At 52.4% G+C, this 142,111-nt stretch overlaps 1 protein-coding gene across 1 annotated transcript; it reads left to right on the top strand.

The window, feature by feature from the left end:
- The first annotated feature begins 65,557 nt into the window (after nucleotides 1-65,557).
- Nucleotides 65,558-124,912, top strand: RAB22A (RAB22A, member RAS oncogene family). The gene is made up of 7 exons (XM_070051395.1): nucleotides 65,558-65,863; nucleotides 66,697-66,776; nucleotides 101,509-101,590; nucleotides 111,928-111,999; nucleotides 112,087-112,193; nucleotides 112,795-112,904; nucleotides 118,496-124,912. The coding sequence occupies exons 1-7, from the start codon at nucleotides 65,828-65,830 to the stop codon at nucleotides 118,591-118,593; spliced, it is 585 nt and encodes a 194-aa protein (XP_069907496.1). The 5' UTR covers nucleotides 65,558-65,827; the 3' UTR covers nucleotides 118,594-124,912.
- Nucleotides 124,913-142,111: the final 17,199 nt, after the last annotated feature.

Below are 142,111 nucleotides of genomic sequence, written 5' to 3'. Positions count from 1 at the left end.
TGCTAAGCCCTGGACGGGTCTGAAGCAGCCCTTCGGGCTGTACACAGGAGAGTCACTAAGGCTGCTGGTGGCATCTAGGAAGACCGCACCACCAGGTGAGAGACCAGCCAGCCCGTGTGCCCATGTCCCAGCAGGAGGCCGCGCTGCACGTCTCCATGTTAAAAGGCCCTGGGCAGGTGCACTGGGCTATCTCTGATTTTCCCAGTCAAAACTGTTGGCACCAGAATCCACTGACTGCAACTTCCAGGAGAAGAAGTCTGACAAGGACACAGATGTTCTGTCCACGTGCTTTGCAGCTTGTCACAGGAAATCAGAAGCAGCTCCTTCAACATGGCACTGTTCCGAGTGGGCGTGTGTTCACGGATACACAGATGGAGCGAAAGGCTACAAAGACAGCCCAGTTTGCTTCTTTCCTCCTCTGTCTCTCTGCAAGAATCACCTCCTAAGAAGCAACCAGGGGCTGGTGCTGTGGCGTAGTGGGTAAAGCCGCCGCCTGAAGTGCCAGCATCCCATATGGGCGCCAGTTCGAGTCCCAGCTGCTCCACTTCCGATCTAGCTCTCTGCTATAGCTTGGGACAGCAGTAGAAGATGGCCCAAGTCCTTGGACCCCTGCACCCATGTGGGAGACCCAGAAGAAGCTCCTGGCTTTGGATCGGCACAGCTCCAGCCGTTCTAGTCACCTGGGAAGTGAACCAGTGGATGGAAGACTTCTCTCTCTCTCTGCCTCATCTCTCTCTGTGTAACTCTGACTTTCAAATAAATAAATAAATCTTAAAAAAAAAAAAAAGAAAGAAGAAGAAGGAGCAACCATTGGGACCCACGGTGTCACACAGCAGCTGAATCAGGCCCTGCCCTCCAGGGGCGCGTTGCAAAGCACACCCAGGGCTTTCTTTTCCTTGAACGCTGAATGCCCCACTTCACCCGTTGTCATCGCCCAGGAAGGAAGACAGTTCTCTCTGCGTTCATGGGCCCAGCGGGGAGAGGGGTCCCTTCCAAGACCCTCTGTCTCCACGCTCCAGAGAAGGAACCGGACCAAAGCATGCATGGGCAGATAAGACATCCCCCGTGAGGCTCTTGTCGGGCTCTGGGAGGAGGAGAGAGGCCAGGAAGCCATGGAGAAACACAGACAGGCGCCCAGCCCAGGGCCAGGCTGCAGGGCACACCAGAGTGCGTCAGCGCACGCAGCCACGCTGCAGGCCCCGGCACAGGTACTCACTTTAACTGAGAAACAACCTACGTGAACCAGTTTGTTCTGGACGGAGCTTTCTAAAGGCTTGTCGTCATTTCAGATAAAAAAAGAGAAGGGTATTGCTAGACAAGAATGAAATGTTTGGGAAGAAAACAAAATAAAATGTATGCAAAATTGTCTTTAGCATCATTCTTGCTGGCATTATCCGTCTTTAGGGATAAGATATGTGGTTGTCAGTTGTACCCTTGGAAACTCGCCCAACCAACACACAAATGGAAAAGATCAGGTTGCTGAAGCTCACTGCTCAGCCACCACGTACCCCAACTAAATGCTAGCGGCCAGGTTCATCTTGCAAGCCAAATCTAATTTCTTACAGGGAAAATTTGAAATTTATAAAAAAGAACCCTAGAGAATTTGAATTTTAATAATCAATTATTCTTCAGCCTGATTCTTCTTATAAACATATGGAATATGCAAAAATTAAATTAGTTTAAAAAGCCAGACCTTCAGCGCAGAGTTGAAGAAAACTTTTACATAAATGAAGAATAATCACCAAATGTTCTGATGCTCTAATACAATTTTTTAGCTCCACGGTGTATGAGGTTTCTGCCCTCTGAAAAAGAATTCTTTTTTCTAACATTTTTCTTTTTCTTTTTTTTTTTAATTTATTTATTTGAAAGTCAGAGTTACACAGAGAGTGAAGGGGAGGCAGAGAGAGAGAGAGGTCTTCCATCTGATGGTTCACTCCCCAGTTGGCCGCAACAGCTGGAATTGCACTGATCTAAAGCCAGGAGCCAGGAGTTTCTTCCAGGTCTCCCACGCGGGTGCAGGGGCCCAGGGACTTAGGCCATCTTCCACTGCTTTCCCAGGCCACAGCAGAGAGCTGGACCGGAAGTGGAGCAGCCGGGACTCGAACCAGCACACATATGGGATGCTGGCATTGCAGGCGGCGGCTATACTTCCTATGCCACAGCACTGGCCCAATTTTTTTTTTAAATTTTTTTTGACAGGCAGAGTAGACAGTGAGAGAGACAGAGAGAAAGGTCTTCCTTTGCCGTTGGTTCACCCTCCAAAGGCGGCCACGGCCGGCGCACCGCGCTGATCCGAAGCCAGGAGCCAGGTACTTCTCCTGGTCTCCCATGGGGTGCAGGGCCCAAGCACCTGGGCCATCTTCCACTGCACTCCCTGGCCACAGCAGAGAGCTGGACTGGAAGAGTGGCAACCGGGACTGTCGCGAGCGTCTCGGGGAGTCTGGCCAGCAGACTCAACCCAGGGCCCGCGACGACGGTTTCTCGGGCAAGAAAAGAACGAACGACGTTTATCCGTCTTCAGTAGACTTTTTATTAGAGAAAGTAAACATGACAGAGGGAGGAGGAAAGGAGAGGAGAGAGAGAGAGTTTCCTCCTTACACTGCGGCTTATATACAAAATGCGACCAATCAGGAGCAAGCTAGAGTCCATGCATCGGGCACACCAATCCGGTCTCTGTTCACGTGAAAGGCACGCGTCGTTCGGCCAATCAGGTGAGGTGTCACGCAGCAGGCAGGCAGGCAGACTCACTGCGGGGGTCCTGCCGCCATCTTGTTGTTTACTGTGACCTCGATCCCTCCGCCTCCAGAGAGCCCCGCCCATAGGAACCCCCCCCCCCCCCCCCGTCAAAACCGAAAGTAAAAACCTCCGCCTGGCGATACCACCTTGGACTATTCCCCGACACGGGACAGAATCCGGCGCCCCAACCGAGACTAGAACCTGGTGTGCTGGCGCCGCAAGGCGGAGGATTAGCCTATTGAGCCGCAGCGCCGGCTAATTTTTCTTTTTAAAACAAGAAAATGACCATCTTTTGTGTCCTTTTTTTACCCATAACAAAGACTTACCAACTTTCAACCCTTTACGTGGGACTTTTCCTAGAGTGCTGGAACACCTGGAGCCACTCACATCTGTAACACAAACAGAAAGGGCCATGTCCATGGCATCGTCTCACAGGTCAGTGGAGAGGCAGCAGCCGAAGAAAACAGGGTGGTCCACGGCGACCTCCCGTGAACCGCACAGGAGAAGGCGCAAGGACAAACCAGGCCAGCTGGTCGAGGGGCTGCAACGCCAACGCCAGCCCATCAGCCGCCACGTTTTCCAACAAGGGCGCCGGCAGTGAGTGGAAAGTCCTGATTGACAGCACAATCGTTAACAACGGGGACAGGAACTCACAAACGCAAGGACAGCACGTTATGAACCATGACGTGTAGAGCGTGCGGTCGTTGTTTAACTGATTCCCAAACTGCGGCAAAGACTCGGGTCTCATCGCGTTCTTCAGCCTCTCTTCTTATGGGCGGACAGCCCTGTTTAGTCTTCCCTCAGTCTATAAAATTGATACACATGCCTGTTAATTTTTTTTCTTGACTATCCAAGTACCACCTAAAATTGTACCACACACCACACCAGGTTCTTTCCTTGGAGAAACAAGGCCCATGATCCAAGTGGGTTCAACGACTTCTTGCCCACGAGCCTAAGCCACCTGCCTCAGCTACCCCCCGGTCACTCTGCTGTCCCAAGCCTTGTCTGCCTAACAGTGCATAAGGACGATCACTCCCAAAGCGTGCTCAGAGCTGAGCTGCGAGCCTCCTCGGACCCCGTGGAATCAATGGCCACCTTGTGAGTGGGCACAGTACTGACCAGAATGGAACACGTGGAATCCTTCAGGTCACACGTTAGCCAGCTACGGGGACCGTCCAGCAGGTGCTGGACAGACTCGCACTCGTGGCTTCTGACTTACATTCGTCATCGTGGTCTGGCCTGGACAGCTCCTGCAGAACAGGACACGTTTTGCCTCAACATCATGCTAGAAAATTCGGTCTTGTTCCGGAAGAATCCTGACTTGATTCTCTAACCTAGAAGAGGGGAAAAGGCAACAGGTGAAGCCCAAACCTGAGACGTGCTCTCAAGACCAGAAACAAGTCTCTGAACAGACACTGTGCCCCCAGCCCTGCTGCGAGTGACCACGAGTGACCACCGGGCCTCCCGCCCTGTTGCCCCCAGCCCTTGTGTCCCCTGCTGTGAGTGACCACCGGGCCTCCCGCCCTGCTGTGAGTGACCACTGGGCCTCCCATCCTGCTGCCCCCAGCCCCTGCTGTGAGTGACCACTGGGCCTTCCGACCCTGCTGCCCCCAGCCCTGCTGTGAGTGACCACGAGTGACCACTGGGCCTCCTGCCCTGTTGTGAGTGACCACCTGGCCTCCTGCCCTGCTGCCCCTAGCCTCTACTGTGAGTGACCACGAGTGACCACTGGGCCTCCTGCCCTGTTGCCCCCAGCCCCTGTGTCCCCTGCTGTGAGTAACCACTGGGCCTCCCGCCCTGCTGTGAGTGACCACTGGGCCTCCAGTCCTGCTGCCCCCAGCCCCTGTGTCCCTTGCTGTTAGTGACCACTGGGCTTCCTGCCCTGCTGCCCCCAGCCCTTGCTGTGAGTGACCACTGGGCCTCCCGCCCTGCTGTGAGTGACCACTGGGCCTCCCATCCTGCTGCCCCCAGCCCCTGCTGTGAGTGACCACTGGGCCTCCCGCCCTGCTGTGAGTGACCACTGGGCCTCCCACCCTGCTGCCCCCAGCCCCTGCTGTGAGTGACCACGAGTGACTACTGGGCCTCCCGCCCTGCTGCCCCCAGCCCCTGCTGTGAGTGACCACAAGTGACTACTGGGCCTCCTTCCCTGCTGCCCCCAGCCCCTGTGTCCCCTGCTGTGAGTGACCACTGGGCCTCCCACCCTGCTGCCCCCAGCCCCTGCTGTGAGTGACCACGAGTGACCACTGGGCCTTCCGTCCCTGCTGCCCCCAGCCCCTGTGTCCCCTGCTGTGAGTGACCACTGGGCCTCCTTCCCTGCTGCCCCCAGCCCCTGTGTCCCCTGCTGTGAGTGACCATGGGCCTCCCACCCTGCTGCCCACCCCCGGCCTGAGGCCCCCTTGGCCCACCTGATACCATTCCTCCACTCTCAGCCCAGAGCCCCTCTTCTCCCTGACCCCAGTGGGGCCAGGGCCTCAGGGTACACATGAACTTTTGCCAGATTCCTGCAAACACGTTGTCACATGTGCACACATCTCCAGTGCCACGCTTCGGTGCCAGTAGATGGAAAATTTCAGAGAGAAAAGCCTGTGTCTGCCCCGAACACGTAAAGACTTCTCTTGTCATGATCACGCAAACCACAGAGGAAAGCAGCTACTGACACAGCACGGACGCTGTACTGGGTGCCAGGAGGCCTCTGGAGACGACGCCCGCACACGGGAGGATGTGCGGAGCTTACATGCCAACGCGCCGCAGCTTTACTGACATTTGTGCGCCCACAGAGTCACAGTCCGCGAGGCGTCCTGGAGCCAGCCCCGTGCACACCTGCACGCCAAGGGATGACGCAAATGTGCTTTCTCTCATTGTCACCACCTGTCCCCTACTGCAGAGGGCGGCACCCGGTCTGACTTGGCCTGGGTTCCCCGGGTCACTCTCAGGACCTGGCAGGACACAGTACAAAACTGCTGAATGAATGAATGAATGAATGAAGGGTTTGCTGAATGAGTGAATGCCTTTCTCCTCTGGGGGCACAGGGATTGGAAAGCGCTGCGCTTTGTAAGCCCCCACATGCCACATCTGAAACGTGAATGATGTTTCCTGTGGAGACTGCTACAGGGGAGGGGGCCCAAGGAAGGGACCCGCCACGGTGGGACACTCGCACAGAAAACAGAGACTGCCCCTCTACGGAAGATGACGGGGGGCGGCTCCTGCCCTCAGACTCGACATGAAATGCTCCCATCAGACGGAGCTGGGGAGACCGCTGGGGGAAAAGAAATCCCATTTACAGAGAAAGTAAAACATTACTCCCCTGGGGTGGGCGATTGGCACAGCAGTTCAGTTGTAGCTAGGGAGGCTCCGTCCCAGATCAGGGTGTCTGGGCTCAAGTCCCAGTGGCACGTCTGGTGCAGCTTCCCACCAAGCACACCCTGGGAGGCCGCAGGCGAAGGCCAAGTACTTGGGTCCCTGCCACCCACATGGGAGACTCAGGGGGAGCTCCTGTTCCTGGCTTCAGCCTGGCCCAGTCTGGCTACTGCAGGCATTTGGGGGAGTGAACCAGCAAACGGAAGATCAATTTTTCTCTCTTTCTTTCTCTCTCTCTCTCCTTTGCCTTTCAAATAAATAAACACCTTTAAAAAAAAATTAAGAAGTGTGAAACTCATCACAATGATGAGAAGACAGGGAAATAGAAACAGGCCCCAGGGCTGCGTGGACAGAGTCACAGGCGATTGGTGGACAGCAGGTGGTTAAAGGAGGGCAGAACCTGGAGCCCCAGTGCACGGCAACACTGACACTTCAAACCGGTGACAAAGGAAAGCAGTATTTCAGAAAGGTCACTCTGATGGTGCGGGCTGAGTAAAGGGAGGCGAGGAACGCCTCAGAGCAGGGGGGTCAGCAAGGCAGCTACTGCAACACTGCAGGTGGCAGGGAGGGGCTGGCTGGCGCCAGTGGTGGGGAAGGTGACGTCCCCGCAGTGTTACCCAGGGACCGGTGACAGGCTGCGGGGTCCAACTAGAAGCAGCAAATGTCCGTGGAAAGCTAAGGTGTCCAACTCTGATAGAGGACCTGGCATGTGGCAGGAGGTGAGAACATGGCAGGAGCAGACAAGGACAGACAAGTCCACAGCCACCTCGCTGCACCTGTGGTTCAGGCGATATGTCGGGGACACACAAAGGTAGCGGGGATGGGGTCAGGCCTTGAGCAGCTGACACAGAGTCGGATATTAAGACAGGCATGAGTATGTCACGGGTAGTGGGTGGAATCGTAGCCCCCAGGAGGTACATTCTTGTCAACCCCCAATCCTGACTGTGACCGTCTTTGGGAAGTTCTCTGCAGATACGACTTAGATCACCCAGGATTACTCAGGTGGGCCCTAAACTAAATCAGGAACGTTCTCATACGAGAAAGACACAAGGAGAAAACGAGGAAGGAAGAGGAGAGAGGCCACCACGATGAGGGTCCCTCTCCCCACCTCTCAGTGACACCTGCGCTCGGCTTCTGGCCTTGTAGCTGTGGGATGACCCACGTCTGCTATGCTGTCTCCTGGCTTCTGGATTGGTCACTGCAGCCCCAGGAAGCTAACCCAAGCAAGGACAGGGAGGAGAAGGGTCTTCCAGCACGCGCTCCGGGGAGCAGCAGAGAGGCCTGCGCGGAATGCCACAGCGGCAGCTGCAGGGAGCTAAGTCCAGACTGAGACAGTGACGCCCGCTGAGCCCACCAGTGGTCATTCCAGGCACCATGGGGAACGACCAGGAGTGACCACACGAGAGCAGGCCAGGAGCTCCCGCTCAGGGCTTTGATCCGCAGAAGGGAGAGGGGGGACAGCGGGGCGTGGCCCCCCAGCACAAACACAGAAGCCAAAGTTAACTCGACATCTTTGTCCGGCCACCAAGGACCAAAGCGGGAAAGCAAGGTGGGGGTCAAGGAGGACAGGATCGGGCACTGGAGTCTGAGCTCAGGTGACCATGCCACTAGACGGAGCCGTCCAGTGGGCTGTGGCAGTGCAGGGCGGTGGGTCATGAACGCCTGGGGCTTGCGCAAGAGACAGCAGCCTGTATTCAGCTGCGTGTAGACTCTCTACGGGGCCACAGCGGCAGGGAGTCCACACAGGGAACCTGGCATCGTGAAAAATGAAGACCAGACACTCTCCTGAAGAACAGCCTCGCCAAAGCACAAGCAGGGGGCAGGGCCGACCACGGACGCCGGGGAAGATGCAGGCACAAAGCGGGGAAGCAGCAGCGAGGGACACCCAGGGCTCACTCTGGCTGCGGAGGGCAGCGCCACGGCCCAGTCCGTGGTCTGCTTCCAGCCGAGTGGTCTTGGGAAGTGAGCTGGCCTCTCGGAGCCTCAGCTTCCTCGTCTGTAAAACCGGACGATGACACAGACGCTCCTCAACTTACAATGGGGCTACCTCCCGGCAAACCTGCAGTTACCTTGGAAATAGTGTAACGGAAAATGCATGTAATACGCCTAACCCACCAGACAGCCTAGACAGCCCTGCCCTCAGACAAGCTCAGAACATCAGCCTACAGTTGGGCAAAGCCACCTAACACTGTTTCATAAATATTTATTTTACGATAAAGTGTTGAGTACGTAATTGATTGATTATTGTACTGAAAGTGGGAAACAGAATGGCGGTACAGGTGCACTTCTGACCTGCCCTAAGGATGCACCCTCATCAGCCAGGGACCATTTGCATCAGCTGGGGGCCATTTGCATCAGCCGGGGACCATTTGCAGTGCCTGTCTCACAGGGCTGCAGTGGAGAGGAAAGGGCTCGGAGCAGTGCCTGGGACCCCGGACACCATTCTCGTTACACACAAAGGGAGGACCCCCGTCCACGGTCCAGGGCTGCAGAAGGGTCGGGGATACATCTGATGGCCTCTTCATCCCACCCCCCGTGGTGCAGCACTGGCAAATCCCCAGCGGCCATCCAGTAAAGGCTTTTTCCAAAAACCCCAAAGCAGTTAACAGTCACAATTCATACGAATGGATCAAGCAGAGGGAAAAAAGAGCCACTGGACAAATAAATTACGAGAAATACGTAAGTGCAACACCATACAAATCACAGTGGACGAGCAGGAGCCACCTGGGCAGTGGATGGTCTCAGAGTGACCACGGAGATGGGCAGAGCCACGTGCAGTCTGAAGCCGTCTGGGCGAGGTCTCCGGGAGCCCAGACTGAGGCTCTGCGCCCGAGAGCACTGTGTCAGCAAGGTCACCAGGAAGGACCCACACCGAGCTCCTGAGGAAGGGTGGGAGGGGAAGAGGCCCCGAGCAGCTGTGAGCGTTTCCACAGTCTCCAGTTAAAAAACAAAAAGGAAAACAATCAACCACGAGTAAACAAATAAATATTTAAAATAGAAGGGCATGAAGGAAAGCCGTGAAATGGTACCATTTGTCTAACAGGAGCTGTGGGCACGTGAGTGTTGAGTGCACAACACTTTCATGTGTGATTATAGTATTTCAGGCTTTAGCAACTAAAACTATTAAAAAACAAATTAAAAAGAGGCAAGTTTGCATACCAGGTAAGGCACAGGTTGAGATGCCTGTGTTGAGCTCCTTACAGAAATACCTGGGTCAAGTTCCAGCTCTGCTCCCAATTCCAGCTTCCCCCTGACCCGCACCCCAGATGCAGGGGTGATGGCTCCCATGCCTGGCCTGCCACTCATGTGGGTGACCTGGCCATTGCAGGCATTTGGGGAAAGAACCAGAGAACGGGAGCTCTGTGCTTGTCTATCTCTCTCTTTCCCTCGGCCTCCCTGCCTCTCGCATAAATAATATTCAAAAACAAAAAAGCACCTGATTTCACAAGGAGCAGACCAGCCGCGGCAAGACACCCACCACTGAGCTTACAGGAATGGGAGCCACTGCACAGGGAGGCGGAGGACACGTGAGCAGGAGTCCAGAGGCGGAGGCGCGTTCCTACTCCACCCCCTTACGAAGAACTCTGTCTTTGCTGAAGTCAAATCCTGACTCCCTAGGGACTCTCAGGCACTCCTGGTGAGGCCCCTGTGGACAGGTGAGGCAGAGACCAGCGGGAGTGAGAGGAAGAGCGAGCAAGTCAGAGTACGCCGGTGACAGCTCCGGACCAGGCAGACGCTGGCGGAGCTCAGGGCGGGACTGGGCAGCTGGCCCACCAGGGAGTCCGGGCCGCTCCTCAGGGCACCAGGAGTCGGAAGAATGCTCAGGAAGGTAGCTCCGTATCTGAGGATGATGGGAATGGAGGGGGTTACGGATTTACAGCGGGAGCAAGGAGACAGGTGAGGGTCTAGTAGGCCGGGGGAGGGAAGGAGGAAGGAAGCTGAGGGTTCCTGCTGTGGCTTTGGGGAACTGAATAAAGCAGTTCCACTCATTGCCACAGGGGACGAAGACTGAAGGTCACCTGCTTGGTTGGCGGCAGGGCGAGGTGAGGGGCCTGACGAAAGTGGCAAAGGTCTAAAGAGCTGCCAAGGATAATGTGGAAAGCAGCCGAGATGAGACAAGAACGAGCCAAGGCCGGCGCCACAGCTCACTAGGCTAATCCTCCGCCTAGCGGCGCCGGCACACCAGGTTCTAGTCCTGGTCGGGGTGCCGGATTCTGTCCCGGTTGCCCCTCTTCCAGGCCAGCTCTCTGCTGTGGCCAGGGAGTGCAGTGGAGGATGGCCCAAGTGCTTGGGCCCTGCACCCCATGGGAGACCAGGAGAAGCACCTGGCTCCTGCCTTCGGATCAGCGCGGTGCGCCGGCCACGGCGGCCATTGGAGGGTGAACCAACGGCAAAGGAAGACCTTTCTCTCTGTCTCTCTCTCTCACTGTCCACTCTGCCTGTCAAAAAAAAAAAAAAAAAAAAAAAAACGAGCCAAGCAGCGCTGCAAGTCTGCTGCGATGGGAAACCATCAGTTTGCAATGGCGTCAATCTATGCATGACGGGAGGAAGGGGCCAGTGGGGGGCCGGGGCTCTGCAGGCGGAGTTAGTGTGGCTACAGCACTGTCCAAGAGGGGAACAAAAAAACCAGAAGGTGATTGTTGGGAGGGGTCTTGCAAGAGTGGGATGAGAGAGGGAGCAGCTCAAGAACCGGAAGTGCACAGCAGGGAGCTGTGGGGCCAGAGCCTTCAGGGATGGGCGGGCCCAGGGCAGGGGCGGAGGAGACAGAGGGCCAGCGTGTCGGAGCGTGGGCGCCCATCCTCCGGCTTTCAGGGGCGCTGCAGCTCTGGGGGCACGGGTGCTGAACCGTGGAGGCAGTGTGGGCTGACAGCAAGGAGCCCTGCTCGCAACCCGACACGCCTGCGCACACCAGCGCTGCCCGGGGCCAGGGACCGTGTTGACCCTGGGTTCCCTCCCTGCCTCTACCCTTTTGGTCCAGAATACACCGCAGAGACACATGCAAAGGTTAAGAGAGTGTCAAATGCCCTGGCCCAGTAGATCCTCATTTGCGAGAATGCATTTGAAGGAAAAAGGTAAGTCAACAAAGAACCGAACTGCATCCTTCCGGTGCTCGCTGTATCTACAGACAAAAACGCAGAAATAAAGAAACCTAAGCATCAACAGAATGAGAATTATGAAGACTGTGAAAAAGCCGAGTAAACTGTGTCATGTGGATGAGCTTTCTGAGGGCAGAAAACCCGTCCTCCTCTCTCTGTCCCCAGCCACAAAGCACCGCACTCGGCTCACAATAGGCACTCAGACAGGGTCAGGACACCGACAGCAGGAACCGAGCTGCGGCGCTTTAGGGTCAGGCCCAGGCGGAAAAGACAGGCGCGCAGAGAGAGGAAAACCCGAACATAACCCCCCCCCACACACACACACACGGCAGCAGAGCGGGGAAGGACGGCTTTTTCCTTTATTTGAAAATTCCATTTAATCCCATCACACTGTTTAACAGCTAAAAATGACTGTTTACTCTTTTACTTGGATCAAAGAACAAGCTCAAAGCAAAACTGTGGGATTTCGTAAAGATAAAAAGATGGCATATCATGACACATTAAATGCATCTTTCTGGGAAAGTCATGCCCACAATACAGAAGCAGGAGAGAAGTGAGGCAAGGCTATTCAATGCAGTAATTGTAAAGCCGCGAAAGACTAGAAATAATAACAACAGCAACAGTAATAATAATGTCTACTGATAAACTCTGCTCGCAGCCCGCGACGTCCGCTCTGCTCAGGGAGAAGCCAGGCACAGAGCGGCAGGGAAAGCCGGCACCGGCGGCACCAGGGGCACAGGGACAGGCGTTTGCTCATGCGTGAGCTTTGAGATACGAACAGGCCAAAGACACGGGCCTAGCCTGCGGCACAGCACGCAAGCCGCTGCCTGCCCTGCCAGTATCCCATCTGGGTACCAGTCCGAGTCCTGGATCTCGACGTCTGACCCAGGCCCCTGTTGATGCGCCTGGGAACGTGGCGGGGATGGCTCAAGTGCTTAGGCAACGCCAGCCACGTGGAAGATTCAGAAGCTCCTGGCTTTGGCCTGGATCAGGCCCAGCCACTGCAGACACCTGGAGTGAACCAGAGGATGGAAGACCTAGCGCTCTCGTTCTCTCACTCTCTCTCTCTCTCTCTCTCAGACACCTGGAGTGAACCAGAGGATGGAAGACCTAGCGCTCTCTCTCTCTCTCTCTCTCTCTCTCTCAGACATCTGGAGTGAACCAGAGGATGGAAGATCTAGTGATCTCTTTCTCTCTCTCTTTCTCTTTCTCTCTTTCTCTCTCTCTCTGCCTCTCCCTCTCTCTCTCTTTCTCTTTCTCTCTTTCTCTCTCTCTCTGCCTCTCCCCCTCTCTCTCTTTCTCTCTCTCTAATTCTGCCTTTCAATAAATAAACAAATCTTTAAAATAAAAAAGATACTAATAAACCAGAACTTAAAGGAAATGGTGCCAGTGGGCAGGGACAAAGGGCAGACGGGGTGGACACAGATGGAAATCAGAGCTCTCTGGATGTGCTTCAGTTCTGACTTTGGAATCAAGTAAACATCTAAAATCAAGATATAAAAGTTAAAGCAATTGCTAAAAATTAAAAATGAATCCAAGCTTCTGTCCAGCTGATGGCTTAACCATCCAGACAACAGCTAATGCAAGTGACTATAAAACAAAGAGCTGAGATCAATATCATGGAGCAGCAGGTTAAGCCATCGTCTCAACACCAGCATCACATGTGGGCGCCGGTTCAAGTCCCAGCTGCTCCACTTCCCATCCAGCTCCCTGCCACCCACGTGGGAGACCCAGATAGGGTTCCTGGCTGCTGGCTTCAGCCTGGCCCAGCCCTGGTCATTGTAGCATTTGGGGGGTGAACCAGTGAATGGGAGATCTCTTTCTCTCTGTTTCTCCCTCTTCTTGTAACTCTGCCTTTCAAATAGATAAATAAATCTCTCCCCACCCTGGCAAAAGAGATTTATTTATTTGAAAGGCAGAGTTAGAGAGAGAGAGGGAGAGACAGAGAGACAGAAATCTTCTATCTGTCAGTTCACTTCCCAAATGGTCTCAATGGCTGAAGCTGGGCTGGGCCAAAGCCAGAAGCCAGGAGCTTCTTCACAGTCTCTCACGTGGGTGCAGGGGCCCAAACACTTGGGCCGTCTTCCACTGCTTCCCCAGGCACAGTAGCAGGGAGCTGGGTCAGACGTAGAATAGCCGGACTCAAATTGGCACCCATATGGGACCCAGGCATTGCAGGCAGCGGCTTTACCTGCTACCCTGGCCCCTACATAAATCTTTTTAAAATTTGTTTTTAAAAATAAACACGAATATGGCTGTGTGTCTCTAGCAGGAAGAGGCATAAAAACAAAAAGGCATCTTCAACTATGCTCAATAACCCTGTTACATTGTTAGTAATAACACTACGGTTTTTATTTCAGATACACACACATGTGAACATCATTATAAGCAAGATTTATATCACGAAAAGGAAAAATAAAAAGGAACAAATACAAAATCAAAGACATTAAGTAAAAACCCTCTAATCCTAAATTTCAGCTGGAAATATCAGTAGCAATTCATGAGCAGTTTTTACTAAAAATAAATAAATAAATTTCTTTTGCTGTGTCACTAGAAGCCATGAGCACCCCCAGTAGTCACATTCTGGTTTCTTATTATCATTTCTCTTGCAAAGGTGCCCGAGCTCCCTGGAGAAACGGCCACTTCCGGGAAGGGGTGCAATCCGTCTACTGTGTCACGCGGTAGGATTCTGCAGAAGGGCTCCCACCGGCCAGAACTCGAGAACAGGTTGATCATCAAGAAAAATAATGACTGAGATGAACAGAAACGTATCTGATATGTTAAAATCCAGGAGTTCAGAACAATAAACAAACCAGCATTTAACTGGTAAGCTCTGTAGACAGGTATGACATCAACTTATTATTCTGGAAACTCAAAAATAAAGTAGGGGAGAAGGCATTTATGCTGCCTTCCCCATACAGACTGGCTGTCAGGGTTACCCACTGGCTGACAAGGGAAGTTCCCGAGGAGAATTCTCGCTCCTACACTAAGAAGGCGCAGTGGAGTGAGTGCGTCAGAGTTTGCGCACCTGTGAGGAAGACCTGGGTCTGGGCCCGGACTGTCAGTGTGCAGTGGCGCTCACAGGCTGACAGGGAACCAACTAGGAAAGGCGGGGCTGCCAGCCCCTGGATCCAGAGACCAAATGCCACTCTCGGAAGAGAACAACCCCAGTTTTTGTCTCCCTGACGTGATGCAGCAGGGAAACACAACGCCAGCCACCAGGTATCTTGCTAAGAGAGAAAAACTGAGCCTCATCAAACATCTAGATGCAGATATCAGTTTACAGGAAATACTTGGAACATAAAACATCTGATCAGGGGCCAGCGCTGTGGTGTAGCAGGTCAAGCTGCTGCCTGCAGCGCCAGCATCCCATATGAGCGCCAGTTCAAGTCCCGGCTTCTCCACTTCCGATCCAGCTCTCTGCTATGGCCCGAGTCCTTGGGCCCCTGCACCAGTATGGGAGACCCAGAAGAGACTCCTGGCTCCTGGCTTCAGATCAGCCCAGCTCTGGCCGTTGCGGCCATTTAGGGAGTGAATCAGCAGATGGAAGACCTCTCTCCCTCTCTCTCTCTCTCTCTCTCTCTCTGCCTCTCTGCAACTCTGCCTTTCAAATAAATAAATCTTTAAAAAAAAAATCTGAACACCATAGAGATGCAATCAACCAGATCCAAAATGTGGGAAATTCTATAGGTCAAAGGCTGGTCTCCTCAGCAAATAAGTAGCAAGGGAGAGAAGAGGTGGGACAACTGGTGTAAGTTTAATGAGATTTAAGAGATGTGTGACCAGATTCAAGGTGTGGAGCTTAATGTATTCTGATTTGAAGAGACCATCTGCCAAAATCACATTTATGAGAAAATTTGACCAATAACTGGATACTGGATGATATTAAGCACCAATTGATAATTTTTATATTGATAGTAGTGATACAATACTGTCAAAATGTTTGCTTGTTTAAGATTTATTTACTTGAAAGGTGGAGTTACAGAGAGAGAGAAGCAGAGGCAGACAGAGAGAGAGAGAGAGAGAGAGAGAGAGAGAGATCTTCTACCCCGTTTCAGTCTTCAAACGGCTGCAATGGCCAGGGCTGCGCCAGGCTGAAGCCAGGAGCCAGGAGCTTCACCCGGGTCTCCCACGTGGGTGCAGGGCCCAAGGACCTGGGCCATCTTCCACTGCTTTCCCAGGCCACAGCAGAGAGCTGGATCGGAAGTGGAGCAGCCGGGACTCGAATTGGCACCATATGGGGTCCTGGTGCTACAGGTGGCAGCTTCCCCTGGGACGCCACAGCACTGGCCCCAAATATTGTTAATTTATTTTGGAGTGACACTAAAGTATTTACAGATGATATGGTATCTGGAATTGCTTTTATCTGGGGTGGATTTTATCTGGAGGAGAGAAATGCAAAAGACTGGTCAAATGTTAATGATGGCTGTAGCTGGCTGAAGGGCACATCAGCCTTCATTGTAATATTCCCTCTATTGCTATGTGTGTTTGGAAATTTCCATAATAAAAGTTAAAGAAAAAGCAGCGTCTCATGGTAGGAAAAGAGTGCTGTCTGTCTCCTGCGTGCCGGGGAGCGGGCACGCGCAGACCTTCCGCTCCCGAATCACCTGGCTCTGAGAGGCTGCTTTGGGCTTTATGAACATCAGCTAAAGTAACATGAGAGAGAATTTGCTAAAAGCATCTTAAACTCACAATTCTTCAAACCTGATTATTTGGATCTGCGTGGTACCTTGTGACAATAGGAATGAGGTATTCAGAGAACAACGCTGGAAAATTTGATCTGTTTTCTTGTAAAAAAAAAAAAAAGAACTGGCAGTGGGGGAATTTGTTCCATCAGCTCAGTGCGCACGGTGGGCTCTAAGCAACAAAAGGGGAAACGGAGGAGAATTACATTAGGAGCCGGCATAATGTCGCATACAGCGTGCCCTGAGAGTGTCTAGCTTTTCTTACTAAAATACTTCATCAAGGAAATTAGGCAAATGCAGTTTAAAAATCATTTCCCATTCAGAGTATTTATGCTACAGACAGGCTTAAAAAGCTAATAAGCTACAAAGCAATATAAAAACATAGAAAGAAGAGAGAACGACAACTCTATTATAACAAGCCATATATAAATCAAGGAAGAGCAAGGAGCCTGCACGCTGGGCCAGCATCCAAAAGCCATTACGACTGATGGCTTATACGCCAGACCTATGGGCTGAGCTTATTTAAATTCCAGCCAGAATGTATACATTATAAATAATTCTTTCATAAATGCACTCCCCCACAATCCACATATCCCAATTATTTCCGAGGCAAAGCATTAAACAAAAGAGCGACCGCAGCTCCAATCTACCACATTAAATCTAACACAGATATATAATTGCTGCAGCACGGTAAACGGTGACTCATTTATAAAGGGAATCCATTTAAAGACTCCAAACATCCACTTGGGCCTTTTTAAAAGCGTTGTGTCACATTCCTATGAATATTTTAAGCTCATATGGAAGCTATATGGAAGGCTTACTTTTCTATTTTCAGTTAAAATGATCACACCCTAAAGCCCGAGACTTCTGAAACTCTGTTCGTTCGGGCTGCCGGGCGGCTGTCACGCCGGCGGCCCCGGCACTCGCTCACCTTCCTCGGCTTCGCGGCGAGGCGGGGCAGGGCAGACAGCTCCCAGCCTCTGCTGCACACAGTGCGCCTTTCTCCCAGAACAGCAATCAGGAAGCGGGAGAGAAAGGAAAGGAAAATCAGGTTTGGCCAACAAAGGTCATAGGTCATAGGTGAGGGAAACTAACAACTGGGACTGTCCTAACCCAGAGGATTTCTGTTTTTATTATTTGATATTTCTTAGCGACCAGACTAAGATATTTCTTAGTCTGGCCACACTCAAGAAAGATCGAAGGCCTAACTGCCAAGGCAAAGAGCGTTCACAGCCATCAGCCACCCTAACTCTATAAAAATAAGGACGATCGGAGCCGTATTCAAATAGAAAGCCCATTCTTCATGACAAAATCCATTCACAGCTAGATACTGCATAAAATTTATCAATTAATAAGCAGGTTTTTAAAAATTAGCTTCCATTGGTTAAATACACTTTCTTATAAGTGCAAATGTAAAACACTAGAATTAGACAGTGATGATAGAAACCTGCGTCTCTGAAACCGACCAGGACCTGCACCCCCGCTAGGAAGCCGTCTTTGTCGTCACTGAAGCCCTGAGGTCATCGAGGAGTCCTCTGGCGCTGACGTGACTATGGAGACAAGCAACGGCGGCACGCGACGTAGGCCACACTGTCCAGAGGACTGCTGCGTTCCCGGCGCTGTGGAGTGAGCACATAATACAAACACGGAGACTTTGCTGTGGCCTGGGAAAGCAGTGGAAGATGGGTCAAGTGCTTGGGCCCCTGCACCCACGTGGGAGACCTGGAAGAAGCTCCTGGCTCCTGGCTTTGGATCGGCACAGCTCCGGCCGTTGCGGCCAACTGGGGAGTGAACCAGCGGATGGACGACCTCTCTCTCTTTCTCCCTCTCTCTCTCTCTCTGCCTCTCCTCTCTCTGTATAACTCTATCTTTCAAATAAATAAATCTTTAAAAAAAAAATGGAGCAAGGGAAAGTCAGCAAGCTCTGTTCAGAGTGGCACAGAGACTTTCTAGGAATATTCAGTCATTTCAACACAGATCAGATCCCTTAGGCGCAGGGACCCACAGCCTTTCTGGCAGCCATTAGAGGTCAAAATTATTCACTTGCTGTGTGGGTTAAGCCGCTGCCTGCAACGCCCGCATCCCATATAAGCGCCGGTTCCAGTCCTGGCTGCTCCACTTCCAATCGAGCGCCCTGCTAATGTACCAGGGACAGCAGCAGAGGTGGCCCGAGTGCCTGGGCCTCTGCCACCCATGTGGGAGACCCGGATGGAGCTCCTGGCTTCCAGTGTCAGGATGGACCAGCCCCGGCCGTTGCGACCATTTGAGGAGTGAACCAGCGGACAGAAGATCTTTCTGTCTCTTCTTCTGTCTCTGAAATAAAAGAAAAATCTTAAAAAAAAAAAAAAAGGAAAAAATCTAAAAATCTCTCTCTTCTGTTCTGACTGATTGTTGGAGCCTAGACAGCCTTGCAGGAAAGTCCCACGCGTGGCAGCAAGTGACTGACCACGCAAGGAAAAGGCCCCAAGAGGGATCTGACGGCCTCGTGAGGCCCGACTGAGGAACCACGAACTGTCGAGCCTTGAGAGAGGTTTTTAACTCGGACGATTTCAGCCCCTGCCCCGCTTATTAGTTTTGCTTTCCCATTGTCCTGTGATTAACCATAAAACCCCCAAAATGAAAAGGACCTGCAAAGCTGGAAGGAAAGGAAGGAAAAGACAAGCTGGGGAGAGGCCACAGGGCCAGAGCAGGCGTGGCCAAGGGAGAGGCCGCCAGTGCCAGCCACCGAAAGGAAGCAAGCCGCCCTAGGCCACGGGGCAGCCTGCGGCGGAGGAGCAGGCCTGGACCCACAGCGGAGAGCTAGGGCAGCTCGCACTCACCACGGCAAAGGCACTGAACACGCTCGGGTGCTCCGAACAGAAGCGCTGGCCGTCAGGGACGAAACAGGAACGACACCACGGGACCTCGTGTCCACATCCCATCCTCATCGGAATTGGAGCAGTCGAAGGCCTACTCAAGAGAAATCCCAAGGTCTCTGCTATGGCGAACCCAGTTTGCTGATCAGGGGCGGGGGCACACTGAACGCGTGGGGCCTTAGGGAACAGTGGAGCCACCAGCGTCAGACGCCAATGTGACCTGCGGCTGGCCGGGGATGACCCAAAGACAGGAAACAGGAAGTGAATAAAGATCCTTTTACACTGAACGACGGAATGAATACGTCACCAGAATCCATCATATAAGAAATGATAAAGCTAATGATACCAGATGGAAATCTGAATCTACAGAAAGGAGTAGATCATAACCGGAAATTATAACTACGTGGAAAGGTATATACAGCTTTATCTCATTAATCCCTTTAAGAAATAACTGACATGGGGAGGGCGCTGTGGTGCAGCGGGTTAAAGCCCTGGCCTGCAGTGCCAGCATCCCACATGGGCGCCGGTTCTAGTCCCCGCTGCTCCTCTTCTGATCCGGCTCTCTGCTGTGGCCTGGAAAAGCGGTAGAAGATGGCCCAAGTCCTTGGGCCCCTGCACCCACGTGGGAGACTCGGAAGAAGCTCCTGGCTCCTGGCTTCGGATCAGCACCGTTCTGGCTGTTGCAGCCATCTGGGGAGTGAACCAGTGGATGGAAGACCTCTCTCTCTCTTTCTCTCTCTCTCTGTGCCTCTGACTCTCTGTAACTCTGCCTTTCAAATAATAAATAAATAAATCTTAAAAAAAGAAAAAAAAGAAGAAGCAGCAGCAGCAGCAGCAGCAACTCACAAGGGCCGGCGCTGCGGCAGAGTAGATAAAGCTGCCGCCTGCAGTGCTGGCATCCCGTATGGATGGGAGACTCCTCTCTCATTCTCTCTTTCTCTCTTTCTCTCTCTCTCTCTGCCTCTGATTCTCTGTAATTCTGCCTTTGAAATAAATAAATAAATCTTTCAAAAAAATGAAATGCAGGGGAAAAATAGGATAGAGACTAGAAAGGGGGAAGTTAAGTCATACTATTATAGGGTACTACTATATATCAAGTGGCAACACATCACTAGGAAGTAGACTGCGATATATGCTGTAAATGTTAAGGCAAATGCTAAAATAAAACAAAGTAATAATTCATAGCATACAAGCTACTTTAAAAAGACAGACTGAACTTGTAAAGAAAATATTCAACGAATCCAAGGGACACACAGAACAAGAGGGAAAAAATAGATGTGACAAATATAAAAATTAGCAAGACAATTGCCTTAAAACTAATTACATTAATAATTTCATTAAATTTAAGTGGTCTCACTAGGCTAATCCTCCGCCTGCGGCGCCGGCACACCGGGTTCTAGTCCCGGTAGGGGCGCCGGATTCTGTCCCGGTTGCCCCTCTTCCAGGCCAGCTCTCTGCTGTGGCCCGGGAGTACAGTGGAGGATGGCCCAAGTGCTTGGGCCCTGCACCCCATGGGAGACCAGGAGAAGCACCTGGCTCCTGGCTTCAGATCGGCGCGGTGCGCCGGCCGCAGCGGCCATTGGAGGGTGAACCAATGGTAAAGGAAGACCTTTCTCTCTGTCTTTCTCTCTCACTGTCCACTCTGTCATAAAAAAAAATAAAATAAATAAACAGTCCAAGTAAAAGGTAAAGATCGGCAGAACGGATCAAGCTCCGAGAACGCTGCACTGCTTAGAAGAATCGCACTTCAAAGGTGATGCTGGGGCTCACAGCTGAGACGGCCACACCCCGCCCGGCGCCTGATCTGATCCTGGCTCTTCTTCCAGTCCAGGTTCCTGCTAACACGCATCCCAGGAAGCAGCAGGTGACGGCTCAAGTACCTGGGTCCCTGCCACCAGCCGGGAGACCACACGGAGTCCAGGATCCTGGCTTTGAGCTGGTCCAGCCCTGGCTGTTGCAGACACCGAGGAGCGAACCGGTGGATGGAAGATCTCTGTCGTTCTTCCTTTTAAGTAAAATAAAGAAAAGAAAATCCAGAAATTTATTTAAAAAAATACAGATGCAAAAAAAAAAAAAAACAGTCAAAAGGCAGCAGGAATGCCTCCATTAATGTCAAACACAATAGGTTTTAGGACAACGATGATCATCAGAGATAAAGAAGGACATTTCATAATGATAAAGGGGCAAGTTTATAAGGAAAATATAAAATGTTTACGTGCCTAATATCAGAACTTCGGAACACTCGAAGCAAACACCCACGGAACTGCAAAGAGAAGCAGACAAAGCGAGCTCTCGCAGAGTCACACAGGGTCTCGGGTGAGCTTTCTCACAGAAGTGAACAAAAACTGATGCCCAAACAGATATTCATATAAAGGAAAAAACGAAACTTGGTCCAGCACAGGCCAAGCTGCTGCTTGCCACACAGGCGTTCCACATCAGAGCGCGATCCGGCTCCCTGCTAATGCGCCTGGGAAGCAGCAGACGCTGGCCCAAGTACTTGGGTCCCTGCCACCCACGTGGGAGACCTGGATGGAGTTCCTGGCTCTTGGCTTTGACCTGGCCCAGCCCCGGCCGTTGTGGTCATTTGCGGAGTGAGCCAGCAGATGAAGATATCTAACTCTCTTTTTCTCTCTCTCTCTCTCTCTCTGTCATTCTGACATTCAAGCGAATAAACAAATCTCTTTATAAAATCAACCCTCTTATCTCATACCATACACGAAAGTTAATTCAATAGTTAATTCAAAAGTTAATTGAATACAGATGTAAATGCAAGAGGTCAAACATAAAACCTCCCGGGGCAGAAAGGACAAAAACAGAAAAAAGCTTTTGTGGCCTGACATGAGATGAAGATTTCTGAGGACTCAGGAGACACAAACCATAAAAGGAACTGACCGATAAGATGGTCACTGGCAAAGTTTAAAACTTTATACCCCAATCCATACCATCAAGAAAATGGACAAGATATACCACGGACTAGGGAAAGCAACTTAAAAAGACTGTACACAGGATATGTAAGCAATTCTTACACTGTTACAACTCAGTAATAAGAAATCAGCCCAATTTTTTAAAGGAAACTGCTCACAGATGATCCCAGTACCACGATGCACAGTAGCTAGCGTCAGAAACAACTGAAACACCTATCACCTGGTTGAAGAATAAACCACACGTATCCATTCGACGGACTGCCACTCCACAATGAAGAACGACAGACTGACACCTGCTACAATACGGCCAACCCTGAATACAGCAGACACGTGCCACAGAATTACATTCCTGGAAAAAAAATCTAGAATAGGTAAATCAGTAGAGAAAGAAAGTTAAGTTTGTAGTCGCCGTCTCAGACTGAAAACTGTCTGGGTTTTGAAAACAACAGACGCCAGGCCAGTGGCTGCCCGGACCCACGGCAGTAGGGGAGGGCAGGACTGCCAAGGGGCACACAGGATTTGCTGGGTAATGAACATTTTCCAACTTGATTGTGGTGATGGCTGGATGAATACACACAGACCCAAACTCATGCCAACAAATGCTTAAAGCCGGTGAATTTTAGTGCATGTAAAACACGCACCATGAAACTGCTTTAGACAAAGGCCGATGAGGGCAAAGTGAGGGCGCTCGCCAGTGGCCATGGGGGCTGGAGGGCTCAGTGTGCACACGCAGGGACTGTGTAAGCAAGCAAAGAGGAGGGGGCTCTGCCCTGCTTCTGTCTGCTCCCCTGGGAACCGGCCATCCAGCAATGATGTATGCACGCACCAGAATTAGCAGAAGTCAAAAACCCCGCTGATTTGCAGGGAAAGATTAGAAATGAGGGATTCCAAGAGGCCGTCCTTTGGCCCAGCATATGACAGGAAGAAATCCATCAGCTCAGTGAGAGACTTACACCACCCTGGGGATGAAAGGTTGCGATCCGAAAGCCAGGGGGGTTGGGAAAGTCAGACAGACACTATAAAGTCACTGATTACATTTCACTGGACCACATTCACGTCCGCCTCCCCTGGGAAATCAAGTACCAAGATCCCCAATCTGCTTCTAAGGCCACAGAATGGATGGACAGATCTGCATCGAGCCTCAAGTGCTCACAAGGGACCTGCTCTCTTCAGGAAAGAGAAGGAAAGGACAAGAGACAGCCCACGAATCAGGGACAACCTACCCCAATGAATACAGAATGGGAGAGAGCTAAAGACAAACTGCTGCTTTGGAAGCCACACTCTGCAAACTGGCTGCTTTCCATTGGAACGGCCTGGAGAAACCAGAGCAGCTGAGCAGAACCCTCAAAGCCCTGGTCTCAGGACTTCCCACTGTCAGCTGAGCAGCAGAGGCCTGGAAAGAGCGTCCAAGGACACACACGGGGAGCCTGCAGCGTGGTCTCTGGCTCAGGTAAGCCCTCCAGAGTGTCAGCCTGAGTCTTACGATGAGATCAAAGAATTACAATCAACCTTTTTGTTTTTCAGATTTATTTTATTTATTCAAAAGACAGAGTTACAGAGAGAGGTAGAGCCTGAGAGAGAGAGAGAAAGAGGGTTTCCACCCACTAGTTCACTCCCCAAATGACTGCAATGGCCAGAGCTGAGCTGATCCGAAGCCAGGAGTCAGCAGCTTCTTCCAGTTCTCCCACACTGGTGCAGGGGCCCAGGGACTTGGGCCATCTTCCACTGCTTTCCCAGGCCACAGCAAGAGCTGAATCGGAAGTGGAGCAGCTGGGATTCGAACCAGTGCCCATATGGGATGCCACCATTGCAGGCGGCGGCTTTACCCACTATGCCACAGTGTAGTATATACAACTATTTTTTTAAAATTTATTTGACAGATAGAGTTAGACAGTGAGAGAGAGAGAGACAGAGAGAAAGGTCTCCTTTCCGTTGGCTCACCCCTCAAATGGCCGCTACGGCCGGAGCTACACTGATCCGAAGCCAGGAGCCAGGTGCTTCCTCCTGGTCTTCCATGCCGGTGCAGGGACCCAAGCACTTGGGCCATCCTCCACTGCCCTCCCGGGCCACAACAGAGAGCTGGACTGGAAGAGGGGCAACCGGGACAGAACCCAGCGCCCATATGGGATGCCAGTGCTGCAGGTGAAGGGTTAATCTAGTGGGCCATGGCACTGGCCCCTATACAACTATTTTTAAAGGGACTGTTAGGTGTGTACCAACTTCGAAGGATATCCATAAAATACCAGTAAATGAAAAAAAAAAAAGGTAAAAAGTGTTACAGAAGAACCCATTTCTTAACATACATTATGTGTAGGCTTATATGTGCAGAACATGTACACATGAACACATTCACATGTATCTGCTCATTTAGGACAAAGTCTGTTCACAGTTATTAGCAAGACTGCATTGGCTAGGAAGGGAAACTCAACTACTTAAATTCCTGAAATTTGAAATTTGAAATTGCCAAATGCTCCACTGGACAACAACTCGTATTATTTGCACGGATCCTTTTAAATGTAAAGAAAGAAGATGGTTCAGTTTGATGTGGCCACGTGCCCAGTGTTCCCTGGAAACGTTCCGTATGGAAGCAGCCGTCATGTCTTATTTTCTTTTTCCCTCTGCTACTCATCCACTGGGACCCTGTGCTGAGCCCAGCCAGCTCTCGGCTAGGCACAGGAAGCTTGGGATGCAAGCAGGAGCAGAGCACAGGCCCCGGCCACGTGAGCTCAGCTCACCCCTGGAGACAGGCAAGAAAACCAACAATGACCAACAGTGATGGAATCCATAGAGCTGGCCAGGGAGATGAGGAGTGACGGGGGACTGGCAAACCAACAAACCGCACACACAGCGTTCTTGCTATAACCAGGGAAAACTGGACACAGACCGACAGACCGGAAGGAAGGAGTACGAATGTTATTGAGTGTGGAAACGATAGTGCAGATTTACTTCAAAATACACCAGCAGGGGCAGGTGCTGTGGTGCGGCAGGTTAGGCCACAGCTTGAGAAACCCACATCCCGTATCAGAGTGCTAGTTCGGATCCCGGCTGCTCCAGCATTCCTGCTACTGCGCCTGGGAGGCAGCGGATCAGGACCCAGGTACTCGGGTCCTGCCACCCACGTGGGAGACCCAGATGCAGTTCTTGGCTCCTGACTAGTCCCCACTGTTACAGGCATTTGAGAAACAAACCAGCAGATGGCAGATCTCTCTCTCTCTGCCTCTCTCCCTCTCACTCTCTCTGTTGTTCTGCCTTTCCAGTAAATAAATAAATCTTTTAAAAAGATAAAGTACCCCAGCAAAAGCAACCACATAACTTCTACACAGGAAATGAGCAGATTGTATCGGGACATTAAAGAAAGCATAAATGAACAGAAAGATGTACCACAGGTACGGATTGCAGTCTAAGTATTTCAAAGGGAGATACTCCCCAAAGGGGCCCATCCATTCAATGCAAACTCAATCAGAATGCTCAGAGATGCCTGGTTGTTCCATTAGTTTTGCCTTCTTTTGTTTCGCTACACTCCAGTGAGTTGGATTTAAAGTCCATATGGGAGGGGCTGGCAGTGTGGTGCAGGGGGTAAAGCCACGGCCTGTGATGCTGGCATCCCATATGGGCACCAGTTCATGTTTTGGCTGCTCCCCTTCCAATCCAGCTCCCTGTTAATGGCCTGGAAAAAGCAGCAGAAGGCCCAAGTGTTGGGCGCCTGCACCCATGTGGGCAAGACAGAAGAAAGCTCCTGGCTCCTGGCTTCGGCCTGGCCCAGCACTGGCTGTTGTGGCCATCTGAGGAATGAACCAGAGGATAAAAGTTGTCTCTCTCTCTCTCCCTCTCTCTCCGTAACTCTTTCAAAACAAGTAAATAAATAAATCTTTTTTTTTAAATCCATATGGGAACACAAAGGACCAAGAATAGCAGGTCCTATCAGAGAAGAAAACAGAGGGGGAAGCCTTGCTCTATCTGCAGCCAGCACTGTCTCTGTCTACAGTAATCGAGATGGTGTGGCACGGGCAGAGGGAAGACAGACAGACAGACAGAGGACAGAGCTCTGCACAGAGACTGGACTGCAACCAAGGTGCCCAGACAGAGCAGTGTGGAGGGAAATGCTTTTGAGAAATTATGCTGTGACGGTTGGAAAACGAAGCTGGACCATCTTCCACGTAATGAAAGTCAATGGAAGTTCAGACACATTGTGAAAGAAAAGAACTAAAGCCTTTTAGCAACAGGAAAGACAAAGAAAGAAGCTTCAAAGCACACTGAGGAATGTGGGGAGCAACTCGGACTAGACTAAGTTACTGGAATTAAGACTTATTCTGTGCGTCTGCTCTCCCACAATATGGCGCTGGGAGAGGAGTAAACAACTTCTACACAGCTGCCTCCAGTTCAACCAATAAACTGTAGGACCTGCTCCTGATTGGAGGAGAGCAGCGTACTCGGCGTGTGGGTAGCAGAGTTGGGATTGGCGGAGGAGGACTATAAAGGAGGAGAGAGACAACATGCACCAGGAACATCTAAGGGGAACATCTATCTGAAGGAACACCTGTGCAGCCCCCGAGAGAGCCGGCCAGCGGTGTGCCGCTCCCCCGCGGAAGTGGGGAAAGTGGCCAGGGGGAACCGCCCTTCCATGGAGGTGGAAGGGACGGTAGCCAACCCGGGAAGAACCAGCAGCAAACCCGGGGAGGGCCGAGCAGACAAAAGAACAGCGCAGGGTCCTGTGTCGTTCCTCCACGAAGACGGGGAGCGACATAATGGTGCCGTGACTCGGATAGGAAACCTAGGCGGGAAGAAGCGGGAAAATACCGGAGAAAGAGACTAGGGAAGAGCCTAGGGAAAAGCCGGACAGAAAAAGTACCGGAAGAAATCTAGGGTTGAAAGTGAAAGTGAAGTCTAGAAGAAACAGACTCAGATACGGACTGTGGGGAGAAGCCAGGAGAAATGAGAGAGAAATATTGTTGGAAGAAAGTTAGAAAAAAGTACCGAGTAGAGAAACATATGTTAGGGAAAGTGAAGCTGTAGGACCCCAAAAGCGGTGTCCTCTTGTGACGACCCCAGAAACACAGACTCCGGACCAGACGATGCAATAGAACAGGAGGTAATTTATTTCATTTGTACAAATGGGCCCTCTACTGCTGCAAGCAGCAAGCAAGCGAGAGGAGCCCCGAGCAGCTATCTCACACAGCTTTTAAAGGGCAAAACCACAAAATTAACATATTATAGGCTGGCGTAAGTTCATTGGATAATTTTCAGTAGCGGGCCTTGTATGGCAGTCTGAAGTGCTAATGTCGGTGGAAAAGTACTAGGTCAAAGGGATACATTAGGGGAGGGGGTTTCTAGGAGACAGGAGTAGGTTGCTACATGCCTTGTAACTTTCTTAGTTAACCTTGAGCAAGAGGAAGGAAGGGGCTTATCTACAAGGCGGGTGTTCTGTGTATCTCTGGTCAGTAGCTGACTGCTTTCTCTGTGAACCGGTTTACTCCCCATTTCCCAAGGCCGTCTCTGGAACGGTTTGTCTCAGGAGCCCCATTTTTTTTTTTTGGTGGCTCTTGGCTCCTTTCATTCCCCCATTTTCTCTTTGAACTAATTTTAATCCTAAAATTGTGTGCCCGTTAATGAGGGGTTTCAATATGGTCACTGGTGGCCAGGGCTTGATACTGTTGTGTGAGGACTAATGCCTGTACGGTGGACAGCCTATCCTTAACAAACTGGAGTAGTCGGTTTATAATGCATGGCCCGAAGGTCAGGATTAGGAGCAGGATAATGAGGGGGCCTGCTATGGTGGAGAGCAAGGTTGTCAGCCAGGGCGACCTGTAGACTCTGGCCCCCCACACCGGTAAATCTGATCCCGCCTTCTACCATCCCTGGGGCACACATAAAATTCAAGCTGACGTAGTCGGCACCTTCGGTATCGGTGTCTGCACCCTAAAGGACCAGGCTTTCCACCTGGACCCGGTGGTTTCAGAGTGAGGCTGTCTTGATCGGGTAAATCCCAGGTATCTAGCCCCAGGACCATCTGGCATACGTCTGGGTGGAGAGATGGCCACCATGTCCCTGGGATGCGAATGTCGCTGGTGGACCAGGCCACGCTACCCGAAGGGGAGATCACTTCCCAGGTGAGCTTTCGTGGGGCATGAGCGTTTGAGAGGGACAAGCTGGATAGGGTGAGACTAGGATGAGTCATAAGTAGTACAAGCAACAGGCTAATGATTACAAACATTAGGCAGTCTTTGAAAGTCTTATCTTGAGGGGGTTTTGAGTGCACTGGAGCGTCCATCTGGCTGAGTCGTCCGCGGGCCTTCTCCTTCCGGCAGTGCCTTCTTGACGTGGGAAGCGTGAATCCAAGCGGCGATCCCGTCGACCTTCACTGCAGTGGGAGTCGTCAGTAGCACCGTGTAAGGTCCCTTCCAACGCGGCTCGAGGGTCCTGGACTGATGTCTACGGACGTACACTGAATCTCCGATCTGGAACGGGTGTGGCACTGCAGGGCACTTGGATTGATACACTGCCGCTAGAGGTTTCCACACGTATTTTTGAATCAGCTGCAGAGCTCTCAGCCGGGTCTGCAGGCAGGGGGAAGTGGCATAAGAGTCAATACTAGGCCCCAACAAGTCAGCTATTGGGGGAGGGCCCCCATACAATATTTCATACGGAGTTAACCCGAACGCGGATGGGGTGTTGCGAGCCCGGAACAGGGCCATAGGTAATAGCTCAACCCAGTCTCTAGCGCCAGTCTCCATCATTAATTTAGTTAAGGTCTCCTTAATTGTTCTATTCATGCGCTCTACCTGTCCTGAGCTCTCGGGTCTATACGCACAATGCAATTTCCAATCAATCCCCAGTACTTTAGCCACCAACTGACTTACCCGGGAGACAAAGGCCGGCCCATTATCGGATCCCAGTACCTTAGGCAAGCCAAACCGCGGAAAGATTTCTTCCAAGATTTTCTTGACCACCACCTGCGCTGTTTCCTTCTTTACCGGAAAAGCCTCTGTCCAGCCGGAGAAAGTGTCTACAAATACTAGAAGGTACTTAATTCCACATTTACCGGGACGAATCTCGGTAAAGTCCACTTCCCAGTTCGTTCCCGGGCATGCCCCTCGCATCCTTGCTCCCTCTGGTACTTTAATACACTTTGGATTTACTTTTGCACAAGGAACGCAAGACTCTATCACTTGTTTTACCAATGAGTCCAGTCCTATTATAAAATAGGTTAGTTCTTCTCTGTCCAGTAGGGCCTTTAACTTTTCTTCCAGCTGGAGGGTCAACACATGGAGGGGTTGGCCTGCAGGGCCGACTACTGTGGCTCCTTTGTCTTGGAAATGGATCTGGGCTCCAACCTTTGAGAGCAGATCCCTTCCCAGCAGGGGGTATGGGCAGTCCGGCACTAGTAGAAACGAATGCGTGACACGCCCTGTTGCCAGGTCGACTTTGCGTTCAGTAGTCCATTTGTACAATTTTCCTCCAGTGGCCCCCTGGACCCATGATGTCTTGGAACTAAGGGGGCCTCCGGCCGTTGTGAGGACCGAATGTTGGGCTCCCGTATCGACCAGGAAGGTGACTGGCCGGCCTCCCACTTTTAGAGTTACCCGGGGCTCAGGGGGAGGCGCCTGGCCCTGACCTACCTATTCGTCATCTTCCAGTGCCAGGATGGGCGTCGCTCTCTGCTGGCTCCTTGGCTGCCCCTTGTTCGGGCACTCCTTAGCCCAGTGTCCTCTTTCTTTGCAGTATGCACACTGGTCTCGGTCCAGCCATGGCCTGCGTTTGTCTCCCAGGTCCCTATCTTGTTTACCTTTTGCCTGCTTTGATCCTGTAACTGTGGTGGCTAGAATTTTAACTAAATCTTTATTCCTTCTCTTATCTCTCTGCTCTTCCCTGCGTTCTTGCTCTCTGCGTAGTCTTTCTTCTCTTTCTTCTTTTGTTTCTCTTTTATTGAAAATTCTTTCTGCCTCCTTAACTAGGTCCTGCAGCGTATACCCCTGCAACCCCTCTAGCCTCTGCAGCCTTGTGCGGATGTCCGGGGCCGATTGCCCAATGAAGGACATGATCACATCGGCCTGCCGGTCAGGGGCCTGTGGGTCAAAGGGAGTATACATTCTATATCCTTCCATTAGCCTTTCTAAAAATCCTGCCGGGGTTTCCTCACTACCCTGCACAATCGCACGTACCTTGGCCAAATTGGTGGGGCGCCTTCCTGCCCCTCGGAGCCCTGTCAGGAGAACCTGGCGGTAGAGACGGAGTCGTTCCCTACCCGCTGCCGTATTGAAATCCCAATTGGGTCGAGTCAGCGGGAACACCTCATCAATCTCATTAGGCAGCTGAGTGGGGCGGCCGTCCTCCCCCGGCACATTTCTACGGGCTTCTGTGAAGACCCGTTGCCGCTCTTCCGTGGTCAGAAGGGCCTGTAAAAGCTGCTGACAATCGTCCCAAGTGGGTTGGTGGGTTAACAAAACCGACTCGATCAGTCCCGTGAGGGCCTGCGGGTCTTGCGAAAATGGGGGGTTATGGGTTTTCCAATTGTAAAGATCTGACACGGAGAAAGGCCAATACTGAAGCTCCCCCCCCCACCGAGCGTAATGGGAAAGCCTGGGATGCCGCCCAAAATTCCCCCCCCCTCCCTTCTGCTCCCGGCGAAGACGCAGGCGGGTGCTTGGTGGCGAGGGGTCTCGTTGGGAAGTGGGTTCTGATTCCCCTGAGTCTTGGACTGTAGAATCCGGGGACGGGGCGGAGGGAGGCATCTCCCCCGGCACCGGACGGTTATATGGCGGTGGGGGGGTCCATGAAGAGGAGGTCCTCCTGTCCGTCCGAAAGGACCGGTGGACATGCAGATTTTAATGATTGGAGTTCTTTCAGAGGATAAAGACCTGAGGTTGGCGGGGGACCTTGTGCTGGGGTCTCTGCTGGAACTGGGGTCGAGGGAGTTAAGGGGGGGGAAGGGTGGAGCCCAGAACTCTCATCAACTCCCTCCTTAGCTTTCTGCTGGTGGTCTTTGATGGCTCCGGGTGTGATGAAAGGCTTAACCCACAGCGGGGGCTTCCGGGTCAAGTCTTCCCACACCATAATATAGGGTACTTGTCCTGGGCGTCCCCCGTCACCCTTGCGGCAGACTTGGTCTTTAATCTGCGAAATTAAATCGAGGTTAAAAGTTCCATCTTTTGGCCACCCAACACCGAGGGTGGGCCATTCGGAGGTGCAGAGCGTCACCCACTCCTTCTTGCGGATTTCCATCGACAAACTGCGGGCGATCTCCCGAACCTCCTTCCAGTGTCCTAGAGTCAGACTTAAAGGAGTTGTTAATTGTAGTCTTCAGGTAAAACACACCACTGATGTGCTCTATCCGCTGCTGTAAATACAGATGTTAGCATCAGGGCCACACGGCCCAGGGAGCAATTGCAGAAAGGCATGTTGGTTACATGGAAAAACCCATCCCTTAGGAGCCCTTGTCCCATACCAGTACTGGATCAGGTCCATTCCATTGATTGGTGATAGGATCCCTCCATTTCACCACTGCTCTTTTTACAGCTGTTTTTAAGCAGTTAGAATTTAACAGAGACATCAAGAGAACATAACTCATTGCTTTAACAGAGGATCAGATTTTGATTTTATGTCAAAGAAAATAACCAAAGATTTTTTTCTTCCCATAACATTTTGCGACTTTCTCACACCTTCTGTAACTTGCTCAAACCTTTCTCTTCCCCCCCCCCCCTTTTTTTCATTCCAGTATAAACCAGCCATTAAGATATGCAGATAACAAAATCCATTCTCACCTCCCCAAAGCCTATAGTTCATCCCCCTTTTCCACCGGCACTGATAGCAAAACCTCAATAACTTGTGGAGGCTGTGCACTCCGTAACTTGCCATCCCAATTCTCACTCGATTCTGAGCAGAGAGCCCATTCCTTCACCAAAGAGGCGAACTGAAGGTCTTTTCAGCCAGGAACATCACAGGTTACACATGCAACTTCAGTTTTTCTTTTAAAGAAAGGCATTGCTTTGCATACTTGCGGATCCTGCCAACTATGCCAATTTGTGACAGTAAATTACTTTTTAGCTGTCTGCTGTGCACAGACTTAGTTACTTTTAATCTGCAAGAAATACGCTGCAAGCCTTGTAGTGCACACTAAAATTATTTACAGGAAAGATGGTAAAGGAGCATAGATTAACAGAATGTTGCAATAAACATGGCTCCATTGCTTTAATGATATTATAGCAAGATGGTCCACTGATCCCTGTAGGGAGGGCCTGAGGCTGGCCCCGCTTCCAGTTTCCTGAACTCTGTTTTTTTAATGAATTACCTTTTTTATCAGTTTTGGAGTGACACTTATTGGCCCAATGCCTTTCCCTTTAGCACTGGAAGCAAATCCCAGGAAGAGCCTTATTTTGATTTTTGACTTCTGGACAATTTTTGTACATGTCCCTGTTGCCCACATTTATAGCACCCTCATTTATCAGGCATAGCCCTCCTTGATGATTTTTGTAATGACATACCAAGCAGAGCGTCAGGTCCTGAATGTCCTGTTATTAATTCATTTTGTTAATTTCTCATTAAAGGGACTGTCACAGAACACCTCAATCACAGTAGCCAATTGATCATGTCCACGTTGTACTTATGTTTTGTAGAATTTACAGTACTGTGGGCATCACTAGGCAATCTTCACACAGCTCCGGAGAAGGATCCATACTGAGAATTAAACATTATTAGTAATCATCACGGGCACATTTAACATTCAGCTTGACTGCGTGTTCCCCCCGAATGAAACAGCAGCAACAGAGGCTTGCTCCGGCTCCCCCCTAAAGCCTCCAAGGACAAGGGTGGCTCATTGCCAAGATTTTAGGCAAGCAGTGCGTCCCATCTCGGGTCTTGGCCAGAGAGCCGAGACATGAAGCATGCCCACCTGTTTATCAGAAAACATTCCTTTATCCTCCTCCCCGGGAACTGGCCAGGCTCCCAAGGAGCAGGAGAAGGTCATTCGGCAGCAAAGTTTCTTGGTTACCAGAGCCAAATCTAGGTACAAGCCTCTCCAGCCCAAAAATTTGTCCTTACACTTGGCCCTAGAGTTGCATTGAGAGGTAGACATAATTAACACATTATAAGAATACAATACACATTTTTCATACAAGTATACATCTAGCAATCAAACACAACAATAAAAACAGATGGGGGAGACAGTAAGAGATAAAGGACAACAAAAACAGTGACACACAGAACACAAATCACAAGCTGCGCGGCAACAGACCGAGACAAAACCGAAACTATCAGAAGGGAGCGGCAGTCTAGCCAGGCTCTCCCCTGGAAGAAAGGAAATTCCCTCTTTCCCTCCTTCCCAGACCACCACCGGAGCATTCTCCAGGGTTGAACCAGGGGTCTCAGGACACGTCTGAAATCACAAGCCGCGCAGCAACAGACCGAGACAAAACCAAAACCAGAATTTCAGAAGGGAGCGGCCGTTTGGCCAGGCTCTCCCTTTGAAGAAGGGAAACACTCTCTTTCCCTCCTTCCCAGACCACCACTGGAGCGTCCTCCAGGGTTGGACCAGGGGCCTCAGGACACGTCTGTCTCCCCCTTCGGTCCAGTCAGTACTGAGCCTGTACAGGCGCCCCAGGACGGATTCCACGTCGTCCTGGCAGACAAGGACAAACAGTACAAACCACAGTTACAATAATACACAAATAAGCAAACTTACCTCCGTCTGGCCGATGGAGTGTGGGAGTCTGGGGTCCCCCAAATCCCGGACGAGCCCCCAGATGTAGGACCCCAAAAGCGGTGTCCTCTTGTGACGACCCCAGAAACACAGACTCCGGACCAGACGATGCAATAGAACAGGAGGTAATTTATTTCATTTGTACAAATGGGCCCTCTACTGCTGCAAGCAGCAAGCAAGCGAGAGGAGCCCCGAGCAGCTATCTCACACAGCTTTTAAAGGGCAAAACCACAAAATTAACATATTATAGGCTGGCGTAAGTTCATTGGATAATTTTCAGTAGCGGGCCTTGTATGGCAGTCTGAAGTGCTAATGTCGGTGGAAAAGTACTAGGTCAAAGGGATACATTAGGGGAGGGGGTTTCTAGGAGACAGGAGTAGGTTGCTACATGCCTTGTAACTTTCTTAGTTAACCTTGAGCAAGAGGAAGGAAGGGGCTTATCTACAAGGCGGGTGTTCTGTGTATCTCTGGTCAGTAGCTGACTGCTTTCTCTGTGAACCGGTTTACTCCCCATTTCCCAAGGCCGTCTCTGGAACGGTTTGTCTCAGGAGCCCCATTTTTTTTTTTTTTTTTGGTGGCTCTTGGCTCCTTTCAAAGCCTCGGGGGCAGGCCGAAGCGGAGACGTAAGCTAGGTTGGGATTCGTCAAGCCAACCCAGGAAGGACCAGCAGCAAACCCCGGGAGGGCCGAGCAGACAAAAGAACAGCGCAGGGTCCTGTGTCGTTCCTCCGTGAAGAGGGGGAGTGACAGAGGAAGATGTCTATCCACTGAGCTACACTGAGGAGAACAGCCCCTGATCTCCAAGAGACACCCCAGCGGCAGTGGGAGCCTGGGCCAGGGAACGGGAAAGGGGTCACCACAGGTGACTGCAAAGGGCTGGAATGCGGCAGAGCCGCAGAACTCCCACAAGCCAGTGAGAAAAAGCCACCCCTTCCGCCACCCCTCCGACAGACGGACGGACGGACGGCGCAGGCGCCTCCCAGAAAAGAAGCGAGAGGCCAACAAGAACCGGCCTTCACAGTCCCAGCGAGGAGGGCGGAGTGCGCGTCACAGGCTGCTGCGACGTAAACCACGACTGACCGGTCACCTCGGACAATGCGGACCACAGACAGACCTGCAGGGCAGAGCTGAAACGGCCACGCGGGGAAAGGTGGTGCCCTGTGGAGAGGCTCTGGCCGCCCGGGCACACGCACCAGCCTCCACCAATGGCCGCTGCAGAGCCAGGAGTGAGGAACACTGCCTATAGCTGAGCTTATTCCTTTCGTGGCAAACTCCACAAGCGAATCCTGGATGATCTCACGTATTTCACGTTCAGAAACAAAATTAAATTATATTATTTGGAGAGATACTTGGGTGCCAAAAATAGAAAGAAAATTAAAGATGTGGCTAACACAAAAGGGCAGAGTCGTTACTGCTTGGAAGGAAGGAAGCTGCCATCAGCCCCGGGGGGGGGGGGGGGAGGCGTAGGTGGGAGGGGCGGTGGGGGAGGATCCTCAGGTGGGACAGACCTGTGGGCATTACCCTCACAATTCCTCAGACGTGCGCACAGTTAGACAATCTTCCCTATGTGCTATATTGCACAATAATGAAAGTTTAAATAAAGTTTTAAAAAGAAGGTTTTAAAAGAAGAAAAAAAAACTGGCAATCTCAATGGATATTAAAAATATAAACTCTGACTTCATTGATGGTTTGAAAAACTCTTAGTGAAACAAGTTTATTTTACAAAACAAGGAATCTGTACTCTTCAAAAATGGCAATACGAGGAGAGGCAAAGGAAAGCTGAGAAAATTCAAGGTTTAAGGGCACTAAGCACACATAGAAATTACACGCAACACATGCTGGCAGATTTGGATTCTGGACCTACAAAAACAAACAACAGAAAACTGATGTAAGCTGCATTATCAGGGGAGTTGGAAAATGTTTTATTGAAATACATAATTAGATAACAGTATATCAGTTAAACCACTTGAAGGTGATCATTGCACTGTGATATGAGTGATGAATGCCCTTGTTCTTGGAAAAATGCACACTGACGCATGAGGGTACTTCAAAGAACTCCATTGCAAAATGAAATTAAAAGATAATTACCACAATACAGAAAAAATTTGAGATCCATGCACAGTTTTTCATAATACGAACTTTCTGAAGACCTTCTGTAACTGGGAAAAGCAACATGGAGTCCACGACCTATTCTCAAATGGTTCAGATAAAACAACATAAAAATAGAGAGTAATAAAGCTAATGGAGCAAAATGCTAGCAATGGACGCCTCAGAGTGAGGGATAGACAAGAACACCTTCGACTCCTCCTGAAACTTCTCCTGTTACTGTTGCCAAAAATTAAAAATAATCTCTCAGCAAACCAGAAATATGGATGTCACTAAGCTGACAAAGGGGCGTTATTGAGAATATAATAAGGGAAAGTAAGAAAGTCACCTTTCACAAACAGCATCACTGTATCCTGCAGAAACCCTAAAAGAACCCACAGGAAATATAGCGAAATTAGTCAATGAACCCGGTATAGTCAAAAGACAAGAGGAGAAGTATAAAAATTAATTCCATCTTCAGGTATCAGTAAAAACTAGAAGGTTTAAGAAATGACACAATTTGCATTAGCATAAAAAAATCAAACGCCGGGGAACGCAGCTGGCATGGCAGCCGGAACACCAGGTGGGAAGCCGGCAGCCCACACTGGAGTAGCCGGGTTTGCGTCCCCACTCCACTTCAGGTTCCAGCTTCCCGCTCAGAACGTGCACGTGGTGGCTCAAGCAGCTGAGCACCTGCCACCCATGTGGGAGAGCTAGATGAAATTCTAGGCTCTTGGGGCCAGTGCTGTGGCACAGTAGGTAAAACCGCTGCCTGTAGTGCCAGCATCCCCTGTGGGTGCTGGTTCAAGTCCCAGCTGCTCCACTTCTGATCCAGCTCTCTGCTATGGCCTGGAAAAGCAGTGGAAGATGGCCCAAGTCCTTGGGTCCCTGCACCCACATGGGAGACCCGGAAGAAGCTCCTGGCTCCTGGTTTCGGATGGGCGCAGCTCCAGCAGTTGTAGCCAATTGGAGAGTGAACCAGTAGATGGAAGGCCTCTCTCTCTCTGTCTCTGTCTCTGTCTCTGTCTCTGTCTCTCTGCTTCTCCTTCTCTCTGTGTGTGTAACTCTTTCAAATAAATAAATAAATCTTTAAAAAAAAAAGTCTAGGTTCCTGGCTTTGTCTTGGGACAGCCCTGGATATCTGCAGGCATCTGAGAATTAAACTAACAGATAGAAGATGTCTCTCTCCCTCTCTTTCTATCTCTCTCTCTCCTTGTCTGTCTTTCAAATCAATCAGTCAATCTTAAAATCAAGCACTTAGAATTAAATCTAACCAGACACAGATGTCTGCAGCAGAGAACTATGCATTACAGCTTTAAATGTGCATGTGTGTACACAGAGAGAAAGTGGAGAAGATCTGTGGAAGGATTAGAAGACTGACTGCTGTCTAGAAAGTGATGAGCTGATGTATCTGAAAAGAATGGCCAGGGCCAGGGCCGGCACTGTGGCATGACAAGTTAAGCCTCCACCTGCAATGTCAGCATCCCATATGGGCACCAGTTCGAGTCCCAGCTGCTCCACTTCCATCCAGCTCTCTGCTGTGGCCTGGGAAAGCAGTGGAGGATGGCCCAAGTCCTCGGGCCCCTGCACCCGCATGGGAGATCCAGAGGAAGCTCCTGGCTCCTGGCTTCAGATCGGCCCAGCTCCAGCATTTGCAGCCATTTGGGGAGTGAACCAGCGGATGGAAGACCTCTCTCTGTCTCCCTCTCTGCCTCTCCTTCTCTCTGTAATTCTGCCTCTCAAATAAACAAATAAATATTAAAAAAAAAAAAAAGACAAGAACGACCAGACTAGAAGAACAAGACAGAGAACTCCCGCTATTTAACACCAAGACTGCAGTGATGAAGCTCAGGCAGAAGAAGAGGAGCTGGAGCAGTGTCAGGTGGAGACCAGATGTGCATGCCTGGTGTAAGAAAGAAGTGGCAGTGCATGGCATAGACAAAAGAGTACATTTAATGACAGCGCTGTGTTGACTGAGCTCCACTAGAAGGAAACGAAACCTGACCCCACCTCCTAGCGCCCACAAACCAGAACCAGTCACTCCAGGGGGACCGTGCGTCCAACTGCGAACGTGCGGAAACTCCTGGAACATAATCCAAAGGTACTTTGAAAAGCTTATGAAAAAAAGTGCATTTTATTCAGATTTATTTATTTGAGAGGCAGAGTTACAGACAAGAGAGAGGGAGAGACAGAGAGGCCTTCCACCCGGTGGTTCACTCCCCAGTTGGAAGTGAATGCACCCAGGTCTCCCACGTGGGTGCAGGAGCCCAAGAACCTGGGCCATCTTCTACTGCTTTCCCAGGCCATAGCAGAGAGCTGGATCGGAAGTGGAGCAGCCGGGACTAGAACCAGCACCCATATGGGATGCGGGCACTGCAGGCAGCGGCTTTACCTGCTATGCCACAGCACTAGTCCCCCCAAATTTTTTAAAAAGAAAAAATACAGACAACTCTGCCTTCACCAGTCAGGGTGCTGGGCCAGGTGAGTCCATGGAGGTGGAGACATGTGAGACCTGGTCCCCGTTGACCCTGGGCCCCGTCCCTTCCACAACCAGGCTCTGGTCTGTGGAAACACTGGGGTTCTCACATCCCCAAGGCCTCCTGAAAACACTGTGTCCCACCTGCTCTCTCCTACGTGGACCTGAGGTTTCAGACAAGGCTCGGCTTCTCCGGGAAGCCCGCCCTGCCCGCTCTCTTGAAGTGTGCAGCGCTCCTGGGGCGGCAGGCTGTGCTGGCCTCCACGGCAGAGCTGCAGGGGCAGCACAGCTCATTGCCGCTGGATTTTCTGAGCCTAGCATCTCGCGTGGCCTGCAGTAGATGCTGATTAAACACACAATGAATAAGTTCACTTCAAAGCCATGCATGTCACCAAGGAAGCTCTCAGCCAGCCACTAAGTTAATTAATCTTTGCATCTACTCTATAAAATACACTAATTCCCAGGCACACTGAACACTCATAACTAAGAGGATTCTCTCTAAGATGATGGTGTCTAGAGGAATTGAGGTGGGCAGTAATAATAATAAAAATAGGCCGGCGCCATGGCTCACAAGGCTAATCCTCCGCCTTGCGGTGCTGGCACACCGGGTTCTAGTCCCAGTCGAGGCGCCGGATTCTGTCCCGGTTGCCCCTCTTCCAGGCCAGCTCTCTGCTGTGGCCAGGGAGTGCGGTGGAGGATGGGCCAAGTGCTTGGGCCCTGCACCCCATGGGAGACCAGGAGAAGCACCTGGCTCCTGCCATCGGATCAGCGCGGTACGCCGGCCGCAGCGCGCCAGCCACGGCGGCCATTGGAGGGTGAACCAACGGCAAAAGGAAGACCTTTCTCTCTGTCTCTCTCTCTCACTGTCCACTCTGCCTGTCAAAAACAAACAAACAAACAAATAATAATAATAAAAACACTGGCTGTGGTTTTTGAGTGCTTGTGATGGAGCCAGGGTCAGGGGAGTGGCTGACAGGTCTGATTCAACTCCCAAAGCAACTCAACCAAGCAAAGTACTGCCTTATTCTCAGCTGAAGACAAGCTAGCCAACACCCGAAGAGGCCCAGAACCTTCCTCCAGTCACCTGGTCTGCCCGACAGAAGCACCTGCTCCCTAGAGGGCGTTCCTGGGTCCCCAGACCTGTCCCAGCCCACCATCCTTCCTGCTCTGACCCCAATACTCAGTGATTTACCGTGTGAACCTGCAAAATAAAGTTCTTCTCAATATTAGTTTAAATTCTTCAGAAAGATTTGATAAAGATGAGTTACTAAAATACACTTGCCAGAGTAGGTGTGGAAAATACTGTGAACATACTGGGAAAAGCGCCAGAATTGAGTGCGTGTTCCTTAGCACAGGTGTGCTCTCTCTACACAGGACTCTGAACTTGGACTCAGGCCTGAGGCCTTCCAGGTGTGGTCTAGGAAGGACAGGAGAGGGCCCACAACCCAAGACAAGGCCTCGGCTCAGATCACATCCATATTTTAGGTTAAGATAAATGACGTCAGAAATGTGGGCATCTCTCTGGAAAACGTCACCTGTTCTGTGAAGCAGACAGCTCCAGTCCTGGGGAGACAGCCACCTCCAAGACCAGGCGGGCAGGGAACTGCCTGGACCCAACGTCCAGTTCTCAGGAGAACTCCCGCTGTTTCAGAAAGAGGCTGGCGGGCGTTTGAGCTTTGCACCCAGCAGAATCCTCTACACTTTGTATTTTAACCTGGAAGAATAAGACTAGAGAAACAGCTGCCAAGGCCGTCCCCGGGGCGGGTCTGGCACGAGCGCGGCCCCCACAGTTACTTCCGGAAAGGCTGCCGGCCCTGCTGCAGAGCTGTGACTGCACCCCCGCCACTCTGTGCTGAAAACGAGACAGCCGGGCGAGCGGCGCCGCAGGTGCACAAGGTGGTGGCGGCGGCCTCTCGGGCAGACAGGAAAGCCACGGGCAACTTAGGCAGGAGCGCCAGGGCTTACAGAGATGCCAAACATGTGTCTGACCTCTTTGAAACACTAACCACATTTTTCTCCCCGACTAATTCTTCTAGGCCAGTACTAAGAGCTTATTAAAAACTTACGCCATGTAACAGAGGATTTTAGTAAAGAATTAGACCTTGTGTGGCAGTCAAGTGTGTCATCTCTGCACGGTCCCTGGCTTGGATGAACGGGTCCACACTGCATCACAGCCAAACCCAGTGACCATGGTCCCTTCGTGTGGACTCTTCTCAGTACAGTCCTCACCCCACAGCCTGGGATGGGCTTGAAAACATGTTCAAAACAGTGATTCCCGGGACCAGCACTGTGGCGTACCCAGTAAAGCTGCTACTTACAGAGCCGGTATCCGATAGGGGCACCGGTTCGAGTCCTGGCTGCTCCAGTTCTGATCCAGCTCTCTGCTGTGGCCTGGAAAAGCAGTGGAAGATGGCCCAAGTGCTTGGGCCCCTGCATCCACATGGGAGACCTGGAAGAAACTCCTGGCTCTTGGCTTCGGATCAGCCCAGCTCCAGCCATTGCGGCCATTTGGAAACTGAACCAGTCGATGAAGATCTCTCTTTCTCTCTCTCTCTCTCTCTGCCTCTGTCTCTGTCTCTGTCTCTGCCTTTTCAAGTAAATAAATAAATCTTAAAAAAAAATGATTCCCAAATTTCTGAGGTCACAAAAATAGCTTTGGAACCTGAAGATACTCACAGACACACACTTAAAATTTTTCTCACAGGATTCTTGTGGTGGGGGGAGACGTTCAAAAGGTCCTCGGAGAGGCTGACACTGTGGCACAGCAGGTTAAGCCATCATCTCCAGTGACGTCATTCCACATGGGTGCCGGTTCAAGTCCCGGCTGCTCTGTTTCTGATCCAGCTCTCTGCTAATACACAAGCATGCCTGGGGAAGCATCGGAAGATGGCCCATGTCCCTGGGCCCCTGCTCTCCACGTGGAGACCTGGATGAAGCTCCTGGCTGCTGCCTTTGGCCTGGCCCAGTCCTGGTCATTGTGGCCATGTGGGGAGTGAACTAGTGGATGGAAGATCTTTCTTTCTCTATCTCTCTCTCCCTCTCTCTCTGTAATTCTGACTTTCGAATAAATAAATAAATCTTTAAGTATATATATAATTTATGATAGGATCACAAGTATGAAATTCTTGGAAAAACTGAACAAATGGCATGCAAATCTTGCCCGAGAGAAATGCTGGCAGGACTTTGTAAATAGTTATGCCACTTTCACAAATCAGAGGACTCAACATTGCTACCCTGTGAATTCTGCCCAAATTTACTAGAACATTGCACAGAGAAGTAGAGATGGAAAAGCAACAAGGATGCCTGAAGAATCGAATGCTAAAGTCCAAGACAAGTACAAAGGGACTTCCAGAGGCAGGGATAAGTAAAACTCGGAAGGGGCGATATTCAAAGAGACAACACACAATGATTTTCCATAAAAAAAGGATGAGTGTTCAGCTTTGAAGTGGTACAAATCCTAAACTGATTAAGAACAAGCCCACACCTAGCTGCATCACAGAACACCAAAGGCAAAAACAAAAACCAGAACAATGAAAGATTAAGTCCCAGACTCCTCACTAAAAAGACGTCAGCGGCATTGCTGTGTGGTAAGTAGGCGTGGGGGCCTTGAGTTGGAATACCTGACGCTGACATCCGCCCCTGCCTCTCACTAAGTGCACAGCCTTGAATCAGTGTCTCACCTCTCCCGTCCCCACTGTCCTCAACGTCACACGGGTACGGCCAAGCTACCTCAGAGGACTGCTGCAGCGTAGCCTCAATGGCCACGAGGCAGAGGACAGAGAGCCAGACCAGCTATACGGCACCTGACACGCATGAGCACTGGGGAAGTACCCACTGCTGTTTGTTTGTTTGTTTGTTTGTTGACAGGCAGATTTAGACAGTGAGAGAGAGAGACAGAGAGAAAGGTCTTCCTTTTTCCGTTTGTTCACCCCCCAATGGCTGCTATGGCCGGCGTGCTGCGCCGATCCGAAGCCAGGAGCCAGGTGCTTCCTCCTGGTCTCCCATGGGGTGCAGGACCCAAGCACTTGGGCCATCCTCCACTGCACTCCCGGGCCACAGCAGAGAGCTGGCCTGGAAGAGGAGCAACCAGGACAGAAGCCGCTCCCCGACCGGGACTAGAACCCTGTGTGCCAGTGCCGCAGGCGGAGGATTAGCCTAGTGAGCCGCGGCGCCAACCATCCCCACTGCTGTTTTTATTATTATTAAATAACTGAGTTTATGATAATATTGATGTTGTTTATGATTCTATCTCCAGACTTCAAGACAATCATTGGAAGGGGTGCAGGGGAGGGAGGAGGCAGCTCAGACCGGAGAAGTATACCCCCACCCTGGCTTAATTTTTTAACCATCCATTTGTGTGGCAAAGTCCGAGCTAAGGCTGGAAGTACTGAACAAAGATTTGGATGTTATCTGCTATAGGAAAGAGAGTTAACAGTTTGATCTCAGTCAACTTAAGAGCCCACTAAAACAAAGTAAGCAACAGTAATAATAAAATCAGAACTCTTTGGAGGCAGGTAGCAGAATCCAGACGTTCCATAACATTCACAAAATGCAGGTTGCGATCCAAAATTACTCAAAAAGGAACAGGAAAACATGAAAAAATGTTGAAACTACTGACAAGGACTTTCACACCAACTATTACAATAATGCTTGGGACCGTACAGGGAAATATGGTGCTGGATGAAAATAAAAGGAATCTCAGCAAAGAAATATTAACTACAAAAAGGCACCAAGTAAAAACTCTAGAATTGAAATAATAGCTGGAACTTAAAAATTCACTACATGGGCTTAACACAAAGATGGAAATGACAAGATGATAACCAGAGCGCATCCCATACTGCAGCACTAGCTCATGTCCCAGCTACCTTGCTTCCGATTCAGCTTCCTGCTAATCCACCTGGGAACGCAGATGATGGCCCAAGTGCTTGGGCTCCTGCCACCCATGGGGGACACCTGGATGGAGTCCCTGGCTGCTGACTTTGGCCTGGCCCAGCCCTAGCTGTTGCAGTCTTTCGGGGAGTGAATCAGTAGATGGAAAATCTCTCTCTCTCTCTCTCTCTGTTGCTTCCCCCTCCCCGTAACTCTGCCTTTAAAATAAAAAAGAAAGCTAGGCCGGCGCCGTGGCTCAATAGGCTAATCCTCCACCTTGCGGCGCTGGCACACCGGGTTCTAGTCCCGGTCAGGGCGCCGGATTCTGTCCCGGTTGCCCCTCTTCCAGGCCAGCTCTCTGCTATGGCCAGGGAGTGCAGTGGAGGATGGCCCAGGTGCTTGGGCCCTGCACCCCATGGGAGACCAGGAAAAGCACCTGGATCCTGGCTCCTGCCATCGGATCAGCGCGGTGCGCCGGCTGCAGCGGCGGCCATTGGAGGGTGAACCAACGGCAAAGGAAGACCTTTCTCTCTGTCTCTCTCTCACTGTCCACTCTGCCTGTCAAAAATAATAAAAAATAAAAATAAAAAAAAAAAAAAAGAAAGCTAAAGAAAAAAAGAGTCTTAGTGAGCCCCAAGGGAATAAATACACACACAAAAATCCCACCTCAACACATCATAGGCAAACTGCTAACGACCAAATGCGGCAATTCTGAAAGCCACAGAGAAAAGCAAACAGTACACACACACAGTACCGATCCGAATGACCTGTAACAGTGGAAGGCACGAAAGAAAAACTGTGCGTCCAGAATCCGATCGCAGTGAGACGGCCTTCAGAAATGAAAACGGAATGCAGGCATCATCCGACTTTTCCACAAACCTGGAATTTGATTCTAACACGCCACTGGTAACACCAGCCACTGACGGGGGCCCCGGGAACTGCTGACTTCTGCAGGCTGCGCTGGAGAGACCGCATTAGGAAATTCTCATCGTCCAAAGGAACCAAGAGCACTGGATATGGTAAACATAAAAACTGCTTCCCTCTCGATGTCTCTGTAACAGTGAAGGAAAAACAAAAACCTTGTGCTGTGAGATGTCTAACAGAGAGGCATTATGAAGGTACTTCAAAAAGTGCATGGGAGGCCGGCACCGCGGCTCACTAGGCTAATCCTCCGCCTTGCGGCGCTGGCACCCCGGGTTCTAGTCCTGGTTGGGGCACCGGATTCTGTCCCGGTTGCCCCTCTTCCAGGCCAGCTCTCTGCTGTGGCCCGGGAGTGCAGTGGAGGATGGCCCAAGTCCTTGGGCCCTGCACCCCATGGGAGACCAGGAGAGGTACCTGGCTCCTGCCATCGGATCAGCGCGGTGCACCAGCCACAGCGTGCCGGCTGCAGCAGCCATTGAGGGGTGAACCAACAGAAAAAGGAAGACCTTTCTCTCTGTCTCTCTCTCTCTCACTGTCTACTCTGCCTGCAAAAAATTTAAAAAAATAAAAAAAGCTTTAAAAAAGGTGCATGGGAAGTCCATGTTATGAAAAAGCTACTCAGACTTCAGTATTTTGACACCAAAATAAGCATCTCTGAATGACATTTTCCATGAAACTTCAAAAGTATCCTTGTACTTAGTAAAACCTGTAACACAGAGGGGAGTGCAACAAACGGCCCTCCGCGGATGTCAGGTCCGGCCGTTGACATGGGCTGGCCAACCGCGGCTGTAGGCAGGCTGCTCCTGCCCCCACGGCCGGCGTGGAGGGCCTTCGCGTGCCGGGCCGTGGCACACAGCGTGCAGCACGCGTCTGCAGAAATCGGTCTCCTGAGACTTTGATTACCGGGATTCAGCTTCCTCAGAGAACCCGAGGGGCAGCCTCCAGCCCCGAGTCGCCCTGGGCCGCACCCACACTGCGAGCCAAACAGCAAAAAGACATTAATTAGTTCTCTTCTGTTTATAAAAATGAGACATCTCGGTTTCAGAAACGGGAGAAAACAGGTCCAAAACTGGTATGTAACTGTTCAAATAAAATTAGTGGAGTCTCACATTCAATATAACACACATGATTAATCAAAACTCAATCATCTGACTGTGGGGAGCAACTCGGACTAGACTGTTACTGGAATTAAGACTTATTCTATGCATCTGCTCTCCCACAGTATGGCGCTGGGAGAGGAGCAAACAGCTTCTACACAGCTGCCTCCAGTTCAACCAATAAACTGTAGGACCTGCTCCTGATTGGAGGAGAGCAGCGTACTCGGCGTGTGGGTAGCAGAGTTGGGATTGGTGGAAGAGGACTATAAAGGAGGAGAGAGACAACATGCACCAGGAACATCTAAGGGGAACATCTGAGGGAACACCTGTGCAGCCCCCGAGAGAGCCGGCCAGCGGTGTGCTGCTCCCCCGCGGAAGTGGGGAAAGTGGCCAGGGGGAGACGCCCTTCCACGGAGGTGGAAGGCACGGCAGCCAACCCGGGAAGAACCAGCAGCAAACCCGGGGAGGGCCGAGCAGACAAAAGAACAGCGCAGGGTCCTGTGTCGTTCCTCCACGAAGACGGGGAGCGACACTGACAATGAATATAAAGCGCTGGGAACTCATGCTAGGGATGTAAGGGGGTAGGTGCGCAACATTCATCTAAAGGAAGAAATCTGAATCACACGGGTCTTTGTTTTAAGAAATGGAATTGCAATCTTGGCCCTACACAGACCAAAGCACCAGACTGCATTCACACAGTTGGTGCCAGCCACAGCCAGAGAGCGCCCGTCTCCGTGTGTGTGTGGATCACGAACGGCTTCCACGCCGTCTGGTAGCAGCTCTGAGCCCAGCCAGCCACGCTGCAAGTACACGGCCTGGTCACCAGGCCCCAGTGTACAGCCCTCTGGGGACAGCAACCCCCAAGTGTGACACATTCAATGTCATTAGAGATACGTTAGGGGGCCCCTTGCCTGTAGCACGCTGCCTTGACCTTGGGACACGGATATCCGGTATCGAGTGCCAGATTCCAGTGCTGCCTGCTCTGCTCCCATCCCGCTCCCTGCTGATGTGTCTGAGGAGGCACCAGCTGACGACTCAAGTACCCGCGTCCCTGTCACCAGGAGGGAGCCTGGCGGGGGATCCTGGCGTTGGCCCGGCCCTGCCATGGCCGCTGCTCCCATCTGCATGGTGAACCAGCAGGTGGAAGCTCACTCGCTCGCGCTCTCTCTCTCTCTCTCTCTCTCTCTCCTTCTCTCTGGGAAGCTCTCTCTCTCTCTCTTGTTCTCTGTCTTTCTCTCTGTCATCCTACCTTTCAAATAAATAAATAAACCTTTTTTCTACCAAAAAAAAAAAGAGACTACATTAAATATCCTTAAATCACATGGTGGGAAAGCTATTCCTCTTCTCTAATTAAATCCAAGAAAGTTTCCTTTTGGTACTAGAGTGTCCTGAATACTTCCCTAAGACTGGCAATGTGAAGATGATTATTCCTTTTAATAAGAAGCAGGTCTCGCCCTCAAAATCACTTCCAGGAAACTGTGTCTATCTAGACTTTAATAATGTTATTTATGGCTACTTTATCATATTTTGGCTAGCTGTTACAGGCATTTGGGGAATAAACCAGGAGATGGAAGATCTCTCTGTGTCTGTCTTTAAATAAAATGGAAGTCAATATTTTAAAAACTATAGGTGACACATTGATAAAATGAAAATACAAAACTTGGTACACAAGTGAGTGTGACCAATACTGGATTGACACAATCCAAGGAACACATTCCTCCTAAGAAAGTTACACACACACAAGGAATAGTATCTGTTATTCCAAGTATTGGGAATCAATGTCCTTGTCACGTAAGTAAACATGTTCCCTTGTGGGGATCAAATTCCTGGATCCTTTCAAAACTAGAAGAGCCTACTGGAGTCTAAATCAATTATCAGCAAGATTATGACTGTTTACTGCGAATGATGTGGCCCCTTTAACTGCCACTGAAATGCCAGCATTCACCGAACGGTGCGTGCAGGCAGGATCGGGGCCCCTTCCTCGGTGCCAGGGTGAAGGCATCTGGCCACCACTGTGATTTAATGGCCTCCTCCTGCGACGCTTCAGTGGCTTGTTCTTTATTAAGTCTTCAGCGACAAACAGCTGAAGGACTATAGAATATGCAGCAGCATTTCTCAGGCTGAGCCCTGCCCGCGTTCTGGGCCAGCTAATTCTTTGCTGTGGGGTGTTCTGCGCACCACAGGACGTCAGCAGCATCCCTGGCCTCCCCCACATGTGCCCGGAGCACCTCTATTTAAGTGTGGCGCTGCCAGGCACAGGGGGTGTGGGGGGACAGAGGGTGACAGCCACCCCCGCTGACAGAAACTGTTAACGTGTGTGTGCACGGGTGACAAACACACCCGCAGCGGAGACTCCGTTCAGACAAGGACCTAAGAGGCATTGCGAGTGGACAGCTCCTGGTCAAGAGGAAGTGCGGCCCACCCTTCCCAGACCTCAGCTCCGGCTCACCCCTCCCCGCCCCCTGTCCCCTCCATCTCAGGGCCTGCAGGCTCTTCCCAGATGTTGCGGTCACGTCCCAGCCAGGGGCCTTCGCTCTGGCCGCTCCCTGGGCCTCCCCGCGACGTCTCTCAGGGAATTGTCCTCTCTGACAGCTTGGCTCAGCGAGGCCTTCCACAGACACCACCTACACCACCCTCGCCCTGCTCTACTTCTCTATTTTCCCAGGGAACTCATCTCGTAACACACAAAACATCTTCTTCCTCTTTACTGCTTATCCGCGACGTCCATCCCCCAGAGCCCCGCCCCAGGCCAGAATCTTCCATTAACTCATTAAAACGCCTGGCGCAGAGCAGGAACTCGACAAACGTTGCTGGATGATGGCGAAGACCACCCCCAGCCAGCCGTGTCCCTTGACGACTGAGCAGGACACAAAACGACGCCGGCTCTCAAGAAGAATCTTACAGCATTTGCATGTCCAGCCGCTACAGGGGCCAGAAGCTGAGATCTACATGGTGGCGCCACAAGCAGTCAGGTATCCTGGGGCCTGGCGAGTTCAGTCCACACATAAACAGGGGAAATCTTACAGTCAGAAATGAAACTGGAATCAGCATGGAAATCATGTCTTAGGCCGGTGCTGCGGTGTAGCAGGTAAAGCCACCGCCTGCAGGGCCGGCATCCCATTTGGGCATCAGTTCAAGTCCCAGCTGCTCCACTTCCCACCCAGCTCTCTGCTAATGGCCTGGGAAAGCAGTGGGAGATGGCCCAAGCGCCTGAGCCCCTGCACCCGCGTGGGAGACCAGGAAGAATCTCCTGGCTCCTGGCTTTGGATAGGCGTAGCCGTGGTGAGTGAACCAGCGGATGGAAGACCTCTCTCTCTCTCTTTCTGTCTCTGCCTTTCAAATAAATAAATCAATCTTTTTTTTTTTTTTTTTTTGACAGGCAGAGTGGACAGTGAGAGAGAGAGACAGAGAGAAAGGTCTTCCTTTGCTGTTGGTTCACCCTCCAATGGCCGCCGCGGCCGGCGCGCTGCGGCTGGCGCACCACGCTGATCCGATGGCAGGAGCCAGGAGCCAGGTGCTTTTCCTGGTCTCCCATGGGGTGCAGGGCCCAAGCACTTGGGCCATCCTCCACTGCACTCCCGGGCCACAGCAGAGGGCTGGCCTGGAAGAGGGGCAACCGGGACAGAATCCGGCGCCCCGACCGGGACTAGAACCCGGTGTGCCGGCGCTGCTAGGCGGAGGATTAGCCTAGTGAGCCGCGGCGCCGGCCTAATCAATCTTTAAAAATAAATAATTTATTGCTCAAAAGCTTAATGTCAGGCAGAAAAGTAAAGCTTTCTAAGAAAATCTAACTAACTTCCTGCTTCCTTGGTCCTATTTAAAATACAGATTACACCAGTATCGACCATGTTTTGACTTCATTTCCCATCTACGCCATGATAAACTTCAGAAGTTGCAGCTGCCATGTATCACGTTCACTGGCAAGCTTACTTGGGATATTGTGGATTCTTTACCAAGAAAACATCAATTAAAGCCAGCAAAGAATAGCAGGGGGAGGTCTGGAAGATTTACAAGGGCTGACGGCCCTCCCCTCATCCCACTGCTCAGCACCTGTGCCTGTGATGCACACACAGACCGCCGCCTCCCTGGCTGGTGTGCTCAATGTCTGTGATGCACACAGACCGCCATCTCCCTGGCTGGTGTGCCCAACGTCTGTGATGCACACACAGACCGCCGCCTCCCTGGCTGGTGTGCCCAACGTCTGTGATGCACACAGACCGCCGTCTCCCTGGCTGGTGTGCCCAACGTCTGTGATGCACACAGACCGCCGCCTCCCTGGCTGGTGTGCTCAACGTCTGTGATGCACACAGACCGCCACCTCCCTGGCTGGTGTGCCCAACGTCTGTGATGCACACACAGACTGCGTCTCCCTGGCTGGTGTGCCCAACGTCTGTGATGCACACACAGACTGCGTCTCCCTGGCTGGTGTGCCCAACGTCTGTGATGCACACACAGACTGCGTCTCCCTGGCTGGTGTGCCCAACGTCTGTGATGCACACACAGACTGCGTCTCCCTGGCTGGTGTGCCCAACATCTGTGATGCACACACAGACCGCCGCCTCCCTGGCTGGTGTGCCCAACGTCTGTGATGCACACAGACCGCCGTCTCCCTGGCTGGTGTGCCCAACGTCTGTGATGCACACACAGACTGCCGCCTCCCTGGCTGGTGTGCCCAACGTCTGTGATGCACACACAGACTGTGTCTCCCTGGCTGGTGTGCCCAACGTCTGTGATGCACACACAGACCGCCGCCTCCCTGGCTGGTGTGCCCAACGTCTGTGATGCACACACAGACTGTGTCTCCCTGGCTGGTGTGCCCAACGTCTGTGATGCACACACAGACCGCCGCCTCCCTGGCTGGTGTGCCCAACGTCTGTGATGCACACAGACTGCGTCTCCCTGGCTGGTGTGCCCAACGTCTGTGATGCACACAGACCGCCGCCTCCCTGGCTGGTGTGCCCAACGTCTGTGATGCACACACAGACCGCCGTCTCCCTGGCTGGTGTGCCCAACATCCCGGAAGCTGCGCGTGTTAGCTGCTGAAGCTGCTCCCCGCCCACCAGGGGCACAGACTGAGTGAAACCTCCAATAGCTAAGACGTCAGCGCACCTGTACCACCCAACCCAAACCAGAGTGGTTCTGAGCTGACAACCAGACCAGGTCTGCACCCTCTTCAGCCAAGGCAAAGAATCATGGGAATATTCTTTGGCCCTGAAGCCAAACAGCACAAGAACAGATTTAACTGTACCCAGCTAAAAGGCCAACAAAAGAATAAGAAACACATTTCTGGAATCTACAGCTCTGGGAAAAAAGATATGCCCTCCTGTACGCTAACTGGTTACTTTTAAGGGTTCACTACCAAACTGGCAAACACTGTCAGTCCCCGTCAGGAGGGACAGCCTGGGATACCAAATAAATCAAATGAGGACGAGGTGGGAAAATGCACCATGCAGCCTTGAGTTCTTGCCTACACCAATGCTTTTCACAAGACACCAAAGGGTCTTAAAACAGGTGAAGGGCGAGTTGGCATCTTACATCTAATGGTAGGTGAAAGTGCTCTGCAGGTTCACACAAATACAATTCAATAAAAGGAGAGAAATGCACAATCACTTGACACAGCCGTCAAGACGCTGCTTGGGACGCCTGTTCCCATGTCAGAGTGCCTGAGATTGAGTCCCAGCGCCACTTCCAATTTCTAGCTTCCTGCTGGTGTGCACCCTGGGAGGGAGGGGTCATGGCTGTGCTGCTACCTCCTTACCCCTTGTGTGGGAGACCCAGACTGACCTGTAGGCTCCCAACTTTGACCTGGCCCAGCCCTGACTGGGCAAGTATTTGGGGAATAAACCAGCAGATGGAAGATCTGTGTGTGTGTGTGTGTGTGTGTGTCTGCCTTTCAAAAAAATGAAAAATAACTTTTTTCAAAACTAAAATGAGAGAAATAATAGAAAATTATCAGGCCGGCGCCGCAGCTCAATAGGCTAATCCTCCGCCTAGCAGCGCTGGCACACCGGGTTCTAGTCCCAGTCGGGGCGCCGGATTCTGTCCCGGTTGCCCCTCTCCCAGTCCAGCTCTCTGCTGTGGCCAGGAGTGCAGTGGAGGATGGCCCAAGTGCTTGGGCCCTGCACCCGCATGGGAGACCAGGAGAAGCACCTGGCTCCTGGCTTCAGATCAGCGTGATGCGCCGGCCGCAGCACGCCGGCCACAGTGGCCATTGGGGAGTGAACCAACGGAAAAGGAAGACCTTTCTCTCTGTCCACTCTGCCTGTAAAAAACAAAACAAAACAAAACAAAACACCCAGAGGCCTAGGGGCCGCTACTGTGGTGTGGCAGGCTAAGGCTCTGCCTGCAGCATTGGCATCCCATATGGACGCCAGTTCATATCCTGGCTGCTCCTCTTCTGATCCAGCTCTCTGCTATGGCCTGGGAAAGCAGTGGAGGGTAGCCCAAGCTCTTGGGCCCCTACACCCATGTGGGAGACCCAGAAGAAGCTCCTGGCTCCTGATCTGTCCAGCTCTGGCTGTTGTGACCATTTGGGGAGTAAAGCGAGGATGGAAGACCTCTCTCTCTGTCTCTCCCTCTCTCTATTAGTAACTCTGTCTCTCAAATAAATATTTTAAAAAATGCAGAGGCCTGCGGCCAGTCTATGGAACAAGGGGTAAAACCGCCACCTGCATCCCACATCTGAGCTGGCTTGAGCCCAGCTACTCCACTTCCAATCCAGCACCCTGCTTATGCGCCTCAGAAAACAGTGGAAGATGGGCCAAGTGCTTGGCTCCCGGCACCCACGTGGGAAACCCCATGAGGATCTGGCTCCTGGCTTCAGCCTGGCCCAGCCCTTATCACTGAGGCCGTCTGGGGAGTGAACCAGTGGATGGAAGAGCTCTCTCCCTCTTTCTCTACCTCTGCCACTCCTTCTCTGTAACTCTTTCAAATAAAAAGATAATTTTTTTAAAGAGAAGCCTATTAATAGCAAATCCACCTTGAGTACACAAGAAAGTTAACACATGTTAAGGTCAGGTAACAACAGTTAACCACACTTCAACAGAGTATTGGGGATTCAGAGACGAGACGACAGGATTCCCTCGTGCCAAAAGCGCCCAAGGGAACGGAGGTCACCGTATCAACACTGCTAACACCACAGTGGCAACAGCTAGGGGACACGGCTATGAACAAGTGATGGGGGGACCGGCGCTGCTGGGAAGAAGGCGGAAGGGCCGGGTGGAAGCACCCCTGGAACAGAAGTGGTGCGTGAGCTGGGTCCTGAGGACGGAGTGGGAATCGCCACACAGGAAGAGGGGGCTCTGGGAGAGGCAGAGGAACCTTCTAGACAAAGAGATGCACACAACAGAGGGAGCAACGCTGCCGGCCGCCTTCGAGAGGTTCGGGGATGCCAGATTTCACGTGAAGCCACCGCGCTCTGAAGGAGCACCCACACTATCACTGATTTTAAGGGGAAAGGTGAGAAAAAAATACACAATAAAACATACCCAGTGAGATACCTTTATTGGCCCAGACATGAACAGAGCTGGAGCTGGAGGCAGAGTGTGAGGGCGCGTCTATCCCAGCGAGCATTTTCACTAAGAATCCGTTCTCCAGGCGTCCCCAGTATTTACGATTCTCCATTCCACTTGTCATCCTGTCACTATAACTCTGTGTGAGATGTGCCACCCCAGGCCAGACCAATTATCCATACGATCCAATACTACATCCCTGACGTCGCAGGAGGGGACACAGCACGGGGAACACGACAGACGTGGCCACTATGTTCACGTCCGACTCAAAGGCTGGAAGATCGGCTGATGGCCAGCCTTTTTTGTATAATTTGTACTTAAAAAAGTGAGAGACAAAAATGTATTAATGCTGAACTTTTAAAAATAATGGTTTGTAGAAGGTATCAATAGCCACTCTTTGATGAACAATAACTTCGTCAAGTCGTCAGTGATTTGATAGCAACTAGAATAAACCTTGTGTGTATTTATTCAGAATGTGTTTTGTTCTTCTTGCTAACAGGCTGACAAGTCCGAATGCAGATCCCCAGATTGAGACTGTTTCTAAAGACCAGACTAGAAAAACCTGACCCATCTCAAAGGCGGGTTTCCATTCTTCCCTGGCTCCTGCGGGGGAAAGACCCGCACCTGCTGCAGGCCTCACACTGCAATGGCACGTTGCACGGGCAAGCGTCCCCTGTCTGAGCGTCACTCTCCCAAAGGCCCACCCTGGTGTATCAGCTCGCACAGGAGCAGGCCCGTGCCGTGCGCATGGCTGAGGGCCCCTGACGTCGCTGCCAGTGCCACACAGTGGGCTGGCTGGGCGGACCCACCTGTCTCCGGAGCCGCCGCCTCCCTGCACGATGCACGCATGCAAATGCCTCTGTGATTTGTGGCTTTAATCAAGGCTTCCGAAACCTGTCGTTATTTACGACTCTGACTTTTACACTGACGGTCAGTGGGAAACATTTACTTGAATTACCCGACAGGAAAGAACCCTGCAGCTGGAAGGAGTTCATATGCTCACTTCGATATTACACATCTCAATTTTCCTACCAGCGCAACCAGTCGGGGGACAGAAGTAGAGGGTGGGAGGCGGCCGAGGTGGGTGGAATCTACTCAAGGTTAACGAACGGAACAACAGGACTCAGAAGTATGACTCCAGGCACCTTCAAAAGCGAAAACAGGCTGCAGGTTGCCGGCGCTGGGGCACAGCAGGTAAAGTCGCCACCTGCAGTGCCGGCATCCCATATGGGCGCCAGTTCTAGTCCCGGCTGCTCCATTTCTGATCCAGCTCTGTGCTATGGCCTGGGAAAGCAGTAAGAGATGGCCCAAGTCCTTGGGCCCCTGCACCCATGTGGGAGACGGGAAGAAGCTCCTGGCTTCAGATTGGCTCAGCTCCAGCCATTGTGGTCAACTGGGGAATGAGTGAACCAGTGGATGGAAGACCTCTCTCTCTCTCTCTCTCTCTCTCTCTCTCTCTCTTTCCCTCCCCCCTCCCTCTTTGCTTCTCCTTCTCTCTCTAACTCTTAAAAATAAATAAATGAATATTTTTATAAAAAGAATCATGTTTTTAAAAAGAAAGAAAATGGGCTGCAGAAGAAAGCTAGCAACCTTGGGGCTGGCGTTGTGGCGTCACAGGTTAAACCCCAATCAGAGCGCCGATCTGAGTCCCGGCTGCTCCGCCTCCCATCCAGCTCCCTGGGAATGTACCTGGGAAGGCGCGGGGCCCTGCCACCCACGTGGGAGACCTGCGTGGAGCTGCGGGCTCCGGCTTCAGGTTGGCCCAGTCCTGGCCATTGCGGCCATTTGGGGAGTGAACCAGCGGGTGGAAGATCTTGCTCTCTCTGTCTCTCCCTCTCTCTGTAACTCTGCCATTCTAATAAATAAAAAATATATCTTAAAAGAAAAAAAAAACCTTTATTAGTGGGTTTTCAAAAAGAAAAGAAAGTAATCCAATAATGTGTTTGGTTGTTGAATGGAGGTGTGCTGTTTTCCCACAGTTCAAAACACATAATCAAACAATGCTAAGCAAAATAAGGTCACTCACTTCTCTATCACCCACCTGGGCCACACTGCCAGAGAGCTGTCCTCTTCCTTCCAGAAAGAGGCGGACTCACCGGCAGCTGCACGGGGCTCCACTCCCGGCTGACACAGCGCAGCTCCTCCGCCTGCTCTCTCCCTCCTCCCTCACACTGACTGCTTCCCTCAGCCCAGAAATGCTCTCCCCTTCCTTCACCTCCATTTTATTGGAAGTAGAACAAACACGCAGAATAACAGTGTGGAAGTAAGAAATGCACCACTTGAATTTCCCCAAACAGCACACAGCACCTCCGAAACCATCTCATGCTCCCTCTCCACCAAGGGTCAGCCCTCTCCTGCCCACGGTAGCTCCCCTGGCTTTTGTTCTAGCTAATTCATTCTTACAACTGTGGTTTTCCATTGTGCAAACACGCCACACTTCATAATCATTGTACTCACAAAGCGTATTCGAGCAGGTTCCAGCTCCTGACTCCTTAGAGCAATGCTACGATGAACAAGTCTTTTTGAGAATGTGTCTTTTTTGAGAACATATGTTCACTTTTTGTTGGGCATTTAACCAGGAGTAGAATTACCGGATCACTCGAATCCTTTTGTTTGTTTTGAAGGTTTTCGGAGCACACACGAACAGTGCAGATGTACCCCGTCCTCGTCATCTGTGAAGAACGCCTCTCCAGCTTCCTGTCTCCCACTGAGCCTCCTCCAGGAGCAGCGACCCCTCCCCCAGGTGGCCAATGCCCAACAGCACCTGCAACAGAGTGGGTGACCGATGGCCACCCCGAGCTATGGGACTGCCAGCTACACTGCCTCAACTCCCAGTGCCTCCCCAGCTACTCTGAGCCGGCCCCTGCTCCTCACTGTGGTCACTGAAACACCGCATGGCCTCTCTCAGTCCTCCTGTTCCCCATGCAAGTGACGTAAACAAACGGTCACCCCAGTAAAGCCCCGGCTTCAGGGCCTCCTGGTTTCTTACTGCACGGCCAGTGAGGAGGCTTCTGCTCCCCAGAGTTCTCACCCTCGCCTTCTCCTCCAACACCCAGTTGCTCTCAGACTCTCCCACACTCCAGCTACCATGCATCACCAAGGACTCTTGGTCCTGTGCCCCAGAACCCTTCAAAGAGGCTCTTCAATGGCCCGGATAGCGACACCAGGATCTCCTGGGAGCTCTGTCTCAGACAGAAACAGTAACTGTACCTGCTCTACCCCCTCTCTAAAGCTTGCTTCCCACGTGCTGGCCAGTGCCACCCACAGTGCTAGTCCACCGTGAACCACAGACAGACAGAGATGGATCCAAAGAAGGCCACGCCTGAGCTTACAAGCTGCCGCAGGGTGACACAGGGTTCAAGGAGCACAAAGAAGGTGGACTAACTCGATCTGGGTAGACAGGAGAGGGGCTGTCCAAAAATCCCTGAAGGCCCAGCCTCTGAGCAGACTCCTTCCTGCCCACCAGACATCTGCCCTCACGCCCGCCCCTTTGCGACTCCACTCCCCTTGCCCAGATCCATAAGGAACACAGTGGGTATCCTATCTCTGACTCATTGACTTACTTTTAGTATTTTCAAAGATTTATTTATTCATTGCAAAGGCAGAGTTACAAAGAGAGAGAGAGAGAGAGAGAGAGAGACAGAGAGAGGAGGAGAGACAGAGAGATTTCCCATTTGCTGGTTCACTCCCCAAATGGCTGCAACGGCAGGCTGGAGCCAGGAGCTTCTTCCAGTGGGTGCAGGGGCCCAAGCACTTACGCCACCCTCCAATGCTCTCCCAGGCACATGAGCAGGGAGCTGGATCAGAAGTGGAGAGCCAGGTCTCAGGCCGGTGTCCATATGGGATGCCAGCATCGCGGGCTGTGGCTTTCCGGCTTCGCTGAGCTGGCCCCTCTGATTCGCTTTCTCAGCAGTCTGTCCACTGTTCAGGGTGCACCTCAGCTCTAGTCCCTTCCTTGGCGGAAGTTCGCCAGTGGTGGGGCAGACACCCGGCCTAGCGGCTCAGACGGTCACAGCCATGTCTACGTTAGAGCACTGGGTTCAATCCCGGCTTCAGACAGACTCCAGCTTCCTGCTAATCACAGCAGTGGTGACTCGAGCCACTGAGTTCCTGCCACCGATGTCAGAGGCCTGGATTGAGCTGCAGGCCCAGAGTCTTGCAGGCATGTGGGAAGTGAACCAGCAGATGGGAGCTCTGTCTCAAGTAACATTTTTAAATTAAGAAACGAGAAGAGAAGAGAAGAGAAGAGAAGAGAAGAGAAGAGAAGAGAAGAGAAGAGAAGAGAAGAGAAGAGAAGAGAAACTCCCCAACTCCTCCGCATGACTATTTGCAGGAAAGGCCAACACTGTAGCCTTGCGATGGGCATAAGGACACCGGTGGCATGCCCCGCCCACGCCTCTCACCACACTCCATTCCTCACACACAGGCCTTCCCACTGGTCCTCAGGGAGGAAGAGCACGCAGGACGCTTTCTCCCACCCTCTGTGGGAGTGTCTGCATCTTGTCACTCACATCTCAACTCACGAGCACCTCTCAGAGCTCCAGAGTGCCTTCTCTGGCCCCTGGATGAACCAGCACCTGCACCCACCCAGCACCTGCCCCTCATGAACCAACACCCGCACCCACCCAGCACCTGCCCCTGATGAACCAACACCTGCACCCACCCAGCACCTGCCCCTCAATGAACCAGCACCTGTACCCACCCAGCACCTGCCCCTCAATGAACCAACACCTGCACCCACCCAGCACCTGCCCCTCAATGAACCAACACCCACACCCACCCAGCACCTGCCCCTCAATGAACCAACACCCGCACCCACCCAGCACCTGCCCCTCAATGAACCAACACCTGCACCCACCCAGCACCTGCCCCTCAATGAACCAACACCTGCACTCACCCAGCACCTGCCCCTGATGAACCAACACCCGCACTCACCCAGCACCTGCCCCTGATGAACCAACACCCGCACCCACCCAGCACCTGCCCCTCATGAACCAACACCCGCACCCACCCAGCACCTGCCCCTCATGAACCAACACCCGCACCCACCCAGCACCTGCCCCTGATGAACCAACACCCGCACCCACCCAGCACCTGCCCCTCAATGAACCAACACCCGTACCCACCCAGCACCTGCCCCTCATGAACCAACACCCGCACCCACCCAGCACCTGCCCCTCAATGAACCAACACCCGTACCCACCCAGCACCTGCCCCTCATGAACCAACACCCGTACCCACCCAGCACCTGCCCCTGATGAAACCAACACCTGTACCCACCCAGCACCTGCCGCTGATGAACCAACACCTGCACCCACCCAGCACCTGCCCCTCAATGAACCAACACCCGCACCCACCCAGCACCTGCCCCTGATGAAACCAACACCTGCACCCACCCAGCACCTGCCCCTGATGAACCAACACCTGCACCCGTCCAGCACCTCCCTTCACACCCGCGCCACACGTCCTTCACTGCACCAACCCCATCTGACGTTCCTGTGCTCGTTCATGTTTACCTGTTCACTGTCTGTCTCTGCCGTGCGACTGAAAGCCCCATGGGGCAGCACCAGGTTTGTTTCACCCCCTGGGTACTCACAATCGCCTGAGACTAAGCCCTTAATGAATACCGGCCAGATGAATGAGCGAGTGGACACATGAATGAAACGGCTAAGATGACTTCCGCAGCCAGACTGCCTTCACTTCCAGCTCTGCCACTTGCTAGCTGCGTTGGCAACTTTGCCTTTCTGCCCCTCAGGAGCCTTACTCAGCAATAAAGTGGGGTTAAACATGCTGTCTCAGGACGGCGCCGCGGCTCACTAGGCTAATCTTCCGCCTGCTGCGCCGGCACCTTGGGTTCTAGTCCCAGTTGGGGCACCAGATTCTGTCCTGGTTGCTCCTCTTCCAGTCCAGCTCTCTGCCGTGGCCCGGGAGTGCAGTGGAGGATGGCCCAGGTCCTTGGGCCACCCTCGTGGGAGACCAGGGGGAGGTACCTGGCTCCTGGCTTCAGATCAGCGCAGCACACCGCCTATGGCGGCCATTGGGGGGTGAACCAACAGAAAGGAAGACCTTTCTCTCTGTCTCTGTCTCTCTCTCTCTCTCTCTCTCTCTCTCACTAACTCTGCCTCTAAAAAAAAATACTGTCTCAAGGTATTTTTGAAATATTTATTTATTTATTTGAAAGGCAGCGTTACAGAGAGAGAGGTAGAGACAGAGAGAGAGGTCTTCCATCTGCTAGTTCACTCCCCAGATGGCCACAATGGCCAGAGCTGAGCCGATCCGAAGCCAGGAGCCAGGAGCCAGGAGCTTCTTCCAGGTCTCCCACATGGGCGCAGGGGCCCAAGGACTTGGGCCATCTTCTGCTTTCCCAGGCCATAGCAGAGGGCTGGATCGAAAGAGGAGCAGACGGGATTAGAACCGGCCCCCATATGGGATGCCAGCACTTCAGGCCAGGGCTTTAACCTGCTGTGCCACAGTGCCAGCACCTCAAGGTATTTTTTACTGCAAGGTACTGTTTATGCCAGTGCTGGGATACCTACAACCTATATTGGATACCCAGTTCCAGTCCCAGCTACTCAGCACTTCCAACCCAGCTTCGTGCCAATACAGGGAATGATGGCCCAAGTACATGGGTCTCTGCCACCTACTTGGGAGACCCAGATGGAATTCCTGGCTCACTGGCTCAGCCTGGCCTAGCCCTGGCTGCTTCAAGCACTTGGGGAGTGAGTGAGCAGACAGAAGCACTCTCTCATTCTCTCTTTCTCTTCCTCCTCCTCCTCCTCCTCCTCTCAATCACTCTGCCTTTCAAATAATGTCAAAACAAAAACACTACCTCATAGGTTCTTGTCCTTAAATTAAAACACCGAATACTCAGAGCAGAGGCTGGCACACGGCAGTCCAGGAGAGATGGCCGCTTCTGTACCGCGGCTCGGGTTGCCTTCCTAAGACCTAAGTGCCAGCCAAAACAAAGTCTCTACCACTCCCAGGCCGAGCCAGAGCCGGCTGACTAGAGGCAACCACGACTGAGGGCTCCCAGTCGCACCCCACTTCCTCCTCCCACACCCCCTGTTCTCCAGTCTCTGACCTGCTTGCCAGGCCCTCTCCAAACTCCACCTGAGCACACACACTGCTCCCATTCCCACCCCCTTCCTCGGCCTAACCCAACTCCAACGTGACCTCCCCTCAGAAGCCCTCCTCTCCTACTCCCAGCAGGCTGAGTTCTCTCTTTCCAGTGCCCCAACTCTTTGCTCCTTCCTGCACCCAGAGCAGGCCCTGGACCCCCAGCCCCTGAGCTATCCTTCCCGTCTCCCCCCACCCCCCTCCAGGCTGTCAGTGTCTCAGGAGCTGAGGCCAAAGCTTACTCACACCTCTGTGCTCGGCACCAGCCGGCCGTGGAGCAGCCCCCCCCCGGGGGGGGGGGCGGAGAAACAGTGACTTTGTGACCAGCCCTGCTCTTAGCCTTTGCCCATAAGAGTGAGAAGTAACTGGCATTCTAAAGGTCAAAGCCACTTTCTCTTTCATTAGCTAGGTTCTGTTGCAAATGTGCCATTTAAAGGAGTTTATTTTTGTGATAAAAGTCATTTTAAAACCTTTTTTTAAGCAGACAATTGCTGATGTTCGTTTGTTTGCCTCGCAGGAAATGGAAGATGCCAAGAAAGAAAGTGATGGCATTACCATGATGGGGGCAGACTCTGCCCCCACCACTTGCTCTTTTGTTCCTTGTGGGGTCTCATCAGGCTGCCAGGAAGAAGATTCACGCTTTTATCTCCAACACATCAACAGGAGAAACAAGACGTGAATTCTGGGCAAGTTGTCCAGAGTTATTCAACAAAGCCCAGCTCTCCTAACTGCACCCGCTGGCAGAGTCGGGATCAAACGGGCTCAGCTAATGCAGACTTGGGGGCTTGAAGGGGATGAAACTAAGTTTGATTCAGAGCCAGGTGCCAGATTCAGCCTAGCGCCTGTTTGTAAATAAAGTTTTATTAAGACACAGCCAGACCCACTCATATCTGTGCTGTTTCTAGCTGCTTCCTGGCTACGGCAGCAGAGCTGAGTGGTGGTGTCACACTCCTGGCCAGCACAGCCTAAAATATTTACTCCGATTCGCTACAGAAAAAAATGTGCTTGTCTCTGATTTGGAAAACAGTTTGCTGCCTGGTTGTTTTTTTTTTTTTTTCCTACTTCCCATGTATTAAGATACTCAACTACTTTTTCATCTTGTTCAAATGATTTCACTTGACAGGGAGATTTTTATATATATCAAATTAACACTCTGACTCAAGCTTATATTATAATTTTGACGAAAGGTTTGGCTTTGGACTTTTGATTTGGCTTAGGACTCAAATGATGGTAGTATCTCTGCTTCTGGGACACACAGCTTTGCTGCAGACCTTGAAGTGAGCATTTTCACAAACACGGACAAAGTGGGCAGGTGAAACGAAGAACAGTTTGCGCTGAAAGTCGTCTTCTATCCGAGTTGAACACAGACTGCTCCTTCCAGGAGGCAGATCTGAAGCGTCTGTCCATGCCGCACCGGCTGAGCTCATCGTGCTCTCAGCAGAGGTCCAGACGTCATTTGTTGGCATCTCGCTCTTCTCACAAACACATCTTCACCTTCTCCCAAGTTCGTCCACAGATACCTCTTGAAAACGGAACATTTGAAGAGAAATGCACTGTGCCTCGAACACTCATCTTTCCAGCCATTTCAAGCTAAATGCACCTTCCAGCAACTTCACCGGGTCTTCAGAATCCAGCCTCCCGAGTCTCCCTGCTGACCTCTGATCAGACGGGACACTCTCCTCGCGTTTTTAAAAACCTTTTGCTATGGAAATTTTCAAACATAGGCAAAAGCAGAGAATAGCCCCAGCTTCCACAAGTATCAACATTCTGACATTTTTTCCCCATTTATCCCTCCTCCTGACTTATTATTATATACTACAGTATTAGACAGCACCTCACCATGAAGTCATTTCAACCATCAGTGTTTATTTTGGTGAGATAAGGTCCTTTTCCCTTGAACAAAACCACGACACCACTATGATAGCCAACAAAACTAGCAGTTCTTAATATTACCAAATACCAGGTCCAAGTTCAGCGTTCCCCAGCTGCCTCGATACTGTCTTTATATTCGGTTTGTTCGACTAAGGATCCAAATGTGACCACACATCGCCTTTGCTGATAAGTCTCGTAGGTGTCTCCATATCTGCAAGATTCCCCCTTTTTTCTTTTTTTTGTTCGCCCGTCATTGGTGTGCATTTAAACTCTAAGCGGCAAAGCAAACCGTGTATCAACAGTAACACCTCTTCAGCCCTGGTGTGCAAACTCAGACACTCACAAGCCTTCAGACTCCTAGGCAGAGACTCACGCAGCTCCACGTTCCTGCACAACCCAACACAAAAACCAGTGTGTGCCAGTGTGTGCCAGTGTGTGCCAGGCCGCCCCACCTGCTGTCTCTCAAGAGAAGGAACTTAGACTGCTTCGGCAAACCCATTCTCTAAAATTAAATCTCTTCCGAGCTGTGATGGCCCCAAGACTCTGAGTGATTTAAAAAAAAAAAAAAAAAAAAAAACAAAAACAAAAAAAAAAAAAACAAGGCATCCATTTGTTAAAGCTTCTTTTGAAATTAGTCAAACCTAATCAAGAATCACAAAGTACATCAGACAAGCCTCCTACTCCATCACCACTAACTGCAGCAACATTCGGAGAGCACTGGCTCCGGCAGGACACTGCGTTATGAGAAGGATGGCCTACATCCCGCCCAAAGGGACCTGCAGTCTCAGTGGAGAAGCCTACTATCATTCAGACAAAAATACGGCACCATCCAGCCCCACCCACGCACGCCCCACCCACTGGGTTAAGAGAGCCCGTGAGGGCAATTTGCAAGGCAGAATAAAAGAGAACAAGAGACAGAAGAGTTCGACGGTTGGGTCTCCCATTTATGAGTCATGCCACACTAGGTAAGTTACCTAACCTCTCTAATTTTCCATTTTGTCATTTGTAAAGATTTATTTTATTTATTATTTGAAAGTCAGAGTTACACAGAGAGAGGAGAGGCAGAGAGAGAGAGAGAGAGAGAGAGGTTTTCCATCCACTGGTTCACTCCCTACATGGCCGCAACAGCTGGAACTGTGCCAATCTGAAGCCAGGAGCTTCTTCTGGATCTCCCACATGGGTGCAGGGGCCCAAGGACTTGGGCCATCTTCCACTGCTATCCCAAGCCATAGCAGAGCTGGATTGGAAGAGGAGCAGCTGGGACTAGAACCAGCGCCCATATGGGATGCTGGCGCTCCAGGCCAGGGTGTTAACCCACTGCGCCACAGCACCGACCCCCAATTTTATCATTTGTAAAACAGGAATAATCCCACACCCCTCATAGGGTAGCAGCTATGAACACTGAATCAGAAGATCTTAAATTAAAGCCTGGGATGTGCATGACGACAACCAGCCTATGGAGTGGACCACCACGTGACAGCACGGGCTCCCATGCTCCCTGTGCGCGCCTCATCGAACTACACAGCAGTCCTCACCCTCAGGCCATGTTCCAGACAGAGAAACTGAGCAGAGTGGGCGAGTGATCCACCCAAGCTAAGACAGCCACAGCTATGGGACAGCCAGGACAGGCCATCAGAGACCTTGCTGTCAACCATGTGCTAATGCGCCCAGATACCACGTGGTGTGATACAGGGACCACACGGTGTGATACAAGGACCACACGGTGTGATACAAGGACCACGTGGTGTGATACAAAGACCACGTGGTGCGATACAAGGACTATGTGGTGTGATACAGGGACTACACGGTGTGATACAAGGACCACGTGGTGGCCGGCGCCGCGGCTCACTAGGCTAATCCTCCACCTTGCGGCGCCGGCACACCGGGTTCTAGTCCCGGTCGGGGCGCCGGATTCTGTCCCGGTTGCCCCTCTTCCAGGCCAGCCCTCTGCTGTGGCCAAGGAGTGCAGTGGAGGATGGCCCAGGTGCTTGGGCCCTGCACCCCATGGGAGACCAGGAAAAGCACCTGGCTCCTGGCTCCTGCCATCGGATCAGTGCGGTGCGCTGGCCGCAGCGCGCCAGCCGCGGCGGCCATTGGAGGCTGAACCAACGGCAAAGGAAGACCTTTCTCTCTGTCTCTCTCTCTCACTGTCCACTCTGCCTGTCAAAAAAAAAAAAAAAAAAAAAAGGACCACGTGGTGTGATACAAGGACCACACGGTGTGATACAGGGACTACGTGGTGTGATACAGGGACTACGTGGTGTGATACAGGGACCACGTGGTGTGATACAAGGACCATGTGGTGTGATACAGGGACTACATGGTGTGATACAAGGACCATGTGGTGTGATACAGGGACTACATGGTGTGATACAATGACTACGTGGTGTGATACAGGGACCACGTGGTGTGATACAAGGACTAATGGTGTGATACAAGGACCACGTGGTGTGATACAAGGGTAGGACCTGGAGGAGCATGCACGGGGGTTCTGGTTTTATGGTTACCAGATTAACTCATCAGGAAGTCATAAGGTAGGTACCCTGCCCCTCCCCCACTCCTGCCCCAAGAGGCTCCCAGAGTTGTCCCACCCAAGGCCTGGTGACAGTCCGCCATGATGATGGCAGCTCTTCAGCCATGTCTCACTACAAGTTCCGAACACCCAAGATCTGTTCTAATAGGGCCGACGTAAAATCACAATCCTACATAATCTCTTGCTTCCTGTTCCCAGACACACACACACACAAAGCCAGGGAAGCCAGCCTCTAGAAGAGTTCCACTCCTCTGTGGCCACCATGCTGAGAAGGCCGACCTGGCCGAGCTGGGCCTGTGCCTTCCAGGGTCCCGGAGACCGCACGGAGCAGAAGCGCCACACAGTGAACCCCAGAGTTGTGCAGAATACGGCAAGGCTGTCAGCTGAAGCCGCTGGGCTCCAGGGTGGCTGGACAGCCACGACTGCCGGGAGCCGCTTTTCCAGCCCTTTCGACCTGCGCATGGAAGGCCTTGCCCGCTGCTCAACGCGGTTCATGGAATGGCCATGGCATTCCTCAGTCCAAGATGCCCGGGGGCTGAGACCCTCAGGCCTCTCCCGACCCGCCTCACCGTTCCATAGACACGCACGCCGGCCATGTAATGACAGCCAAAGGGAGTCAACAGTCACCAAGTATTTCAGGGCGAGCTTCACGCTGGTCCCTTTGTCACGAATGCCCTTGGGTGAGCCACGGCGATGCCCATTTCACAGATGAGGCCACTGACCCTCGGTGGGGCCCCGCGATTTCCCGGAATCAGTGCGCCGGCAAATACTGGGCAGACCACGCCACCCAGGACCGGGGCCCCTAACCACTGGCTCGCACTGCCCCTCTCAGGGACAGATGGCTGCAACACAGCTGCGCACGGCCAGGTGTTCCGTCCACTCTAACGGTGGCGACCCGCGGGGCAGGGAAGAGGCGAGGGAAGTGCTGTCTGCGAGTGGCATACAGCAAGCGCCCACTTCATGTCTGTGTTGAGGCTCTCTGCAGCGGGGTCTGGGCGTCCCCCACGTCCACGGCCAGGCCCGTGCGGTGGAGCCCCGGGAGCGCTCGGCCCCCCATGCTGTGTGTCGGTCATCTCGCCCGGCTCCCGGCGCCCAGGAGCCACTGGCCACTGTCCTGGCCACTCCAGAGCCGGGGAGAGGGCGGGAGGGCCGAGCACGGGCACCCGTGGCCCCCAGTCACGGAGTGCGGGGCCCACGCGGCGCGGGACAGGGGCGCCCACGGGGACGCGGGAGCGCACCTGGACGGCCGGCAGGAGGAGGAAGCCACAAGCCGCCCGGAGCTTCCCGAGCACAGCCGTCCTCGCCCCGGAGTGCGGGCGCCCCGCGCGGGGAGGCAGCTGGGGTCCCGCTTCGGGTCCCCGGGACTCCGTGACGGGGGCCAGGAGGGGCGGGGCGCCCGACTGTTGCTGACAGTCGCCTAAGTCATCCTGCAAGTCCACCGAGCACGGCGCGCTCTGAAAACCCAGACACACACACGGGGTGACGAGGGGCCCGCGGCGGCCAGCCCTCCCCCCAACCCGGCTTTGCGGGGCGCCCCCGCGAGAGGTGGCACCGGGGCTGCGGGCGCCCCTCTCACCCGCCATCTTGGGACGCGCCGGGGCGGGGCGGGGGCGGGGCCTGGGCGAGGGGCGGGTCTCGGCCCCAGGCCCCGCCCCCGGGCCCGCCTCCCCGCCAGCCTCGCGCGCCGGTCGGCCCCGCCCTCGCGGCGAAGGTGGCTGCCGAGGTGGGCGGGGAGGTCAGGTGACCCGGCCGGCGTCCCAAGATGGCGGCGGCGGCGGCGGCCGGGAGGCCCTGGCGGCGTCCCGGCCACTAAGGCGGGCTCTGCGCGGCTGGCGGCGGACGGGCCGGGCCGAGGGCCGGCGGACAGGCGACCGCTGTCCCCCCGCGCTCCGCGGCCGGGGCTGGGCCGTGTGGCGGCGGCGCCGGGGAATGCTTTTGCTGGGCCCGGCCTCTCCTTCCTCAACTTAGGGCGGCGGCGGGCCCGCGCCCCTGGGTCCCGGGCCATGGCGCTGCGGGAGCTCAAAGTGTGTCTGCTGGGGGTGAGTGGCGGCGGCTGGCCAGGCCGGGCGGGCCGGGCGGGCAGGGACCCCGGCGCCCCCTCCCCTTCCCCGGCTTCTGCCCGGGACGCCGCCCGCCCTGCAGCCCCCGGCCGGCCCGCCCCCGGCTGCGTCCTCGGGCGGGCCCTGGAGACTGGAGGGACCCTCCCCCTCCTCCACCTGCTCCCGGGGGTCTCTGGCCGCCCCCCACAGTGCATCTGGGTTGAGGGCGGCTTTCAAACAGTTTGCTCCCAGCTGACCGAGGGACGGGTGGGTAGTCGGCCAAGTCTTGCAAAGCAGCGCCAGTGACAGGTCTCAGGTGTGACCAGCACCCCGGGCCTGCCTCCCCTCGGTCGGGTGGGACCCCCGACACCTCCCACGGAGTTTGCTTGGCCCAGGAGCTCTCCCTGTGGGGTAGGGGCTGCTCCGGCGCCCAAGCCGCAGTTTCCTGTCTTGTCGGGACAACGTGGCCGTGTCGACGCCTGCCATCCGAGGCTGACCCTCCGCGTCCCGAGTTTCGGCCTTCAAGGCGGGAGTCCCAGTACCTGGCCTGGTGCCCCCCACGTGGGACGACCCGAGTCAGGCATTGCGCAGAAGGCACCGGGAGTTGGCAGTGCACTAATGCAGGCTGGGAGGCGGGGGGCTTGTCGCGGGTCAAGCCTGCAGCGCCCTCCCCTAGAGTGCGTTTTGCAATCTCCTGGTTGCTCCACCGAGTGTGTAGCAGAACCTGCCGCGTGTCCCCGGTTGGTAGAATGCACACACCGAGGGTGGCTTTTCGACAGCGCCGACCTCCGTTCCCCAGTGCAGGCCAGTGAACCCGTCTCGTTCTCTTTCAGGATACGGGTGTAGGTAAATCCAGCATCGTCTGGCGGTTTGTGGAAGATAGCTTTGATCCGAACATCAACCCAACCATAGGGTAAGAGATGGCTCTTGTTCACTGTGCACCTAAAGGGGCGCGGAGGGCCCCCGGATGAGTGACACGTGTGGCACTGCCGCCCCTCCCTGCACCCCAGGCGCTGGTCCCAGTCACCTCTATAGGGACCTGGAGGAACACAGTGAGGACTGGAGTATTTTTAGGAAAATGGTCCTCAGATTTGTGGGGAGTGAAAGCTTGCTTATTGTGAGAATAGTCTTGCAAGCTTCAGTCTGGTTACACCTGGAAAGCAGGCAGGGCAGGTGGGCCCTGTGTTGCCGGTGTGTCAGCCACAAGGTGCTTAGGTGGCCTTAGTCTTTGCTCCAAACCCTTCTCCCACATCCCTGTACCAGTAGCAGTACTGAGTTAGTACAAGCAATGTTGACGTGGAAGGTTTTTCCGGGTGTCTGGTTCTTTGGGTAAGTGAGGTTGTACCTGTAGGTCTTTGGCTCGAGGAAGCACGCTTTGCAGGGGGTGTGTGTGTTTCTCGGGGTGAGCGGGGTGTTTTAACGCTGGGTAGCTGGTGTGCTCCCTTGTCGATGCCTCCATTTGAAGAGAGCTTCGCTGTTCTCCATCGTAAGGATGGAATCCGCGTTTGTGCTCTGTGCGGGGTGGGCCCTGCCTGCCCTGCCGGAAGATTGCCCGCTGCGGCGTTGGAAGGCCCTGCTGTCAGTTTACGCACTCAGAATCTTTGGTGTGCTTTGTGAGCTCTGGGTTTCCTACACATTTGAAGCCAGGGGATGGAATCCACCCCCAGCTGTTCCTGTAATTAAAATGCCCTACACGGAAGGACTGGGTGTGTCCACATGCTTGAAGTCTGACCTCACCCTCGGAAGCGCCTGCCTGTCGCTACCTGCGTGGAGAAGTGAAGTTGACAGGGAGTTGACAGCAGGTAGCACTGATGACTCAGTGAGTGACAGCTTCACCTGAGTCAGAACGGGAAACCCTCCAGCAGCGTGGTGAGGCGTGGCCCCCCAGGAGGGATGAGAGGGAAGGGTGAGCTTGGCCCCTGCCGGGGAGGCCGTGGCTCCTCCCAGCCTCTGCCAGTGACTCCTGAGCCTGCTCTCACCCGCTCCGCACCCGATCTTGGCTCACGTCTCACGGGAGGGAGGGATGCACGGCTCCCTCTCATTCCCCCCCTCCTCCCTTTCCTTCCTTCTTTCTCTTCAGCCTCAGAATGCGGCTTTCTGTCTCACGACCTGGGCTCTGGGACCCCAGCGTCTTTGTCGCTCACCCCTTTCTTCCAGCACTGCCCTCCTGGCGACAGCGGCAGACGTGTCCCCGGCCCGTCCTGCTGCCCTGCTGCTCAGCTCGTGGGCCCCCGGGAGAGGTTAGCGTTCCCTCAGCGGCTGCTCCTTCCCGGCGCACGGGCGTCTTTTCTTTGGAGAAGGGACCAGTGTGTCCTCGGTTACGCAGGCCTGCTGCCGGAGCACCCTCTCCCGCCCACTCCTGACGGCGCACCCCTCCCTCCCCATCAGCGGCAAGTTACTCCTGTCCAGGCCTGGGCCTGGGCCTCCTGACTGTCCCAGCACGGACTGCCGGTGTCTGATTCCCGGCCCTCACCTTGCCTTGTGGGAATGCGGCCCAACACCGGCAGCCGGCTGGGCCACAAGTCTGCCACGCGCCAGCCAGTCACCCTGGACGGTTGAGTACCTGATCCGTTTCCTCATCAGCAAAACGAGGGTGGCGATAGGACCGCGTCAGATTGTTAGGTGAGTTCCGTGAGAAACGCGTTGAAACGCTTAGCGAAGTGCCAGGGCGCTGTGGGAGCTCACTAAATAGCTGCTAGTTTTATTTTTAAAATCAAGTCTTTAAGATGGTTTTTGTTGGGGTGGGCATTTGGCACCGTGGTTAAGCTGCCACGTGGGCGACCCACATGCCTTATCTGAGTGTCTGGTTCCAGTCCCAGCTCCACTTCCCGTCCAGCTTCCTGCCAACACGCACGCTGGGAAGCAGCCGATGACGGCTCATGTGTTTGGGTCCTTCACCGTGTGCGATACCCAGATGGAGTTGAGACTCCTGACACCAGCGTGGCCGAGCCCTGGCTGTGGCCGGCATCCGGAGCATGAACCAGCCTATGGAAGCTCTTTCTCCCTGTATGCTTTTCAAATAAAGTGAAAACAGAATTCTTAAAAATACATTGAAGTGAAATTTGTATCACTGTATCATGTATGTGTAGTATCTGTGGAAAACAGTGGTACAGGACTGGTAAGTCCAGTTTAATATCTGACGTTGCCCTGGCCCCGCTTGCTCCCTCGAGGCATTTAGCTTTGTTCCTGCCCTCTCCAGGTGTCTCAGGACACCGTGTCCTGACAGGTCACGATCCCGACTCCTGCGCTCCACTTCTCAGTGTTAGCCACTGATTTTTTTTTCTTTGAAAGGTGAGGATTGAGCCATCCTTCCACCTCCTTCTGCTGGTTCGCCTCCCTGCACCTTGGCGTCACAGCTCTGTGACGGAGAAGAGGTTGTGCTTCGTGTTTAACAGACACCCACCCGAGCAGGGTGTCCTGCCCTCTCCTAGCCCCAGCACTGTGCCGCTCGGCGGCCCTGGGCCAGGTGTTTAACATCTTTGTGACTTTGTGGCATCTAACATACAGAGTTGTAAAAATCAAGTTGGAACTCAAGAATTACTTAGAATGGTGCTTGCCTTCTGATAAGCATTTTTTATTTCTTAGCAGTTTAAAAAAATTTTTTTTTTAATTTATTTGACAGGTAGAGTTACAGACAGAGACAAAGAGAAAGGTCTTCCTTCCATTGGTTTACCCCCCAATGGCTGCCAGGGCTGGCACTGTGCCGATCCGAAGCCAGGAGCCAGGTGCTTCTTTCTGGTCTCCCGTGCGGGTGCAGGGCCCAAGTACTTGGGCCATCCTCCACTGCACTCCCTGGCCACAGCAGAGAGCTGGACTGGAAGAGGGGCAACCGGGACAGAATCCGGTGCCCATATGGGATGCCAGTGCCGCAGGTGGAGGATTAACCAAGTGAGCCACAGCACCGGCCCAGCAGTTTTTTTTTTGTTTGTTTGTTTGTTTGTTTTTTTTTTTTTTTTAGTAAGCTAGCACTAGTTTTGAATGTTACATAGATGGGATTAGGCAGGATGTATGTATTTCATGTGTCGATTTTCAGGAGTTCTGAGATTGATCCATGCTGCTCCCTGCCCGAGCAGTATATTCACTGTTATCACTGTGTAATCAGTGTCCATTGATTGAATATACCATAGTTAGCTAATATTTATCTGTTCATGGTTGGCGATTTTGTTTCTCAGTTGGACATTTGATTTTAATTTGAGGTTATTATGCCTAATTCTGTGAACAATCTTGTACCCATATTTATAATTTTTTGGTGGATATTTACAAGCAGCCATCAAAAAGGTCATGGGTATGTGTGTTATCTTTTTTTAAAAAAATATTTATTTTTATTTATTTGAAAGAGTTAGAGAGAGAGGTAGAGACAGAGAGGTCTTCCATCTGCTGTTCACTCCCCAAATGGCTGCAACAGCTGGAGCTGGGCCTATCCAAAGTCAGGAGCCAGGAACAACTTCTGGGTCTCCCGCATGGGTGCAGGTGCCCAAGCACTTGGGCATCTTCTTCTGCTTTCCCAGGTCACAGCAGAGAGCTGGATCGGAAGTGGAGCAGCCAGGGCTCGAACCAGCACCCATATGGGATGCCAACACTTCAGGCCCAGGATTTATCCCACTGCACCACAGCATTGGCCCTTGTGTGTTATCTTCAGTTTTATATTTAGTTTTATTTTTCCATGAACTTTTTTGAAGCTTGTTGGTGTGTCTGTCTCTTGCTCGCTCGCTCGCTCGTGCTCTCTCTAGCAGTGGAATTGCCAGATCACAGGAAATAAATTCCTGAAAAGAATTGAAAGATACTTCGATGCAGAAATGTTTGACACCTGTGCATGGTTTTGACAATGCTCGCTTCCTGGGCACTCCCTCAGCTGTCTTCAACTCTCATCTGCCCATCAGTTGCTCTATGGCCTCCGCGACTCTTGGTATGGTCAGTCCTTAATTTGTGCGCTGCTGTCTCATTTTGTGTCCCTGAGGGCTAAAGCCATTGATCAGTTTTTTACCTGTTGATTGGCTGTGAAGTACTTGTGAAGTACTCATTTCTCACGGTGTTGACACACACTTGGAGTGTCTCGTGGAGACTGGTCGTATGTTGGCTTTGTCTTTCCGAAAGATCAGAAGTTCTGATTTTTAATGTAGCCCATTTGTTTAATCTGTCTTTTCCTATACGGTTGGTGCTTTTTAGGTCCTGTTTAAGAAACTTTGATTTACCAAGTTTATGAAAATATTTTCCTCTTTAATAGAAACTTTTCCAATTTATATCAAAAAACTCACTCTAGTGAGTGAAATATAAGATAGAGATTAAGTGTGGGGAGCTGGTTTGTTTTGTTTTGTGGCTAATTTCAGTACGCATGTCCAGTGGTCCTGCCCGAATCTTACAGCTGCCTGTAACCACCGCTCTGTTCTGAGCCATAGTTGTCATTAATTGATCCGTCTGTGTTTATAAGGCTCTGTATATCAGTTTTCTGTTATAATCCATTGCTCTGTGTTATTAATTGACTTTAGTAAGTACAGTTTGCATTCAGTAAAATGCACCTATTTTGAGTGAACTTCTGGTGGATTTTCACAGATTTTGCATAAATCGCCAGCACGATCATGATGGGATACGCCTCCCTCCCCTTAGGTTCCCTTTCACTCCACCCTTTGAGCCCCACACCTGCCCTGGCTCCAGGCCGCCACTGATTAAACTCTGCGCTTCAAATGTTGTTGTCTTTTGTATAGGGTTTCATGTGAGCGCAACTGCCGTCTGTGTGCTCTATATGTCTAGATGATATTTTTTTGACGTCTCCCTATAGTGTTCTTTTAAAGATTGTTTATCTGAAAGACAGAGTGACAGAGAGAGGTCTTACATCTGCTCATTCACTCCCCAAATGCCCACAACAACCAGGACTAGGCCAGGCTGAAGCCAGGAACCCAGAACCCATGTGGGTAGCAGGGACCAAAGCGCTTAAGCCATCGCCTGCTGCCTCCAGGACGCACTAGCAGGAGACTGAATGGGAAGTGGACTCTCTGGGACTCGAATGACCTCGGGATGCAGGAAGTCCTGGTGGTGACTCAGTCCACACAGCTTTTACCCCAGCAGCTTGGTGCTTTGAATTCTGGTCGATGATCTGTTGCTACTGGGTTTTGTTTATTGTGTGAGGTAGAGGTGAAGGATCGTTGTTTCCTTCATGTGTCATCATAGTCATTCTAGCAACGTTTACTAATGTTGAATTCAGCATGTGTTGTATTCCCTTGGCACCTTGCTCAAGAGAAGTGTGTGTGTGTGTGGGGGGGTGTTTCTGGATTTCCCCGTTCTATTCCATTCATCTCTTTACCCTTCAGAGCAAGATCATTTGATTGCTGTAGATCTATGGAAAGTCTTGAAATTGGGTAGTGTGTGTCATCCAGTTACAGACTGATTTTTCGGATTTGTTTGATTCCTCTATATCAGGAGTGGGGAACCTTTTTTTCTGCCATTTAGATATTTATAACATCATTTGCAGGACATACGAAATTATTAGCTTAAAAATTCACCCGGTATAGATTTATTGAATTTTGAATCCCCTGGAATCGCCCTGGCAGGACCGGACCAAATGATTTCATGGGGCTTGTGTGGCCAGCGGCTCTGCCCCACCTCCAGGCTCCAGCTCGTGCGTCTGCCAACATTGCCTCCTCTAATTCTCCTCCATGGCCTACCATGTCCCTTTATACTACAGGCATCTCTGCTGATTTTCTTTTTAAGATTTAGTTATTTATTTGAAAGGCAGAGTTAGAGAGAGAGTGAGAGAGATCTTCACATCTACTGGTTCATTCCCCAGATTGCCGTGACGTTGGAGCTGGGCCAAGCCAGGAGCTTCTTCCTGGTCTCCCACATGGGTGCAGGGGCCCAAGCATCTGAGTCATTCCACTGCTTTCCCAGGTGCATCAACCGAGAGCCGGATCGGATCAGAGCAGCTGGGACTTGAACCAGTGCCTATATGGGATGCTGGTATGGCAGGTGGCAGCTTAATCCACTATGCCCCAGTGGCAGCCCTGGTTTTTTGTTTGCTTGTTTTAGTTTATTTTGGTTTAAAGTTGTTCATCAAATTCTGATTGTCCTGACCTCTTTTAAAGATTTATTTGCAAGACCAGTACTGTGGTGTAGCAGGTAAAGCCACCGCCTGCAGTGCTGGCATCCCATGTGGGCGCGGGTTCGGGTCCCACCTGCTCTGCTTCCAAACCAGTTCTCTGCTGTGGCCTGGGAAAGCAGTGGAAGATGGCCCAAGTGCAACAGAGAGAGAGGAAGAGACAGAGACAGAGACAGCCATAGACATCCATCTGCTGATTCGCTCCCCAAATGGCGACGCCAGCGAGGTGTGAGCCAGGCTCAGGCCAGGAGCCAGGAACTCCATTCATGTTTTGCATGTGGTGACAGGGGCCCAGGTACTTGAGCCATCTCTGCTGCCCTCCCAGTATCAGGAGTGAAGCGCCCAGGGTTCCATCCAGCTCTGATGTGGGGTGCAGGCATCACAGGTGGTGGCTTGACGCACTGTGCCGCACAGCCCCGCATCAGCATCTATAGTGATAATGGCCTCTTTCATTCTTGATATGTGTAATTTGAGTCCTTTCTCTTTTTCTTTTTTTTAAGATTTATTTTGGAGCCAGTGTTGTGGCGCTGGCATCCCAAATAGACATTGGTTGAGTTCCAGCTTCTCCACCTCCAACCAGCTCCCTGCTATGGCCTGGGAAAGCAGTGGAGACGGCCCAGGTGCATGGGCCATCGTCTGCTGTTCTCCCAGGCACATGAGCAGGGAGCTGGGTCGGAAGTGGAGCAGCCGGGACTCAGGTGGCACCCGTGTGGGATGCCAGTGCTGCACAGGCAGCACATTAACCGCTACACCACAGCACCAGCCCCCAGTCCTCCTTTCCCCTGGTCTGTCCAGCTACAAGTTTATCAATTTCATTAGCCTTCAAATAAGCAATTTTTTGGTTTCATTAATATTTCCCGTGTTCTACTTAATTGATTTTTGCTTTCACCTTCTTTTATTTCTTTGATTTAATGTGTTCTTTTTCCAGCTTTTTATTGGAAGTTTAAGCCATTGATTTTTTTTTTTTTTTTTTTTTTTTTTTTGACAGGCAGAGTGGACAGTGAGAGAGAGAGACAGAGAGAAAGGTCTTCCTTTACTGTTGGTTCGCCCTCCAATGGCCGGCACACTGCGCCTATCTGAAGGCAGGAGCCAGGTGCTTCTCCTGGTCTCCCATGGGGTGCAGGGCCCAAGCACTTGGGCCATCCTCCCCTGCACTCCCGGGCCACAGCAGAGAGCTGGCCTGGAAGAGGGGCAACCGGGACAGAATCCGGCGCCCCGACCAGGACTAGAACCCGGTGTGCCGGTGCTGCAAAGCAGAGGATTAGCCTAGTGAGCCGCGGCGCCAGCCGCCATTGATTTTTTTTAAAGATTGATTGATTTATTTATTTGAAAGGTTAGAGTTTAAAGAGAGAGTAAGACAGAGAAAGGTCTTCCATCTGCTGGTCCATTCCCCAGAAGGCAACAGTGGCTGGGGCTGGGTCAGGCTGAAGCCGGGAGCTTTCCTCTGGGTTCCCCACACTGGTGGCAGGTGTCCTCCTTGGACCGCCTTCCGATGCCCTCCCAGGCACGCTAGCAGGGAGTTGTGGAGAGCTAGGACTCGAACTAGTGCTCGTGTGGCTGCCAGCATCATAGGCTGGGACTTAGCCCAGTCCTTAGGCCATTGATTTTGAGGGCCTTTTTTTTCTCCTTATGTGAGCACTTAGAAATCTAAATTGCCCTCTACTTGTTTAGGTGAATCTCACACATTTTTAAAAATTGTATTGGGGCTGGCGTTTTGGTACAGCGGGTTAAGCTACTGCCTGTAATGCCGGCGTCCCATATGAGCGCTGGTTTGAGTCTTGACTGCTCCACTTCCAACCCATTTCCCTGCCAGTGCTCCTGGAGCAGCAGAAACAGTTGGACCCATCACCACTGTGGGAGACCCGGGTGGAGCCCTGGCTGTAGCCTGCCCCGGCCCTGGCCGTCGCTGGCGTTTGAGGGGGAACCAGCAAATGGGAGCATGCTCTTGCTCTGACTCTGTCTTTCAAATACATAGTTTTTAAAAATAAAAAATGAAAATTTAATTAATTTATTTGAGAAAGAGTTCCCATCCACAAGTGTCTGCGAAGACCCACACAGGCACGTGCCAGAACCAGGAAGTTAGTCTGTCCCGAATGTGGACGTCAGAGACGCAGTTACTTGAGTCAGCATGTGCTGCTGCCCAGGTGTGCGTAATCAGGAGCAGGACCAGGACCTAGGTATCCCAAGCAGCGTTTCTTTTTTTAAGACTTCTAATTACTGGGGCCGGTGCTGTGGGGCAGTAGGTTAACCCTCCACCTGCGGCGCTGGCATCCCATATGGGCGCCGGTTCTAGTTCCGGCTGCTCCTCTTCCAATCCAGCTCTCTGCTGCAGCCTGGGAAAGCAGTGGAAGATGGCACAGATGCTTGGGCCCCTGTGCCCGCATGGGAGACCAGGAACAATTACCTGACTCCTGGCTTTGGGTCGGCACAGCTCCGGCCATTGTGGCCATCTAGGGAGTGAACCAACGGAAGGAAGACCTTTCTCTCTGTCTCTCTCTCTCACTGTCTGTAACTCTGCCTCTCAAATAAATAAATAGAAGTCTTTTTAAAAAAAAGTCTTTTAAAAAAAAGACTTCTATTTATTTATTTGAGAGGCAGAGTTACAGAAAGGGACATCCCCAGATGTCCGCACAGCCAAAGCTGGGCCAAGCCAAGCGCCCTGTCCCAGTCTCCCACATGGGCAGCAGGGGCCCAGACACTTGGGCCACCCTCCGCTCCTTCTCTCAGGCCATCAGCGGGGAGCAGGATTGGAAGTGGAGCAGCCAGGACACGAACTGCTGCCTGCACGGGATGCCAGCCTCGCAGGCAGCATTACCTGCTGAGCGACAGTGTCGGCCCTCAACCTGCCACAGCCCCAGCAGTGTCTTACCTGCTAAGCCAAGTGCCTGCCTCAGATTCCAGCAACTTCTTTCCTTTTTCTTTTCTGTTCTTTTTTTTTTTTTTTTTTTTTTTTTTTTTTTTTTTTTTAAGATTTATTGATTGCTTTGAAAGGCAGAGTTAAAGAGGAAGAGACAAAATCGTCCATCTTCTAGTTCACTCCCTAAAAGACTGCAATGACCGGGACTGGTCCAGGTCGAAGGCAGGAGCTACATCCAGGTCTCCTACACTGTCTTTCCAGGTGCATGAGCAGGGAGCTGGATTAGAAGTGAAGTATCTGGGACTCCACCCAGTGCTCATATGAGACGCCGGCTCAATCCACGGTGCCACAGTGCCAGCCATCCCAGATTTTGACGTTGAGTTTTCATTTTCACTTTCATTTAGTTGACTGTTTAAAAAGCATGTTTTCTAATTTCCAATAATTTGTGCATTTTTCATTAATTGATTTCTAGTTTATATCTATTGGGGTGGGGACGGTGCTGTGGCTAGTGGGTTAGGCTGCCACCTGCAGTGCCAGCATCACACGTGGCCACCGGTTCAAGCTCCACTTCCGATCTAGCTCTCTGTTATGGCCTGGGAAAGCAGTGGAGGATGGCCCAAGTCCTTGGGTCCCTGCACCCACGTGGGAGACCCAGAAGAAGCTCCTGGCTCCTGGCTTTGGATTGACGCAGCTCTGGCCATTGTGGCCAACTGGGGAGTGAACTAGCAGATGGAAGACAACCCCACCCCCCGCGCACGCGCCTGCCTCTCTCTCTCTCTGCTTCTCTGTCTCTCCTTCTCTCTGTGTAACTCTGGCATTCAAATAAAATAAACAAATCTTTTAAAAAATTAAAAATAAATCTATTGGGGTTGGGGCCAGCGCTGTGGCATAGTGGGTAAAGCCACTGCCTGCAGTGCCAGTCTCCCACATGGGCGCCGGTTCGAGTCCCAGCTGCTCCACTTCCGATCCAGCTCTCTGCTGTGGCCTGGGAAAGCAGTGGAAGATGGCCCAAGTCCTTGGGCCCCTGCACCAGTGTGGGAGACCCAGAAGAAGCTCCTGGCTCCTGGCTTCGGATCCGCCCAGCTCCAGCTATTGCAGTCATTTGAGGAGTGAACCAGAGGATGGAAGACCCCTCCCTCCCTCCCTCCCTCCCTCCCTCCTTCCCTCCCTCCCTCCTTCCGTCCTTCCCTCCTTCCCTCCTTCCCTCCTTCCCTCCTTCCCTCCTTCCCTCCTTCCCTCCTTCCCTCCTTCCCTCCTTCCTTCCTTCCTTCCTTCCTTCCTTCCTTCCTTCCTTCCTCCTCCTCCTCCTCCTCCTCCTCCTCCTCCTCCTCCTCCTCCTCCTCCTTCTCTCTCTCTCTCTCTCTCTCTCTCTTCCTCTCTGTAACTCTGCCTTTCAAATAAATCTTTAAAAAAAAATCTGTTGGTCACAGAGCATACTCCGTGTTTGACACTGGCTTTGTGGTCTAGGATGTGGTCTGTCCTGTGCGTGTTCCACACTCACTGGGAAGGTGTGTTCTGGTGTGTGGAATGTTCTGTAAATGCTAAGTAAGTGATGAGCTGGGTGAGTAGCATTGCTCGTTTCTTCTGTGTGCTTGCTGGTTTTTTTCCTCTTATTTGCAGTGAAAAGAGTGAAGCTAACTGAGGATTTGTTTCTTCCCATCAACTTTTGCCCCACATTCTGAAGCTCCTGTTCCCAGCTGCACACGTGTGTAGCACTGCGTTTTCTTGACGGCTCGCCCCTTTCCCTCATGGAATGTCCCTCTTCCCTGATGCGGATGCCGGGTCTGAGTTCCGCGTTGATTACTTGTTCAGGCTCTTCAGCATTCTTCTTGCATACGTCTCCCAGTCCACTTACAACTTGTTTTAAGTAGGTTTGTTGTAGACAGATGTAAGTCTTTGCTTTACTTCTGGTATAGCCGTCTCATCTTCTGATGAGAGTGTGCGGCCTGCAGTGACTAGCACTGTCAGGACTCCGATTCAGGCCGTCAGTCACGCGAGCTGCATTTCAGTGTTCCTCACTGAGAGCTCTGTACAGGCACTGGCCTGGACCGTTCCACTATCGTAACGGGCAGTATGGCTTAGTTTATGCCTGCCTTAGTATCGTGACGGTCAGTATGGCTTAGTTTATGCCTACCTTAGTATCGTGACGGTCAGTATGGCTTAGTTTATGCCTGCCTTAGTATCGTGACGGTCAGTATGGCTTAGTTTATGCCTGCCTTAGTATCGTGACGGTCAGTATGGCTTAGTTTATGCCTGCCTTAGTATCGTGACGGTCAGTATGGCTTAGTTTATGCCTGCCTTAGTATCGTAACGGTCAGTATGGCTTAGTTTATGCCTGCCTTCTTGTTGTATTTTTGTCTTTGACCCACGTTAAAGATTCCTTTTCATTTCGGTTATTGTCTTGTTAGCTCTGTGCCTTGTTCTTATTATGATGGGGTGAGGGTTTACAGTATACCTCTTTGTCAGTCCACATTCAAGTAGTAAACAGTTTCACATGTGTTGTACTCTTAGCCTGTGCTTCTGTTTCCCTTCCCCATGCTCGTGCTGTCACTGTCACGCTCTGCTGCCATAGTCTATAAATCCACAGTGTTTGTTAAAGGGGTGATCTTTATAAAGGTTTTTTTTTTTTTTTTTAAGATTTATGTATTTATTTGAAAGGCAGAATTAGAGAGAGAGAGAGAGAGAGAGGAAGAGACAGAGCTGGTTCACCCCTAAAATGGCTGCAGCGTCCAGAGCTGGCCCAGACCACAGCCAGGGGCCAGGGGCCAGGGGCCAGGGGCTTCCTCCAGGTCTCCCGCGTGGGTGCAGGGCCCAAGCACTTGGGCCATCCTCCACTGCCCTCCCAGGGCCACAGCAGAGAGCTGGACCAGAAGCGGAGCAGCCAGAACACTGTAACCGGTGCCCAGATGGGATGCCGGCGGCAGCCCTGCCCGCTACTCCACAGCACAGTCCCCAAGTGGCGATCTTTTAAAGAGATGGTCTTTTTGCTCTGTTCTCTTGTCAATGTGGTAATTGCTTAATTTCTGTGTTTTGTTGGAAGTCTTCATGTCCGAGGTGTGGGTCTTCCTGTCCCTCTGCAGGAACGGTTCTAGACCTGTTGCATTCACGAGTGAATGTAAAACCACGCCGCTGCTGTCACACACGCCAGGAGCTGATCCCCACTGTGGTTCTGAGTGGCACTGCCTTGAATTTTTAGATCACTTTGCGGGGAAATGACATCTCTCCAAATAAGATTGAATCTTCTAATACATGAGCATGGATCATCCTTCCATTTAATGGACTCGTCATTTTGCAGTTTTTTTCTGCTTCTCTGTCTAGTGAACTTGCACATCTTTCATTAGATTTATTCCAAGAGGTCTAATATTTTTAATGCAGTAAATTTCATTGTTTTGGGATTTTCATTTTCTTTTCATTTGTTGATTGTATACAGAAAGATAACTTTAATTTTTTAATTGAGCTTCTATCCAGTGACCTTGCTAAGTTTACTTACTTCGTAGGACTTGTATGTTTGGATTCTTTTGTATTTCTGTGTACACTTTTGTATCAGCCAGAAATGGCAGGTTTTTTTTATGTTTATATCTAATCCTTAAACTTTTTAGTTCGTATTGGATCAAATAGAATTTCCAGTACAGTAATGACAAGAAATGTTGATAGTGGGTCTTCTGATCCCATTCTACTCTTTGGAGGAAAAACTTTTGCTATTATATCATTAAATATGTTTGCTGTAGGTTCCTTGTACATACATCTTATCACATTATACAAGTGTCCTGTTCTTGGTCATTTTCTAGGTCTCTTTTTATAACATGGAGTATGGAGTTTATCCAAAGATCTTTCTGTGTATACTGAGCTGATCACATATTATTCTCTTTTATGCCATGAACAGTAAATTTCATTGCTGAAGTTCCACGGACTGAACCTGCGTGGCTTCTGACTTGGCACGCAGTGGCTTTGTTCACTCTTGTTAAGTTCTTGTGTGTGTTGTGTTTATGTTTCAGGATGGTCTCGCCATGTCCATGTTAGGTTTGGCATCAGTGTCATGCTTGCTTTGTAAAACTGTTTAGGAATCTTCTAGGGAGAGATGATGTAACGTTGTTCCTAGAGGACCAGCACAGCTGATCAGTGTTGCGGCCTGGGCTCAGGCTGCCTGCGGTGAGAGCTGTCAGCGCGTCTGCTCCCTTCCTGGTGGTGAGACGGTGCTCAGGTTTCCTGTTTGGGGATTTTCATTTTGTTTTTTAAGAATTTGACTCTCATAGTTTTTGCAATTTGTAGGCATGAAGGTGTTCATATTCTATGCTGATGTCTCTTCCTGCTATTTGTCTTGCCTTTGGTCAGCTCTGGGGTGTATCTGTTCCCGATCGTTCTTCAGTGTTTCTGTCCTGTGACCGCGCGGTTCTTTCTCCAGCTTCCTGAGAGAGGTGGCAGTATCCCGGCTTCCAGTCCTTTGCAGTTACAGGCCTCAGACTTTAAAAGTGTAGCTGGGGCTTCTGCTAACATCTAATCAGTTTTTATAATCATTTCATTGTCGTTCAGTTCAAAATATTTCCCAGTTTTTACTATGATTTCATCTTAATTCAAGTGTCATTTAGATGCGTTTCTCAGTTCCTCAAGCGTAGATATTTTCCAGTTAACTTTCTGTTGTTATTGGCATAATTATTTTGAAGTGACAGAACATAATTTGTATAATTTAAATCCTTTGAAGTCTATGTGGCCCAGCATATGGTCAGTTCTGGTAAATGTTCAGTGTTTATTTGAAAAGATTGTGTACTCTGCAGCTGTTGGGTACTGTGTTCTGTGAATGGAATTAAGTCAACTGATTAGTCATGTTGATTCCTTTTGTTATCCTTGCTGGTTTTTTGTTCTCCCTGACTTTATCGCTTACCGAGAGAAATGAGCCGAGATCTACCACTATCGTTAATTTGTCTGTTTCCCCTTTTCATTCTGTCACTTTTATTTTATCCATTTTTCAGCTACGTTAGGTACCTACAAATTCAGAATCTATATCTTACTGCTAAAGCACACTTGGTAACATTTTGAAATGCATTCCTCAGCTGTGAGTGTGTTTGCCTTAGAGACGAGCGTGTCTGTTACCAGTACAGCAGCAGTCTTTCCTTCAGTCTATGTTTGCCTCGTGCATTTTTCTCCATCCTTTTGTTTTTAACCTTTCTGTGTCTTTATATTTAAAGTGAGTCTCTGTAAGCAGTTTGTGGTTTGATTTTGATATTCTCCATGCAGCTGTTCCCTGATCAAAATGAAGAAACTTCCGTCACCTCGTAAAGTTCTCTCTGTGCGGTCCAGTCCCTGTAGGCAGTCATTGCTGTGGTTCCGATCTCGATAGATTAAGCTATTCTTGAATTTCACATGAATAGTACAGAATGTAGGCTTTGTTTCCTATCGCCTCCCCATGAAGTCACGCCCTGCATTCTCAGCCTTGTTCCGGAATCTTGGTCCCTCGCTTCTGTTTCATGGGGAAGTGATACTCTCTTAAAGAGGAGTCAGTTTCTCCATCCCTCCCAGTTACGGACATTCAAGTTTTTTTTTTTTTCTGTGTCTTATGTTGATTATACTTTTTTTTAAAAGATTTTATTTATTTATTTATTTGAGAGGTGGAGTTACAGACAACGAGAGGAAGAGTCAGAGAGAAAGGTCTTCTGTCCGCTGGTTCACTCCCCAAATGACTGCAACAGTCATTTGTGCTGATCCGAAGCCAGGAGCCAGGAGCTTCTTCCAGGTCTCCCACGCGGGTGCAGGGGCCCAAGGACTTGAGCCATCTTCCACTGCTTTCCCAAGCCACAGCAGAGACCTGGATCAGAAATGGAGCATCTGGGACCCAAACCAGTGCCCCTGTGGGATGCCAGCAGGCGGAGGATTAACCTACTGCGCCATAGCGCCCGCCCCTCCAGTTGGTTTTTGACTAGTATGAGTATAGCTGCTGTGAACATTCTTTTACAGCTCTTTTTGTAGACATAGGTTTTCATTTCCTTTGGGTAAATCAGGAAGAGTAGAATTACTAGTTTCTAGGGTAGATGCTGTGGGATCTAGTAAGTTGCCAACAGTTCTGCAGGGGGTTGTGTAAAAAACCCTCCCTCCAGCCATGGACAGAGTTCTGGTTGCCCCGAGTCCCCCCCAGTGTTTGGTGCTGTCTCTTTAGCTTTAGACATCTGAGTCAGTAAACAGCGGCATCTCCGGGCCGATGTGCAGCATGTGGGCCAGCCAGTGTGTGGGCCCGCCAGCAGAAGATGGCCCACATAGGTGACCCGAAAGAAGCTCCTAGCTCCTGGCTCCTGGCTTTGGCCTGGCCCATCTGGGGAGTGAACCAGCAGATGGAAGATAATCTTTCTCTCTAACTCCAGATTTCAAATAATCTTTTTTTTTTTCAAGTGGTATCTCATTGTGGTTTTAATGTGGGTTTACCAGATGAATGATAATCTTAACCATCTTTGCATGTGCCTATTTGTAATTTGCATATCTTTTATGAACTCACTCTTAAGTCTTTTGTCTGTTTTTAATTGGGTCTTGTTTTACTTCATATTAATTTATAGAGATTATTTATATATTATAGGTGTAACTCTTGTCAAATAGTTTCTATGACTATTACCTTCCATTCTGTGACTTGCCTTTCATTTTTTAAAAAGATTTATTTATTTATTTATTTATTTGAGAGGCAGAGTTAAAGACAGAGAGGAGGTGAGACAGAAAGAGAGGTCTTCCATCCACTGGTTCACTTCCCAGATGTCCACAGCAGTGGACCTGGGCTGATCTGAAGCCAGGAGCTTCTTCCAGTCTCCCACATGCAGGGACCGAAGCTTTTGGGCCATCTTCCACTGCTTTCCCAGGGGGTTGAATTGGAAGTGGAACAGCTGAGACTCAAACCGGCGCCCCTATGGGATGCTGGCACTGCGGGCAGAAGTTTGACCTAGCACCTACCACGCCACAGCACCAGCCCTGCCTTTTCATTTCTTAATGATATCTTCTGATAAAGTGGCACTTCAGTCGTAATGAGGCCCCTGTTAGAGATCTTGTGTGTGGCTCATCTTTCCTTTTCTCTCTCTCTCTCTCTCTTTTTTTTTTTTTTTCCTCCTCATGTAATCTCTGCTTGCCCTGAGATCTCAAAGCTGTTCTCCAGTGTCTTCTGGAGTCTTTGGTTTTAACCTTGCGTGAGCTCTTGGAGCCACCACGTATTGTTCTGTAGTGTGGGACGCAGAGGTAGTCTGTTTCCTCGTGTTTCTCCAGCTGTCCCAGCATTTGTTGGCAGATTTTCATTTCTCCATGGAGTGCCTTGGCACTTTAGTCAAAAATCATCATGGTGAGGCTTTTGGTCTGCAAGCACGTGTGTCTCCCTCTCCTGCCTGCCCGTGCTCGCTCGCTCGCGCTCTCTCTCTCTCTGCATCTCCCTTCCCAGTTACTTAGATCTTTAATTTTCTCGCATTATTTTGTAGTTTCTAGTGTGGAAGTCTTGAAAGTATTTTTTGTAAAATTTTTCCTAAATATTTAATGTTTTACAATTATTATAAATAGAACTATATTTACCCAGAAAACCATTGATACTTTGATCCTGTTGAATCCATTTCTTGTTCCAGTCGCTGTCTGTGGATTCCTGTGGTTGTGTGCACACAGGCTGTGACGGCAGTCTGACTGCTTCCCTTCTTTGAGTTGTTTCCCTTCCTTTTGTGTGCTGGCAAGGACCACTCGTACCACAGTGACTGAAAGTGGCGGGAGCCGGCATCCTGTCTTCTCCCAGCCTGGGTGGGAAGCGCTCCATGGTGTGATCTAAGCATGTTAGATGGGAAACACTCCATGTTGTGTTCTAAGCATGTTAGATGGGAAGCGCTCCCTGTTGTGTTCTAAGTATGTTAATGATAGGGTGCCCATTCTTAGAATTAGACTGTTTCCTTCTACTTCTGGTTTGCTGAGAGTTTTTATCTAGAATGATTGTTGAATTTTGTCTTAATACATTTTTTAAAGATTTATTTTTTATGTACTTGAAAGGCAGAGTACAGAGAGGAAGAGGAAGAGAGAGAGGTCTTCCATCCACTGGTTCACCCCGCAAATGACCGCAATGGCCAGAGCTGGACCGATCCGAAGCCATGAGCTTCTTCTGGGTCTCCCATGCAGGTGCAGGGGCCCAAGGACTTGGACCATCTTCCACTGCTTTCCCAAGCCATAGCAGAGAGCTGGATCAGAAGTGGAGCTGCTGGGGCTTGAACCGGCGGCCATATGGGATGCTGGCACTGCAGGCTGGGGCTTTAACCCGCTGTAGCACAGTGCTGGCCCCTGTCTTAATACATTTTTTTACATCTATTTAGATAATATTATCTCCTTTATTCTTTCTTTTTCAGCCAAAACACAAAATTTTAAATGTTTATTTTGAATAAAAATATAGTTACTATAGATCTGAAAAGATTATATATGTAGGAGCTGGCACTGTGGCTTAGCAGTTAAAGCCACCGCCCACAGTGCTGGCATCCCATATGGGCGCCACTTCAAGTCCCAGCTGCTCCACTCCTGATCCAGCTCTCTGCTATGGCCTAGGAAAGCAGTAGAAGATGGCCCAAGTCCTTGGGCCCCCGCAACCGTGTGGGAGACCCGGAAGAAGCTCCTGGCTCCTGGCTCCTAGCTCCTGGCTTCAGATCAGCCCAGTTCCTGCCATTGTGGCTATTGGGGAGTGAGCCAGCAGATGAAAGACCTCTCTCTCCCTCTGCCTCTGACTCTCTGTAACTCTGCCTTTCAAATAAATAAATAAATCTTTTTAAAAATATTAAAAAAATATTAAAAAGCTAAATTAAATTAAATTAAATTAAAATATTAAAAAGCTAAATACTTTTCTTTAAAAAAAGGTTATAATAGTAGTATTAATTCCCTAAGGCTATAACAGATTACAGTGAAAGAACAACATTTGTCCTCGGACAGTTCAGGGCCTTTATTCTTCTAATATGGTGGGTTATCCTATGCTGCTGAGTAGCAAATTACTCCAGTACTTAGCAGCTTGAATCAGCAAGCTCAGTGTGCTACCTCCTGTCTCCTGGGAGTGTGGAGTCCGGGCCGCCTAGCTGTGGTTCTCAGGAGGGTCTCGGGTGTCAGCTGGACTGCAGCTACCTGAAGGGTTGGCCAGGCTTGGGGGTGGCTCTGTGTAGGGCTGCTGGGCTGTCCTCGCCCCAAAGTAGCCGACTTCCCCTTCCCCCAGAGCAAGGGGTAGCAGAGAGACAGCAAGGAGGAACCCGCGGTGTCTTCGTGCCCACTCCTTGGCATCGCCCCGTGCCTTCTGTGCAGTAGAGTGGAGTTCTGCGCCCACCCAGAACGCAGGTGTGGGGCATGGGCTGCACTCTGGGAAGGAAGAGTGTCACTCCCACGCTGTATGCCCTCCGCAGTTACACAAATTGAATTTCAGAAGTTTCAACTTGTCCTTTCGCGTATGCTACATCTAATGGTGAGTAAGCATCAAACAAACCCAATTTGAGAAACATTTGACAAAGCGGCTGTCTTGTAATCTTCAACACTCACGAGATCTAAAAAGTCGAGGAGAGGGAGACACTGACCCAGAGTACAGGAGACTCAAGTCGTAACCGCTGAACGCAGTGTGTGATTCGAACCGGGTGTTTTGCTGAAAGGATGTTACTGGGACAGCTGGCAAAACCCAAATGGATCCTGAGAACAGATGGCAGCAGTGTGCCAGTGTGCATTCCACGGTTTCGATGATCTTACTTTGCCTGTAGGAAACGTACACTAATGTTCGAGATCAGATGGCGCAAGGTAAGAACGTTCCGTACTCGAGTGCAGGTGTCTGTGAGGTGGAGGCTGTTGAGTAATGACTGGTTCACTGTAACGCACTCTTCCCCCAGCGTCATTAAAAGACAACTGGCTATTTGAGATTAAGAAAATATTATTCGACTGTGTTGTTGATCCCTGTTGACCATATGGAACATGGGCCCTAACAGCCCATACCCAGAGCTGCCTTAGTGTCCCGCTAGCAGGACGAGGGCTCTCTGGATATTTCTAACCTCATTCATGGGCCGTACAGAATTATCAACTTAAAAATTAATCTGCTGGCCGGCGCTGCGGCTCAACAGGCTAATCCTCCACCTGTGGCGCCGGCACCCCGGGTTCTAGTCCCAGTCAGGGCGCCGGATTCTGTCCCGGTTGCCCCTCTTCCAGGCCAGCTCTCTGCTGTGGCCCGGGAGTGCAGTGGAGGATGGCCCAAGTCCTTGGGCCCTGCACGTGCATGGGAGACCAGGAGAAGCACCTGGCTCCTGGCTTCGGATCAGTGCAATGTGCTGGCGGCAGCGCGCCGGCCGCGGCGGCCATTGGAGGGTGAACCAACGGAAAAGGAAGACCTTTCTCTCTGTCTCTCTCTCTCACTGTCCACTCTGCCTGTCAAAAAATTTTTAAAAAATAAATAAATAAAAAATTAATCTGCTGTAGATTCAATTTCTTTATTTTCCCGATTTATTTATTTAAAGAATTACAGAAAGAAAGGTCTTCCCTCAGAAGGTTTCCTCTCCAAATGGCCACAGTGGCCAAGGCTGGCAAGGACCCGAGTACTTAGGCCATCCTCTGCTGCACTCCCAGTGCACTAGCAGGGAGCTGGATCGGAAGAGGAGCAGCCGGGACACAGAGCGGTGCCCGTATGGGATGCCGGCCCTGCAGGCTGGGGCTTAGCCTGTTCCTCCACGGCACCGGCCCCTCTGGTTGGGTCTGGAGACCGCATTCTAAGGTACCTTTCCTCCCCCTACCTCCCATCATGAATGCCTGCCTGCCTGGCTCCCTGGATAGCAACGACAGGACTGAGTAGTCATAAAGAACAAACAATTTCATTACACAAATCCTACCATTTTCATTGTTCTATGCCTTCCTGTAGAGTTGAGTTTTCGTTTACCTTCAGTCTGAAGACTTTCTTGTCGTGTTTCATGTACTCAGGGTTACAGGGAACAGCTTTCCTGGGTATTTGTTTACCTGTAACATCTGCCTTCCGTCCTTGATTTTGCATGATATTTTTGCTGGATTTCTGGGTTGATTTTTTTTTTTTCCTTTCAGTGCTGTTTTGTCCTGGCCTCCACTGGTTTTTTTTTTGAGTAGCCTGTCATCGTCCCTTTGTGCCCCCATATGCAATGTAACTTTTTATTCTCTGGCTGCTCTTTATCGTTTGTTTTCAGGAATTTGCTGTAATATTCTTAGTGGATGATGTACTCTGGCTGCACTGAGCTGCTTGGATATAAAATCTGATTTTTATGAAATTTGGGGCATTTGCGGTCATTATTTCTTCAAATATTTTCCCAACTCCATTCTCTTGTTTCACGTAGAGGATTCCAGCTACGCACAATTAAACTGCTGGGTATGTCACAGGCCGCAGAGGCTCTGGGTTTGTTTGCCACCTTCCCCAGCCCCCCTATATCTGTCTTTTAGGATCACATAACTTATGCTGATGTGTCTTTAAGTTCAGTTGATCCACTCTTCTGTTGTTTGCAATACTCTTTTCACCATATCTCATTTTCTTATTTTTCTTTCTATCTAGATACTGTCTTAATTATGGGATTTTCGTTTGGTCTTTTATAAACTCAGATTACCATCTGCCCACTCTGCACATCCCTTTTTCTTTAGGTCTTCATTACATTCATAGTAGCTCCTTTTACTGTCCATATCTGCTAATGCCAGCGTCTGGTCATCTCAGGATCTATTACTGTGTTTTTGGCTTGACCTGGATTACGTTTTCTGTGCATATCTAATAATTTTTATTGTGGACTGAACACTGCAGAACATGTATCAGGCAGATTTCAGATTAGTACTATTTTATTTAGCAAAAAGTTAAATTATGGACCAATCATCCAGAACTTGGGGCTGCTTGGTTTTACATGTTGTTAAGACAGTTATGTTGGGGGCCAGCGCTGCGGCTCAATAGGCTAATCCTCCACCTGTGACGCTGGCACCCCAGGTTCTAGTCCGGGTCGGAGCGCCGGATGCTGTCCCAGTTGCTCCTCTTCCAGGCCAGCTCTCTGCTGTGTCCCAGGAGTACAGTGGAGGATGGCCCAAGTGCTTGGGCCCTGCACCCCATGGGAGACCAGGAGGAAGCACCTGGCTCCTGGCTTCAGATCGGTGCAGCGTGCCAGCCGCAATGCACTGACCGTGGCGGCCACTTGGGGGGTGAACCAATGGCAAAAGGAAGACCTTTCTCTCTCTCTCTCTCTCTCACTCACTCACTCAATCTCTCATTGTCTAACTCTGCCTGTCAAAAAAAAAAAAAAAAAAAAAAAAGACAGTTGTGTTGGAGTGTTGGCTGTGGCCTTGTGGTAAATCTTTGTTCCTGCCTGGGTCGTTGTGACTTGGCAGGATGCAGACCCCATGCCTCCCTCTCCCCGCCAGCGGCCGGCAGTGGTCAGGGACTGGCGTCTCTGCTCAGGTCTCGCGTCGTGTGCGGCTGAGGCCTGGGGAAGAGTCTGTGCAGACGCGCGGCTCTTCCTCTCCAGGACATCCCTGCTGCGTCTGGCCCCGCTGGCCGCCCCGAGCCTCGTCCTAACCCCCGTGGCCGGTGCTGGTGGTCTGTCTGCACCGTGGCTTCCGGCACGGCCTGCCTTTCCCAGGTGACCCTTCTTCCCAAACAGCTGGTTTCCTCTCCCAGTTCCGAGCCTTTTGTGTTACTCCTCTCTCATTCTGAAGTGTTCTCTTCCTTCCAGAGGTGTGTGTGGGTGGATCTTCTCCCTGTTAGGGTTCATCCAAGGGATTTCCCTACCAATCACTGGTTTGTTCTCTTCCTAGTAAGTGTGAAGATCCACAGCGATTTGACTGCTTGTTTACTCAGTCCTTGTCTGTCAGTTCTGCAAGTTAGAGCCTCGTCTGAGAACATCACAGGGTATCCCCAGCCCGTAGTAGATAAGCAATAAAACATTCTTCTCTCAGGATTTTAATAGGTGTGTGCATTCATTGCCTCTACTGACGAGTCCTTTATTTAGCTTCTGCCCTCATTGTTCCTCTGAAATCATAGTTGTGAAGTTTAACATCCGGTGAATGATCCAGATTATTATTTTATTTATTTATTTGAAAAGCAGAGTGACACAGAGAGAGGCTGATCAATCAGTCTTCCATCCACTGGTTTACTCCTCAAATGGCCACATGGCCTGGGCTGGTCCAGGCCAAAGCCAGGAGCCAGGAACCCCATCTGAGTCTGCCATGTGGGTGGAGGGGGTCCACGTGCTTAGGACATCTGCTGCTGCCTTCCCAGAGACATGAGCAGGGAGCTGGATTGAGAGGGGAGCAGGCCAGACTCAAACCAGCACTCCAGTGTGGGATGCTGGCGCTGTACCCCGGCGCGCCCCATCAGATTCTTGTGTGTTGTGCCTGACCTCCCTAGAAGTAGCTGACATTACGGGATGCTGTTGTTTTTCTAATCCTCTTGTTACCTAGAGCGCAGTACTTCTCTTCCTTCCTACACGTCAGAGCCGCCTTGCTGCTGGTTCTCAGCCTCGTGTGCACTAAGGTACTGATGCAGTGAGGGTTTCTTGCACAGCCTGTGTATCTTCCTAGGCGATTTTATCACTCTCAGAGGTCTGAGGGACACCTTTTCCTGTGACTCCAGGTGATGGCTTTCTCCACCCAGGAACACGGGGACCGGCTTATCTACCAGTGACCTCTTCTTGTCACTCTCTCCCCAGAGACCTGGTCCTGGGTTAGTAAGGGAGCAATTCACAAGTCCGCCATTGAGTTTCAATGAGTATACCACTATGAAGGACAGCCTGACGAGTTGAATAGAAGTAATAATGATGTACTTATTATACTAAGATAATTCTGTCCTTGACACAGCCTTGTGCTTTCCAACTCAGGCAGAAAAGATCACAAGAGACTGTCATCCTCATGTAAACGACCAAAACAAGTAAGAAGTTGTGTATTACATTTGAGAGGCAAAGAGACAAAGACCTCTCATTCACTGGTTCACTCCCCAGATAACAGCAACAAAGCCGAGAGCTGAGAGCTCAGTCATGTCTCCCACGTGGGTAGCTAGACCCCACCTAGGAGCCGTCACCTGCTGCCTCCTGGGTGTGCATTAACAGGGTGCTGGCGTCAGGAACAGAGCCAGAAGTTGAACCCAGGTCCCCTAACCACTGGGCCGAACGCCTGCCCTAAGCAGGAGAACGTTTGAGTAGCCCATTTGAAACCACAAAAAAGAACCTAAAAGAACTAAACTTCAGAAAGCAACAAGCCACTGAGAAGAGATTTGTGGCCACTTTCTTCCGCTGCTGGACCGGAGAGGTGGGGGAATCTGCCCTGCGAGTGGCGCTCGGGCAGTCGGCTGCAGACTCGAGGTGAGCAGGGCTCTCGGCACCCTCTTCATAGAAACCCAGGAACTGGCGAAGAAAGAAATCCTCAGGATATTTTTTTTTAAAGATTTATTTTTACTTATTTGAAAGTCAGTTACACAGAGAGGAGGAGAGGCAGAGAGAGAGAGAGAGAGAGAGAGAAAGAGAGAGAGAGAGAGAGAGAGAGGCCTTCCATCCACTGGTTCCCTCCCCAGTTGGCCACAACAGCCAGATCTGCGCTGACCAGGAGCAGGAGCTTCCTCCGGGACTCCCACGCGGGTGCCGGGGCCCAGGGACTTGGGCCGTCTTCCACTGCTTTCCCAGGCCACAGCGGAGAGCTGGATAGGAAGTGGAGCAGCCAGGATTCTAACCGGTGCCCATATGGGATGCTGGCACTGCAGGCGGTGGCCCCACCTGCTACACTACAGTGCCGGCCTCTCAGAATCTTAATCCCATTCACTGATCCCCTCCTCTACTGTGGCCGGTCTGCTGGTAAACCTTTCTGTCTTCCAAGAAAATATCCTTTTAAAGTCGAGCCAGTAAAATATTTACAAACAGAAACACAAAGGAAGAAAGAGATTTTTTAAAAAAGAAAAGACCCAAGAATTGTAGGAGACTGTCAGTCTCACACACTCACCATGGCTGCCCAGGAGGACAGCAGAAAGAGTGGAAGAAGTCATTCAGGGATGAAAGGCAAGAACTTCCCAGAACGGCTGAAAGCAGTAAGTGTACACGTGCAGGAGTGTCTGCAGACTCTAGTCAGAATAAACACAAAGTGGACCACAGTCTGAGCAGGCTGCCACCCAGCTCCCGAAGGCCAAAAGGAAAGAGCGGATCTTAAAACCGTCAGAAGAGTAGTAACACACTCTGCACAGCGGAGCGGTGACCCTGCCTCTGCACAGCGTAGTGTGCCAGAAGACGGTGCCCCGACATCTTACCCGGCGTTGAAAAGGAAAACCCTGCCAACGATAACATTAGATCCAGCAGAAATTCTCCTCAAAAATGGAATTATGGGGCCACTGTTGTGGCGTAGAGGGCAAAGCTGCCACCTGCAACACCTGTTTGTGTCCTGGCTGCACCACTTCCAGTCCAGCTCCCTGCTAACGGCCGCGGGAAAGCAGCAGGGAGGATGGCCCAAATGCCTGGCCCCTACTGCCCGCCTGGGAGCCCCAGGTGAAGCCCTGGCTCCTGATCCCAGTCCCATCTGTGTGAAATTCAAGGGTGTTCAAAAGTGAAGTAAAGCGGAATCATTTGTCTATGGTAGGGGCAGGGATTCACTGGAAAGGGGTGTAAGAGGACTCTGGGTTATCTTATTTGGGGCCACAGTTACATGAAACTGAAATCTGAAGCTCCTAGAACTGAAAGCCTGCACTCTGCATTCTGTTGTACATGAATTAAACCTCAGTAAAAATGTGTGTGGTTATGGAAAGGCCGTGTTGTGAATGCTGAGTTATTCCCGATTTTCAGATGAGAGAACTCAGGTAAAGAGAAGTTAATTCGCTTACCTGGTAGTACAAGGCTGGTGGCAGAACTGATTAACAGAGAGGGAGGGGCTGCGTCGTGGTGTAGCGGGTAAAACCGCCTCCTGCAGGTGTGGCATCCCGTGGATGCTGGTTTGTGTCCAACTGCTCCACTTCTGACCCACTCCCTGGTAATGGCCTGGGGAGACCAGCAGAAGACGGCCCAAGGGACTGGGCTCCTGCACCCACATGAGAGACCCGGATAAAGCCCTGGGCTCCTGGCTTTGGCCTGGCCCAGCCCTGGCCATTATGACCTCCTGGACAGTGAACCAGTGGATGGAAGACCTCTCTGTAACTCTGACTTTCAAGTAGAATATTTAAAATGACTTTTAAATAAAAAGAAAGTGGGTGACTGCACTTAAAAATCTGCACTCCTACCAGGATGCCATTGTCTTTTAAGATATTTTAGAGGCCGGTGCCGCGGCTCACTAGGCTAATCCTCTGCCTGTGGCGCCAGCACCCCAGGTTCTAGTCCCGGTTGGGGTGCCAGATTCTGTCCCGGTTGCCCCTCTTCCAGTCCAGCTGTCTGCTGTGGCCCAGGAGTGCAGTGGATGGCCCAGGTCCTTGGGCCCTGCACCTGCATGGGAGACCAGGAGGAAGCACCTGTCTTGGATCGGCGCAGTGCGCAACGTGCCAGCCATAGCAGCCACTTGCGGGGGGGGGGGGGGGACCAACAGCAAAAGGAAGACCTTTCTGTCTCTCTCTCTAACTGTCTAACTGTCAAAAAAAGATATCTTGGACTTTCTAGGACATTTCCTAGAGATAACCTTATAAAGTTCCAAAGAACAGATTCATAATTGCACAGGGTTAGCACGCAATATTAATTAGCAGGGTCTGATATAAGCTATAGTGTGATCACTCGGTATAATACAGTAACGGGAACAAGTCAGCTTGAGAAAGCATGCGTCATCTCAGATGAGTTCCTACGTATAGTGTAGGTTGAAGCAACTCAGAGGTGTGGGTTGTGTTACAGGGGAACTGCACACACACAGGCCGTATAACCTAAAGCTGTTTCTGGGGCATGCGTCTGGCACGGCAGTGAGGATGCCGCATCTCATACTGGAGCGCGTATGTTTGGTTCAGAGCTCCGCCCTGATTCCAGCTTCCCGCTAATGCACTCCCAGAGAGGCGGGAGGTGATGGTTCAAGTAGTTGGGTCCCTGCCACCCACGTAAGAGTCCTGGACGTAGGACGGAATTCTGGAGCCCTGGCTTCAGCCTGGCCACGTCCTGGCTGTTGCACGCGTTTCAGGAGTGAATAGCACATGGAAGTCATTCTCTTTCTCTCTCTCCCCTCCTTCCTCCCTCCCCTCTCTGCTCTCTTCCCCTTGTCTCCCTCTCTCATTCTCTGACTTTCAAATAAGTAAAAGTAAATCACTTTTTTAAAAAGGATGTGTTTATTTGAAAGAGTTACAGAGAGAGAGAGAGAGATCTTCCATCCTCTGGTTGACTCCCCAACAATCTGCGGTGGTCAGGGCTGGGCCAGGCAGAAGCCAGGTACTTCACTGGGTCTCCCACGTGAGTGGCGGGGCCCGAGTACCTGGGCCATCTTCCACTGCTTCTCCAAGCACGGTAACAGGCAGCTGGATCCAGAAGTGGGGCGGCCAGCATTCTAACCAGCGCCCATAGGGATGCCAGCATTGCAGGTAACAGCTCAACCTGCTGTGCCATGGTAATGGTCCCTAAATCAATACTTGTAAAACTAACGTATTTCTGTTAAGATCAAGTTTCCAAGAAGAAGAATCAGATGGCTGGAAGGTGTAGGAGGAGTTTCAGTGTCTACCTAGTTTGCACATCTTGTTTTTTTGTTTTTTTTTTAAAGATTTTATTTTTTATTTATTTGAAAAACAGAATTACAGAGAGAGGTAGACACAGAGAGAGAGGTCTTCCATCCGACGGTTCACTCCCCAGGTGACCACAACAGCTGGAACTGCGCCAATACAGAGCCAGGAGCTTCTTCCTGGTCTCCCACGTGGGTAAGGGGCCCAAGGACTTGGGCCATCTTCCACTGGTTTCCCAGGCCATAGCAGAGAGCTGGATCGGAAGTAGAGCAGCCGGGACTAGAACCAGCGCCCATATGGGACGCCGGTGCTTCAGGCCAGGGCTTTAAGCCGCTGTGCCACAGCGCTGGCCCCAAGTTTGCACATTTTTGGAATTAAAGCATATGAATGCATCACCTGTTCACAAATTGAAGGGGCACAGTTACAATTCGGAAATGAGAGGAAGAGCCCATCGCACACGGTTGCCAGTGGTGACGGAGCCTGCCTCAGTGCCTTCCCCACCCCAGTCAGCAGTGGGTGGGTTTTGTGTCCGTCTCAGAGGATCCCTTTGTCCCTCCCTGCCCGTCTTGCCTACTGTGTCTTCTTCCAGGAGCATTTCCAGAGGCCACGCGATGTGCGTCCCTCTTTTGGTCCCTTCTTTGTGCCGCCCTCCGTGAGCCCCTGCTTCAGCGCTGTTTCTGCCTCACAGCTCCGTTCGCGCGTCCGTGAGTGCCTAGGGCCTGGTCTGTGGGAGGGCGAGCCTGGTAGGAAGACTTGGCTTCCTGCTTGCACTTGCGTGCTTTGTCCACGCCTCGGTTCTCTCGTGGGATGCTTGCCTCACAGTCATCTGTTTCCCGCGTTCACCTCCTCAAATAGGCCTGATAGCATCGTCCCTCCTTCCCCTCAGTGGCTCCCTTTCACTTTCACCTCTCTTTTCCAAAACATCGTGCGAGAGGTGATTTTCAGATGATAACACAGGTGAACCCTTTTTAATTTACATCGCTAAGTATTTTATCGTCTATGAAGAAAAATAAAATTCACCCATAAAAGCTGTGGGCTTTTCCCTCCACCAGTGGTGTTGCTTGGACAGTCTGTTTAATGCGTGGTTTCTGAGAGATGCAGTAGTGTGCAAATGAGACACAGGTACAGCAGCGATGGCAGCGCTGGGCCTGCCTCTGTGACGTGCTGGCTTATGTAAGGGAGACAAGGAGGGGCTCATGGCTAGCCTTCACCCACTGTCTCCTGACTCCCTCGACCACCCAGCCTGCCTGCCCAGTCTCTCCCTTCACAACAGCCGGGTTGCTGTCTGCATAGGCACAGTTCCTGCAGTGACCCCTGCTCTTGGCCGTCCTGCACTGTGATGCCCTAGGGCCTCACCCCACCTGCAGGGCAGACCTCCTTGTCCTGGGTACAGCCTGCACTTCGCCTCCTCGCTGAAGTCTTCCCTGCTGTGCTCAGCTCCTCCCACTGCACACTGGTGGCGTCACACGGATTTATGCTACTACAGATCAGAAGTCCAACATCAGTGTCACTGGCTTACATTTAGGGTGTTAAGGGAGCTGGTTCCGTCTAGAGACTCTGAGAGGAGCATCTGTGTCCTTGCTGTGTCAGTCAGCTTTTCGCTACCACAGTGGATACCTGAGACAGCCTGACTTGCTGAATGACAGATTGGCTGATCATGGTCCTGGAGATTTGCAGTCAAGATCAGGCAGGCCTCGTCGGTTCAGCATCTGGTGATGGTGTGCTTGTCACAAAGCGTCACCACAGGCAAGAGGCAGAGTGTGCGTGTCTGCGTGAACTCTTGTTCACCACCAGGCTTCAGTCGGGGGCTGCAGCCCCGTGGTCACATCCCGAAGGCCCCGCCTCCAAACACCAGGACTGGATGAAGTTCCCCTCTTAGTACCATTGACGCAAGATTTTGGAGACCAGACCTTTCATGGGCGCTCGGGAGACATTCCACGTCCAAACTAATACCCAAACCGTAGCACTCGCCTTGGCCGGCTTCCGGTGGCTGCTTTGGCTCGTGGCCCACTCCGACGTCCACTTCCCTCTTGAGCTCACCTCTCTTCTGCCCCCGAGTCCTCCAACTCCCTTTTACAAGGACCCTTGTGATTACTGTGGCCCAGCCTGGTTAATCCAGGATCACTCTCACTCTCACACAAAATCCTTACTCACGTCCAGCAGGGCATTGAGGGGGTGGCGTTATGCCACCTCCTGGGCCTCGTCCTGCCCCTTGTCCCGCGTAGGAAGACTTGGCTTCCTGCTTGCACTTGGATTCTTTGTCCACTCCTCAGTTCTCGCATGGGATGTTTGCCTTACAGTCATCCGTTCACCTGACCAGTGCCCCACATAAGCCTCTGGAGGTCCAGTTCAGAGCATAGGCCGGGGCTTGACCGCCTGGCCTTGAACGCTAGCTGCGGCACTCACTGCCTCTGTCGGTGTTTTCCATAAAATGGGGGTGAAGAACTTAACTCAAAGCGGAGGCTCACCACGCGTGTTCACACAGCACACGTGTGAAAGTGCAAGATGATTTCCTGGCAGTGAGGGACAGCTGGTGTCGGCAGCTACTTCTGTCTTTGTTAGTATGGATTTTACTGTTTATGATGTGAAAGGGTGTATGTTACATAAGTCATTCTGGACAGACTTTAAAAAGGGGAGGCTAAACTTTTTATTTGGATATCTATGTTAACTATTTTCCATCCCCTGAGTTCACGCCCCCAAAAGCCTGCAATAGCTGGACCAGACCCAAGCCAGGAGCCATGAACCCCATCTGGGTCTCACTTGGGTTACAGGGATCTAAGTACTTGGAGCCATCATTCAGAGTGCCTTCCCAGGCACATTAGCAAGAAGCTGAATCAGAAGTGTGCAGTGAGGGGCCCGCGCTGCGGCTCACTAGGCTAATCCTCCGCCTGCGGCACCAGCACACCAGGTTCTAGTCCCAGTTGGGGCACCGGGTTCTGTCCCGGTTGCTCCTCTTCCAGTCCAGCTCTCTGCTGTGGCCCGGGAAGGCAGTGGAGGATGGCCCAGGTCCTTGGGCCCTGCACCCCATGGGAGACCAGGAGGAGGCACCTGGCTCCTGGCTTTGGATCAGCGCAGCACCGGCCGTGGCGGGCATTTGGGGAGTGAACCAATGGAGGGAAGACCTTTCTCTCTGTCTCTCTCTCACTCACGCTCTGTCTCTCTCTCTCTCTCTCTCTTTGTCTAACTCTGCCTGTCAAAAATTAAAAAAAAAAATTTTTTTTTTAAAGTGTGCAGCGAGGCCTTGGACCAGCACCCTGACGCCCTGCCCAGTGACAGTCGCACCCCCCAGACTTCCCGGCTTTTGTGGGCACTCTGACATGAGCACGGGTGCTCTCTGTCCAGCTGACGCTCACTGAGCTCCTGTCAAGTTCTAAACCTTCTCAGAGGCCTGGGGGGGGGGGTCTCTTCTGGGTGAGCCGCTCAGTGTCGCGCACCTCTGGGCTTTGCCTGTCTCAGCCTTGTGTACTCAGCGGGGTCTGTCGGCATGTATCACGAAGGCCCCTACTGTTGTCTGTATGTGAGATTCCGTGTCTTTAGAAGGTAGGGTCTTCTGTGAATTTGTAAGTGTACTGAGTTGTTCCTCTTCAAAAGACAGAACCATTGTAGAGGCAACAGCTTCTCCGCATTTCACAGAACAGGACACGGTAAACAGAGGTTCTGGAGGGCGCCGTCAGCCCCCTGTGTGCCAGGAGCACCGACAGGTCTGCTGCCGTCAAAGAAGAGGCATTTGTAAAGCAGCCTGTAGCAGGTGTTTCCATCGGGAACACGTGCTCTGACCAGTCGTGACTGCTTGGTGTGCATGGAACTCGAATTTTCAGAATGTCATGAAAAATGGAGGAGTGTATGAAAGGCACCCTAGCTTCAGGAAATAACGCTAGTGGGGATTTTAGATCAAAGAGGTAGAAGATCTGCCTAGGCAGAGGGAAGGGAGACGGTTTAGCAGTGAGAAATAAGGTTATCAGGCAAGTCAGTGGCAGCCTGGAAAAATAAAAATGTATCATTGGAACGGCGAGGAGTCGTTGCCTGTTTTTCAAAAAGCAAGAGATTGAAGTTATCTTACCCCCGCATCAGTTAACTTCAGCCTTACAGGAGTGATCCTGGGGTTGAGTGACAATGGCAGGAAGAAAATGCAGGCGTCCTGCTCCAAGATTAGGGTCCGATGAATGGATTTGTTTCAGGGGTTGAGGTTCAGGTGCAGATTAGATACAGAATGAAGAGCCAGTCGCACTGCTGCAGGACTCGGTGCAGGCAGCACAGGGCGGAGAGTAGCGGCAGGCGGCTGGCCTGGAGCAGGCGCAGCGCCTCGTGCCTGGATATGGGGACAGTTAGAGTGGCCTGGAAATGCTGGGTGGGGTGCTGGCGCCGTGTCTGACGTGCCTGGGTAAGCGTCACTCAGTGAGCTTTGGGAAGGTGCTGTCCTCCACACAGAAGGCTGAATTCACTTTGGAATCCGGCTGGAGGCCTCAGCCCGTGTTAGCCCACAGCTTGATGGGACGTTTGGGAAAGACCAGGCAGTACCCTCCCCCAAGTCTGCCCCTGAGTGCAGGTGTTAGCACTATGCAGAGGAATAAAGTGTGAATGCTGAGAGGAGGAAGTGGTTCCCGTCCCTCAAAAATCATCAGAGATGGGGACCAGTACTGCAGAGCAGGTGCAGCCACCACCGGCAGTGCCGGCATCCTGTCTGGCCACTGGAACATTCGTGTCTCAGCTGCTGCACTTCCAATCCAGCCCCCTGCCCATGTGCCTGGGAAAGCAGCAGAAGATGGCCCAGGGCTTGGGCCCCTGCCAAGCACGTGGGAGACCCGGATAGAGTTCTAGCTCCTTCTTCAACCTGGCCCAGCCCTGGCTGTTGCAGCCACTAGGGAAGTGAACCAGCAGGTGGAAGACCTCTGTCGCTCTCTGTAACTCTGACTTTCAAATAAAAAATAAAGCCTTTTAGAGAGTCATCAGAGTTGCCTGTTGCTATAAAGGGGCATTGTGGGACCTAGGGGAGGAGAATCAAGAGGGAGGATCTCAGCATGACCTGAGCGGAGCCTGGAGGTGGGCGGAGCTCCTGGTGCAGCCCTCCAGTGGGAAGCGGAGACGCCAGGGGGCCAGGACTTCTCCCTTTGCAGCATCCTAGAGAGTGAGAGGGGCACAGTGACAGTTTGCAGCCTGCTGCCTGCTGCCTAGGGCAGGGGTGAGAGCTGGTGGCCATGCAGGAGAAGGCAACGGTACCTGTGCCGTGAGCCACTTTCATTATCCCTAGAAGCCTCACAGCTGGCTACAGGGAAAGAGCCAAGGACTCCTCTGACCTCAGCTCCTGGCCTGTGCTTCGTTTGTACGCCCCTGAGGCTCCAGGAGCATTTGGCCAGGACACCAGGAAATGTCAGTGACTGGCTGCCAAGCAGCCTGCGGGCAGCGCAGTAATTTGAATAAAGTTCTAGAGTAGCTAGGAGAGCGATGAGGAGCCTACCTGTGCTGGCGGGGGCACAGACTTCTGTAATTACCCACATTTGAGCCGAGATCTAGAGAGGGTGGGGTGGCTGGCCCGGGGAGAGCCAGTGGGGAAATACACAGGGCACAGGAGTAGTAGATGGGGAGGTAGAAACAGGGGCAGCTGGGAGGATTCGAGACCGAGGGAGAGAGCTATCCGGGGACTGCATGACCAGGCAAGTTGCTCTGGGATCATGAACCAGGGCAGTGGTGATGTGTGAGCCAAAGATGTCTCTGCTCAGCCAAAGCCAGGAAGTGGCGGTCACAGCCCGTGGCAGTGGACAGCCATATGGACAGCCTTGAGTGAGGGCACTGACCAGAGAGCTGCCGGGAGTCGTCGGGCTCATTCCTCAGTTCTCCTCGGATAAGGGTGCCACAAGCTGTGAGCCTGAGAAGGAGCAGTAGGAAGGGGTGCAGAGAGCTGGAGGGAGACTGGAGAATGCGCATTCAGGCTGCATGAGCTGGGAAGGGCCGGGGGGGGGGGGGGGGGGCAGGCTCCGCGGGCGCTCGGGAGAATCTGTGCTGGCCCATGGAGCTTTGTGCTTTCCCTCCAGCCAGCCAGCCACCCTACTGGTGGGTAGAGGAAGCAGCTGGAAAGACTATTTGGGGCTTCTCTGGGTGGTTTGGACTGGCAGTGTGGATGAGCGATGCTGGTGATAAAAGGACAGGAAGCCAACAGGTGTAGATACAGACCGAGAAGGGAGCTTTGGACACACGAAGACCTCGGGGTGACAGGAAGGAGGCAGGTGAGGGTGAGAGTGACGGTGAGAGACAGCTCGGAGATGTTTAAGATCAGAGATGGGAGTCGAGTTTAACCTTAACTTTAAGGTGCCTTCACCACATCACAGCTGCTGTTGTCTCCTGACTTGGTGACAGGTCTGTTTTCATGGAAGGGGAGCGATTGGCAGGGGGGTTGAACTTCCGTGAGTGCCGCTGCTGTCCTGAACCATGTCCTTTCAGGTGCTGCCTTTCAGTGTGCCCTCCTCAGCCTTCTGCGCACTTGAAGCGTATCCCTTCTCTTGTCCTCTGAGAGCCACGGTGGACAGGTCAGAAGCACGGGCTCTGTGAGCAGCTCTGTTGGCAGCCGCTGTCGCTCAGGTGTAACAGCACAGTCGTAACTGACGGAGTTGACTTGCAAGCTTTTAGGACTAATTGCAAAGTTTGAACTAAAACATTTCCTGGAGCGGCCTTTAAATAATAATCATCACACCTTGTATAGATACAGTGCCTTGCAGTTTACAGAGCGCTTTCACGTACGCAGCTCAGTTCGTCTTCACAGTAAACAGTGGTTTCTGAGTGCTTAGATCTTTCCCAAGCGAGAAGTCACGGTGCACATCCTGACTTAATCATGGCAAGATGCCCAAAGTTCTGATACAGTAACCACTTACTGAGTACCTTCTATGCACAAACCACTTTACCGAGGCTACCAAAGGGTAAATTTTCAACAAGTAAATATTCAGTACATAGAACCTACGCAATAGAAGTGATCTTGCCTCCTATTCACTGCCCTCCCTCATTGCAGGCACTGTTCTGGAAGCCACTGACTGTGCCATGATTCACATAAGTATTGCAGAAGTGCATCGTATCGGGCAGGAGTAGTTAAGGCCAAGGATGCTGGTACTTGTCTGAGCTCAGTGATTCACCAGAAGGTCGTTCCGTAGCGACTTGCAGCTTCTGGAAGAGCATCTCGTAGTAGAGTCTCAACACCAGTGTCTCAGGCTCTCGGCACATGCCTCGCCTTTGCGTTCATTGTCCCGGTCGGGGTGATCTGGGGGTGACGGAAGCATGCATCTTGGCTCCTGACCCCAGAAGGCTTGCTGTTCAGTAAAGAGGAATGGCTGTCTCGGGTCCTGGAAGCCAGCCCAGGAGGCCAGATGTCCCTTGGGCACTGCCCTCTAGGTGAGATGGGGCAGAAGGAGTCTTCGTGTGACTGGTCTGGGCTCTGTCTGCTGGGGTTACCCCGAATGCTTAGGCAGGTGCTCTGGGGCTCATGGCTGCTCAGAGAATTTGCAGGTTTTGAGGTGACGCGAGACCCTCTAAAATAATAGGAACCCTTGCCTGCAAAGCCACGTTGGCCAGAGTGGCTGCCTCGGTAAGCGGTGGGACCTGCACACCAGGTTCCATCTCCACACGGGTGGTCATGGGTGCTGAGGGGTGCCAGTGATGAGCCAGGTCCCTCCGTGCAGCCTCTCTGTTCCTTGTTGGGCTCCCGACTTGATGAACTCCAGCCTTAGCACTCACTCTCACTCGACTGCTTACGTGGCCTGGGAATCGGGGGAGGACGAGCCCGGGCAGCCTGGTATTTTATGAGCACTCCTTTTCTTAGCAATTTCTGTGATAATATCTTTCAACAACAGCTTCTCTATTCTACAAGGCTGCCTCTTCTTTTGATGGGAGCTTAGGCCATCAAAGCCAAAGAAGGACTCTGCCTTCTTCGTGGTGGGCAGGTGTGCCTAATGCTTGGTCGTGTGGGTCAGAATATGCAGCCAGCGTCTAAGCGTCCCCTCAGTGCTCCAGAGAGGAGCACGGTTAAGACGGGGTGTGGAGCTGGGCGTCTGAGGGTTACGTCTAAGTGATGTTTCCGACTGGGGCTGGAAGCGTGCTTTGCATAATTGTGTTCTGACCATGTAGGTCTCTCTTTGTAGGGCATCTTTTATGACCAAGACTGTCCAGTACCAAAATGAGCTCCATAAATTCCTAATCTGGGATACAGCGGGACAAGAACGAGTAAGTCACTCTTTAATTCACTCTGTGTTTCTCTGTGGCCCACGTTAAAGCGCCAGCTGAACTGCCACCGTCCCTGTCACTTCCCGTTCCTCACTTCCCTTCTGTGCGCCAGAGCGCGCTTCTCTCCTTTGCGTGGGCCAGCTGGAGCCACAAGGTCCACTAATGCAGAAAGCGATGACGCGCACTGCGGGCGCCTTCATCCTGCCAGTGTCAGTGCACGCCGGCTGACGGGCCTGACAGTCACTCTCAGCGTTGTGTGTGATCTGGGCCCGGCCTCCAGTGAAGATACAGAAGAATTGCTGCTGCAGACGGGGAGTCCACACAACTCATTTATGGCCGCCTTTTTGAAGCTCAAGAGGGAACTTTATAGCATACAAAGTTGGAGATTGTGACGTGGACGAGCTAATGCGGAGTCCTGCAGTGGGTACTTAATAATGCCTGGTGATGAAGTTGACCGTGATGGTTTTCTGCTTAAGGAAGACCCTGGAGCAGAGTGGGGCCTGGGCAAGCTCACCCCATCAGGAGGGGTAAGGCGGGCACAGACTCGCGCCTGTCCTGTGGCTTCCTCCTCCTCTGGGCCCCACGTCCTTCTCCCTGCCGGGGAGCCTCCGGCAGCCACCCCATTATTCAGCTGCCATTGAATTTTGTTTGCAAACAGCACCATCATAACACTGGTGGATGCACAGTGCTATCTTACCCCTTACGTACACCAGAAGTGCTCGGGAAGAGGGAGTCTGTCCTCACAGTGCTCTCTGAGACAGACTCTGGTGTCAGATCTGACGACTCCTCAGACAAGGAGAGGAAATCTACAACCATGACTGCTGTCCCGGATGTGGAATGACACAGCTGTAGAACTTACTGTCTTGGCCGGCGCCGCGGCTCACTAGGCTAATCCTCCGCCTAGCGGCGCCGGCACACCAGGGTCTAGTCCTGGTCAGGGCGCCGGATTCTGTCCCGGTTGCCCCTCTTCCAGGCCAGCTCTCTGCTGTGGCCAGGGAGTGCAGTGGAGGATGGCCCAAGTGCTTGGGCCCTGCACCCCATGGGAGACCAGAAGAAGCACCTGGCTCCTGGCTTCGGATCGGCGCGGTGCACCGGCCGTAGCGTGCCGGCCATGGCGGCCATTGGAGGGTGAACCAATAGTAAAGGAAGACCTTTCTCTCTGTCTCTCTCTCTCACTGTCCACTCTGCCTGTCAAAAAAAAAAAAAAAAAAAAGCTTACTGTCTTAAGTTTGCTCTGTCTGGCTCCTTCTGTTTTTAGTGCTGGATGCCATGCCCCTGTCCAGTGACTCCTCTGAGGTGCGTCTGCGTGCAGTCCTCCGTTCCCCACTCCTCCTCCGCTGTGCTGAGCACTAGGACGGTTGTGCCCTTGCCAGTGTCGCCCCTGCGCCCTCTGTAAGGCTGCTTCCCGGGGCCCTGCCTGTGTCTGTGGGCATAGCCGTCCGCTCAGTCCCGTTAGCACCAGCCTGCGGGCTCTCCCTGCTGGTGCCCTGTGTCCCCTACCCTGAGCGCCATGTGTCTGTCTCCCCTCACGATGTGTGATGATAAGCAGAGCCCTCAGCAGGGAGAACCCCCTGGGTGGGCGTGTGGTGCACGAGGAAAGATGCTGCTTGGGATACCTGCAGGCAGTAAACCAGCCGGTGTACGATGTCTCTCTCTGTCTCTCTCTCTGTTTGTCTTTCAAGTTAAAAAAAAATGAAAATAACTTTTTTAAAAACCACACTGTAGGGCCTCATCGTGGTGCAGCTGGCTAAGCCTCGTGCAGCACTGCACATCCCGAATGAGCCCCAGTTCATGCCCCAGCCGCTCCGCGTCTGACCCGCTCCCTGCCAGCCTGCCTTGGGGAGCAGCAGAAGGTGCCCAAGCACCGGGGCTCCTGCCACCGACCGGGTGGAATTCAGGGCTCCTGGACCGAGCCTGGTCCAACCCTGGCCATTGCAGCAGTTCAGGCAGTGAACCAGCAGACGGACGACCCCTCCCTCCCTCCCTCCCTCCCTCCCTCTCTCCCTCTCTCTCTCTCCCCCCTCCCTCCCTCTCTTTCTCTCCCCCCTCCCTCCCTCTCTTTCTCTCTCTCTCTCTCTCCCTCTCTCTCTGTAACTCTGCCTTTCAAATTAGATAAATAAAGCATACTGTACATAATGCGGGTGACTTGGGGTCTGAGCCTGGTGTACACAGTGATGTACCGTACAACATGTCTGTCTTTCTGGAACAAATAGCACAGGGGGATGTGCTTTGTGACAGCTGAAGTCTGAAGGTCTGTGATGAGCTGGTTTGCCCGCCTCTTGTTTGCCCACTCCTGATTGGTTTTTCAGCGGCATTAGTTCTCTAGACTCAAACCTGCCTCCGTCACGCAGCCCAGAGGGCCGTGCTGCAGGCCGGGGCACTGCCGGCCAGGAGGGAGCAGCCACCACTCACCCTGCCAGCTGTTGGCAGCAGCACGTGTCCAGAGCTGCTGGATCATAGGCTGAAGAAGAAAAGCTGGACAGTGACAAAGTCACCAAAACTGAAACGCAAGAGCCCCCAGTCACCTGTGGACCTGTCCTGCTTCAAGGACTGCCCCCTTGCCCTGGACAAGGCCTTCAGGGACCTGACTGTACCAACCAGAGCCTGAGTCATTGTAGCTGTTCACCCCAGCCCATCCCCTGTGCCATGTCATGGTTGTGAGCCTTGGACTCATTCTCACACCTTTCGCCCTCAAAACCCTCCTCTGATGTCACCTGGCGGGACACTTTGCCAGCTGTTGCCGCCGTTCTCGGCCCGGTAGCCACATCGTCACCCACCGTGTTGCAAAGCCGATCTAGACGTCTGACCCGCCCTCACCTGTGCTGCTCTGCTGCCTAAGCACGTCTCCGGCAGGCTCACTTTCTGTCTCAGCCTTCTCTCCACGTCGCCTGAGTATTCCTGCAGCTGTTTAAGCAGCCTCCCTACTTGCCCTAAACCCAGCACTGGCCCACAGAAATCTTTTTAAAAATGTATTTGTTTTATTTGAGAGGTAGAGTTACAGATAAGAGAGGGAGAGACAGAGAGGTCTTCCATCATCTGGTTCATTCCCCAGGTGGCTGGAGCTGGGCTGATCAGGGACCCAGGAGCTTCTTCCAGGTCTCCCACACAGATGCAGGGGCCCAAGCACTTGGGCCGCCTTCTGCTGCTTTCCTAGGCCATAGCAGAGAGCTGGATGGGAGCAGGAGCAGCGGGACACAAGCCGGTGCCCGTTGGGATGCCGGCGGGTACTGTGGCAGTGCTGGCCCCCAGAGGGATCTTGTGAAATCATCAGTCAGACCCTCTTCTCTGCCCACTTGTACCCTGCGTGATGACGGGAAGCTGTGTCCTGCAGAGGTTACAGTGAGGCCTCCACGCTGTTCCACCTTCTCTCCTCACTGCCCTCCGGGCCCACCTTCCTTCTCCCCACTGAGTCCCGGCTGCTGGCCGCCGTTCGGCTCCTTAAGCACTCCTTGCCTTCAGGTCTTCAGACACACTCCTCCTCCTCCTCACTGAGCTCTTCCCCTCGCAGCGTGGCTGGCCGGCTCATCACCGGCCACTGGGTCCCGCGCTAAATGTCAACCCCAGAGTCCTCCCAGTCCCCGGACCTCAGCAGTGGCCACAGCTCGTCAGCATCACTGTCCTTAGTAACTGCTCAGGATGGCCGGTCCAGGTTGTGAGCAGACCACCTGTCTACTCAGCTTTCTTGCCGGTCTCTCCCACCAGACGGTAGGTAAGTGTGAGAGCTGGGCCCACAGCGTCTACTGCTGTGTCTGCAGAGCCTAACCCAGCACCTGACAGACCGTCAGTATTCCTGTATTAGTTGGATGAATAAGCAAGTGAGCTCTGGGCTATCCCACTGTATCCTGAATTGTCTTCGGTTGCCCCACACGGGCCTGTCGAGCTGTGTCCTTCCTTGTCTGCCTTCTGTTAGACTGCTCCCCAGGCCAGGGACAGTCTTCACCCCTGCCAGAGGGTTCTGATACCAGAGGATTTCTGTCCCCTGACCGCCAGCCCTACCCGGGCAACAATAAGGACAGATCAACTGTCCACTTCTATCCTGTGAGTAATGCATGCCTCGATTTAAAATCTCTGGTGTTACATTATTCACTTCTCTGTTAGAAGATTGATTGTGGAACCAAAAGTTATCATAAAATGAAAATCCTTTCTGATGAACTGACCATTCAGAAACCCTCTCTATTTCACCCTAGCATCTTTCACCACACAGTTTTTTTGTTTATATTGTTTTAAGATCTGTTTTTGTGAAAGGCAGAGTTATAGGGGCTGGCGCCGTGGCGCACTAGGTTAATCCTCCACCTGCAGCGCCGGCATCTCATATGGCCACTGGTTCTAGTCCCGGCCACTCCTCTTCCAGTCCAGCTCTCTGCTGTGGCCTGGGATAGCAGTGGAAGATGGCCCGAGTCCTTGGGCCCCTGCATCCACGTGGGAGGCCTGGAGGAAGCTCCTGGCTCCTGGCTTCAGATCGGCATAGTCCCAGCCATTGCAGCCACCTGGGGAGTGAACCAGCCGATGGAGGACCTTTTTCTCTCTGCCTCTCCTTCTCTCTGTGTAACTCCGACTTTCAAAGAAATAAATAAAGCTTTTTAAAAAATTAGAAGAAGAAAAATACCAGGATGATGATATAAATGGTTCACAGGATAGTGATTTGTATATCAAAGGGTTAAGGGAGACCTGAGGAAAATTGATGGAGCTGACAAACATTTCTGTAAACATCACTCTTTGATGGTGGGCTCTGAGGCCGCGTGTGCAATGAAGGGTGTCGTACTGTGCGTGTAGCTCCAGCAGAAGACTCAGCCAGGTCTCCAGTCAGCTTTGACTCAGCGTTCATCTAGAAATGAGCTCCCACCTGTGATAAGAAAGCTGAGTGTTTTCAGACGCCTGGCAGAGTGAAGCTTGTTTGCATGACTTGACTGTGTGTTCTCAGGAGAGAGCCTCCGTGAGACCTCTCTGTCTCTACTGTTTGCTAGCCTGAATGAATTCATTTTGTCACCTTTTTCCACCAATTATCTTTCCCTCTGCTGGAGCTGAGACCCACACAGCACATACACCGTCAGCGCGGCAGAGCGTTCCAGCGCCTGTGACGGCAGGAAGACAGCTGCAGGGGGCGTCGGCACAGCAGCTAAGATGCCGATTTCGACGTCCACGTGCCATCTCAGGTGCCGGGTTTGAGCCCCAGCCCCTCCGCGTACAATCAGGCTTCCTGCTGGCACACGCCCCCCGGGCGCCGCGGGTGGTAGCTCGGGACCCTTGGTCTCTGCCATCCGCAAGGAGACCCAGACTGAGTTCTGGGCTGCTCGCCTCGGTCCCAGGCTCTTGACCCAGCGCCGGCTGTTGAGGTCCTTTGGGGAGTGAGGCAGCAGGTCAAAGATCTGCCTGTCCCTTTCTCTCTGTGTCTGTCTGCCTTTCAAAATAAAAAAAAAAAAATTTTTAAAGCTCAACCAGAGTTGAGTGACGTGCCATCCAGACTTAGGGACGCATATCCCTGCATCTTAATGTAGAGTTTCCTGACTCTACTTCCACAAAGGCCACAAGACGCAGGCTCACTTACTGTCACAGTAGTCACATGAGGAATGGTTCTTACACTTAAAGTCAGGAGGGGGCCGGCGCTGCCCCCAGTGCCAGCATCCCATGTGGGCACTGGTTCAAGTCCTGGCTGCTCCACTTCGATCCAGCTCTCTGCTGTGGCCTGGGCAAGCAGTGCAGGATGGCCCAAGTGCTCGGGCCCCTGCACTCATGGAAGACCCGGAAGAGACTCCTGGCTCCTGGCTCCTGGCTTTGGATCAGCGCAGCTCCAGCTGCTGCAGCCAACTGGGGAGTGAACCAGCAGATGGAAGACCTCTGTCTCTGTCTCTCATTCTCTCTCTGTGTAACTCTGACTTTCAAGTAATTTTTAAAAAGAAAAAAGTGAAATCAGAAACAAGTATAGTGAATCAGTATCATCTAGAGTTGGGATCACTAAATACAACCAAAAGCTGAAGACTTTTACTGTTTGTCCCTCAGCAGGAAATGTTTGCTTCCCCGATACAGAGGCCGCTTTGGAGCAGAGAGTTGGCGTCTTTTGAGTTTTCACCTGCTCTGCCTGCTTTCTTCCCCAGAAGCCACAGGAGGAGTTCTGATGTCACAGGGTGACTCATCAAGGACTGGCACTCTCCCAGGTGACAACTTTGGGAGTAGTAACCCCTCTACTGAACATTTGAAAAACAGCTGTTTGAAGGCACTGCAGAGCAGCCTAAAGCTGTGAGAAACTACAAAGGGAGCTGTGTTGAACGAGGCCCACGTTTGTACAGCTTTTCCCAGTGGGCACTCCCCGGCCTGCGTGGCAGAGGTCACCAGCCTGTCCTTGCAGCTTGTGGCGTTGAAGGAGGGAGGTGGAGACAGCCAGGACAGCTGGAAATCTGTACAAGCAGGTAAGTACCAGAAAGGCGGACTCATTCTGCAAGAACACCCAAGACGCTCCTCCCGAAAGGAGCTTCTGGCAGGTGTTCTAGCTACAGGAACAAAAAAACGACTAATGTAAGTGGTCTCAACTGGAGAGGCAAATCTCGCCAGAACACAGCCAGTGAAGAATCATGGCCAGGCAGTAGTCGCAGCACCTAAGGTGAAAGTCTGCTCGCTGGCCAGGACACTAATCAGGAGAACAGAAAGAACAGCAAAATAGGAGCAGAGTCTCCATACCACAGGAACAAATTCAGACAGTTTAACACAGTGTGATTGGAGACCCAGAAGAAACAGAGAAGAGGGCTGAGAAAGCATTTTAAGGAAAAGTGGTTAAAATGTTCCCCAATTTGGTGAAACATCAGCTCACAAATCCAGAAGGTTTAGAAACCTATAAAGGAACCCACAAAGGTGCCTCGTTGTAAGACTGCTGACAACCAGAGATGCAGAGAGACTCTGAAAGCCTCCAGAGCTGAGAGGCACCCTCCACCCAGGGACTCCGGCGTGCACGCTGCCGGACGCCTGCGCAAGCCCTGGAGCCGGACGTCTGCAGAACAGCGTCCTTAAAGGCGGAGCGCGGAACTCGGGCAGCCTCCAGGAAGCGTCTTTCAGTGCGAAATGGAAGTAAGGACATCTGCAGGCAAGCGGAAGTGGATAAAGCAAAGTGGATAATGCAGCAGCCGCATCCTCGAGAACTTTTCAGGCTAAAGAGAAGCGACCTGGGTGGCAGCTCAGATCCCAGGGAAGAGGGGAAACCACTGGACGCTGTGGAAGGCCCTCCTTCTCAGCTTCTTTAACAGACAGCTTGGCTGTTTAATTCAAAAATTTCCATGGCCAGAGCCGTGGCTCACTTGGCTGATCCTCCACCTGCGGCGCCGGCATCCCATACGGGCACCAGGTTCTAGTCCCGGTTGTTCCTCTTCCAGTCCAGCTCTCTGCTGTGGCCCAGGAGGGCAGTGGAGGATGGCCCAGGTCCTTGGGCCCTGCACCCCAAGGGAGACCAGGAGAAGCACCTGGCTCCTGGCTTCAGATAAGCACCGGCCATGGTGGCCATTTGTGGGGTGAACCAACGGAAGGAAGACCTTTCTCTCTGTCTCTCTTTGTCTAACTCTGCCTGTCCAAAAAAAAAAAAAAAAAAAAAAAACCGCCACATTGGATTGCACTGATTATAGTGTGTACAGATTTAAAATGTTTGACAACAGTAGCACAGAGGATGGGGGCATGCCAGAAATTAGACTCCTGCTATATTCTGATATTTTACATGAAGTGGTTCGTGTTACACTCTTAGACTATGGGAAGTATATGTTGCTGTTACAGGGCAAACACTGTTTAAAGCACTGTAAGAAAGTACAGGTGAATCCCAAAAAACAATGCAAAAGAGGAGAGGAACAGAAGAATTTAAAAAGAAATGGAGCAAATATAAAACAAAATATAAGACTTAAATCCAAATAGGATAGTATGTGAATTAAATGTAGAGGAATGGAACATTCCACTTAAAAGAGGTTGGGGGCCAGTGCTGTGGCATGGTGGGTAAAGCTGCCGCCTACAGGGCCGGCATCCCATATGAGTGCCAGTTTGAATCCCAGCTGCTCCACTTCACATCCAGCTCCCTGCTAATGCTCCTGGGAAAGCAGCAGAAGATGGCCCAAGTGCTTGGACCCCTGCACCTTGTCAGAGACCCAGATGAAGCGCCTGGCTTTTGCCTGGCTCAGCCCTGGCCATTGTGGCCATCTGGGGAATGAACCAGCAGGTAGAAGACTTCTCCCTATCTGCCTCTCCTCTTTGTAACTCTTGAGTTTCAAATAAGTAAATATTTAAAAAAAATAAAAAAGAGGTAGTCATGTTAGATCAAAAACCTGGCCCAGCAATGTGTTGGTTAAACGAGGATTAAGTAGCAAAACCAAGATACGTTAAAAACAAGGGACTAGAAAAGGATGTTCTATGTAAATCATAAGCATGTATTAGTATTGACATACTGATGTCAGTCACACAGTTTTTTTTATTTTTAAAAGATTTATTTATTTACTTTGAAAGTCGGAGTTACACAGAGAAGGAGAGGCAGAGAGAGAGAGAGAGAGAGAGAGAGAAGTCTTCCATCCGATGGTTCACTCCCCAATTGGCCACAACAGCCGGAATTGCGCCGATCAGGAGCCAGGAGCTTCTTCTAGGCTTCCCACGTGGGTGCCGGGCCCAAGGACTTAGGGCCATCTTCTACTGCTATCCCAGGCCATAGTAGAGAGCTGAATCAGAAGTGGAGCAGCCGGGATTAGAACCAGCGCCCATATGGGAAGCCAGCGCTTCAGGCCAGGGCGTTAACCGACTGCGCCACAGCGCCGGCCCCCCAGTAATACAGATTTGCAGATAGATTATTATCAAGGTCAAAGAGGGGCATGATGGGAAGCGTTAAGGAACTTTGTGTTCATGGAATATTTTATATCTTGGTGTGGAGTGTTTGCAGGTTGTGTACGTTTGTCAGCTTGTCAAACCGTGCAGTGGTGATCTCTGTTCTTTATGTGAATTTCACCCGACAAATTGGAGTTCAGAAGAGGACCCAGCGAAGAAGCCGCACCAGGGGTGCAGCAAGCATGAAGCCAGCCCGTGCTTGGCCCCGGCTGTGTCCTCTGCCTGTTGCTAGGCTGCAGAGGTTGCGTCTCTCTCAGCTAATGAGGTCGTTTCCTTCTGTAGAATGCTTTCTTGGTTTCAACTTCCGTTTTCTTCCAAAACCTGACATCATTTTATTGGAAATCAGCGGGCTTTCACCGCAGGGGCAGGTGGTTTTCTCAGACAGCCCAGTAGCAGTGTCTGTGCGTGGACACCTGGGTCCAGCGTGTGGTTTGACTGCCCCATCCTCACCAGCTCTCAACGAGGCACTCACTAATTCTTGGTTCCCTGAGATTAAATGTTGTACTAAATAGATCCGGTGTCTTCTCTCAGGGAGTTAGCAGTCATGATTTCACTTTCCTGTGAGAAACCAAGTATTAATAGGGGAGCCCAAAAGCCAAAAGGTGAGTAAGCTCGTTGGAGGAGGAGTACAAAGCCCACTGTTCACTTGTTACTCACGTGGACAGGTTGCTTCCCTGTGAGGTCCAGTCCTGCCCGTGCTTGGCACCAGGAGCAGGGCAGGGTGTGAGCTCCGTGGTGCCCGTCGGGTGCAGGGGTCAGGGTGTGTGATGAAGTAGAAGTGCAGATTTGAATGCTGGCACCACGTGTAGTGTAAGATGCTTGCACTGGCCCACCTCCCAGGAATGGGAAAGGCTCGCCATTCTCCATCTCCTCCTCATCAAGAGAAATGCCCACTGATCAGCCTGGCTGTTTAAATGCTTGTCCTCTCCCTGCCCTCTCCTCTCTGTTGTGGTGGTGGAGCAGGGGCAGGAGGGGTGGGTGGCGTGAAGCTGGTTAGGAGCTGGGTGCACGTGTGTGGCATGATCAGAACAGAAGCTGCAGACGCGTCCCGGTGGTGAGTGTGGACGTGCGCTCATCTCGGTGGGACGGTCAGCTCTTCCATCCCAGAGGCAGCCCCTCCTCCAGAGAGCCATTTACCACGTTATTTCTATCTCCTAGATAGTTTGGGAAGCCAAAGTTTAAAGAACTGTTGAACAAATGAATTTAGGAATTATAACATGGAGTTCAATTAAAAAGCCTTTTTAGCTGAAACAATTGTTTATAGCAACATATTTAATTCCTATAAAACTGTATTGTAAACTGTCTTCTGAGAGACATTTCAGTGTTACATTAAAAGTTGTTGCCTCTGGTAATTACTGGTTCATTTGCTTTAAAGCGTCGTGTCATCATCTTTGGCTTAAGAAAAAGATTAGCTTTTGTGCCTGGATAAGAGGCTGAAAAAGTCTAGTAAAAAGCGTGTTCACTGGCTGCCTCAATTCTGTTGTTTACTCTTCCTTCCACAGTTCCGTGCCTTAGCACCAATGTACTATCGTGGGTCGGCTGCAGCCATCATCGTCTATGACATTACAAAAGAAGTAAGACTCTAAGCAATTGTCTTTGGGCGGCGTTCAGAGTTCTCTTTGGGTCGTTCAGATCTCCACTTGCTCTTCCCTGTGTCGCAGGAGACATTCTCCACGTTAAAGAACTGGGTAAAGGAGCTTCGACAGCACGGGCCGCCCAATATTGTGGTTGCCATTGCAGGAAATAAGTGTGATCTTATCGACGTCAGGTGAGTTATTAGAACACGAGATTACAGTGTGATTATCTGTTCCTTTTCTTAATGAGCAATATTCACCATAAAATCTTGCTGTTATTTTATCTCTGTCATTGAAAAATTCCTTTTTGTTGTATGGTTGCAGTCCTGAAGTTTCAAACTGAAATTACAGTTTGGAGCTAATTCTGTTACTTACATAGCGGGTGTGTGATTTACGTAAACGTTGATTGCATCGCACTTGACAGTATCGGAACTCAGTGCAGCCCTGAATACTTGAGTGCTCAGGCACACTGACTGGGCATGTCTCTGTGCCACTTCCATGACTCACAAAACAAGGGGCTTGTGGGTTTTTGTGTTGTTTAATTTGGGTGAGGGTGGGGGGATGCCTGCCAGTCCCTGGTCATTCCATTAGCTGCATTGCTGGTGGTTGTGAGCTTTGCTTTGTTGTTTTCTAACCAAAGAAGTGGTCTCCTTGGAAGAACGTGTGGTCAGTTCTTCTGTCACAGCCATTCAGGACATCCTGTGTCGTCACAAATCTGGCTGACTGCTAGGTAGGTGGGGATAGCATTAAGAACTTAATGGGTAGAATTTCTGATTTGCAATTTTTGCCTTCCAGAGAAGTCATGGAGAGAGATGCTAAGGACTATGCCGACTCCATTCATGCAATTTTTGTAGAGACCAGCGCAAAAAACGCGATAAACATAAATGAACTCTTTATAGAAATTAGTGAGTATCTGTATGCCTTACGGGTTTCCTCTGTGCAGAGCAAGTTAAAATAGAATTATCTTTCTGGTTAGAATTCCCACCTTGCTCAGAGCAGTCCAGGCTCTGATATCCTCAGTGAAATGAGATTTGAGAACATGAGAGTAACAGCCGGCTCCATATCATCGTGTAACTGTGGAGAGCTGCTGCCTGAGGACAGTGGCCCTTCCAGAAAGAACGTGCCGCTGAGTGAACAATGCCCAGGGTGCTGAGGTCGTGGAAGCTGTCATCTCTCCCTCTTTCTCTATTTAAATGTTTCAATCAGTCGTTCAAGGTCATTGAAAATGAACAAAATAAAAGGGAATGAAATACAGGTGTAATTTCACTGAAAGAAAACCCTCGAAAATGAATACAGGCGAGAGACAGGGAAGCCCTCTCTCCCCGCGCTGCCCTTCCCGTCCCGCGGCGCCGCTGTGGTGCCGCCAGCCAGGAGCCGGCCTGCTGCTCCCTCGGGATGCTCTGCAGGTTGCAGCTGTGCGTGTTCGCTGCATTCAGATTCATCGAAACGTTGATTGGGAGCTGCCAGACCAGGGAGACGGCCAGGGAGACGGCCAGAGGAGACGGCCAGGGAGACGGCCAGGGAGAGACGCAGCCCCGCTCCCCTGCAGTGCCTGCCGAGGGAGGCGCACCCTGAACGCCAGATAAATAGGATCATTTCAGATAGCAATCAGTGATAAAGAGGAAATAATTTAGAGTGAAATTTTTTTTGTTATTTGACAAGTAGAGTTAGAGAGAGAGACAGAAAGGTCTTCCTTCCTTTGGTCCACTCCCCAACTGGCCACCATGGCCAGCGCTATGCCGATCCGAAGCCAGGAGCCAGGTGCTTCCTGCTGGTCTCCCATGCGGGTGCAGGGCCCACGCACTTGGGCCATCCTCCGCTGCCTTCCCAGGCCACAGCAGAGAGCTGGACTGGAAGTGGAGCAGCCAGGACTAGAACCGGCGCCCATATGGGATGCCGGTGCTGCAAGTGGAGGATTAACCAAGTGAGCCACAGCGCCAGCCCCTAGAGTGAAATTTTTAAAAGAAGTACGTTTGCAGGCGGTCAGGGAAGGCTTCTCTGGAGAGATGGTCTTTGATCTGAGGTCTGAGGGAGCAGGCCTTGCTGACGTGTGTGGAGTCCCATGAACTGAACAGACCACCAGCCTCTGAGCGCGGCACCCTCGCCGTGAAGAGCCACCGCTTGTTGAGACCCCAGGGGCCTTGGCTGGAGGGGCTCCTGGTGATTGTGGAGAGGAGGCACACAAGCACCAGTGTCTGCAGGCCCGGGCATGGACGGCCCTGAGTGGAACAGGCCTCAGAAGCACAGGGACCCTCAGAGCAGCTTGGACCAGCTCTGCAGCTGGGGGTCATGGTGGAATGTGGACCCCTTATTTACCAGTTGCTGGAGTTGTTTTGCTCTACTAATCTTGTTTTTGTTTTGTTGTGACACTGTTAGTTTGTTCAGAGAAACTGGAAATATGTTTTTTTATGTAGCATATACCATTTTTGTTTCTTAAGACTTTTTTTTCTTAATTTATTTGAGAGGTAGAGTTACAGACAGAGGGAAAGGTCCTCCATCTGCTGGTTCACTCCCCAAATGGCCCCAATGGCCGGGGCTGAGCCAATGCGAAGCCAGGAGCTTCTTCCCAGTGTCCCACACAGGTGCCAGGGGCCCAAGCACTTGGGCCATCATCCGCTGCTTTCCCAGGCCACAAGCAGAGAGTGGATCAGAAGAGGAGCAGCCGGGACTTGAACCAGTGCCCATGTGGGATGCTGGCGCTGGAGGCAGAAGCTTAGCGGCCTGCGCCACGGTGTCAGCCCCACATTTCCTGTTTTTATTTGGCTACTAATTCAGATATTTTCAGAGTGCTTTGCAGACCTAAGGAGACCACCAGCCGCCATGTTTGGCCTGTGGACTGCCGTAGGCACGCCTTAGGGGCAGCCCTCATTCCACCATGAAGAAGCTGTGATTCTGGTCGACCTAGTTGTAGCAGCGGGTTCCCACATGCATTCCTGATAGACGACCCGAGGCCAGTCAGGAATCAGAACGTCCAAGTGTGTGGTATTACATGTTAAAATTGTCACTATTTTTAAAGTGTGCCTTACAATAGCAGTATTGAAAACAGGAAGAGAGTAAACTGTACCAACAGAAAATTATTACATAAAAATGAATATCTGTATACTCATTTTAACTGTGGAACAGAAAATATGTATTCATGGGGCTAGCGTTGTGGCGCAGTGGGCTGTAGGCCACCACCTGACACCAGCATTCCAGTTCAAGTCCTGGCCGCTCCGCTTCTGATCCAGCTCCCTTCTGGTGCTCCTGGGAACGCAGTGTGAGATGGCCCAAATACTTGGGCCCCTGTCACCCACATGGGAGACTCGGATGGAGCTTCTGGCTCCTGGCTTTGGCCTGGCCCATCCCTGGCCGTTGAGGCCATTTGGGGAGTGAACCAGTAGATGGAAGATCTCTTTCTCTCTCTGTCCCTCCCTGTCTGTCTCTGTCTCTGTCTCTCTGTCTCTCTCTCTCTCTCTCTCTGTCTTTCAAATAAAAGAAATGAATCTTCAAATATATGTATATTCATAAAGATTAGAAACTTTGAAGGAGCTGTAAGAAGAGTCTCTTTGCGGGGTCTGGTCGTGAGCACAGAACATGATGTGCTGACTCTGTTGAAGGGTATGAGACAGCTAGAGAGGTGCACGTGTCAGGAGTGCCTGCTCTGCATTCTCACAAACGAGTAGACTCCTGTGCTTGGCACTCAGATCAGAACACAGCAGCTGTTCCCCGGGGCACCCAGCATCCCGACGGCCAACTCTTCCAATTGGTTTTTCCTGGTTTTGGTTTACATATACTGTGTATTTCAGCAAGACAAAAAACACTCACTCACCTGTAGTGGGAAACATCACGCAAGGGGTCAGAGTGACTTCCACACACATCACAGGTGCCAAGGGTGTGCGAGTGGCTTTTGTTACTGTTCTGTTTTTAGTCTGTTAGAGAGGCAGACATACAGGCAGGGAGAGAAAGCTCCTGTCCTCTGATTGTCTCCCTCAAATGCCTACAACAGCCAGGTCTAGGCTTGGCTAAAGCCAGGAGCCAGGCACGCAATTCTGACTTCCCACACAGGTGGCAAGAACCCAGCTACCTGCAAGGGTGGCATTAGCAAGCAGCTGGAGTCGGAGTTGGAGGCAGGGACTGGACGCAGGCTCCAGCGGGGCACAGGTGCTCTAACCAGCGTCTTCGTCCCGAGGCTGGGAGGCCGCCTCTGCTCTGTTTTGTGAGACGTAATCTATTTGCTCTTCTGTGCCCGGCTTCCTTTGTTCTGAGTTACACTTTTAGGTCATCTGTCTTGTTGCGTGCAGATGAATGTTGCGTTCCCGCAGCTAACCCTGAACCCTGTGTGTCCACAGCAGCGTCCGATCCACAGCTGCTGTGTGGCTGCCCTCCGCTCTCTAGCGTTTGGGCAGTTGTTTCTGATGGAGGGCTACTGCCAGACGGTACTGCTCTGCGCTGCCTTAGATACCTGTGCGTGTGTTTGTCAGGTGTGTCTGCGCACGGAGGGGGAACCGCTGCGTGGCTGGGTGAGCGCGTGTTCAGTCCAGCTCGCTGCCTGCAGTCCCTGCCTGTCTGGTGGGCAGGGGCTGAGTGATGTGCGTTTCTGTGACAGTGAATGAGGCTGAGCACCTCTCTAGCTGCTTCTGGACACCTCTCTAGTATCCGGTATCTCCTCCCGTGAAGTGCCTGCCCGGGAAGTCTTTAGCCTGTTTTCTTCTGGGTCACTGACAGTCTTCTCAATGCTATGTAGTCCTTATTTTGAAAATGAGTCCTTTGTTGACCGTGTGTGTTGGAAATTCATGTATCTTCTAATCCACAGCTTGGTTTCCATTTTTTAAATCCATTCTTCAGTGAACAGAAGTTTTCATTCTGACATGATTTTGCTGATCCTCATTTCTTTCATAGTTAGCATAAAGGATGTCGGTTGCTGTTTAAGGGATCATTGCCCACTCCCAGGTCATAAAGATGTTCTTTTCTGCTTTCTTTTAAAAATACTGTGTGTGTTAAAATTCGTTACGCGTCACATTGTTCAGTCGCCTCAGTGACACCAGCTGTATGTCAGTATCCAGTTGTTGGAAGGTGTGTAGCGACAAGAAGCACCAGGCAAGCGTTTCCGTTGTCAGCACTAGAAAAGCAGCCGTGGGACATCGGGACACACGTGCTCAGAGTGCTCCCTGCCACGGGCAAGTGGCCTCAGTGGGAGGCGCTCAAGGCCCGGCGGCCAGCGGTCTGCGAGTTGGCAAACATCTTAGCCTGCCTAGTGTCGGAAGGTGTGTGTGCCTTCCACCTTTTCCCGAACATTTCTGTAGGTCCTGGGTGAGTGGATACTGGTAGCCCAAGACAGAAACAGGACCCTGCCCGAAGAGCCTGGGTCTCATGGGAAACGGAGAGGCGTGTCTCTGGAGTCCCGCTCGCGTGGAGTGGAGGGGTGCGGGGGAGCTGGGACAGGGCAGGGGTCAGCAAAGCCTTTGTGCAGAGAGCAGCCGGGAGCCGCAGCCGTTGGGTGGGCGGGTGATCAGGGCTTCTCTCAGAAGTGACGTGTGCTTCACGAGCAGTCCAGTGAAACCCGTTCACGCTCGTGCGTTGTTGGCAGGAGAATACGGCGGCACGGCCTCTGTGGAGAGCAGTTTACAGCGTCTGTCAGGGTTGAGATGGCGCGTGTGCTGGATCTACACGGAGATACAGTGTGCGCGTCAGACCGGCGCCCAGGAGTAGCATAGCTGTGACCTACCTCCTCTGCTTGTGTTCGCTTATCCTGCACCCCCACCGTTGGGCATAGCACCAGAATGCTGGAAACAGACTGAAAGCCAGCAGTGAAGGAGTGATTAACGACAGCGCGGTCCATCGCGCTGAGTGGGGTTGAGAGCTCCTGAAAGCGGGCGGCTCTCCTCGCGCCGAGTGGAGCAGCCCCAGGTGCAGGGAGCCGCGCTGCGAGCTCGTTTGTGCCCACGCAGGGAGGAGGGGCGGAGAGGGCACACCCGCAGCCGTCTGTGCAGGCCTGGCTCCGGAGGGCGCATGGAGCAGCTCACGGTGGGCACCGCTGCTGTGCTGCCGAGACGGGGGATTTGTTCTTTAAAATGTGTGTCTGTCACCTTCTCAGAACAAAATGTTTTCAAAGTATAATTTTTTTAAATTAAAAAAGTTCAACTAAACAGTGTGATATCCTTGTTTGGATTCCGGGACAGAAGCAAGACATTAGTGGAAAAACTGTTGATGTCTGAAAACAGTGTGGAGTTAACAGTAACGGGGCAGTGCTGAACGTTCATTTTGACGAGTGTCCCAGGTTAATACTCGTTTATGATGCCAACATGAAGGGAGATTGGGGAAGAGGTAGAGAGAAACTCTGTATATGATCTTTGCAACCCTTCTGTGAATCTAAAATTATACTAAAGTAAAAATTTAATTAAGTTTCTTTTTTTAACTTTAATGAAACCTGTCAAATTGCATCTGCAAAATTGCTGCGTGAGAACCAACAGAGTTGAGAAATTAAAGCTCATTCCTTTCCCCTCTCGTCTTGGTCTAGGTCGAAGAATTCCCTCCGGGGACACCAGCCAGCCCTCTGGCAGTAAGGGCTTCAAACTCCGGAGGCAGCCTTCAGAGCCCAGGCGGGGCTGCTGCTGACCGCCTCGGCCTCTCTGACTCGAGGGAGAAGTAGGTGGTCCTGAAAGAGCAGGAGGGCTGAGGCTCCCGCCCCCCGTTTCCGCTTGGCCGGTCTGGAGTTCACGCGGAAAGGATTCTCAGACGCGGACCAGTTCTGTCCCTGCCTGTGCCCCTCTGCTGTGTGAAGGCGCTCTGGCACACCAGGGAACTCGTCGTTGGCTCTGGCCTTGCCAGAGGGAGCACAGGATTCTATGGACGTAGGAGTAAGTTGTTAAGTAGTTTTGTAATCAAGATTTTATGTAACATTTGTAAAGGGAAAATTAGCACTTTCATGGTTCTTGAGGGAAAAAAGAGACCTGGGGAGATTATAATTTCCTTGGGTTTCCCACTACCACCGTTAGAGGAGCTGTGCTATTAGAATGTGGTGGGATACGGTGAGTGGAGGGATGGCGATGGTGATTTGGAGCTGAGATGGGTTATCTGTAAAACCGGCGGGCACAGTTTCATCTCTGCCGTCTCTGAAGCACGGCTCACTGCGTACGTGCGCCTCGGATCCCACAGCGCAGCACGGCGAGAGCAGCGCTGCGCCCTCGCCGGCCGGGTTTGCTCGTGACCCCGTCAGGAATGTGTCGCAAACGCGTTAGGGGCCCTCTTAAATACGCCCCCAGGACGGAGGCTGCAGCGGGTGAGACGCTTCCTGGAATAAAGTGAATGGCACGTGCTCTGCGCTGCCTGGCAGTGGTTTCAAAAAAGAGGAAAATGAGAGAGAAAGTGAAGAAAGCGGTGTGAATGCTGTCGGTTTTTTATTTAACCCAAGTATTTTGGTGGGAAAAACAAGTATCTCTTGCTTAGCCTATGTAAAGTTGTAGTCTATATTTATGAGACCGTTGCTTAAAGATTATAAATTATGTAAATACCTGAATAAATTCTGCATTCCATCCAGCACTTCCTTGAGCCCTGCACCAGTCCTGCGTGTGCCCACCCATTCGTAAGCCTGGCCGTGGGAGACTGCAGCACGTTTGGTCTTGTGCAGAGACAGAGCACTTAGCCACAGGCCTGAGGGTCTCTGCCTTCCCTGCACCCACCCCCTTCCCTCCCAGTCCCATCTGGAAACCATAATGGAGACATATGCCACTTGGACAAGCCTGGCTAGGCCGTGCTCGCCTTGGGGGAAAGATCAAGCTCCAAGCTGAAGTCGTTCACCTGGTCTTGGTAATAAGCTGCCACAGCAGCCGCAGACCAACTGTCTTAGAGAGCTTTCCTCGTTACAATTCAGCTCGTCCTCTCGTTTCCTTTCTTCTCCCCGGCCTCTCTTAGTGGTTAACACTCTTTTCCCTCAGGGAGCCTAATGAGGTTTTTAATATAATCTAAAAATAAAGCACTGGCGTGAGCTTGGTGAGAATTTGTTCCTGGTCTAATTTGGCACCCTTCCAGCCTGAGCATTGTGCGGGAAGAAATTTACAAGATTAAATAGGAAATGAAACAGCTTGAATTTCAGACTAAATTGTGTTTTCAGAGTTATCCTTAAACTGAACAGTCGCAACTTTTAAAAATAATTGGTGTTTCTAGGTGCCCCCCCACTCGAAGTGAGTGGATCATAATGGGAAAATTATAACTCAGATTAAGTGAGAAATAATTCCTCGTTCCCTCTGTCCAATATCTTAGGCATTTTAAGTTATTTTATTCTCTTACTGACGCCGTCTACAGAGAATGTAGTCGGTGAAGATTGTGACGTTTCATGTAAGATGCGGGAGCCGTCCACCGCCTCAGCGCCAGCTCCTGGAGAGAGTGAGGGGTTTGCAGGGCTAGGCTGTCACACCTGCAGGCTGTTTGACTTCATTTTATGTCCATCTGTGGTGGATCCTGGGCACACAGCCATCGCCCTGGTAGGCCCCACGTCCAGCTGCTGGGCCTCTGTTTCCAAGACAACAAAATAAAAACAGGGTGATTGGCTGCTTCCAAAAAGACCCTAAGTGGGTGGGCCTCCCTGTCTCACTGCACGGCCTTCACCTGTTGTCAGCAGGTGGCTGACAGGGAAAGACGGGGTCCCCTGGCCTCGGCCCCGCTGCGAGGCCGTCAGCGCCTCTCACCCTCGCCGCGGCCGCTCTGGCCCCGGGCGCTGGTCTCCGTCCGTGATGTCTCAAACTCCACTCAAGCATGCCGCTTTGTCACCCCGCACGAGGGGCTGTGGCGGGCACTCGCGGGCCTCTTCCCCTTTTTCCCCGTCATTGTGTTTACGTGGATACAGCCCTGTTCCTCCTGTTCTGTCTCTTTAATGCTTAACAACAACAGCAACAAGTCTGTGTCCCAAATCCACGATCCATACAGTGAAGACGGGCGCTGCTGCCGCTCTGTGCACGGATGAGCCTGAGAGTGAGCCTGTGATTTCAGGCACATTTGAGTGGTTAACCGTGTTAAGCAGTGATCTAATCCACATTTCCTGTTCTCTTTATTGTATCTTAAGAGAAAAGATTTCCCAGGAGTTGGTCATAGCCCGTCTATAAAAACCTGTTGGCTCCCTGTTGACACAGGCCCATTTTTTTAAATTTCTGGAACTGAACGGAAGAGAAAAATCATTAATCAGCCCCAGTGAGTATCGATCCCTTTCAGAGAACGTGAAATAAGCTGCTCGCAGGTGTCCAGGCCTGGGAACTCGGTCGCCAGCCTGCTCTCACACGAGTGTGTTCTGGTTCTGTGACAGCTGCTTAGCCACCGCTGGGTGATTCACTGTCCTTCGTTTTAGGCTCTAAGAAGTGACCGGGCAGAAGGACCTGTTGTAAGCCCTTCTGGTTCCAAATGAAACCCCCGTCACCTCCTTGTCCGCCGTGGTAAGAAGTTCTGCCGAGGCGGCGGCTGGAAGACGGCTCCTTTTAAAGCCCCGTCCTTTCCTGACCCCCGATGCTTGTGAAATGCCTGCCTCCCACGGCACACACGGCTCCCCGAGGCCCGCCTGTGTCGGAGGGGACCGGGACTGGCCCTAGAGGTGCCGTCCCTTCAGGTGGCCAGTGTCTGTCCGGGGTTCTCTCTCAGTCCCCTGTATTTTGAAATACGCAAGTGGGGGGAAAAGCACACTGAATTCCGGAACTTTAAGTCTTGTCTTTTCTTTCTGTTCTCAAGGAGGAAGATAGGTCTGAGAGACCTTGTACTTTACACTCTGGGAGGCAGGGTAATTAAATTCCCGGGTGGCCAGTCCTGGCTTTCCTGCCGCTGTCCGATCAGGACGCGTGTGTTTTTTGTGGCAGGGGGGTTCCCATCGCACTGCACCCGCTGGCCTCTGCTCGGCCCTGCACTTCGGAGCCGTTTGTTCCTTGCTGCAGGCAGCCTCTGTGTCGCAGAGTGACTTGCGGACGATCACGCGTGTTCCTTCTAGCGCCCTGTCAGAACACACCACGGCCGTGGGCCCTTGCGGTAGAAGATGCAGGCACACAGTGAGCCCTTACGTGTGCAGTTTAAGTAGTGGGAGGATCCTTTCCTTCCAGAGTAACTACCTGACCTGTAGCAGGAGCCGGGTTCAGGACACCTGGGGGCACGGTGGGCCGGCCAGCTGGCTCCGAAAGCCCTCCGGGCTGCGGGTGTCCGTCCTGAGTCACTGTGGGAGGTCACGGCGGTGGCCAGCTAGACAGTGCAAACCTGTGAAACCTGCGTCACAGGATCCGTCTGAAAGGGGCCAGCGGCACCACGCGTGCTTCCTGTCTGACGGCAGAGGCTCTGCCTCGGTTCGTGTGTTACAAAGGAAGACGGGGAACGCGCCTTCGTGGGGTGAGCTGTTAACTTCATCCCTGCCTCGGTAGCTGGCTCATCAGAGAAAAGTAAACCCTTTAAGGTGACATGTAGGAGATTTGTCTTCGCTCCTGTGGTGTTAGGATTTAAAAAAAAAAAATCGTCCAAGCAACAAATCATCTGGGAGATAAACCTGATGGTGCGTAGTTTTAGAAAGGGGGCGGGGGGTGGGGAGAAGTGTCGCCCAGGACTTAAAGAGACAGCCCCACACGCTTCTGCGGACGGCAGAGCCGCTTGTCTTGACTCCCAGTAATAGAAATCCAGGCAGTCTGAGTATCCAATTTGCAAGAAACGTTAATGGAATTCTGGGGCATTTGTCCTGTTTTATGTGCAAATGAAAGTCTAAAAAATATCAGAAGGGTACTACATTTTTCAGGAGCCTCCGTTGTTTGAGTCTAAGGGAATGTTAAGTGAGAGACCTGTGGGGATGGCGCTCACCAGACAACGAGGGAGGTGGGCAGACGGACCCCGGAGTCTCTGTACTTCTGTTTGTCCTTCAGGGTTCTCGGCATAGAGGGAGATGCTTTACTCTCCGGACCCACAGGCCCTCCGGCGGCACAGGTCAGGTCTAGTTTGATCTCTGTGCCATCAGCAGTAGCCAGTCCCTGCGCCTTCCTTGCCGAGCAATCCATCACAGATGCGCTAGAGTATTTCTGGCTTCAAAACAGACGAATTCAGGAGTTTAATAGAAAAGCAGAAACCTCAGCCTTCCATCCATTCCTTTTATTATGTTGAACTTTGTAGACAAGATGAGGATGTATCATCAGCAGATACTGAAATTAAAACCATGGTGTCTAAACAAAAAAAAATGTTTTATTTAGCTTGCAAGTTTTATTTTTAAATCTGTATGGCACCCGGTGCCTCATCAGAATGCTTTGTAATTGCAGCAGACAAAATTCCGGGTGCTTCCCATGAAAGGGCGTTCAGGTGCCAAGTTCTACCAGCCAGTTAATGGAAGTCCTCAGATAGTAATGATTCCGGAAGGAGCCTCTTCAACTGACAGTTCTAAACTGTGGACCTCAGGGCTCCTGAGCCACGCCACAGAAACGAGCGTTTTCCTGATGCCACTCCTCGATTCGGGAACTTTCCACTGCTTCAGGAAACAAATTGTTTAATGCCGTGTTTCGGAGGAGATCCTCGTTAAAATGAGCACTTCCTTACCTGGGGCCAGTAATCTCTGCTCAGAACTGAAACTGCCAAATTCCTGAAAATGTCTTGTTGCCTGAGCCCAGGCGCACGGCTTCCCCCAGAGCCCTGCCCACCTGCTAGCAGGGTGCCCTCCGCCACGGGCAGTCCCTGCATCCAGGCCTGCAGTGGCGTTTGGACTTTGGGGCTTGATCCTAACATCACTTGGCCATCATTAATTTTACACTAAATTTATATTTGAACAATCAGTTTTACCCCCCTGAAAAATGTGGAACCTCCTCTTATTTTGAGTATCACGTGGTGGCATAGTTTGTGAAACTCTGACAGCGTGGGTCAGGCACAGGGCGTCTGAGGGATCACACGCTGGGGGGAAGGGCTGGCAGCTGGCTGCCAGTGAGGGGGGGGGCGGGCGGGGGAGGGGGGCTCTGTTCTTAAACCATTTGTTGTGCTGTGTAGACAGAGCTCCACTGCCCTGGCAGATTTTTTTTAGCTCCCACCCAGCTGAGTCTCTCCATCACGAGTCAGATGATCGTGCGTCATTGGTGTCTTGCCGTCCATGATCGAAGCAGACTCTCGCTTTACCCCTCTGTTCTCATTTTTCTGCGACCTCCCCCTAAGAGCTGCATAGCCCGGCCACCCGCTCAGCAGGCCATAGGCCTTCCTCTGCTCACCGTCACCGGGCAGGGTTGCCGGCCCCCGGCGGGTGGTTTTAGGTGAGGGGCCCCGGGACTTCCAGACAGTGAAGGGCGGGGCGGCTCTGTATGTGCGGGAACAGAACGCGTTCCCGTGGGCGCTCTGTCAGGTGTCACAGGGCGTTTGCTAAAACATGTGAGCGCCCAAGTCAGAAGTCCAGAGGAACAGCCATGGAGAGAAGCAAAGCAGACGGAAGGCTGCGCCGTCGCACCAGCACGTCTGGTTTCTCCTGCAGACGCCATGCCTTCCTGGGACCCGGTGCAAGGAGTGAGATTTCTGTGCCTTTTGCTAACAGCGCCCCATCCCTGCCACAGCCCACACCCCGTCGTGGCTTCTTTGCTTGCCACGGTGCCTGCCTGCCTGTGCCGAGACCGTAGTGCCCGTCCGCCGAGCTCCTGTCGATGTTTGAGGGCTTTATTTTTGCAGTCTTAACCTTGGGCTGGACCTAAGTCTGTGTGAGCCCTCTGATGTCTGTGTGGTTTATAGATGCTGACAGAAGAAAGCCAGGCCTTTTGATGTCTGTTAAGAGTTGTTTTCCTTCCTGTCCTCACGCTGGTGGTAGTTTGCACATGAAGGCTGATTTGGCACACTTGAGCGATACTGTTCTAGCTTAATGTTCTCCCGTAGGCTTTTCTAGAACATAACGTGCTAAATCACTATAAACTTTGTTGTAAGAAGGGTGTACACATTTTGTTAATAAAATGCTACGTTTACAAATACACGCGTTTGCCTCTGCAGTGGTCGTCTTTGTGATGTTATTCGCAAGGCAAGAACTCTGCTGGCTCTGTGCCTGCTGAGCCCCCGGCGTCCCCGCGGCTCCCGACGCCTTCCTCTGATAGCTCAGGTGGGGAGCCTTCTGGGCCAGGGGCCCCACGCGGCACACGCTGCTGCCCGCCACCCCAGCAGCGGGAAGCAGCGGCCAGGTGCCTCGGTTCGTGGGGGAAGACAGTGTCCGCTGGTCCGCGTTGGGGGTGTCATCACAGACGCCATGATTTTCCATCCCCGCGTGGCCTGGAGGGCTGCCGTTGCTCAGCGCGGCGCACGCCAGCCCAGGCTGCTCCAGCCACGGCCGTGTTGAGAGAACCTGCCGCAGCCTGTGGAGATGAACAAACCAGAGACCAGAGAGGGCTTGAGCGAGACAGCCTTGAGTTTGAATCCCAGCCCCTCTCCAGGGTGGGGGAGCCTCACGGGGTCCGCACCCTCTGCATGGCGTGTCCTTGATCCTCCCACAGGGAGGAGAAGAGCTTACCCCGTGTGGCTGTTTGGGTGGAACCCCTGCAGAGCCGCACCTCGCGCAGTAAGGACAGAGTACACACGCAGAGAGAATGTTTTAGAAGCCGGCTCCATAATCCCTCCTGACCTAGTTAAAGCGGCTCTCCAGTGTCAGTGGCTTGCTGGTTTGCTATTTTGGTTTTTATGTTTACTAAGTAGAACATGTACAGAAACTGCCCTGACTCGTGTGTAGCTTAACCAGTCTCACGAAGGCCACCCCTGTACGCCAGCCCTCAGATCACAGCTCAGAACAGGTGCCGGAAGTCCTCGCCTGTGCCTCTGGCCGGGCTCCTGCTTTTTTTTTTTTTTTTTTTTTTTTGACAGAGTGGACAGTGAGAGAGAGAGACAGAGAGAAAGGTCTTCCTTTGCCGTTGGTTCACCCTCCAATGGCCGCCGCGGCCAGCGCGCTGCGGCCGGCACACCGCGCTGATCCGATGGCAGGAGTCAGGAGCCAGGTGCTTTTCCTGGTCTCCCATGGGGTGCAGGGCCCAAGCACTTGGGCCATCCTCCACTGCCTTCCCGGGCCACAGCAGAGGGCTGGCCTGGAAGAGGGGCAACCGGGACAGAATCCGGCACCCCGACCGGGACTAGAACCCGGTGTGCCGGCGCCGCTAGGCGGAGGATTAGCCTAGTGAGCCGCGGCGCCGGCCTGGGCTCCTGCTTCTTGACGTCACAGATCAATCGTGTCTGGTTTTTGAACTTTTTAAAATTTATCTTCATTTTATTTGGAAGGCAGAGAACCTGAGAATGAGAGAAACACATTTCCCATTGCTGGCTCACGCCCCAGGTGCCTGCAGCAGCCTGGACTGAGCCGGACTGAAGCCGGGCTCCCCGAACTCTATCCAGCCTTCCCATATGAGTAGCGGGGGCCCCGGCATCTGCTGCCCCCTACGCCGGAAGCTGGAATCAGAAGCAGAGATGGGACTCCAACCAGGCAGGCAGACACAGGATGTGGCCATCCCAAGACCCACAGCTGGTTCTGCGCTCCAGGGTCTGGCCTCTTCCCGTCCAGCGACGGTGTGTAGTCGTTTGCATCTTCCTCTGCTGTCCGGCGTGTGATTGGGGGAATCCACCACCATGGACGTGTGCATTCTGTGCCGATAGGCAGTGATTTTTGCCGCTACCGGTGTACCTCAGTGGCAGCATTGTTCCGTGTGTCTGGTGCACGCGGCTGGGTTTCTGGGCCTATTCTGGAATGTCGCAAGGAAGGTAACGCCCCTGCACACATCTGTTTGTTTCCCTTGGGTTTGCTCACGCGCAGGGTCAGCGTCCCTGCCCGCACTTGATACCTTCTCTGCCCTGGAAGTACGTGCCCCAGGCTATGAATGGTGTATCTAAGAGGACGACGGACTGTGGGACTGTGGTCGCCTGTGTTTTTTTCCACTTGCTACTTGTGTGTGCTAAATTATTTCTAAAATTCGTTACCATGAAGCTGGGGGAGTTGTTTTTATATATAAAAACAAAGGCAGGGGGTGTGTGGTGCAGCAGCTCAGCAGCCCTCGGGGTGCCCGTGCCGTGTAGCAGTGCGGTGGGAGGCCGGCCACCCCACTCCAATCCAGCTTCCCACACACACCCTGGGAGGCAGCTCCCTGGGGCTCGGGGCTCCTGGGTAAGTGGGGCCCAGCACTCGCTGTTCTGCATACTCGGGGAGTGAACCAGTGAATGGCAGATGAGGCTCGCCTCTCTCTTCTCTGTCTGCCTTTCAAGTAGATGAAAATAAGAAACATTTTTTAAAACATCAGGAACCCCTGCTGGCGCCGTGGCTCACTTGGTTAATCCTCCGCCTGGGGGCGCTGTCATCCCATATGGGCGCTGGGTTCTGTCCCTGCTGCCCCTCTTCCAGGCCAGCTCTCTGCTGTGGCCCGGGAGGGCAGTGGAGGATGGCCCAAGTGCTTGGGCCCTGCACCCCATGGGGGACCAGGAGAAGCACCTGGCTCCTGGCTTCGGATCGGCGCAGCACCAGCCATGGCAGCCATTTGGGGGGTAAACCAACAGAAGGAAGACTTTTCTCTCTCTCTCTCTCTCTCTCTCTCACTAACTCCATCTGTCAAATTAAAAAAAAAAAATCAGAAACCCCTGCACCCTAACCCTGTCTTCAGATCCTTAACAAAAACTGACCCCGCACACTGGAATCGCATTTGTCCCATTTCCCCTTTTAGAAAGACACGCGTCCTGCTCGATTGTGTCAGTCAGACGCTCCCGCCCAGAGCTCAGGCAAGTGTGTCATTGAGGCAAGCACACACTCACGTCATTCTGTGTCCAATATGTATTTTTTCTATTTATATTCGAAAGTCCAAGTTACAGAGAGAGGTCTTCCATCCACTAGTTCATTCCCCAAATGGCCACACCAACCAGGGCTGAGCCAAGCCCAAGCCAGGAGCCAGGAGCTTCTTCCAGGTCTCCCATGGGTGGCAGGGGCCCGAGCACGTGTCCCTCCTCCACTGCCTTCCCAGGCCATAGCGGAGAGGTGGCTGGGAAGTGCAGAGACTGGGGCATGAACTGGCACTCGGAATCCTGGCACGGGAGGTAGCGGCTTTACCCGCTACACCGCAGCACCGGCCCCGAAACGTCCCTCTTCAAGCTGCCCTAAATCCTCTTGGAAGAACACGGGTGAGGGGGTCAGTAACGCATTCAGTGTGAAGAGGAAGAATGTTCTGGCGTGGCGTGTCGCAATAGCGCTGGCAGAAGCCGGTCTCATTTCTAGATGCCAAGAAAAGGGACGCCGCCGCCGCCAAAAAGCAGCAGCGAATCATCACACGCCCCAAACCAACAGGGGTGCTGTATGCGCGCGCTCCAAACGGCTGGGTCTGTATGCGCGCGCTCCAAACGGCTGGCTGCTGGCCTTAGAGGACAGGACAGACAGACAGACGCGGGCTTCAAGTAGCCTCGGCTGTTACTGCCGAATATGCCTCCACTTGAGTTTGAGAAGCCGACTTCTCTGCCGCAGGGCCTCTTACGGGCTCCCGTTAGCGCGGCTCATAGTGCCAGCGGGAACGTGCTTCTGCCGAGGGTGGCCAAGCCCTCTCTCTCCGCCAGCAGGACAGCGATGGAGCTGGTGAGAGGGAGGGAAAAGAGAACAAAGCGTCACGGCTTCACACCTGTCAGAGTGCGTCACTCTGCTGGGACGTTTCGCTTATGTTATTTCCAGCCCACCTGTTCAGTCTTCCAGGAAACAGCGTTAAGGGTACAAGGACGCCTCTTGCGAAAACGTTGGGAGGGTGCTGTGAAATCTAGCGGCTGGGAGGCCTCTCCTCCTTAATATTGAGGGCACCCTGGCCCTTCAGGCTTCTGTCTAATGAAAAGTGGAATTTTACCCTGGGAAAGCAAGCAGGTTGCACTCCATTAGAAGAAGATTGTGAGGTCATGAATGTGAATTTGAGGTTAATGCACAGCGGCACAGAAGGGGCGCCATTGGTATACCATCATCAACATTAAAGTCGCCGCAAGTTTGCATATAAACAAGAACACAGGCAGTTTTGTTTGGTTTTCTTTAATGAGAAAACAGCAGAGTGGCACAGAGGAGGGCCACCCCCCAACCAAATGGTTTGCTGCCGCACCGGTCACTCGTCCAAGCCTCCGAGCCGTCACAAGGTGGACCAGCTGGCCACTCAGAATGTTTTGCTGGGATTTCTACTGAACTGGGATGCCTGTGGGTTTTCTTTCCGTCTCTGGACCGCTTTCTGGGATTATAACAGGAGACGGGAGTGTCGGTGGCCAAGTGACCAAGTCTTTATAAAAGGCCTGCAAACGACCTTGTGCGTGCCAAAAGAAAGGCAAGTTTTGCAGCTTAGTGGTTATCGTGTGTTTCAAATTCTGCCCCTAAAAATATAAACACACTGCAACTTCGGCGCTTCGCATACGGGAGCATTGGCTCACGCCCCTGGCCTCTCCGCTTCTGAAGCAGCTCCTTGCTGGTACGCCTGGGAAGGCAGCAGGTGCTAGGGCCCTGCACCCACGCAGGAGGCCTGGAAGAAGTTCCTGGCTCCTGGCTGCAGCCTGGCCCTGCCCCTGCTGTTGCATCCATTTGGGGAGTGAACCAGTGGGTGGAAGATCTCCCTGTGTCTCTCTCCAGCACTCTACCTTTCAAATAAATATATCCTAAAAAACCAAATCAACAGACACAGCCACCCAGAGGGCAGAAAGGAAAACCCCACAACAGGGCGAGGTCTTTGGTAGTCACAGCATGGCATGGTGAACCCCCAGTGACGCCAAATGTGGCCGAGAACATTTCAGAACGTGGGTTAGAATCCTGCTTGTAGGCCGGCGCCGCGGCTCACTTGGCTAACCCTCTGCCTGCAGCGCCAGCACCCTGGGTTCTAGTCTTGGTTGGGGCACCGGATTCTGTCCCGGTTGCTCCTCTTCCAGTCCAGCTCTGCTGTGGCCTGGGAAGGCAGTGGAGGATGGCCCAAGTGCTTGGCCCCTGCACCCCATGGGAGACCAGGAGGAAGCACCTGGCTCCTGGCTTCAGATCGGCGCAGCACTCCGGCCGAGGCGGCCATTTGGGAAGTGAACCAACAGAAGGAAGACCTTTCTCTCTGACTCTCTCTAACTCTGCCTGTCAAAAAAAAAAAAAAAAAAAAAATCCTGCTTGCTGGGGCAGGGGGAGTCGGAGATGAACGACTGGGGGTGTTTAACAAGGGGGGGCTCTCAGGCCAGCTAGCAAACCCCTCGTGTAGTGCTGAGTCAGTGACTGTACCTCCTCCGTTGGTAGGGTACGATTTCGCTTTACCCTGCGACTAATGGGGGAGGAGTCAAGCTGTGTAAATCAATATTAATTGCACCAATAACAAACGTGCAAGTACCATTTTGCACCCTGGCATACCACTGCTTGTTAGAAAAGCGAGTACATTTAGAATCCGCTTTCTTCACCGTGAGTCCATTAGGGCTGCTTTATTGTTTCCATGTTTCTATATTAAAGCCTAAAAGATAGAAGCGCTTGTCTTCATTTTTCATAATGCTGTAGTTGAAAGAAAAAAATACGCCCACACACGCTTGTGTGTACACACACAAACAAAATGAAGAAAAGACAAATGGCTTAAATTGCTAAGGAAAATGAGAAAAAGACAAAGACCCCTCGTAGCCCTGGCTGCAGGAGGGTCCCGTGGTCGGAGGGGCTCTATCTGGACAAGTCAGGCTCCGCGCGGGGAGCAGGGAGCCGAGAGGCGCACAGCCTGGAAACAGTGCAGGCGGCCCTGGGGCCGACCGCCGCCCAGAGCCGAAGGCCCCCCGCTCCTCTCCCAGGTTCTGGCTTCCCCAGGCTGATCCGTCATCATTTATTATTGTTTCGTCCACCGTGCTGCCGCTGGAAGTCCTGCACCTGTCGGAGGAATAAAGAAAGGACCCGGACGAGCCCGTACGTCTCCTGCTGCAGCACAGAGAAAGCAGAACCCTCCATTCGGGAATTAATCTGAAAAAGACCGGTGAGTCGGTTCTTGGGTGAGACTGTCCCTCCCGAGGAGATGCGGGATGAACTACGCTTTCCCTTGCCTAGTTATCACAGACGAAGGCTCATTTGCATGTATTTGGTAGCAAAGACCGGGGGACGGGATGTTTTCCAGAGTCAGCACGGAAGACGGGGCGCCGGTCCCTGGTTGCTGCTGGTCTATTTGGGGCGAGGGGACTCTACGCCCCGCTCACCGTGAGATGAGCTCATTTCCTTCACAGAGCACCGAACGGCAGACAAACCCACCCGGCGGCAGCACGGTGGCCCCCCGGCTCGCAGCCCAGGTGCCACCCGAGCACGTGGGAGCTCTTTGAAGTTCACGGCCGTGAGACTCCCAGTAACCGCCAATACCATGCACTAAAACCCAAACCTGCCTCTGTGGGTTCATCTGAATCCTCCCAGCTCCAGGAGGTGATAACCTCCATCGCTGCCCACCTCGCCAAGGAGACAACTAAGGTTGAGGGAGGGAGAAGCAGCCCCTGGCAGCCAGAGCTGGCTGAAGGGTGCTCTCCCTGGGGCACCCACAACCCTCAGGACGCCCAGATCACACGAGGCTGCTCCTCTGTGCCGGAATCCCAGACAAAGCAGCGCTGCCCGAGCTCCTGGGATTGGCCACACAGCCGGTGCAGGTGCCGGCTGCTGTACCGACACCCTGCCTGCTCAGGCCCCACCCCATGTCCTGCCAGGGGCCAATGCAGAGCAAAGATTCCGCTTCCCAACCATGCCCCAAATCCAGGACACAACCTCCGCCCCTCCCCCGGCTGCAGCCTGCCCCCCACGTCCCCGAGGGGCACCCAGGAGAGTAAGTCCAGCCCACTGGGCCACAGTCACCCGGCTGGGAAGTGCGCTGCGGGCAGGTGCGGAGTCTGCGCGTCCACCCCTCTGCACCCTGCGCAGAACCAGGTGCCTGCTACAACCTGGAGTTCCTGAGACGACCGCGTTTACCGGGCACGCTGCCGGGCCTGCGCTGCCTGCGCTGCCTGCCTGGGCCCTGGCTCTGAGGCCCCTGGCCGCGGAAACAGGAAACCACGTTTGAAAACGCCTTCCCACCCCAACCATCCCCCCCCATCTCTCTCTCTCTCTCTCCATCTCTCTTCTCCTTCTCTCCTCTCCCTCTCTCCCTCCCTGTGTCTCTCCCTCCCTCCCTCTCTCCCTCCCTCCCCCCTCTCTCCCTCCTTCTCTCCTATCTCTCCCTCTCCACCCTCTCTCCCTCTCTCTCCCTCCATCTCTCTCCCTCCATCTCTCCTCTCTCTCCCTAATTCATTCTCTCTCTCTCTCTCTCTCTCTCTCTCTTCCTCCCTCTCCCCACCCACTCTCCTTTCTCCTCTCCTCCCCCCCCCCCCTGCTGGCTGCCTTCTCTTGCCCGTCGGGCCTCCAGGGACCCACACCTCCTTCCGGTGCTGATGGCGGGAGGTGTCCTCTCGGAGCGGGCGGCTTCCAGACCCCGAGAACTGCAGAGTCCCAGTGATGCCTTCACGTGTCGCTTGCGTGATCTTTGTTTTTGCTTTCCACTGTCGTTATTTGGGGTGACTTGGGAGAGTCCCACAGAGGCGACTCTCGGCCTGGCAGGGCCACCCCAGGACAGGGAGAGGGTCTGCCCAGGCCTGTGTCTGCTGGTCCCCAGCGCTCAGCCCTGGGCTGTCCGCCACCTCCCATCGGCCCCTGAAGGAAGAAGGCTCGAGTTGGGGGGAGCTCTCCCCGCGCGGATGCCCGACGCAGGCTCCCGCCGCCCTGCCGTGGTCTGGGGGACCCTGTGCAGCCTTCCCGCACCTCGGCCCCCTCCCTCCCCGCCTCGGGGAACGTTCATCACGGCCCTGCCTCACACGCCACGGGAGGCGACGCGGTACACACGCGGCTCGCCCTGAGCGCCGCGCAATCCAATTATCTTCCTGAGATCCTTTGGGATCTGCTTAATAAATCAATACGAATGATTTGTAATTAGAATATCAATTATTTGTATGCAAATGCGGCCTTCTGGGTGCTTGGGGACAAGTCCTAAGGACTGAACAGGCTATCTCCCCTCACCCTGGCCCCTCAAATTCTTAATTACATTAATTTGCTCATTCATCAAACTTACTGAGCACCTTCTGTGTGCCAGGCCCAGAGCCGGGGGTTGGGAATCCACTCCCTGGTTGCTCGCAGTCAGACTGAACAGCTGCAGCGACGGCCCCTCCCCTGCCCTGCCCCTGCCCCCTCCCTGCCCCCGCTCCTCTTCCAGCCCAGACCTGGGGATGTCTGACTGGGACCACTCCACCCCCACCCAGGCCCGCCCCAAGCTCCCAGCTCTGGAAGGGCCTTGATGAACCGTGCACAAGCTTCCCCTGAACGTCCACCCCTGGTGACCCTCCTCACCCGTTCCTCTCTTCTCTCGTCCTGGTTATGGGGTTCTTGTAGCGCTCAGAGACCTTGCGGGGTGCCGGAGGGAGCGCATTATATCAGACCGAGATGGGCGCTCACTGAGCCTGCTCTGCCCTGGGGAGGCAGGCAGTAGGCACGCAAGTATGTCCGCACCCCCCCACTCCACACCTCGGACCGCCTGGCGAGGCCCAGCCCTTGCCCAGCGGTCATGTGGCTGTCGTCAGCAGTGATGCAGGGAACGGCTGGCCGAGTGCAATGTGAGACCCCGGGTGGGATCCTGGACGGCGGAGGGGCCGCAGTGGAAAAGCCAATGACGGCTGCAGCAAGCCGGCCTGCGGTTAGTTAATGAGGAGGTGCCAGGTCTTTCATTTGACACATGTGCCAGGGGAGACCACGTGAGGGTCTGCGCACTGCCTTTGCAACTTTCCCATAATCCTAACATCACTGCAAAACAAACAGCTTGTGGGGCCGGCGCCGTGGCGTAGTGGGCTGAGCCTCCGCCTGTGGCACCAGCATCCCATTTGGGTGCTGGTTCAAGTCCCAGCTGCTCCACTTCTGATCCAGCTCTGTTTATGGCCCGGGAAAGCAGGGGAAGATGGCTTGAGTGCTTGGGCCCCTGCACCCGCGTGGGAGACCTGGATGAAGCTCCTGGCTCCTGGCTTCGGATCGGTCCAGCTCCAGCCACTGTGGCCATTTGTGGAGTGAACCAGAGGATGGAAGACCTCTCTCTCTGTCTCTCCCTCTCTCTATCTGTAACTCTACCCCTAAAATAAATAAATAACATCTTTAAACAAATAAAATATGTAAAATGTTTTTTTAAAAGTTTGTTTTAAAACACGAGCTTGGTTTGGATTACTGCTTAGAGAAGCAGAGGTATGAATACAGTGGACAGAGCTGCCCCAAGGATAAAAATCCAGACGCCATAGCCAGACACAGAAGACCCCTCGCTCCTGGGCCTGGCCAGCGGCAGACTCAGAGCCGCAGCCTCATGGTCAGAGGAGGAAAAACAGCCCCTCTCAACTCCCTGAGATGAAATAGGTGAGTTTGAGTAGCGCCCAGGAACACCCGGCTGCCCCAGCCTCGCCGGCTGCGGGGCCTCGGGGGTTCTCGGGGTCCTCTCCCCGTCTGCGGGGCCTCGGGGGCCTCGGGGGTCCTCAGGGGTCCTCTCCCCCTGGCTGTGGGGCCTCGGGGGTTCTCGGGGGTCCTCTCTCCGGTCTGCGGGTCTTCAGGGGTCCTCGGGGGTCCTCGGGGGTGCTCTCTCCGGCAGCCACGTTGGTCCAGTGGTGTTGAGCGGGTCAGCTCATCTCAGCTCCCATCGGGCTCAGCGCCTCCACCTACCTAGTAGAAAGGACACAGCTGTGATGTCGCCGAGGTTGCTGGGAGCTGGGGCACAGGGAGTTAGCCACCACCGGCACCACCGCCATGCTGTATCAGAGCTCCCGCGTGAGTGCAGGGGCCTGGCTTCCAAGCCAGCTCCCCGCGAATGCACTGGGAAGGCAGCAGCAGATGGCCCCAGTCCTTGGACCCTTGCCACCCCCGAGGGAGGCTTGGATGGAGGGTCCGGCTCCTGGCTTTGGTCTGCCCGTGCCCCCACTGTAGTGGCTGTTTGGAGAATGAACCAGTGGACGGAAGATCTCTCCTTCTCTGACTCTCCCTTTCTATCACTCTGCCTTTCAAATAAACAAATAAATAAATATTTTTGAAAGGTGACCAGAGCTCCCCACAGAGAGTCACGTGCTAATCCCCAAAACCTGCACATCCGATGCCTTCCATGGCAAAGGGGACTTTGCAGCTGCAATGAAGTCAAGGATCTTTTGTTTCTTTTTTTTTTCTTTCTGAAAATTTTTATTTCCGGAGCGGCAGAGACACACAGAGAAAGACCAAGAGTGCTGCCCTTTGGCTGGTTCACTCCCCAGGTGCCTGCAACAGCCAGAATGGGGAGAGCAGGGGTGTCGTCCGGGTCTCCCACCTGTGATAGGGGTGTCGTCCGGCTCTCCCACTTGTGATAGGGGTGTCGTCCGGGTCTCCACCTGTGATGGGAATCCCACTGCTTCAGCCGGAGCCGGAGCCAGGCCCAGAACCCAGGCACGGCGGGGATGGAGAGTGTGGAGTGCGGGAGTGCGAGGCTCAAGGCACTGGTTTCCCAGGTGGGGCCACTGGAGGACGGAGGTGGGAGGGTGAGGCTCCGAGACCGGAAGGGGGGGGTCCCAAGGCAGCCTGCTGCTCCGGCGGTGGAGGAAGCAGCCGTGCGCCCGGGAGCTTGGCTCGCCCCCAGCAGGCCGACAAGGCGAGGCACAGATGTTCCGTGGGCCTCCAGGCAGAACACAGCCCTGCCAACAGCCAGACTTTCCCCTCGTAAGACCCAGTTTCAGACTTCCCACCTGCAGACAGGTAAAACAATACGCACGTGTGGCTTAGGCCTCTTGGGTGCAGGCATTGATTGGTCAGAGCAGCTGCAGGGGTCTGACACACCCAGGAGCCAAGGGAGCGGCAGAGGCTGTGGGACCCTGCGCTCCGGCCCAGGCCGGCTGGTGGCCCCAGGGCCTTTGCCTGTGCTCCTCCTCCTCATGGGGACCTGCTTCCCCTCCCTGTCTGGTGAGATCTGTCTTTGAGGCCTTGCAAGGCGGTTCTCGGATACCTTCTGCCCTTTTACGTCTCCTCCCTGACGCCAGGGCAAGGGTATCTTCTCGGTGTGGCTTAGCACAGATTGTAGTCACCCTGGTCTTTCTCTTCAAGACCCCTGCCCAGAGAGGGAGGGCCTTGGTGGCCGGGGCTAAACGCATCCACCGCAGACGATGGAGCCTGAGGAGATGAGAACAATAAAGAACGCATTGTACAAGTTTACACTCAGAAATCCAGTTAACATCTTATGAGGGCCTGGTCTGGTGGCATGGCAAGTGAAGCCTCCTCTTACAACGCCGGCGTCCCCCATCAGTGCCGGTTCCAGGCCAGGCTGCGCCACTTCCGGTCCAGCTTTCAGCTAACGCACCTGCACAGACAGCAGATACAAGGGCTTGGTTTTGCCGCCCACGTTGGAGACCCAGCTGGAGTTCCTGGCTCCTGGCTCCTGGCCTAGCCCCAGGCTGTGTGGACATGTGGAGAGCGAACCATTAGATGAAAGATTCTCTTTTTCGACCTTTCTCCCTGTCTCTCACACTGTCCACTCTGCCTGTCAACAAAAAAAAAAAAAAAAAAAAAAAAAAAAAAAAAAAAAAAGAGCGCCGGCGCAGCAGCTCACTAGGCTAATCCTCCGCCTTGCGGCACCGGCACACCGGGTTCTAGTCCTGGTCAGGGCGCCGGATTCTGTCCCGGTTGCCCCTCTTCCAGGCCAGCTCTCTGCTGTGGCCCGGGAAGGCAGTGGAGGATGGCCCAAGTGCTTGGGCCCTGCACCCGCATGGGAGACCAGGAGAAGCACCTGGCTCCTGCCTTCGGATCAGCGCGGTGTGCCGGCCGCGGCGGCCATTGGGGGGTGAACCAACGGCAAAGGAAGACCTTTCTCTCTGTCTCTCTCTCTCACTGTCCACTCTGCCTGTCAAAAAAAAAATTCTCTTTTTCTCTCCCTGTATCTCTCCCCTCTTTCTCTCTGTTGCTCTTTCAAATAAATGCATATTATATTTTAAACTTCATAAGATTTGATGAAAAACTTGGACGAGTGAGTGAATGAAAGAGAATGGATGAAGAGTAGGTGATGGAGGCTTCCAAGTTACTGGGGTCCTGTGGACGCTGAGGGTGGTGGCATTTCCAAAACAGGAAGTGGGACGAAGACCACCACACCTGTTCAGCAGTCATCCGCTCCCTCGGCGTGACTCGGCATGGCAAGCTCTGGGCCACCCAAGGGTCTGAGGGCTCAGTGCAACAGTCACATCTTGTCCTGCCATGAACGCTAACACAAGAAACTAAAACTTCTATTGAAAAAAAATATATATTTATTTATTTATTTGAAAGGTAGAGTTAGAGAGAGAGAGAGAGAGAGAGAGAGAGAGAGAATCTTCCATCCATTGGTTCACTCCCTAGATGGCCACAACGGCCAAGGCAGGGCCAGGTTGGGGCCAGGAGCCCGGAGCTTCTTCTGGGTCTCCCATGTGGGTGCTGGGGCCCAAGCACCTGGGCCATCGTCCACTGCTTTCCCAGGCACATTAGCAGGGAGCTGGATTGGTTCACCCTCCAATGGCCGCCGCGGCCGGCCGGCATGCTGCGGCCAGCACACCGCGCTGATCCGAAGGCAGGAGCCAGGTGCTTCTCCTGGTCTCCCATGGGGTGCAGGGCCCAAGGACTTGGGCCATCCAGGGAGCTGGATTGGAAGTGCAGCAGCCAGGATACAAAGTGGTGCCTGCATGGAATGCTGGCGATGCAGGCGACAGCTTAACCCACTGTGCCAAAATGCCCATCCCCGAGTAAAATTTTACAACTTTCAATTTTAGGATAGTTTGGAGCTAGACAAAAGTCTCAATGATAATAACAGCTTCCAGGTACCCCACACCGATGTCCGCCCTTGTTAACCTGTTGGGTGAGCGTGATCCGTTTGTCACTGCTAACGTGATATGTGTCGCAGTTAGGGAAACTCGGTATTGTGCAGGTGGCCTTCCTGCCCGGCTCTCACGCGGGACGCTAGTTGTCGTCCCTTTAGGCTCCTCTGGGCTGCGACATCTTCCTTGCTCGTCCATCGCCCTGTGGCCCTCGGCAGTGGAGCAGTGCTGGCCAGGGATGTTGTAGGGGGACCGCAGTCTGAGGTTTTCTGATGTTTTCCACGGTTAGACTGGAGTCGTGGGCTGTGGGGGAGAATGCCACAGGCATGAACGGCACTTCTCGTCGCGTCCTGCCAAGAGCACCTCCGTCCACAGATTCCTCCTGGCTGACACGCGGCTCCCCGGGTTTCCCCCACCCCAAAGTTACTGTCCCACCTTCCATAATGGATTCTTGTTTCTTGGATTTATTTTATTTATTTGAAAGGCACAGTTAGAGAGAGACGAGGAGAGAGGCGCAGAGTTGGGGTGGGGGAGTTCTATCTCCTGGTTCACTCCCCACAGGGCCACGATGGCCAGGGCTGGGCCAGATTGAAGCCAGGAGCCAGGAGCTTCTTCCTGATCTCCTGTGTGGGTGCTGGGACCCAAGCACCTGGGCTATCGTCCACTGCTTTCTCAGGCCATTAGCAGGGAGTTGGGTCAGAAGAGGAGCAGCTGTGACACAAACAGGTGCCCAAATGGGATGACTGAGTTGCAGGCGGTAGCTTTGCCTGCTATGCCACAATACCGGCCCCTACACTGGACTGTTTTAAAAAAATTGCTTTAGGCCGGCGCCACAGCTCAATAGGCCAATTCTCCGCCTAGCAGTGCCGGTACACGGGGTTCTAGTCCCGGTCGGGGCACCGGATTCTGTCCCGATTGCCCCTCTTCCAGGCCAGCTCTCTGCTGTGGCCCGGGAGTGCAGTGGAGGATGGCCCAAGTGCTTGGGCCCTGCACCCCATGGGAGACCAGGAGAAGCACCTGGCTCCTGCCTTCGGATCAGCGCAGCGCGCCAGCCGCAGCAGCCACTGGGGGGTGAACCAACGGCAAAGGAAAACCTTTTTCTCTGTCTCTCTCTCTCTCTCACTGTCCACTCTGCCTGTAAAAAAAATTGCTTTAATGATTTTTTATTACTATAAAAAGAATGGATTTCAAGTAGTTCATAGATACAATTCTAAGACTATAATGATACCTCCCTCCTCCTACCTCCTACTTCCTTCCTTTCATTTTTCTTTTTTAATTTTTGCAATCACATTTTTGTTTACTTTATGACCACAGGCTTAATGCTCCGTTGAATAAAGAGCTTAACAACTAAAAGGTAGGAAGATCTCTGTTGCACAAGGTGTGTTGCTGACAGGCGCTACGAACAGCAATCAAATCCCAGGATTCCACTTCATGCACACACGTGAGGTGGGGCTCTTCTGTGCTCTATTAACCACCACAAATCAGAGAAAACAGGGATATTTTTATTTTTGAGTTTGGCTCATTTCACTAAACATAGTGGTTTCCAGTTGCATCCATTTTGTTGCAAAAGAGAGAATCTCATTCTTTGTTGTGGCTGAGTAGTATTCCATCGTGCGTGTGTGCGTGCATGTGTGTATGTATATGTGCACGCGTGTGTGCATGTGTGTGTGTATACGTGTATGTACATATATGCGTGTGTGCATCTGTGTGTATGTGTGTATGTGCGTGTGTGCGCGTGTATGCGTGTGCATGTGTGTGTGCATGCATGTGTGTGCGTATGTGTGTGTATGTATAGCATTTTCTTTATCCAGTCGTCAGCGGGTGGCCATCTGGGTCCCTCTGTACTCTTTGGAGAAAGTCACCACGCACGCCGTCACTTCCGGGGCGGGGTTGTGCCTCAGCTGCACGAGCGAGGAGCAGCTAACAAGTGTCTGGAGTCGGTGTCCTCCCGACTGTGCAGTGACGCATGTCTGCTAACTTCGATCGCCCCGCAGCGCCGTGCGATTCACTCCTGCGGCTCAGAGGGCGCCAGCCTCACGCGCTGCCCCCGCCCGCTGGCCCTCTGAGGCTTCTTGACTGCCCGGAGGGATGCGGTGCAGTGAACTAGACCTTGTGTGTCTACCGCGGCCCAGTAGCCGTCATGGGGCTTCCAGCACCACACCCAGCCCACCCCGCCTCCACCCTCTGACTTCCAGCACCGCACCCAGCCCACCCCCGCCTCCACCCTCTGACTTCCAGCACTGCACCCAGCCCACCCCGCCTCCGCCCTCTGACTTCCAGCACTACACTCCAGGCCCCCCCACCCCCCGCCTCCACCCTCTGACTTCCAGTACTGCACCCCAGCCCACCTTGCCTCTACCCTCTGACTTCCAGCACCGCACCCAGCCCACCCCCGCCTCCACCCTCTGACTTCTAGCACTGCACCCAGCCCACCTCACCCCCACCCTCTGACTTCCAGCACTACACTCCAGGCCCCCCCACCCCCCGCCTCCACCCTCTGACTTCCAGTACTGCACCCCAGCCCACCCCGCTTCCACCCTCTGACTTCCAGCACTGCACCCCAGCCCACCCCGCTTCCACCCTCTGACTTCTAGCACTGCACCCAGCCCACCCCGCCTCCACCCTCTGACTTCCAGCACTACACCCAGCCCACCCCGCCTCCGCCCTCTCTCCGACATTGGCTTTTGAACCCTGAGCTCCTAAGAAGGAAGTCTTGCTCCCTGGAGCCTGCGCCTGGAGAAGGCGCGGGGACGACGCTGGTAAGCCCCAGAGCTGTGACGTGGAGCCAGGGCTGTGGCTGGCTGAGCCCTTCTCCCGAAGGTCGGACCTGCACGTGTGAAGCCTGCAAAGGCCGCAGCCTGCAGGATCAACTTGCTGAGCCCGGGGGGAGCGCTGGGAGGCGCTGGGGGCCTCCGGATGTTGTCGTTGCTTTAATTTTTAAGTTTTCATTCATGGGGCTGGCACTGGGGCCACGTAGGCTGAGGCTCTGCTTGCAGCGCCAACCTCCACATGGGCACCAGTTTGAGTCCCGGCTGCTCCACTTCCCATCCAGCTCTCTGCTGTGGCCTGGGAAAGCAGTGGAGGATGGCCAAGTCCCTGGGCCCCTGCACCCGCATGGGAGACCTGGAAGAAGCTCCTGGCTCCTGACTTCAGAGTGGCCCAGCTCCAAATAAATAAATATTTATTTCTTTAAAATAAACATATAAATATTTATCTATTTATTTAAAACAAACAAATAAATATCTATTTATTTAAAATAAATAAAATGTTTATTTTATTTATTTGAAAGAGTTACAGAGAGGCCGAGAAAGAGAGAGAGAGACAGAGAGAGAGAGAGAGAGAGAAGCCGACGCCGCGGCTCACTAGGCTAATCCTCCACCTTGCGGCGCAGGCACACCGGGTTCTAGTCCCGGTCGGGGCACCAGATTCTGTCCCGGTTGCCCCTCTTCCAGGCCAGCTCTCTGCTGTGGCCAGGGAGTGCAGTGGAGGATGGCCCAAGTCCTTGGGCCCTGCACCCCATGGGAGACCAGGAGAAGCACCTGGCTCCTGCCTTCGGATCAGCACGGTGTGCCGGCCGTGGCAGCCATTGGGGGGTGAACCAACGGCAAAGGAAGACCTTTCTCTCTGTCTCTCTCTCACTGTCCACTCTGCCTATCAAAAAAAAAAAAAAAAAAAAGAGAGAGAGAGAGAGAGAGAGGTCTTCCATCCACTGGTTCACTCCCCAGATGGCCACAACGGCCGGAGCTGTGCTGATCCAAAGCCAGGGCCAGGAGCTTTTTCTGGGTCTCCCATGTGGGTGCAGGGGCCCAAGGTCTTGACAATCTTCTGCTGCTTTTCCCAGACACATTAACAGGGAGATGGATGAGAAACAGAGCAGCCGGGACTCAAACTGGCACCCGTATGGGATGCCGGCACTGCAGGTGGGGGCTTTAACCACCGTACCACAGTGCCAGCCGAAAAGCCCAATCACTTGAGCCATCACTGCTGCCCCAGAGTCTGCACTGGCAGGAAGCTGAGTCGGGAGCAGAAGGCAGAAGGCAGAAGCTGAGGGTCACTGATATGGGACGTGGGCCTCGCAACTAAACTAAACACCCACTCACCCGCCTGGCTCTGCTCCGCGTTCCCCGTAACAGAGCAGAACTGCGAGTCGAGTGCCTTCCGCACGCTTACAGCCTTCCAGTGGATCATCAGATCCGGGACTCGCAGTTGGAGTCACAGTGGGGGCAACGTAACTACGCCTTTGAACTCTGTAGCTGGCCCTAAACTCCCGAAGAACCACCTGGCGGAGCCCAGCCAACACCACAAGTGTAAGACAGACGCATGGTAACAACCAGGTGGTTGATGTTTCAAGTGAGCTGAGTTCTGGAGTGGTGCCCACTAT

Source organism: Oryctolagus cuniculus, chromosome 11, assembly GCF_964237555.1.
Source record: "Oryctolagus cuniculus chromosome 11, mOryCun1.1, whole genome shotgun sequence".
NCBI lineage: Eukaryota > Metazoa > Chordata > Mammalia > Lagomorpha > Leporidae > Oryctolagus > Oryctolagus cuniculus.
Note: the sequence above shows the minus strand (reverse complement) of the source record. Positions and strands in the feature narration are given on the sequence as shown.

Excerpts from the sequence above, each read along its gene's own strand:
- RAB22A (XM_070051395.1), top strand. The coding sequence starts at position 65,828 with ATGGCGCTGCGGGAGCTCAAAGTGTGTCTGCTGGGG. Across the intron at positions 66,777-101,508 it reads AACATCAACCCAACCATAGG|GGCATCTTTTATGACCAAGA; the intron begins GTAAGAGATGGC and ends CTCTCTTTGTAG. Across the intron at positions 112,905-118,495 it reads TGAACTCTTTATAGAAATTA|GTCGAAGAATTCCCTCCGGG; the intron begins GTGAGTATCTGT and ends GTCTTGGTCTAG.